The 121896-nt window shown below is 40.2% G+C and overlaps 3 protein-coding genes across 10 annotated transcripts; 2 read left to right on the top strand and 1 right to left on the bottom strand.

Moving 5' to 3' along the window:
• Nucleotides 1-1935: 1935 nt before the first annotated feature.
• LOC146583484 (uncharacterized) lies at nt 1936-80702 on the bottom strand. Of its 8 annotated transcripts, XM_085272312.1 has the most exons (9): nt 80458-80702; nt 31255-31402; nt 30394-30695; nt 16855-16971; nt 16035-16152; nt 10352-10554; nt 9600-9671; nt 7489-7541; nt 1936-6609 (listed from the first exon to the last, which is right to left on the bottom strand). In XM_085272312.1, the coding sequence occupies exons 6-9, from the start codon at nt 10485-10487 to the stop codon at nt 6160-6162; spliced, it is 711 nt and encodes a 236-aa protein (XP_085128438.1). In that variant the 5' UTR covers nt 10488-10554; nt 16035-16152; nt 16855-16971; nt 30394-30695; nt 31255-31402; nt 80458-80702; the 3' UTR covers nt 1936-6159. The 8 variants fall into 8 exon arrangements, 4 of the variants coding, with proteins under 4 accessions (XP_085128438.1, XP_085128447.1, XP_085128456.1 ...); XM_085272321.1 differs by lacking the exon at nt 16035-16152 and having other exon boundaries at nt 30394-30589; XR_014892294.1 differs by lacking the exons at nt 9600-9671; nt 16035-16152 and having other exon boundaries at nt 1936-5292.
• Nucleotides 37935-45169, top strand: obi1 (ORC ubiquitin ligase 1). The gene is made up of 6 exons (XM_085272299.1): nt 37935-38121; nt 38280-38415; nt 40703-40794; nt 40965-41186; nt 41925-42013; nt 43041-45169. The coding sequence occupies exons 1-6, from the start codon at nt 38050-38052 to the stop codon at nt 44374-44376; spliced, it is 1947 nt and encodes a 648-aa protein (XP_085128425.1). The 5' UTR covers nt 37935-38049; the 3' UTR covers nt 44377-45169.
• Nucleotides 45783-48918, top strand: pou4f1 (POU class 4 homeobox 1). Its single transcript, XM_085272286.1, has 2 exons — nt 45783-46189; nt 46650-48918. Exons 1-2 carry the CDS (start codon nt 46067-46069, stop codon nt 47631-47633), a joined length of 1107 nt encoding a protein of 368 aa, XP_085128412.1. The 5' UTR covers nt 45783-46066; the 3' UTR covers nt 47634-48918.
• Nucleotides 80703-121896: the final 41194 nt, after the last annotated feature.

The raw sequence follows: 121896 nt of genomic DNA, 5'->3' as shown, positions 1-121896 counted from the left end.
GCTCAATGGCTCATTTAGATATCTGCTTGGTTTATTATGTGAATAAGTCACGCCTGGCTTGTTACGACCCTCCAGGTTCCTGTTTCTGCTGTGTAGCTGAGATGTGTGGCGCTCAATTAGGCTGCCTGGCTGGCAGAGTTAACCCTTTGCGCCAGATAAGCTGTGTTTTTCCTCAGCCATATGGGGTTGGTACATTTTTTGGAGGGGGTGGGTTCCAGGCTGGGATCAAAAGATCAATCCTAATACACTGCTACCAAGCTGACCTCTCAGATGTAATAAAGGCGCCATCTTTCACCCTTGGGGCCTATTCGGTGCCTCCCACCCCATGAACAAACCTGGTATCTTTAAATTAGCTGACTGGCTTGCCCTGCAGGTAATTGCATTAGTTTATCAATGTTCAACACAATTTATTACTTTACTCTAGCACCACTAGGATCCTGGTGTTAATGTCCTCTGTGAGAAGACGGGGAAGAAGGCCTTTGTGTTCAAGAGTGCGTGTGAATGTGGGGGTGTCTTTGCAAATAAAGAAAAGTAAACACAATGACACCAAAGAATTCAAATTACTGCTTTATTGCCGGTCATACATTTTATCTGCGCTGGTATGCTCTTAACAGCGAGCAAGGTCTTAAATGTGCATATTTGGACCATATTATTACCTTACATTTCACTTTGCACGAGTGCACATTCATATTGCATTACCCATGTTATTTATTGGTGACCTTGCTGTTGCCTTTGAGGTGTTGGATCGGTGCCTCCTGCTCCTTTGGTATCCACCCCAGCTCTTCTCCACCCTGTCAGTGATCGTTACAGCTCCAGCACTTAAACCTCATACGACAGCAGTCTTATTTGCCTTAATAGGTGCTTCAATCAGATTGTCTTTCATTACACTAAACACAATATTACTGTCTCTACTTTTCAATAGAGTTCTCTGGCCAGAGGCAGCTGTGTGCCTCCCTCACATCTGTATGCATTATGGATCTGTCTGAGGTAATAAACAGACCCTGCTCTTATTCCTGCTTCCTGGTATCATTATTCCTTGCCCCTCAGATGGATTATAGCCCACTGTGCAACATGTAGATGAGTGGCGCTCCTCTGATTGCCTTATGGCCATCAGGCTTTGCATATTTACTGCCCATGAATCACGGTTTGCAGGAAACGCGCAGCACCATATTCCAATCCTCCTCCCTCCTCTACTTTTTATGCTCCGCTTTGTTTTACTCTTTCTCTGTCATTCGCTCTCTCATTTTCAGTTCTTTTTCTTCGTCCGTCTTTCTCTCACCGCTTCCCTCCTTTCGAGTTCTTCTTTCATTGTCTGTCTGTTCCCTTGATCCTGCTCCTTGCATTCCCAGCTGCTTAATTAAAACATGTATTATTAATACGGCTATATCTTTGTCCATCTTTCTTCCCCGTTCATACGACTGCTACATTAAGTGTAAATAGTTTCGCTGTAATTCCCCTTTAATGTCCCTGTTACAATCAGTGTTTCTGGTGTGCAGAGGCAAGGGAGGGCAGAAGAAAAAAAGAGGGAGAGAGTATGTGACTGGGATCACAGGCTTCTACTGTAACTTAATGTTTGATGTGTGGCTTGCATACTGCAGGCCCTGTAATTAGGTCTGTTTTGCAAGTCAAATGTATATGCTGCCAAAATGCAAAATAAGAGTTAAGAAAAGAAAGTTGCAAGATGTAGCAGGGTATGGTGTGTGTGGGTTGTTCCTACTCAGCCACAGACCCACCTTTAATTTGTTAACACTCATCCTACTGACATAGTTAACATACGTGGACGACCGATGGAGGTATCCAAGAACAATTTACTGTATGAAATTAAATATAACACCAAAATAATAATAGCAAACCTTATTTCTTCTTAAAGTCTTATTAATTATGTAATTAATGTAATCTAAAGAAGAAAAAAGAGTAGCTTTTTTATTATCTGCCAGTATTTTTGCACAGTTTATGTAATATTACTTTCAGATTTACAAATACAAACTACATTGTTATTTATCAGCTTATTTAGCTTTTGTCTATTGAAGTATCACAATTTTTAAAAATAATTTCAATTAAACACTATTTGTCTTGGATTCGTGGATTATATCAGTCAAATATACAATAACTGAAATAAATATGCAACTGGCCAGCTTGGGCATATAATCTCTCCAGCGTGTACTTGGGACCTCCATTGCATGCCCAAAACACCTTTCGATGAGGAGAAGTAGTGGCTCTACTCTGAGTGACTCCTAAATGGCCAAATGCCTCTATTTCCAACACCCTTGAGAGAAAAATCATTTCTGCTGCTTGCATCCTTGATCTTTCTTTTCAGTTGATACCCAGAACCTGTGACCACAGGGGCGGGCAAGAACACAGATCAACTGTTAAATCACCAGATTCACATTCGTGCTCAGCTCTCTCTTCACCACAACCAACCAGCGCAGTGTCATCATCAGTAATACTTATTTAAACTACTCTTACTTAAACTACTCCATTTGGGGCAGCAGTTCAAACCCTGAATCGGTGCTCCACTCGTTGCCAACAGAGAACCATAGCTTCAGACTTGGAGATGCTAATTCTCATCCCATATACTTCACATTTGGCTGGAAAATGCCCCAGTGTAAAACCAACAAAACCACATCATCTGAGAAAAACAGAGATCATATCCTTAAACCAGCCTCCACCCTTTGGCTACACCTAGAAATTATTGTCCTAAAAGTTATAAAAAGAATCAGAGACAAATGGCAGCCCTGGCAGAGATCACCAACCATGGTTGTACAGGGAATGGAAAAAACTAAACACAGCTAAAGGTAAACACACCATACATGCAGTTATAACACACAGTTTGCCTCATGCTATGCTCAGGGCATGCTGGCGTACGACAGGAGGAGCAAACAGTTGCTTCCTCCCTGTCTGTGTTTCAACAGGAAAGTAACACCTTTGTCGAGTGGATGTTCCAGCTGGACCGTCACATCAGCAGGTGAGTTTTCCATCACTCCCAGGAGGGTCATTGCTGCTCAGATTGGGGCTTGCAATGTAGCAGCAGCAGCTCTTCTTGTCATGTGTGGCATGACCAGGGCATCTATCTGTCTCTGGATGATCTGATGACATCTCCAATGTTCTGATAGTTTGGAAAACCTGTGAGTTTTTACATCCTTGATCTTTTTTTTTCAGTTGACACCAAGAACGTGTGACCACAGGAAAGAATGCAGATAAGCCCATTCACTTCGACTGTTGAACTTAATAACAACTTTTAGCGCCCACAGGTTTAAAGTTTTGCAGTAAATATATCTGCTTTCTTTAGAACGAATCCTCATAACATCTCCAGGTCCAAATTTGAATCTGTAATTTGTTACTCTGTGACATGATGTTTACATTGTGTAATGTTTACATGTTTAGCATACTTACAAAGAAAATAAATTAGGAGGGATCACATCACATCAGCATGATAGTGTTGTCATTGTCAGCAAGTACAGCCTGAGCCTATTCACATTTCCATTACAACTAACTGACATTAGTTGCACCAGCAACCACTGTTGTTTTCACCTACTGTACAACAGATGTTGCATAGTTCTGGAGGGAATCGCCACAGTGGTGGATCTGCAAGTTTGATCTATACCAAATTCCCTTCCTGATGCAATGCTCCAATTTTTCTGGTCTTGGGACCAGCAATGGGAGTATACTATTGGGTTTGCGTCTTGTCCTGGTCTTGAACCAGGGATCTTTTGTGTTTAAGGGGAATGTGTTCATCACTACACAGGAGCATGGTTAAATCAAAACAATGGGGATAGGCTGGAGTCTTATTTAAACATACACCACTTTCTGTCAGCCTTTGACGACTCTGATATATTGGATTACTGACCACAATCTTAAAGACTTTATGTTGAAACCAGAGTAAACCAAAATGCTAGAATGGCTGAAGTTCAAGTAGGTGTAGGTGGAAATAGGTGTTTGAAGGTTCATCAAGCAGAGTTTGGTGCATGAAGAAATAAGCAATATATATTATTAGTTCATGCACTTTCTGTCCTCTGTCAAAGGCACTTTCCTATATTTTCATCTACCCATTATGTCTAATAAGGTTGTGTTGATGCTTTACCATTTATCTGTCACGGAGTGCTTAGTCTACCATTATTGATTGGAACAGGCCAAATGACTGGGAGAGCGCTGTAAACCAGGCAATTTAAAACCTACATCCTTCATTGTCACATGATGGGCGCAGAATGAGATCCTAAGAGGCAGAATGAGTGCAGTGGCAATAAATAAAGTGAAGAAAATATAATCTGGCAGGGTGACATCGACTGTCAATAAGAGCGCCATCTCTAAAGCCATCAGCGTGATTATCAGGGCAGGGATGATGAGCTGTGGTGTGAGGTACTGCAAAAGCATGGGCCTTGTATCAGGGCCTCTGGTGAGACAGATGTTGTGCGTGAGTAATGGCACAACTATCATGTCACATGGAGGCTTGCCTGCTCCATATAGCGAGTGCGTAACAGGGAAAGAGTGTGAGGGCCGGATAATATCGTAAAACAGTGTTTAAATATTTTAATTTCATTTGTCAGAGGGGCCCCTCCCTTGTACTCCATTACCCTGACAACCATCCTTCATCAGCTGAATGAGTGCATTATTCATTAGCACTAATTATTTTCACATAATGTCTGCCCCGATATATTTAACCTCCACATTACACCCAGGATAATGGCCTTGTAAAATTGAATTGTGAGAAAGAAGTGGAGTTGGGAAGCTCATTTAAAGAACATCAGAGGGAGGAGAAAAAAAGAGTGAAGGATGTGCAGGAGGGGCTTTTTGAAGCAGCTGGAGTGGGGTGGGGTGTGGGGGGTTGACAGGAAGAGTGTTAAGCACTTTGGGACATGGAGCCCCAGAAGTGATGGGACATTTGTTCTTGTCTCATTTGCATGCTAAGAGAAGAGCCCGGTGGTTCACTGTTGGGTTGACGAGATACCCAGATGCCCCATGGGTTGAAGGTGCCCTCCAGCAAGAGAGTTAAGATTAGCTCTCCCTGACCTGACACAAGACCTCAACCATTAATATAAAAACATGTGACCCAGGACAGTCGGAGCAGAGTCTTGCTTTCTTTCGCCTCGATCGCCATCTCTCCCGTCTTAGTCTTTGACTCCAGTCTTTTCCCGTCTTCATCTCCACTTGCACCTCACTTTTCTTTTCTTCATGCATTTTTTCTTCTTCTGCCTTTTTTCCAAATCTTCATTCAGTTACTTACCTACATTGACTGACAGTCAGTTCTTTTCAGATATTTTCCCACTGAGAAGTATCAGGATTCCAACTTTGAAACTGATGACCAAAGAAAGATGTAGTCAGGTATTCATTTACCATTTGTTTAATTGTCAATTTGTAAAATATAAACTCAAATAAGGCATGCTGCTCTGCTTGCTTGAGCTGTGATCCCCCCCACCTCACCATATACACAAAGAAAAGAAAAAAGAAACACAACATGGCTTTCATGCATCAGATTAAAAAAAGAAGAAGAAAAAACTAGAAAAGAAAATTCTGTACTATGAAATATTTTAGCTGCAAACTTTGATGAATCAGTTAGGCCCAGAGATGTAAACCACTTTAAGCCAACACTCTCTGTTTTGTATCAAAATGCAATATTTAATTTATAGTTTAAAACACACAGCAATGTTGCTGTAAGCAACTTCTCCTTGTTCACCCTACAAGGAGAGTGGGATGTAAAAATAACCAAACCAAAACAAACAAAAATTACATAAAAAATCTTAAGAGATGGCCTTGTGAAAAACTTTTGTTTCTGCAGACACATGAGAATGATCACAAACAGTCTAAATATCAAACAAATGCATGCAATTCAAAAACTAGAACAACAATTTCTTTTTTGAAATTACACAAAGTATTGTGGGATTAATTTTCTCTCTATCTCAAACTCATCCTCTATCCTGCCAAATGTTGTGTTATGTTTGCAAAAGTGGTTGTTCCCTCCCCCTTTTTACTGTGACCTGCTCCCATTAAAGTCAAAGGAGCTTGCAAAGAAAAGCGTCTGGACTTCTTTAAGTTGCTTGAAGACGTTTCACCTCTCATCCGAGAAGCTTCTTCAGTTCTAAGGTCAAATGGTGGAGAGTCCCAGATATAAACCTAGTGGGAGTATCCCCCCACAGAGGGACAAAAGGACCCCCTGATGATCCTCTAATCGCCTGAGCCAAGGTGTGAAACTGGGTGTGGGTCACAATCAGCCAGGGTTTCGGGTGAGTTCATTGTGAAACCTGGCCCCACCTTATCATGCGAATTCCTGAGGTCAGATGGCCCAGGATGTGAGTGGGCGTTAAGGCGTCTGGGAAGGGATCTCAAAACTGGATTATAGATGGCAGAGAGTTGGTGTCGTAAACCCCCGCCTCTGTTCAAAGATGGTCGCTCACAGTGGACATAGATGGCTTCTTTCACTCCTCTTTCAAACCATCTGTCCTCTCTGTCCAAAATGTGAACATTGGCATCCTCGAAAGAGTGACCTTTATCCTTTAGATGCAGATGGACTGCTGAGTCTTGTCCTGTGGAGGTGGCTCTTCTATGTTGTGCCATGCGCTTGTGAAGTGGCTGTTTGGTCTCTCCAATGTAGAGGTCTGAGCATTCCTCGCTGCACTGTACAGCATACACCACATTGTTAAGTTTGTGTTTTGGCGTTTTGTCTTTCGGGTGAACCAGTTTCTGTCTGAGCGTGTTGCTGGGTCTGAAATGCACCGGGATGTCTTTTTCTAAAGAAAAGAAGACCGGACACCAGCGAGGGAGGATAAGAAGGACAGACGCAACAACATTGTCATCCCCTATGTAGCCGGTGTATCAGAGAAACTCAGGAGAGTTTTCTCCAAGCATGACATCCCGGTGCATTTGCAGCACCTAACACTACCTGCCTCTGGTCCATTATATGAATTCAGTATATTCCATAACATCTCAGTGACATACTTCACATCACAACACAGCAAAGTCAATTTTGTGACAAAGCAAAACACATTTTCCTTTTGTTCTTTTCCCTGACTAATGTTGCAAACAGTGACCACTCTCCTCCCCAGGCTATGAGACTGTGAATGCGAGGGTGCTGCTTTATATGCTTGATGATGGGTAATTGTAGTTCATTTCAACTGGGGGGAAAAATATATTATTCTCAAGCCTTTCTGTGTACTACCCAGAAGGCAGTGCTCTCTTTGTGTAAAGGATCTATCTCTCTGACATTTAGATTTGCCTTTTAAAGATGACATTTTTCAAAACTGGCATTTCTTCATATGTTTTCTAGAGGCGACAAAATTATCCTTTTAGATCCCAGTCAGAGTGTTCACCTAAGTGAGTAGTTTATCCAACCTTAAATTGTTTGGTTTGTCCTTGGTGATGACGATATTTCATGTAATGTAATGCTGATATTGTGATAATTCTACTTGTCTGTGCATTAAAAGGATCCACACTTAAGAAAAAGAAATAAATAAAGACTTACAAAAAAAACGTCATATGTAAGGTTACAAGAGTTACCGTTTCCTTGCTGTGTTCATGGTGGCTGAGGTTGGGAGGGTGCCAGAGCTCATCTGCAGAGGGATAAAAAAAGGATAAAGTGCACATTTATCACATTTGTTGTATAACTGTGATTTATATGCGGCACAAATATGGTATATGCCAACAGCTTGATAGGTTTGGATGGTAGCTGATAGTTTTGGGTGTGTGACTGAAGATTAATGGAGTACTACACAGCTATCCAGGAGACACGCTCATCTCTGAATGATTCCTTTGAATCACAGGAGCTTTCCAATTACTGCACTCTAGTGACTCGCAATGAACCTTTATCCATTCTGCAAATGAGCATGCTATCCCTAAATAATTTCCTCTACAAAGATGGTGCTATGCATTATGAAATATTCAGAACTCAATTTTCCGGTTCTATCAGTCTTTGGAAAGATCCATAATTACGCGATAATCCACAATGTAATTCATTTTGGGTACTTGGAGAAACGGAGTTTGCTCCATAGCAAAATCTTTAATATGTTGTTGAAATGGGATGACGCATGCTTTGTGGCTTTTTTAAAGAGGATTTTGTTTGATGATTCCATTTTACCCTTACTTATTTTTTTTTAGACTACCGACATCTTCAGGGTCAGTGAGAAAGTCCAGACTAAGGAGATATTGTAGTGAGACAGCTGGTACATTGATGGGTATTGCTGTTCATAATTACATTACATAAAAGGAACACACAGACAAGATTGAGGACGGGTATTATCAAAAAGTGTAGAACTGCCTAGACACATAAACCTTCTGCACAAGTGGCTATAATATTGCAAGAATGGTAGCTTTATGTTAAAAACTAACAGCCTACCATTACATTAGAGTAAGTTCAGAAATGGAACTGTTATAGAACAGCATTAGAAACTGAAAAGAATAAGATGGTGTTGGATTATTGCTTGTTGGCCAGAAATCTGAGGTTAAAGATCACTTAATGTGCACTGTAACTCTATGCTCAGGTAAGGCATGCTTAAGAAATATTGGCATTCAAAAGGTGAACAGAGCAGACTATCATTTGGCCAGCGTGGTCATACATGTGAGTGCGCAGTGATCCACAAATAAGAACAAGCACATTATCTGTACAGTCATTTCCATTGGACTGTGTACCATAAAGAGCAAATGTGTGCTCTACATTCCTGTGCAGCTGCTGCCACATACTTGTAGAAGTTTATAATATATAATACAATTTAGACAGCACCATCTCACCGTAAGATGTTCAATAAAGTGGGTAATAAAAACCTTTACCACTGGCTTTAAAACGAATAAAGTTAAATGGAGCCACTGACATTTTTAGTAATGCATTATTGTAAGTCAGCCCTGCAACTGCAAGAGGCAGGGTGTGTCAAAACAGCTGTCTGTCACTGCGACAGAAAGCTCGGCGAGACAACGTTAATGACGCGCTTGTTAAAATGTGATAACAGTGCTGAGCTTAAAGGCCAAAGCTGTCACAGCAGGAGAAGAGAAAAGTGTAGCGTAGTGGAGAGAAGTGTGGGAGGCTGCTGGAGTTCAAAGAACTCAATGCCAGCTGTACAGGTGAGTCAGGCGAGTCTCTCTTTCTCACTCCTTACTAAAAAAAAGGTTAATTTAAAGGTTTTCATGATTTACTGTAATATCACACATAATCATTTTTCAGTACAAAATATATAAGTGATATATTATAATGGCTCTTCTTTTTGGCAATGACTAATCAAAAACTGACCCTTAATGTCAGAGTGAAAAAACATCTCCCCAAGGTGAAATACAAGTACAAGTATAAAATGTAAAATTCATATTTAGTCCCTTCAATATGTCAGTGGACAGAAGCTAAATCACTGCTGTTTCAGTCACTTGGGTACAACATTAAGTTCTCATTCAGTGGTCAAAGGATTTCACTTGACTGTGCTACACCTGTGTAAGACAAAAGAACACTCCACATTGCCTGGAGTACGGCTAAAGGTTAAGCGGCAGATTGATTTTGTCAAATGTAGCTGTAAATCTTCTAGGCGAGGCTTTACAACTGAATAAGTCTGCAAAACGACTTTTGAAAGACTGTGTGACCTCAGTGAGGAGCTAAGACAGCCAGTGTACCTGTGACAGTGTTTTTTATTTACAATTATTTGTGCCCCTCGTCCCAACAGCTTCCTGTCTCCACCTGTTCTTTTTTCCTCCATGTCTTGGCGTCACTAAAATAGGGAGAGCGTAATTAATGAATTGCTTTCAGCTGTCCTGCCAGCCTCCACTGGCCCTCCACCCCACTGCACCACCCCTTCCCTGCAGTGGAGCCGCAGATTACATCTCGCCACACACCTCCACCTCTACTGATGCTGGGGACCCATCCGGCTAAGCCTACTCACCCCCCCACCAGTGGGAGAGAAAATTGGCCAGAGCAATCTGTGCCCCTGGCCTATGGATTACCTTCAACTTAAAGGGCTGCAAAGCCAGATATCACAGGTTGATACGGGTGTTGGCATCCATACATAAAGCGATGGAGCCTCTACAGCGGGGTGTGGTCTGAGCATGCGGTTAATGACCGTCCCAGGAGGTAATAGCGAAAATAGTTGATGTCGGCATCAAGTAGGCAGCAGCATATGCAGCCTACTTTGGCTTTGAGGAGGTTGAGGTGAAATATCTCTGTGGCTCCTCCCCTGTCCGACCGCACCACCTCATAGTGGACGTCAACCACTCAGCAACAGTAATTTTGAGCTGAAAGAAGGGAGCAGTTGCCTAAGTCTAGTCCCTCTGTTGTACAAGAGCTCCTGACGTTGCTGGGCTGCAACCTTTACTCTGTGTGTTTTTTTCCCTTAAACGTTATCTGCAGCAGCACTACTGGATGCCGCTGAATGTCCCCATGCACACAACTGACCACCCACTCTGACTCCAACAATGCATATTGTTGGCATCATTCTGGTACGCTGTATTTCCCTCCTGGTCAGGAAGAGGGTGTTGGAGTCCTGGCAATGAAGAACACCTGGCCAACATCCATCAAAGGACACTCCCATCACAATCCTGCCATGGTACTGATGCAGCCCTCCATGGGTCGGGAACAGCGCCTACCGCTGCCGGGACCTGTGGAGACAGATCGGGGAGAAAGAAGTTAGTCGGCTACTCCACTGGGGTGGAGGTGGGGAGCCTGTTACTTGGAGCTGGGACTGGCCTCGTCCCGCTGACCCTCAGCCTTCTTTGACCTCTGACTGTAGAAACAGTGATGGAAAGTTGAATTCAAATGAAATATATTTGTATACACACTAAATGGCAAACCTGTAACCTGCATTGTTTCCATATGTTTACTTTTTAAGTTAGATATTACATTACTAATGTTTCCCACATTGTCTTTGAAGTTTTGCTGGATCTTGTCACCCCATGATGTGAGTGAGACTATGCAGGTTGTGGAGGATTTGGTCCCTCAGGTGCTCCATGGGATGGTAAAACCTTTGTTCTGTTGGCAGCTCATGGCTGTTTGGCTGAAGAGGGAAACTGTGGCTGTCTACATGCACAGGGTTAATTTTACTGACCAGACGGTATTTCCCTCCCCCACATAAACCCAGGTGCAGATGCCAGTAAGACTTGAGAGAGAACAAACTGATATCATGCAAAGTTCAGGAAGACAGGGAAGAGGGATGAGGAATAGCCTGCTCAGGTGAGGACCAGAAGCCAACCTAGAGGGATGCAAGGCTGGTTCAGCTGATGGCCTTGAGCCTGAAGGCAGACTGAGGCAGGCTGATCAGAGATGGGCTGATCTATTAGTACCTCATTTCCACCAATGTAGTGTCTAATGTACAGGTAGTTCCATATATTTCCTAAACTAAAAAGCCGATGTGTCTCACTGACATCATTGGCCACAGGAGGTGCTACAATAAAAAAGTCACCAACGATTTGAAGATGTAACCAATGGATTCGGTCTACTGTAATTTGTCTTTGCATGTAAATGATCCAGTTGGTTCTCAAATATAGTAAAATTGAGCCAGATCTCAAAAGGCGCCAAGTCAGAACCAGCTCAACACTGGCATCACCACCATGTTGGTGAAAAAGTATTAGGTATTAAAGTGGGAGGTATTAGACAGGGAAGAAGTACTGGAAACACAGCTCAGATGGGACCTGCATCAGGATCAGGGGAGTCAGCGAAGCAATAATGAGAATGACTAGGAATTGAGACTAGGAGGCAGTCGCACTGACTGATAACAGAGACCTAGCAGAGAGGTTTCAGCAGAAGCTAAGCACAAGTATAGGTCATCACTTAAATGGACCTCATAAGGCTCTGCCTTAAAAACAGCAGCCTCAAGTCCGGCGTTAAGAAGAAAATTACCAACAGCACAGAGAGAGAGACGTGCCAGGTGCAGGAAAAGTTGGACTGACCCAGGATAGGGACAGAGGTTGCAGAAACTGATGTGACTGGTGTAGTGGTGTGGTGTGCTTTAGAAATATAGCAGTCGTGCAGTTAGAGACAAGATTAAAGGGAAGATCATCCAAATTGAATCAGGTGAGGCTTTTTATGGGCAATTTCACTAAACTTTTCTTATTTTTATTTTTTTTTACACTTGTTAAAGGTGTTTAAATGAAATAGGGATGTAGGGGTAGCAAATACTTTGAAAACAAGTAGTGTGCATGTTACACTTATTTTGAGATCATGGGCCTATTCTCCTGCTTTGTGCCAGGAATGCCACATTCAATTTCCTTTCATTTATCATCTATAGATTAAATTCAACCAGTGTTTAGTGTGCAGTATACCTGCATCTGTCCTTAACAACATTAGTCATTTCCCTTTGGAAAAAAAAGCCATTTTTGTCAGTGTAATCAAGAGTCGATGTCCCTTTTATTCTCAACACCGTTTGGTGATGAATTCCCTGCAAAGTATTTCCGAATACTTAGCCCAAGGAGGTGTAATTTAAATAATATCAGTCAATGTGCTGCTGCCAGAATAAGAATTATGTCCACACCAATATCTCATGTGACACAGCAGAGGAAAGACTTTCCCCCTGAATAACAAAAGTGCAATAATTCACTCAACATTATTATCAACCTAATTATAATAGGAAAGCTAGCTAAATCCCCTTTCCTGTTTGAATTTCGGAGCAAATAGGCAAAATGATCAGTTATTTTAATTTTGCTCAAAGGGGGTGACGATTAGTCACATCGAGACAACAAAGCTATCGTGTTGCTTTTTTAATGACCACTGAAAGTTCGTAAAATTGAGGCCACAAACTAAAAACACACAGTTTGACAATATTTTCTCCCTGGTTTAATTTAAAGGTCACATGGACCATATAAATATTAAACATTCATATCAAATTTACCATGGTACGCAAACTCACCACACACTAAGAGTCATCACATTTCGCAGGCATATTATCATAATTATATCACTATAACAAATTTAATGAGAGCAATCAGCTCTGAACAATTTTGCCTCCAAGGAAGCAGAGGTCCCAGTCAGTCACAGAGCTACTCCTTGGTCATTCTCTATTAATTTGCACAGTGTGTTCTCTGGGTGTCAGGGTCCTGGCAAAGTCGCTCCCCAGTGACTCCTACCTCCAAGTCAGCTGCACAAAGGGGGCCCTAATTAGACTCTCATGTGTATTTAATGGACCTGCTGCCTTTAGTTCTGTGAGACAGAAAGTGCCTGATGCTACAACCTCTGTATGAAGAACCCTTCACACACTTTGGAGAGGGACATGTCAAGTAATATCTGTGTGTGTGTGTGTAAGAGAGAGACAAGGAGTGTGTGCTTAACAGGACCCAAACCTGAAGCCAAACTTTTAGAGTCCAGTGAGTCTAAAAGTATTATACATGCATCATGCATACCTTCCTGACCTTACGTTGATATTACTTTAAAAAGAAGATTTTTTTTTAAACCAAATGATATTTTTCTTTTCCCTCGACCTTACAGAACCTCAGTATTTAGATCATTTTTAAAAAGTTGTAACACATCCATTTCCACTTAAAATCGCTTTCATATTTAAATTTCATTTCAATGGCAAATAGTTTATACTTCTATGTCAGACTATGTCTTTCAGGATCTTTCATTTACAGTGTGCAAATCACAAAACCTTGTCATTTTTTCATAAGCACCTCTGCAGGAAAAGGAGTTTGAGTGAGGCATGTGGATCATCCAGACTAATAGGGGCACTGTGAAACACAATTTTGAAATTGAAATTCTGTTCACCCAGAGGTATATATCTCAAAAGTTGACAAATAAAACAGACAAAACTGGTACAATCCATTTTTGGCTAAGAATGATTTTTTTCTGTACTTAAAGGGAGCTGAAATGCATAGAAAACAATCAACAATCATCACATTTTCAGCCTTGTGGATGGGAGTGGGACTGCTTAACTCTAACCCATTTGAATTTCCTCTCTTTCAGCGTGGCCTGTTCTAATGAGGACCGACATCTGGACCAATCTCACAATACGGGGGCTTTGACGAATGTGACCCCTGTGGTCAGTCCTTGCCCCTAAATCCACCAGGACACATAAAGCCGTAGCACAGCCCCTGTTAAAGGGCTGCACTGGAACATAAATCGGCCCTGGCATTTTTTAACTGTCCAATTTGCATGGCCCCTACACAAAGAGGCTAACGATGTTTTACAAGACAAACATGCATAAGCGCAACTGCAGCAACACAAACATGCATGCAGGTAGATGACCTGGTTGAGCTTATTAAATATCGTAGAGCTCCGCGTAATGTGGAGGATGCACAGAATGCCTGTTGTGCGCACAGGAAAAACATTTGAGCTTGTTTGATACGATTGCTTTGACGTGGCTTTAGCCTGAAATTGCAAGCAGAGCTCACGGAAAGCTGCATTGTCCGACAGAGCAATGCGAGTCTTTGAGATAGAAGAAAAAATGATTTAAAAGTTAGCGAGAAAGAAACCACAAAGCCAGAGAAAACAGAAAAAGAGCGAGACTGCCGATGGGAAAAGGCAAGATGAAGAGGGTGGTGAGATGGGAGTATGGGTAGTTTTATCTGGTGGGCAGGGAGACTGTGGCGGCAGGATCTATCTCTGTTAGAGAGAACATGGGCCTGTTATTAAAGCCATTTATCACTGGCTGAATATTCTCCCTTTAATAGGCTCTGTCGTTAATTACCCAACTTTGTCAAGATGGGGAGTCAAGGGCTCTCTGTTTTCTCGGTCTGTACACAGACAGGCTCACACGGACACACACACACAGAAACACATGCTTGAACACATCAGATGATTCGATACATTTTCACAAATCTGGAGGCAGGACAAAGCATTTATATGACCACAGATTAGAAAAAATGTTTTTATTTCTACAGCAACACAACATGAAACGAAATAGCCCAGAAAGAAATACTATCTTTCTGATGCTTGTCCATAGCTCTGTTGACATTTGGCAAATAGAGAGGTTTTTATTACCAGCAGCGACAATGTATCTGCATTGTTTTTGCCACGAGACTCTGCCTTTGCGTCTCTTAATGGCTTAGCAGGATCTGGGAGGCACCTACAGTCGCTGGAACTAACACAAAGGCAGTTTTGAGCAGAATGCTTAGGCTCTTGTTAATTTCTCTTTGTCTGTGGACAGATGATGCTAACATGATCAGCACAGCTATGCGAGACATTCACTGAACTTTACATGTGAGTCCCAACATCCTTCTTCAATCTGTTTGCCAAAGTTAGTAGTGTTATTTTACTGGACTGCCTTCAATGCTCCTGCATATTATGTGCACAGCTGTTTTTTTTGTTTATTTTTTATTTTTTTATTTTTTGGGGGGGGGGGGGTTAAAAAAGCACATTAAGAGCCAACAAGATTGTCCGATAGTGCTTTGTAAATGCAAAATTTCTTATGCACATATTTCTTTAATTGTTAATTTTTCAAGAAAAACTTACCATCACTTCATAAAACCTGAAACAGGATAAAAGAAGATCCAACAACAAACAACAGCAAATCACTGCTTACACATTAATGCATTAGTTAAACCTATATATATATATATATATATATAGACACACTTTATATACTGTAACACACATTTTTTGTATCATGAGTACTTTTACTTGTTATGGAGTACATCTATATTTCAGCTTTTAGTATAATAAGATCTGCTTAGTACAGTATATATTTTTTTAATAGTTGCTGAAAAAATCAAAGAATTTGAAGACATTTTATTGAGAATTTTTTATTCAACTGATGGAAAAATCATTAAAAAAAACTAAGTTAAAATAATTTATTACACTGTGTTTGAAATAAAAAAACAAGGATCTGCTCTACCTGTGTGTGTGTGTGTGTCTTATATTAACAGGTGGCACTAGAACCTCTAAACATTAATGTTCCAACAATAATACAACGTTTATTTTCTCCTCTTAAGTTTCTATTTGGGCGGCTTCAAAAATGAGTTTTCATTAATGTTAAGCTAACAGTTTCAGGTGCTCCATTTACACTGGTGTGGGACCGCACCTCCTCCCCCTCTTCTGTATCCCTAATCACACTCTTTTGTGATCCTTTTATAATTAGCCAGTTTACTGGCAGGCAGAATGGAGTGGTGGATGTAAAGCATTTACAAGGGTCCTCGACAGGACACGCCAGCACCTTTTGTATAGCAATTAGTTTGTCTGTGAAAACGGATAAGACAAATAGGCTGGGACGGCATCTGGTATCCTTGTAGCTCTCAGTGCCTGACACAGAGAAAGAAATGGGAACACAGAGCCTGAAAAGGAGGGAAAAAAGAGGTTCAGAGCCAATCAGGAACAATAAGGATTGCACCTCAAGGATTTGCTATGAAGGCTGAAAAGTTTACAGTATGAGGAAACTGATCTGGAAATGAATAAAGCAGCTCTGACAAATATGATGATAAGAGACTCAGAGAGGGCTGTGTAATAGGGACCTACTTTTTGCGCGCTACTGATTAAGAACCGGCTAAGTGTCTGCAGAGATTCCCCTGTGCACAATGCAGCACAGGCAGAGTTTAGTATTCGTCCCAGTAGGGTTTCCTTTAGTACCCAGTCATTTACATTGTAGTTATCCAAAGACAGAAGGAATGAAAGACAGAGTGTCAAGTGCTCTATTGATCCCTTTGGCCTGATTAGCTCACCAGTGTACCGTCAAAGCAAACTAATCAGATACATTGATCATGGAATACTTTTTAATGCTTCCCCAGGCAATAATATGATTTTTCTCAAGTCAAATTACTAGTCAGTTATCTGTTGAGATGTGATACCAGGCATCTGGGGTTTTAACATTTCCTATGAGATGTCAGTTAGAGTCAGTGGCTCCATTTCAAACTCTTAACTGTTTGGCAACAATGTGGCACTGACAATAAAATGCCACTTCATTTCCCGAGGCGTCATAATTTCTGCAAACCTAGTTTTGTCAAGTACCGCTGTCAACAGTGATAATAGGTGTTACTCACTTGTTATATTCTGGCTTCAGCACAGACGCTCTGCTGCGTTCACTTTTGGCCAGAAGAGGTTGCTGTGTTCCCTGCATATAACATGAGGCCTGCACTGGTTCCAGGGTGGGGGGGTTTCTATGAGAGAAAGAGGAAATAACAATGAGGAGCTGATAATAAAAATACTACAACTGAAGAAAATGATCTGTGCTTTGTGCTCCTTGAAACAATGAAGCAGACATGCTGAAAATAAACCAGCAACAAAATATCGAAAGCAAACCCCAGTGTGTTGTAACATGTGAGATAATTGGCGGCAATGGACAACAAATCTCCCCCACCAAAAAGGAAAGTTTTTGTTAATCGCTGTTAGCCTGCAGCCCTCTAACATTGAGTCACCACTAATTGATTATAGATGCCATTTCCATCATTGACAGTAGGGGGCAGGATCCATACATTGATTGCACTTCCATTATGTACAGGCCAAGTAATTGTACTGTGAAGCCTATTAACACACAGAGCTCTGGAAAATATTTTTTCTGTTGAGTCATGCAAATTTATTTGCCTCTACCATTTATTTCACTAAAAAAAAGCAAAAAAAAGCCAAAAAAAAATAAAAAATGCTCAGACTCACAGCGCACAGCTTTTGAAAGAGATCAGAAGGGGGAAGAAAAAATAATTAATCTCATATCTTCAAAGTTAAATCTTCCTCATCCCATTTACACCAATATCTAAACAAGCACCACGACAGAATCTGTACAGCTGTGAGAGATACGAGTCTCTCTCTGATACCTGTGTTCCCGTGATGCCGGTGATCAAACGCTGTGATAGCATAACATCCCCTCCTGTCTGTCACAGCCTCAGGCTAAACATCAGCAGAGCGCCTTGCAGCTTGCAAATGTTCTCATGACAAAGTTAAAATGTCTCGATTAATATCTGAGCGCTCGGCTGTTTTGTCACTTATCTGTGTCTCTGCTTTAGCTGCTTTTCCAGCTTTGTGCAGTGTTGCTGCATCAGCGGGGGAAAAGATTCAACCAGTGGGAAGACCTAATTCATAAGAACTGATGAACCCGTCTTTGCTCCTTTGCACCTGTGACGACTTGCTTCATGGTACATTTTGATAAAGATGCTTCTGTAGATATATCGTAAAAATTATGTTGTTGAATTAAATAAAAAATACATAAATAAATGAGGAGTTTGCTTAATGCTTGCCTAGTACTGTGTCATTTAAATATATTTAACCAGTAATACACAGAAAAATGTAAACCACAATCAAAAGATGACGCCCACTTGGCCTTTTGAGGCATTTAAAGGAATCTCAGTTTGTCATCCTAGGTGTGACATTGCTAAAACAAAAGGATCAACTGCACTCTTTTGCAAAAAACAAACAATTAAATATTGTTTCAATGTTTTCTCCCATCAGGACAAGCAGGGTGGAGTTCACTACTACCAAGAAGTGAAAGTCCCACCAGCAGTGTTCCTCCATGTTGACAGTTAATGTCCTGCCCATCTATCTTTTAACCATATCTCATGCGTGATGGCATGTGACTAAAAAGCTTGCCTAGTCAGACCTAATTAGGCAGCGCCTAATCAGACAAATCCTTGGACAAGCACACAAAGTGGATCGTAGGGAGATGTAGAAACCTTCCCCCGATGGACTCAGTGAAAGTATACCAAAAAATACTTTCGCGATCTGATGGAAAGTCCACTCGTTTAACTGCAAATACGAATGAAATATAAATAAATGTGAAGGGAAGCTGTTCTATTATTCTGTAATCTACTCTCATCTGTTTCCACATCTGTTCAATAGCCCCTCCCCTGTTGATCATTTTTACAGTTCTGCATTTTTACTGGACCTCTGAGACCCAAAATCTTGATGTACCTGTAGGAAATTTGATTAACACACTTCAAACTCAGTTGACTGCGCAAGAAAAAAAAGGCTGTACTGAAGCTTATGGTGCCTATGACATAGGGCAGATGGAGAGCAATGATAAATGAGGAAGAGGGATGGATGTGAGTCAATACTTGCTGTGCAAAAGTTAGTCTGACATGGAGAGGGGGTGCTGTAATCTTAGAGAAGAGGAGAGTACTTCAGAGGATGGGAGAGGACAGGACACCAGATAGGAAAGGACGAGACAGGCAGGAACAGCAGTACAATAATGTCTCTCTTCACTCTGTCGGTCCCTGTGCACTAAAATATTGAAAAGCTTTTGTTTTGCCTAGTTGAACATGCACTGATGTGACACAAACTGTGAACAAAGTCATTTCACACGCATGGGAATCCTCTACTTTTATAATTTATGATGAGGTGAAGACTGCAGCCGCGCCCTAAAGTTTGTTCTCGACATCGTAACAGCCGCTACATCCAAACTTAAGAAAGTTAATTCCGTCAGTTTCTTTGGAGCTTAGCTTTCACTCGTTTAGCTACTGATCACACAAAGCAGCTGGCGGAAAAACCTTGAAAGAAAGATCACACGTCTCTGAACACAACCCAAAGGTTCAATGTCCACAGTTACTTAGGTGTGTCTTCATTCCTGTGTAATCAAACTAATCTCCCCCTTTTAAATAAGAGAGTGACGTTTGTTCCTACCTTGAGCTGGAGGCTAACAGTAAGTCCTAATGTGCAAGTTACTTTAAATTTACTCAAAGGAAATTTAAACAGTAACATCTAAAACCTGTGACGTCAGAATAAAGTAACAGTATAAGTACATATAATAATAATAATAATGATAATGATAATGATAATACTGAGTTAACCAATAAAAGAAAAAAATTGCATGCATGCTAATTCCCAAAAGTGTTCATGCACGATGATTCACTATTATTGCCTCTCATAAATAATTTTCCAGGAAATTAAAAAAAAAAGATAGCTCTAACATACCTAATAAAAACTGAAAAATGATGGGTGCGTAGAATCACTGCTAACCCTGCCTATTAGAGTGAACACTGCATGCACACAGTGGAAGTCACAGTTTAAATCAAGATGCAGAAAGAGAGAAACCGTGACTTACTCAGGTCTCGGCCTGCGCTCAGTTCAGTGTGCTGGTTATCCAAACCCCAAAGACACGGGGACAGAGATTGAGCAAATACACAGTGCACCCTACAGTATAAAACACTGTTCAGAACAGAAGGAACCACACACACACGCACACACATACAAAATCTCTCCCACAGTCGTGAGCATGAATTATACATCTCTCTAGAGGATTTGCTTTCTTCCCTCTGTCCCCCTTCTTTCTCTTTTCCTTAACCTCTGTTTTATTTTTTCGTCTTTCTTCCCTGGCTGTATTAATTAACAACAACATGAGGATTAAATTAGTTTAACTTTACAAGTCAGCAAAAAAGGTTTTAAACGAGCTGCTTCCAAGACATACGAGCGGGAGTAACAACAGCGACTGATGAATGCAATTCTACCCTGTCATGGACACCTCTGTCGATATCTACATCATCTCTTCCTTTTTTGTGTCTGCATGTGTAAATGCAACCGAGACCTTTTAATTTTTTTTTTGTACAATGAACGAATGTATCCATACAACTCTACAACTGAAAATATCCCACTTTGCTGTGGTTAAAAAGAACCAATACGTACTGTATCTGTAAAAGGTTCGTGTTGAAACACTTTAAGTCACTGATGATGAATAAATTATTTCATCCTCACCACGGGGAAACTAATTTCTACTGACATTCAAGGAACACGTTTTCAGAAGATGTAGAGGTATGGGTCAGCAAATTAAACTGCAGCAGTACTTGTGTGTGTGTGTGTGTGTGTGTGTGTGTGTGTGTGTGTGTGTGTGTGTGTATTTTTGTGAGGACGACTCAGTCTCAGATAAAACAAGCCCTACATACAACAGCCCAGGGACACTCCAACCATAATTGTGCGGGTGACATTTTAGAAATACTCACACAACAGGGGTCAATTTCTCTTCAGGTCACTGAGAAAGACATCATCAAACTACTATTAACTCTGCAAACAATCCTAGCCCCACTGCATCTCTATTGACAATGGATTCCTTCAAAACAGTCCAGAGGCTGGAAAGCTTTGCCCTCAATCTAAAACCATAACCTCTGAGTGAATAACAGAAATGCCCATCTAGGCAGGACGGACTGACGGTAAGGAGCCTGTACAGTCATGGCAAACAAATCCGTGCAGCTGTCCCCCCCCCCCATCAGCTTTCCTGCTTCTTTTAAACAGGCGTTTGTTGTACACCTGTCTGGCTCACTCATACTTAGACATGCAAAAACACAGGTAAGCAACCTGCACAGAGGCATGCATATTTCTGTAGCGGTGGGGCACTCACACCACAAAGTGCTTCACTTTTACTGTCTCATTCAGACATACTGCACCTCATGTTATTAAACTGTTAACAAAGCAGACAGCGAGTTTTGCACCATGCCTCGTACATGCCCTTGTTTTAAGATGCATGCTCCACAGCGGTTTGGTGTGCCCACAAGGGCAAGGTGTGTATTTGACATAGAAACGTCAGGAAAGGGTCCAGATGCAGTCCACTGTTTTTCTGTAATAATAGCTAGCAGCCTTGCTGTTAAATAATTAATGTGGTCTATCCAGTACAAAGTGGATGGCATGCAGGCAGCAGTTCACCATCTCATTCTCTATTTCCCCTGATGGACACAATGCGCATGACCGTGCTTATATTTGTTTGTCTTCTTAGCACTCTGCCTAGTGCTCCACGTTCATAAAAGACAACAAAAACATTTCCTAAGAGTAATAAAGACTGATTTTCAAAACAAACACTAATAAAGCTAATAAGAAAGCTAATATACGTTACACTAACTGCAGCTCAAGCAGCTTGCATACAATAAAACTATTACATGCTCCAAGGTAATACACAAGCTCTCTGCCTTTATCTCAGATATTTGTGTGTTATTAATGATTTTAAATATAGATATTACTGAGCTGTTGAGTTGGTATACATGGATATTTTCTGTGACATACCCTTTGTTTAGGCCAAAGTATTAATGAAAAAAATAAAAATTGATCTTTTAATGAGTGATCCTCACATCAACGATCCACTGTCTTGCCTTGCCCTCCTCATTGAGCACATGTTGTTTTTCTGTCCTGTTTTTACAAGAAACAATCTCATTTGACATTACAGTGCAATAAAAAGCACACAAGCATATTGGAGGTTATGGCAGGAGCGGTCACATGATCAATATCGTCCTAATCCTTGCCCCTTCAACTACTTTTCCTCCTCTCTCCCCTCACCACCTTTCCACCCAATCAATTAACTTCCCCAAGTAAACAGATCTGTCCCCATGCTCACTGCTCCCCGCTGTAACCGGATATTCCTCCTCTTCTTCCTCCTCCTCCTCCTCGTCCCAGCCAAGACAGTAGGAGAAACCAGATACCTGACAGACACAGACTCTGCTAGCCCTCTTCCAGTGTGTGCAGAGGGAAGCAGGCTAAATAAAGACCAATGACATCATTACATGTTCCTCATTGTGGTTATTACTAACACTATGACCTCTGAAAGGGTCATAGATCAAACATACAGCGATCTATGTCTCCTCAGGAGCTCTACTGTAGCACTATTATGAAGTCGATATGACAATTTAACTTTGAAAATGAAGTGTACTTTATGGACTTCTGTGGTCTTGAAATGTTTTATACTTAGTAAAGTATGCTTTGGTATTGCTCCACGCCTCTAATTAAACAAGTGACTTCTTGCGCTGCTGTACCACAGCTCTCACACTGTAGCAGGTGTTTGTGAAAGGACAGAAGTATTTATCGTCGAAGCACAGATTCACACGCCAGACTTCTGCTCTTTTATTTAGGCCTCCAGCTGGAAAGCCAGTCTGTCCAGACAATGCTGGAAATATGCGCTGTTTGTTTATTAATCAAACACGTCTTCTCTCTTAGTCTTCTCTCAGGAAGTACCAAGACGTGAACAAATATTTGCATTTTATTTCAAAGTATCTGAGAGTTTAGAAAGACTGACAAACCTATTGAAAATGATTCACCAAAAACATACTACACTGCTCAAAATGACCCCCCCCCCCTCCAAAACACCACCATTATACAATGCTGTCTACAACAGGAATCCCAAGAGCCCTTGAACATAAAATGGTTCATTCTTCCAACACACAAGCCAGTAAGATGCAGGCAGGACCAATCTATATCTCCTGTGACCCTCAGCAACATGTCGTTATACTTGCTAATCAGATTTAGAGACAACAAGTGAAAGGATGGCCTCTCTGGGCCGTTTGCTTTCACAAATGGATCTTTCCTAATATGGGAGATTAATAGACTACTATCTAATCTTCCTTGTGATTGAAGCTATGATTTGGTTACATAGAACCATGATGGATGTTGAGGCGGCGGCACGTGCGAGTCATGTTAACCCTTTCAAGACAGATTGCAAGGTGGCTTTGCTATTATTATTGTTATTGCTCGTTAAAGTGCAATGCAGCACAACCGTGATAATAATGAAGACGTGCACTGGGCCATTCGATCATGAGAATCAGTCCAGGAAGGGTTTCTTGAAGCCGCCAGCTGTTACAAATTACAACAGGAACATATATCATAGGCTGTAAGAAAGTAATAACATCTATCTTGTGAAATGTTGTGTAGAATGCTTTTACAAAGTCACAAAATATATATCAGATACTTTCATCAGAGAAAAGTCTTTTTTAAAAATATTTTTATACAACATTGTCATTCTTCTTATCTAGAACAGTGATGGCAAAAAGGAATATTGGTTTAAAACAAAATAGTAAAGAAAATGTATTTATTAGATTTCTTATGGGCTTTTTAGATGTCAGGGGTGAGATGAAGGTTTTTAATTTAGTTTCCTTGATCTAAGAAGACTATTTCCTATTGTAATAATGTGATTCCTACAATTGTTTCTAGTCTTTTATGTTAAACTGCCTAAAAATCTTTCTCTCCCAGACAGACAATAACAATCAATTCTGTTGGTATGAAATGATTTCCCTTGCACTATTATATGTGTTTCTATGCTTTAAATCTTAGCGCACTACTTGTTACTAAAGGCAAGTTAGCACGAGCAAAGGCAGATGTCACTGTTAGCAGTTAAACTCTGGTGTGATCTGACATCACATCTAGTGCTCTTTACTTTTAGAGGCTTACTTATAAACTATGCTATCTGAACTGCTGACTCTTATCTGAACTGTGAGATCACAGATAATGATGCTCTACACGGATTGCTAGGCAACGTGGAGATTGGTGACATCGCCTATGAGGTCACAAAACTGCCTGGCGCCTAGCAACAGCGAAAACCGAAAAGATCACCGCTTATGTGAACAACTTCAAACTAAACGCGGTACTTACTCTGGTCTTATCAAAGTCTGAAGCTGACAGTCGAGAACAGCGAGACAGACTTGAAACGATTCCCTGATTTATTAATGAGACGTGTTTGATGTCAACAGCATTACTGAGCATACCTATATTACACTTGTCTCCTGTGTGCCACTCTAAACAAACTGTGACTAAGATACCTGTGGATTGGTCATTACAAAGACCTGAACTAGAACGATTCATTTCAAATCAATCCACTGACGAGTAGGAATAATACAGCACGTCCAGGCCTTCAAAATGTGTGCAAATGCAGTTTGAGCCACATTTTATAACCCACAGCTTTTGGAGTAAACTGCTGTTTCACAGGATCAATATTGGCAGTTGACGTGCAACAATATGCTGCCAGTCACTTACAGTTCTTACACTAGAAGTTCTTTCGGGATCTTCTGATGCTGTTTAAAAAAAAGGTCTGGGAGGGTGTAGGACCACTTTTCTCAGACCTTGTATAAATCACAGAGAAAAGCTGTCATCCCCTATAGGGCCTTGTTAGTTGCTACAGAACTGTAATGACTAATGCCTCACAGGCAAACCAATTATCAGGTACTTAACAGTCTGAACCTGTGATACATCTGTCAGAGGCTGAGTAGGGATGGGAGGCACATGCAAGTGCTTCAGCTACTTTTTCTCATTTCCCCCGCATTTTTCATTCTTGCTCTTCTTATTTTTGTACATCTCCTTCTTTCCTTTTTCTTTCACTTGTCCTGTATTTTTTGAGCCCTTGTTTCTCTCCCCCTCTTTTTTCTGTTCTCTCAGGGAGCCAGCTGGGAAACTGGCCTTGGGAAACAAGCTAGAAGCATACAACCATATGCTGAATATTTTCATGTAAGGTGTGTGTGTGTGTGTGTGTGTTGGGGTGGGTGGGTTCTGTCTTCTTGTTCAAATGTTCTGTAATAGTTAAGTAGGACATTTATCTGGCAGTGGTTTGTCTTCCCCTGTTGTGCTTGTGTGTGTGTGTGTTCCTGAGTTCCTCCTCTATCCCACAGCTAAATGCCTTCAACATAGAGAATTTCACTTGTTTTTAAACACACACACACACACACACACACACACACACACACACACACACACACACACACACACACACACACTACAAACTGTACAGGCAGACTGCTGAGAGGGAGCTGTAAGAGACACTGACACAGCTTGCTCATTAGGCAGTTTCTTACTGGATTGAGGCCAAATATCTGCAGGTCATAAACTCACTGATGTAACAGGCAATGCAACTCACATATCTAGGGAAGTGTTGAAAGGCAACATATCTCATTTTAGGGTTGGCACTACTTATCATACTCATCTTGTCCATGAATATGAATAAATATAGCGTTTAAGTTAAGGTGTAAGCTGCCACAGACGGTGTTGTCATGAGACCCATAATTTTCCTTTCTCTGCAGGTGGCTTGTAATTACACCATAGATCACACTCTTGTCAGCCCCAATATCTGCTGTCGAAACAACATATATAGTTATTACATTTTATAGATATAGTTTGCATTAACTCTTTTCAGCATTTAAAGTGAGCAGGTACCATCATGGTTGTTAGCACAAATATCATAGTTGACTTGTACACTTAGCTATTCACCAAACTCCACTTTAGACCATTCAGACAAACGAATGAACGAATGAACAAACAACTGGACCAATGACACAAAACCCCCAACAAACCAATCAACCAATGAATGAACAAACAAACAAACCAGCCAACCAACTGTTAATACAAATGGTACATAAAAAACAAAACAAAAAGCAAACAAATAAACAAAACAGCTGAATCGTTTATAGCATTTATTTTTCTCTTGACTTAGTCTTTTGTTAAATAAAAAAAAAAGGTTAAAAGTTTGGATCTTGGACTTGAACAAGTCCAAATGAATTAAACATCAGAATGCTCAGTGAGACTAAAACTAAAGATAAAGACGCAGTACAGGCTAACGGCAAAGAATAACTTTTAAATATGGCAGAAATGAGATAGAGCTATAAGGAAAATACACATCTGAGTCACAGATTCTTGCAATTTACTTAATTTTTCAATGAGCGTTTTAAGTGATACACATGATGTTTGCTTTTGTGTGCTATTAAGATTAAAGTAAAACTGGTCTAATATGAATAAAAGTTCAATTAGAAAACTAGCTATTTCCAAGGATTAACATACATTTTCTTGCCACTGTTCAATTGCTATTGAAAACTCTCTTACAATACATTATGTGGTGCCTTTCTTACTCTATCCTACTGGTCTACATGTACATGCCCCTCCACCACCCAGGGTAAGAGTAAAGGGCCAACGTCTATCTCTCATTAACCTACTGACTGGATAAATCAAAGTGCAGGGCAGAGAGGAGAACCCCAGCCTTGGCCATTCAGATAAGAAGAACACAACCTACACCAGCTCATACCCTACAGCTCAGTGATATATGGATCTGCAGAGGCTAATAGCAAAGTATTGACAGGGAAATGGTGTGCTTATCCTGCTCTCGCATGCTGGCGAGAGGTCCCCAAAGCAGATGGGATACACTTTAGGGAGAGGGAAAGAGGAGGAGGGGGGGTGAAAGGATGAGATAGAACTGTACTGGGACAAATTAGAGTCTTTATTGCTTTACTTCAGCTAATTTGCCTCTGAGTTTGAGTCTACAAAATAGTTTAGCAATTTCCTTTCCACGTAAAAAACTGTAATTAGTGGCTGGACATAACAATAAATGTATTTATTTGAATGTAAATGTTCTGACTTCTCTGACAACCAACTCCAGATATCTACATCGTATTAGCCATTAAAGAAGATAGTGAAATATTTTATTGTGCTGGACATTTATAAATATTTCAGTTCTCAAACACTGCAAAACATAAGAAAAAGCACACAGCACAGAGTTTGCAGGAAATTCTAATGTTTCCAATAAATAATGTGAGATGAGAAGCATGTGGTGGATGCCTAGTAGCTTAACCGCTCTCCTGATTTACTTATTTTGCATGTCAATCCATATTTTTCATGTCTATAAAATACAAAACACAATGGCTACAGGCAGCAATATAGTTCTCCAACAAGAACCAGTAGATAAAGATACTGGCCGTCCTCCCACTAGTGGAGTTTGTAATGATGGAGTCAGTAGGTTATCACTGTGGCCGCTGCACCTTGTTCTAAGTGACAGCTTTATCTAGCACAACCTATTCTTCCTCTGATGTGGCTGAAGAGGCAGGAGATGCGCACTAATGGCAACACTTCATCAACCTCTGAGAGGATGTAGAGTGAAACTGCAGCCTCTGATGTTAGATAAAGACATTGACACAGCTTGATTACCAGACCAGCTGTAATTTGGTTAAAGCCTGCAGTGCACTACACCTGCAGTAGTTTAGAGCTTGTAAGTGTCAGTGGATTCTTGAAAATTGAATTGACAGCGCTAAGCCTGTCATGCCATACACAAACAGGATGTAGTGCATGCGCTGGGAGTGCTGCTGTAATTGAAACAAGGACACAGTGTGTCCTCGATGATACAGCAACATTACAGAGGAGGTAAGTGAATGATTTTGGGTCGGTGTCGGCATCTGAAGACGTCACAGCACCTCTCTATGGCCACCAGGGGACACAGTGGATAACCGTAAATAAATGAATGAACAGGGAGGCTGAAGGAGATGTCACAGTTATTTCGTGGCTGAAAAGAAAATACACAAAACAATAGAGATTCTTATTGTGTTCATGTTTTTGAGGGGAAACAATTGGCTACTGTTGCTTCCACTGCGATCGAATACTGTTAAGAATCCGAGTCAGCATTTTCCAGGTGCTTATATTTATGAGTGGATTTAAAAAAAAAAAAAAAAAAGACTGAAAAAAACTTATGCTGTTATCAACTCTGGAATATTATGAGCATGAATTTGCATCAATGAACAATGAGGGCGAAAACAATGCACTATCAAACGTTGCCAAATGCCTCTGTTCCTCTAAAGGAGACCACTTATGACCAACCTTACATCTGGATGCCAAGCACTGTGTGGGGGCCTGTCTATGACTATTATTACCCACTTGACGCCTTTATAGTTCCATGGCAGACATCCTCTTCAGCAGATCTAGAGACAGAGATGCAGAATGCCAAAGCAGCTCCACAGTGCCGGTGTGGGACAGTGGAGTTTTGTGTTGAAATAATTAGCCTGCTTAGCTGCCATCTGGGCTCTGGTTGCTTGTGTGTGGTGTGAGCCAGGTGCTTCATGGGTAATACCACAGAGAGACATACAGCAGATGCTCATGGGTAGTGCTGCCCACCTTGGCACAGACTTGGAATCGGCTATTCACAATACAAGTCTCGAGGAAGACTACAACAGACAGGACTAGTTTCTTGAAGCCCATTTTAGGTTTTTTTTTCCTAAACCAACTGCAGTAATTACTAAAGACGAGGTTAACGATGTCTGGTGGAAACAAAGTAAACTTCTTTTAAGTACATACAGTTCTGTAATGGGTTCCTCAGCAACTTTGCAAGTGAACCCAGTAAAAATCAGCAAAAGTGCATTCTGCTCAGATCTGAATCTGCGATAACCCCCATTTCATCCGACATAAAAACCAAACCAAACAATCAACACCCTTATCTATGAAACACAGGTGCCTTTTGATTACTGCTCTTTCCCAACACAGCTCAAAAATTTAAGGAGGTTTAAACATTTTTTGAGCAGTTCACTAGGCCAGTAACTTGATAAGAGCCCTGGATTTACTCAATGAGGAAGAAAGTTCCTGAGCAAGCAGCAGGCATGTGGTTGTTGTTCCCAGAGGGCTGGGAAACTGTATCTGCCCTGAAGGAGCATCCTCTTTGGTAAGCACTTCTTATCCAGGCCATCACTGCAGGCCGATAGCGGGTAATATCCAGTAACTGCAGCTTTATGGGCGATCCAATACTTGGATCAATCGCTAGGACAGGAGGAATGCCATTAACCCCTAAGATGTCTCTCCTTTTCTCTCTTGTTTTTGTTTCCTTCAAGTGGGTCTTTTATTTTTTTAAATTCTGACAGAGAAGTCAAGAATAATATTAATTCTTGAGAAAGAAAAAAGGAATGCTCCACATATCTCACTTTAGGATTTTTTTAAAAATTTCCCACAAAGCTCTCGCTGTCAGTAAAAAGTATAAGCCTGAATATCTCTTGTATTTCACCTTAAATTGGTTATCACTTAATGGTTAACTTCAGAGTGTCATAAAATAACATGAATCATTGTGAGATGAATAAGCTGTGTGCACATTAGTGTGAATATACTGTGGTGTTTCCATATGTAGGTTTGTCTGATTTCTATTTGGACTGTGGTGTGAGTAGAAAAAAAAGGCTTAGGTTTATATTTCTATATCTACAGTATGGTTAAGCGTGTGTGTGTGTGTTTGCAGGGTTGTAGTTGAGAGTGTGTAAGAGTGTGCACATGTAGTGAAAGCTAGAAAGACAGAAAAGAGAGACTTTGTTTGAAACTCCCAATACTTTGGGGAGTATTGCCCCATATACTGTCCCGTGTGACAGAGCAAAAGAAAGCTCGAGTGAACCAAATATACGTAGCTCTCGCTGAGCATTTCTGTTGCTCTCACTGAATATAAATGGATAAATAGCTGCTGAAATGAGTTAAACATCATGAGAAATTACACTCATTGATACAAAGTGGGCATGCTCTACAAACATAATCACAAATGCATCATTGCAAATACAATTGATTATTTAAAAGGTAAAAATTACATGTACTACATTTTGTTTTAGTCACCAGGATGTCATATTTATTCGGGCGCATAGTTTTGTGATAGAGGTAGAGCAGTTCACTTCATATCAACCATAAACTGCACGGTGGAAATAGACAGCTCTTAAATTAAATCCCTGCAGAAGGCATTACAGACTGCCACTGTAACACTGGTGTGACAAAATCAAACAGAATCAAATGAACGGACTGAAGTAAAAGATTCTTAATTTAACTTGTAATATCCAATATGCATTATAATGTCTATTTTACTATTGTCTTACACAGGTGATGATTTACCACAAATTCTGTTTTTCTAGTCAAGCTGCTGAAAGTCTGCTGAAAGTAATGCATAATGTATTTTCTTAGTTAGCAATATAGTTATGTTGTTCTAATTTTCCCTGTAAAATAAGATGAAGAAAGCACTCACTCTCACTGATATGATATAGTGAAAGTTATTTCTTGTAGCAGTTAACAGACACATAGACATGTGTGGAAAACACAGCTACAACTGATAACTTAAACCGTTTAAGTCTAATGACAAAAGTTTCACTTACCTTGAGACCCCAGAGCGCGATCGCAGGTGTAGGAGAGGAAAGTTGAGCACATCCTCGTTTTTTTTTTTTTCCACGCAAATGTCAGAGGCCACGAGGCAGCTAGCTGCGTCTGACTACCTCACAGTAACAAGCCTGGGCGCGAGCGAGCCGTCCAGGCGGGCCGGTGGCTGGTTTGTTGGAGGGTTGGTCAACTGGCCTGGCAAGCAGAGACAAGGGGACAGGCACACGGGGAGAAGAGCTGAGCTGGAGTGGGCTCTGCTGGAAGGCTTTTTCGCCTCTCCTTCCCTGAATGAAAGCAATCCCTAAGAGTGAATGGGTAATGAGAGACTGGCTCCTGAGATTTTAGCTTTCTTAATCATGTTCATAATTAATTCAAGAACATTGATAATTTCATTACATTCTTTTTGTCTTATCAATAAATGATGTGCCTGCACTTTTGGTCTTGTGTATACGGGGAGAGAGGGAGGAAGAGAGGGAGAGAGAGGGGGACAAGAGAAGTAATACTGCACTAAAAGCACAGGAGATGGAAAATGATACAAACAGGGAAGTGGTAATTATAATCTTTGACCAAGCCACTGGAAGCACAATATGAAGTCAAGTGGCTACAAATAATTAATAAGGCCTCCTGGTGTGTGTGTATGTGTGTGTATGTGCACATGTGAGAGAGAGAGTATGTGAATGTGTGTGTGTGTGCTAAGAGTGAGGCGCAGGGGGAGGGTAAGTGCTGACAAATGTCTTTTCTGAACATTATTTCACCAGCCCTCTCAGTGGCTGTTTTTACAAAAGAAAATAACGTGACATCACCAATAAACAGCGCGTTCTCACCAACTGCTGCTGTGAGGAAGTCAGTAATACACTCACCTTTAAACAGGGGTAGAGGGTGGAGGATGCCTTGTCTTATAATGCCCTTCAGATCCAATAAGAGCTCAGGTTTCAGGAACATTAGTGCAGTGAAGCAGTTTTTAAAAGACCATTCTGCTCCCTCCCTTGTCTCCTCTTCATGCGCCCTCTGTCAGGTCAAGAAAAGAAGACAAGGAGAGCCATTTTCCATCTTCTGGCATATACAGTTTCGAGTTATTTGGCAGCAGGAATAATGAGATAATATGCATTTTTAATAGTTCGTCTTCAGAATATTCAATAACCCTTCACCTCTGTGCGTGCGCTTATAGATTCTGCGCTTTATCAATCGAACTTTCTGTTCAAAACTGAGCTGGAAATAGAACGAGAAGGAGGGCAGGGGGAAGAAGAAGGGGGGGTGAGAAAGAGGATGTAATGGATATCTCTGTTTCCTAAAAATGCTGTGAGGATGATGGAGTCTAAGGAAGGCTCTGATTCACAGCCTGCTCTTTTTTGCTCCAAAACAAGACAAGTAGATGGATGGCTTTGAGCAGCCTAATCCGACAGTGAGTGACTGCTCTGTCAAAGGTCTAATCTTCTCCCAGAATAGTGGAGTAGGCTGTTTATTCTGATCAGACGTCCTTGATATATAATCATTAACCTATTGCTATTCAAACTGATGCGGTGAGATATGCGATGTAAGGGGTTACCTTCACAGGAATACCTCCTGTACTCGATTTGTGTCCTTAAATAATTGGTTAGTGAATTTGTACATGAAATCAGGGTAATTTGACCCTAACAGCAGTGTGTTCGCACCATTTCAGGGCTGTTTGATTTCAGACGTTTTCTAATGGATTTCTAGCCTGTGACACACTACAATATGGATTGGTAAAGCTATATGAGGCATTAGAGATTCAAGTACTTTATGTCCTATTTATTCCTTATGTGCCACAGGCCCCCTATCTTGAGATATGACCAGCTCAACACGAGAAACCTTTAATAAAATAAAAAAGTAAAAAAGGGGAAAATAGAGATTTACAGCTGGCCATTCTGACAGTAGACTTGATATAAGGTGTTCATAACAAGTTTTGCATTTTATTCCTGGTCCCCTCACACACATTTAAATCATATTTTATGTGATCTATGTATGCAGCACTCATCCTCTCTCTGTCACCCAATCTCTCCAATGTGTCCCTCTTAAACAGATTGCTACAATACTTGTAATGATGGTCTTTCCCAGCTGTGCTGCAGGAGAGGGGAAGGGAGCAGCAGGCCATAGTATTACCATAATACCCGCTCCCTCCCTCCACTGTCCCATGGGCCCATGTGGGGCTCTGCATGGGGATGCAGGGCAACTCTGCTGTGGAGGGGACTCAACTGGCTGCCGGTCCTGCAGGCTGTGTGTGTGTGAGTGTATGCTTGAATGTGTGTGACTGTGACAGGGCTGAACCTGCCTGTGGGCGATGTAATAAAAGCGCCACACACTGCTGGTAGTGATGGTGGCACTGCTGCTGTAGCTGCAGAGAAGGGGATAAATATAAACCGGGCCCGCATCAAGGAGACGGCCCTCCAGTCACAGCCTGACTTACATCCTAATAATTAGGCCCCTTTCCAATAAAACAGGGATTTGTAGCCATGCATCTCTTTTTCTTGTGTTTGCTCCTGCAGTGGAAAGGATGCATGGTCTTGTGCAGTCTCTGGGTGAAGCAGAGGCTGTGAGAGGAATTGATTTCAACAGTATTATAAACAGTTCAGCAACATTTGCCCAGTTTAATCTAGACAATCAGAAGACTCTGCATCAGATTCTTCTTGTGCAATTGACATATTCATTTTCTACGAATATTACACAATTTCTATATTAAATTATGACATTACTTAGGGGTACTTTCGAGTACTTTACGGCTGTTGAAAGCATAAACCATCTGTCGTTTTCTTGAATTTGCACACATACACACACTCCCCGTCTCTGATAGAGCCTGATCGATAGATGAGGCATGCAGGTTGCTGTTGTGTGTTATCTTAAGCCTCCTAATGTGCCCTGGCTAATCTTTACTCCAACAAATCCTGACCTGAAACCTACTGCTTTCCTTGTGCTTTGTTCTGTGGACACACTTTCAAATTCAAGTCCTAGACATTCATTATGTGCACTTATTTCGTATTATTGAGCTAAATAAACTAGAGTGTGCTGAATAATATCCTGGAAGATATCCTGAAATCCCATGATCACAATTATGTGTTGAAAAAAGACACTTAATATTTTTCCAATAAAATAGCAATACACAGAGGGAAGGTTTTTCAGGTTTGAGGATTTCCAAAAGTCAAATTGAAAAGAGAGAAAGAAAAGCAGAACACTACATGCCGAGGGAGAGAGGGAGGGTGGGGAGGCAGTCTAGGCAGGGGGTATCAGGCTAATTAAAGCAAGCATTTGTCAGAGATTAAGCCTTAAACAGAAAAGGTCATCTGAGCACCAGAGCACACTGTTTCGCTGCTGTGCTCTTAGGGCAGTCTAAACCTTTCCCAGCTAAATGGTAAAGATGCTATTTGCCAGAGATGGGGGAAGGGATCGAGATCCCGACCAGTGACAAGAATGACACTTGGGTCATTGGTTCTTCACTGTCCATTACACATGCTGGTCAAATATGGCAATCGGTGTCATTTAGGGATGAAAAATAAGTGCTGGGACAAGATCAATAGATGCAGCCGTCTGTGCCGGCTGTGATTAATTGACTGTCACCAATTAATGGCCGGCCTGTTGCAAAGCAAAGCAATCGCAGTGGGACAATGGGTATTTCTTTCATTTTGGCCTGATATTGGTTATTTTAGGACAAGTTGCCCTGAAGTAAATTCATTAACCACTTCTTTTACAGTTTTGCAGGTTTGCTGTGGCACACTGGAAAGTGCCTCTGACAGCATCTTGTGTGTAAGGCGTACTTTGAAGTTGTTTTCAATGCAGGGATTAATATAGAATTATATGAAAGCTTGCACATAACATCCACATTGTTTTTTTTTTCAGTCCAATCGGATACAGTTACTAAAAATATTTGAATATGTTCCTGCTGCCTCTCCTTCAGAAGTCTGTATACATTAAAATATTCTCATTGTTTAGGGATAATGAAGAGTAACATTGAATAATGGCATTTAAATTGATTCTACACTGATGTTGCTCTCTAACTGATTTAACTTAAACATATTCATTACGTACATTTACTCCAAATGTTCTCTGGTGGTATGAAAAATGAGTGAGAACACATGGAAGCCTGTGATCCACCTAATAGACCACTAAACAATCAAACAAGTACTGGTGATGTTTTCAAACTGGGATCAGTGTACAAGGTTATTTTGAAGTCAGTCAATTCTAATCATATTAGATCTTGAGAAGATGTCCTGGCTTAAGATGCAATGTGCACAGGACATGTTGGTTTAGATATGAGTAATGGCTTTGTGGGGCTAAGCTGTGGGGCAGATGTAATTTGAAATACTTGTAGTGAATATTATGCTAATATTTGGTCACTCTGTATTGTTATTTATAAATTAGATCATTTAGGCATCACAAAATATTGCAATGCAATCGTTTTCTAACTGAATGAATGAGATATTTGTGGCATCTATTTAAGAGATTTTCAATTTGCAGTTAGTTTCTGTCATGCATCCCCCTTGATCTTTGTACGTTGCTGTGAATTATCATTTTACAAAAACTATAAAGATGGAAATTCGAAGCTAAATATCTTGTTTTTACTGGGAGTGTATTGACCTATAGTGACCAATTTTCTTAATAATTTCTACCCAGTTAATCATTCTTTACTTAAAGTTTTGCCAGAAGTTCAATGTGTAGTGAGTTTACTAGAGAACAGCTATATTTGTTTACAGTGTAACCCAAATAGAAAGCAGTTGTGCTGCTGTGTGTATGAAAAGTTAATATTTTATTATTACATTTTTCTTACTACACTGAACCATTGAAGCCTCTTTCAGGACTTTATTTTGGAAGTTCATTTTTAAAATAATTTACCAGTATAATCTGTGGCATGCAAATTATACATCCAAAATTTCAGCATTCCCCTGGATGAAAGGTAGCTTTATAGATTTTTATAGGGAATACAGCTGCCTTGCCCATCAAATCCAGGAGTGTATTCTGTGAAAGAAAAATGTTGTAGTTTGCATCATATGCACACATGGTCATATTTGCATTGCAAAATGCAGTGATGTGCAACTTTCCCAAATACAACATAGTAAACTTGAAAATAGGAAATCACGTTTTAAACTATATGGAAAAAAAATGATGATATGTTAAATTGGGTTTGCTTTCCCAACTAATTATTGATGATAACCCCAATGTATTAATTCAGACAGAAGACCTATAATATGTGAAAAAAAGTTAAGTACTGTTGTTGTAATCATCAATGGATCCTCAACACATACAAGCTTTCTTAAATGAGCTCTCTATTTGGAGCACCAATAATCAATGCATTTCTGTTAGGCCTAAAGTCATTAGGACTCATTGCTTGGGGTCTCCACAGTGAGTTCTTACAAACATTTGTAAAACATGTTTTGTAATATGTAAAAAAAAATACATTGCATTTTTTAAATCTCTCTTCTTTAGTTTGACATCATGGTTTCCATGATGTCAAACTAAAGAAGGAATTAATAAAGTACAACCTTAAAAGAATCCTTTAAACACACTGTTATGTGAAGTAAAGATACTGTATCAAGGCACCAGCAGATTGCTCTCAACTTAGCAATAGGCCTCCTGGCTCTAATGGGGAACATATTGTAGATAGTGTAGATAATGTATTTAATAAGACCTGAAACTAGTGATTGAAAGTGTTTACTGGGGTCACAGACATGAGAACCCAAACTGTCATTTTCCCACAGACTTTAGTACAACTGGACTTCGTTTAAAACCTGACGAGAGGTCTCCTTATTGCCACAACAAAGGTTTAAGGCTATTAAACCGTGGTTTCATCTTTCAGGCCTGGAAGGCACATCCATCTTGTATACACAGCTGTGAAAACATATTTGCCATGTTACTGATTTCTTTTTATTTCTTTTTCTTGCGGAACAGATTTTATCCTCCTAGGATCTGGTGTCCACATATGTGGACATTACATTTTGGGATGTCTAGACCAAAATACAAAATTTTGCTCTTATCCACTCACGAGGACATTATACTGTCACTGTTCTATCGAAATTTAATATGTGGATCTCATTTTTCTCAGAAACAAAAATCAAGTAAAAAACAACAACTGGTAATTCTTTGTTTTTAAATTCATCAGGTCCCAAACAGCCCAAAAAGCAAAGAGAAATTAAATATGCATGCCATGAAAGAGTTTGGGTCTTAGGAGGTTAATATCAGACAAATATAAGCTGTGTAAAAAAATAAAAAATCATAGTTTTTAAACTATGACTTTATTTATTAAGGAAAAAAAATATCCAAACTTACCTAGCTCTGTGTGAAAAAGTATTTACCCCCGGAAACCTAATGACTGATTGTGCCACCCTTGGCGCCTAGAACTGCAATCAAGCCTCTGCAATAACTGTCAATGAAGCTTTCACATCACCGTGGAGGAATTTTGGCCAACTCTTCTTTGCAGAGTTATTTTAATTCAAACACACTGGAGGGTTTTCAAGCAGCAAGGACCTGTCAAAGCATCTCAATCTGATTTGGGTCCAGACTTCTTATTAGCTCACTCCAAACCTTCTTTTAAAGCTATTCAGAGGTCAACCCGCTCGTTGCATTTTAGATCACTGTCCAAGTGAACTTGAACTTCAGGGCGTGAACTGATGGATGGACATTCTCTTTGTAGGTTTTTTGGTTCCATCAATGGAACTGGAAGCAGTCCCAGACCATGACACTACCACCACCATGTTAGGCAGAGTGTTGATGTGATGTTCTCTTTATGAAATGCTGTGTTAGTTTTATGCCACATTTAATGGCATAAAACCTTCTAAACTTCCAACTGTTGTCCTGTCAGTTCAAATATTATCCCAGATGTCTTGGGGATCATCAAGATGTTTTTGGATACTGTGAGATGAGCCTTTGTGTGAGCCTTTTTGGTCAACTTTATCAGACAGGTTCCATTTAAGTGGTGTATTTAACAGGTCTGGCAGCATTCAGGCCTGGCAGTGGCTAGTGAAACTGAACATGAGCATGTTTAAAAAAAATGGTTAATCACAGTTAATTTATGATAGCAGGCAGTTAATTTTTCACATAGTGCCAAGTAGGTTTGGATAGTTTTTCCCCTTAATAACTCATCAATTAAAACTGAATTTTGTAGTAACTTAGTTTATGTTTGTCTGATATTAAAACGTCTCTGAAATCTAAAACATGTAAGCATGACAAATATGCAAAATAAAGTCAGGAGAAGGAAAATACTTTTTTAAAAATGTATAAAGTATGTATATACAATACTGAATGAACCACAGACAGGTGTAATGTCTGGTTTTATCGCCTTCATCAATATTGGACGTACATTTATCAAATAGAGTCCACATTACTCCTAACGCTTTTCTATTTCCGGTTTAAAATAACAATAGTTTGCTTAAACACTGGCAAGTGATAAAGCTATTGTGCCCTGGTTTAGCCGTGACTAGAATACATTACAACAATATACTTGTGTGTGTCTTCTTCACTGTCAAACCCAGTGAAGAAGACATAATTTTAGTATTATAAAATTACGGGTGAAGGGCAACTGTACCTGTTTCGCGAAGTACCGCCTTTTGACCCCTCTGGGTTTCTGTAGTTGTGAGGCTCGGCGCGCGACGCAGCGGTTTGGTGGGAGATTTGTACCTCTTCAGGGAAGTGAGTTACATTTTTAATGAAAAATGGCTCTGAACTACCAGGCATCTACCCTCTCTCTCACTTTGCCAATTTCCTGCCAGATATGCCTCGGAAAGGTAAGCGTCGTTCGATTTTTTAACCTCCTCGTTAGCGCCTATGGTTTGGTAAACAAACTAGGCAAACTGTTTCCTACATGAGTTAAACGGAGGTGACCGTTGTTTGTTGTGTTTGGTTGTGCTAGTGGGTTAATTTGCTCGTGTTTTTCTCGGTGCAGGTTAGGCAGCCGGTTATTTGTTCCAACCACCACGTGTTCTGTTCATCCTGCATGGAAATGTGGTTAAAGAAAGCTAACCAGTGTCCCACCTGCAGAGTCCCCATCACAACAGAGAACCCCTGCAGGGAAATCATCGGTGAGTAGTTGCGGGCAAACAAAGGAAAGCAGGCTTGAAGCAGAAGAGAAGAGGTGATCTGCCTGCCTGCAGCATCTCACAGCTGAGTCTTCTTTTCATTGTGCTCCCAACAAAGCACGGCCTCAAGTTTTGCAGGCAACTTTCTATGAGCCCTGACGTTTGTTTTGTTAGTAATATCCCCAAGTTGACGATTTCGGTTAATAAAGCAAGTTGGATCATATTTAGTGAGATTGCTTGTTGCAGCTTCAGAGTAAGTCAGCATAAAAATGACTCCTTTATGAACGCAAGCATTGTTTGCAGTGTTTAAGCGTTTGACAGGGGCTGGGGGATCCATCCTTTCCAAATGCTTATTGGAAAACTGTTGATTTTCTTACTGCAGGCTTACCTGCAGTCTGTAAAACTGTATTCCCTTATCCATAAAACAAACTGGCTACAGTTTATGCAGGCAAAGGTAGCACGAGGTGATATATCTAAGACAGTTGTACTGAAAAATAAATGTTTTAGGTTTCCTTTGAACTTGTGTGAGGCATATTTGAATATATGAATTTTATGTATTTAGTTTTAATCATACAACCCTGCTGTTTTCCAGCGTTTACTCTCTATTTTTGTTGGCAGATCAGTTTGGATTTCTTTGTAACAATACCAGACAGTACTCACTGACATGCAGACATATAGCTAAGCTTAGCCCCAAAAACTTGATTCAGACTTGATTGTTTCAGTCATTCACGGACCTGTTTCTTGCAAAAACAAAGACTTTATTATTGCAGTTGTTTCACCTGTACCGTTGGAATTTTAATATCAATCATTGGCCACTTGATTAGATACACTTGTTGATGCATTTATCTAATGCATATATCTATATCTAATCAGTTACATGAGAGCAACACAATCCATTTAGACTCAGAGATGTGGTCAAGCGAACCTGGTGAAGTTCAAATAGAGCATCAGAATGGGGGAAAATGTAATTTAAGTGACTTTAAATGTAACATGGTTGCTGGGATTTTCCCACGCAAACATCTGTAAGGTTTATAGAGAATGGTCTGAAAAAGAGAAAATATCCAGTGAGTCCCATTTTCCCTGATTAAAAATGCTATAATGATGCAAGAGATCAGATGAAAAACCAGACTGCTTAGAGTTGACAAGAAAGCAACAGTAATTCAAATAACCACTTGCTACAACTAAGGTGTGAAGAAGAGCATCTCTGAATGCACAATAAGTCCAACATTGAAACGGATGAAACACCAGGTGCCGCTCCTATCAGCTGTGAATAAGTAACTGAGGCAACAATTGATATGGGCTCACCACAGCGGGACAGCAGAAGACTGGGAAATTGTTGGCTGAGTCTCGAGTCTTCTGCTTTGATATTTAGATGGTAGGTCAGAATTTGGTGAAAACAATATGAATGGATCCATCCTGCCTTGTATAAACTGTTTTCTGGCTGCCGTTGGTGTAAATGCACATAGGATATTTTCTTGACACACTTTGACTCTCCTAGTATCAGCTGAGAATTGTTTAAGCATCACAGCCTTACCTGAGTGTTTTTGCTGATAAGTGCACCACTTTGAGTACTCACAGAGTACTCATCTTCTGGTCGCTGCTTTCAGTAGGATAACACACCATGTCATAAAGCTCAGACTGATTTCTCAAAGATTACAATGAGTTCACTGTACTTAAATGGCCTTCACAGTCACCAGATCTTAATCCGCCTTTCGGAAGTGGTGGAATGGGAGATTAACATTATGGATGTTCAGTCAACAAACCTGCAGCAACTGTGTGATGCTATCATTTCAACATGGACCAAAATCTCAGAGGAATATTTCCAGCACCTTGTTGAAGCTATACCATAAAGACGTGAGACAGGAACGTGTGAAAAGATTAAAATAAAGAGATAAATCATTTTAGAGATTTCCTTTAACCCAATTTGGTCTTGTTTTTTTTTTTTTTTTTTTTTTTTTTTTAAGATGTATTTACCAAATAAACAATCTTTGTGCTAAAAAGAGAACATGTAAGCAAATTATTAAAAGGAATGTTACAAATGATGGTCTTCTCTTGTGAAAATCAGTCACAATTTCCCTGTGCACTATAAATTTGCCTGCATTTTACATGGCAGCACCTCAAGCCTTGAATGTTCTTCAGTTTTACGCTTGCCTCTTTATTACTCTTATGTTGTGCTAAGGTAACAACAAAGCCACATAAAAGCCAGCTGATATTACTTGGAACATTACTTAAATGTGTTTTGTGGTCTATTGTGTTAATCATTTACTGTACTTGTGTGCTTGTGTTACAGGAGGAACAAATGAGGGTGATCACAGTGATAGTCCTTCTGTGAGAAAATGTCTCAGAAAAACGAGAGGGGAATTAATTTTACGCGAGTATGAGGTATTGGTTTGACGTGCTCTGTTATGTTTAGTATGCTTTCCTATGTTTATTATTTACAGCCGTTTAGAAAAAAAAGAGTTAATAAAAGTATAATCACAGCTGTATTAGTATCTCACTCGATATCATTATTTCCAAATGATATTTTCATTTTTTTTCTCTCTCTCTAACAGGAGGAAATTGAAGGGCTCATGAGAGAAAACGAGGAGCTGAAAACCAAAAATCAAAGCTTGGAGGAGCAACTGAAGACTGCTTTGGATCCCTGCAGCATTAATATAGTGCAACTGGATGAACAAAGGGTCGCTCCATTTGTCCTGGAGGAGTGGACAAACAAGCTGCGAGCAGCCACAGATGTCTGTGATAAAGTAAAGAAAGACATGGATAAGCTCAAAGAGGTATGAAGCCTGTAACATTTAGGACATTACAGGTTTCAGTAAATTGACCCTTAAAGCAGGAATTCACTGTTTTCTGATAGATGCAGTTAGTTCACTGTTCGGTATTTTAGTTGTCTAAAGAGTGTTTTAATGAAACAGTTGAAAGTAGACATATTAATTGCATGTAATTATTCCGATTTATTACTTTATATAAGGAAAAGCGTTCTGGTAGTATTATTTTTTTTACCTGCTTGATTCTTGTATTCCAAGTAAAGCTAAATGGATGTTGCTTCGAAGTTTATTGCGCTCGATTACTTGTTTTACCACACAATATATGGACAAAAATTCTGTACCACCTACATATTACACATGTGGGAGCTGCTCAGCCATTGAAATCCACGTCAAACAAATTTTGTGCCGATTGTATATGCAGGAAATAAGAAATTTCACAAACTGATTTCCTGCAGTGGTGGCATCCTGTTATGGTATCACGCTCAAATTCAATTTTTTACGATTTATTTTTATTTTCTTGCTCTCCCCAGAAATGTTTGTAAAGGCAGTCTGCATGGCTAGGTGCTTTATTTTGTATGTATTTTTTAAAATATACCTCTGGCAATGGGACTGAAAATACTTGAATTAGATTAGATGGAGATTAACAGGTGTGGTCCAGTACTTTTGTCCATATAATGTAACTTGCTGTTTTTTGTTTTTTTTGGAATAATAGAAATATTTTGATAATGTTTACTTTACCACCTTCAGGCAAATAAGACATTGCGGTCTCAAAATGTCGACCTTGTGCAAGAAAACATGAGACTGAAAGCAGAGGTGGCTAGCAGATCTCCTCAGAAGTAAGTATCATGTATAACCTTTGCCCTCAATATCTAAGAATCTTTTTAGGTTTATACTTGAGCATAGTCTTAAAATCACACACACAAAAAAATCACACTTTCATAAGCAGGTTAAAATAAGTCAATTTGGAATCCAGCTCAGATCAACTGGAACTGTGATGGCACCTCTGTTTGTGTAACACCAGCGCGTTAGGAGTAGCTATGGTACAAATGAGACGAGGAAACGTTTTGGAAGGCAAGATCAGAGCAGACTGAAGACGGGCAACACACATTGCGCCATTGACTAAATAGTAGGTTGAGAAACAGCCCAGCATGCAGCTTGGGTGTGAGTTGCTGCTGCAGTATAAAGGTGGCGCAGTCAGACAGAAGTGCTTGAGCACATATGCATCCTAAACTGTAATACTTTCCATAACCACCAAGAAGCTCACATCTGCCAAGCCCGGAGTTTGATTAAAGATACGATGACTTACAAATCAATGCAAGGTTTTGTAAATAACTACCTTTGTGGGTTTCTTAAGTCACAGTTAAGATAAAAATATTATTCTATGTCAATTTTGCAATTGAGGAACCTTGGTTTTTTTCTCATTGTAATACTCAATTGCTGCCATTAGTCGATAAGGTCCACTCTTGCAGCCACTCTTGCTGCTGAGCATCTTCTAGTAATAATGTGTTCTTGGCTTACTGGGTTGTTATTATAGATTTTAAAATGATTACTTCTGTTTTAATAATGAGGATTTGCATGTTGAATACTGAGTTTTTGATTCATGTTGTAGCCAGAGCCAGGCTGACATTAGTCACTCCTATGTGACATAGATGCCCTTTTTTTTCTGTGAAATCGCCATTTACAATCTTTTTCTCCCCAAAAGAAAAATGTAAGGTTGTTTTTATTTATATCTCAGTTTTTGTTGAGTTTCTACATTTGATTTTTTTTTTTAAATAGACTACATTTCAAAGATTAACAAAAAAAAAAAATTGAAAAGTATTGAATTTTCTGTTCTAAATTAAATACTAAATGATCTGTCGCCAGGTTTGGCCGATACACAGTCGCAGCACTGGAAGCTAAAATTCAGCAGTATCAGCGCGATGTGGACCACTTGAAAAGGGCTCTTGAGCGCAGTGACCAGTACATTGATGAGCTGGAGAGTCGGATCAGGGTGTCTGAGAAGAAATCTCTTGAAGTGCAGGAAGCGTGTGGGAGTTGCAAGGCTGCTAAGGAAACTCTCACAAAGCAGCAGAAAGTCAACATGATGATGAGAAGCTTGAGTGACAATGAGAGGAAGTTGATCTGCAGCAATCCAGAGGCAGAATGTGGCACATTTTCTAGAAATCACAGTTTGATGTTGATGCCATCCGCAGATCACAAAGATTTCAGTAAAAATCTGACAGGAAAGCAGAAAAACGAGGCCTCGGAAGGCACCTCCTCTGACTTTTTGCCCAGTACTCCATCATCTGCTTTCCGCTCCCTGACTCTGAGAAGCCCAGGCATCCGTGAGAAGAAAGTTGCATTTAAACCTGGGTCTTATCTAAGGAGGCTTGATTTTGAAGAGGTTCCCAGTCCTGATAAGAGCAGTACCACACTGGAGAACCAATTCAACAGTGTTGAGAAATTCCCCAAAGGCTTGCCTCCAAATGACTTGGAGCCCTCAAAGTCTGTCTTCTGGGCAGGCTGGGACAAATCCAACTCTGACCAGTCATGTACAGGTTCAAGTAAAGGAAGCTCTATCAAGGGATCCACTAATTTTGTGGTTGATGAGTCAGATAGTTTCCACATGTCCAGTGAGGCCTGTATGGATGTGGCCTACCTGAACAAAATCTCAGAGTTGGACTCCATGATGCTGGAGGGTGAGAGTTCCTGTAGTCCAGGGCTCTCTGTTGATTCCTGTCTTTCCACAGATATGGACAACACCCTAGTTCCAGAGCCTCAAACATTCCCTAATGCCTTGTCAAGCCATGCTGGTAAACCAGTGACGCACAACAAGCATAACAATCACCAACCTTGTGACAATAAGGAGAGCATCTTGAACGACAAAGAAACTCCAAAAGGTTCAGCAGAAGAAGGTTGTGCTGCATTAGTCTCTGGTAGGAAGAGTGGCGTCTGTGGAGGGGCCTCTCACACCGAAGAGCTATCTTTTGATTTGCTGTTTGATCCTTCGGATGAGAATAAGGCCGGTCCCTCTGGCTTTCCAGCAAGCCAAGATCATGATCTTGTAAACCCCTCCTCTTCCTCCTCTGGCTACACTGCTGGTCAGCCTGTGAGCACAACAAGAGACAGACACACGCTGAACAGCAGTCAGCCAATAAAGAGAAAGTCCCACAGTCCCTTTACCATAAGCAGTCCCACCAAACATTCAAAGCTCATGTGAAAAATGTCAAAACAAACATGTGTTCCTGGTGCACTACTCTTGGTACAGTGTTATGGTGATTGTGTGATGCTAGGGTGTAACTTATTGTTATTTGTCTCTTGTAATATTACAAGAATTAAGCTAAAACGAGATAGGAATGTCATAGTTTTTGTGCAGTGTGCTTGTAGGCCTCATTAGTGATGTGCTAATGCACACTGATCACACTGGTGATCGCATTGTAGTCCTAACCCATGCTGTTTTGTTCTACTGTAGTTGGGGCTGAGACACTTTCCAAGTATACCTTCAGCCTTGTTTTCTGTATTCTGCTAATGTGGTCTTTGGACTTTCTAATGGCTTGTAATACTGAAGACAGATGAATATGACTGTTATTAAAAATTGCTGAATTAGTAGTTGTAATGTATATTAGGAAATGAAACGGGAATGCATTAAATAGTCAAAAAATTATGAAAATTAATTTTGCCTTTCTGTATGGTTTGCATTGCCTGGTCCAGTAACTCATCACTGACATTGGGGATTAATATGTTGTGTACCAGTTACATTTGTTTTTTTTCCTCACACTGTCCATATTTTTTCTATTTTTGCTGGTAATTTTGCAACACATTAAACCAGTAATAAATTTGTCGCCACTGAAAGTGGAACCAACACTGCAAAACATGCTGCCTGTAACGACGCACATTAGAGACCCCACGCACACTAAATCCATTGGCGCAGAAAGCGCCTTATTTATTATGCAAATTTAACGATATCGTGTATATTTCACATACCTCTAATCGCTGCATGAAATTTTAATTGGGGAGCCGTTGTGGTTTGAATAAATGAAGTGTTAATTCATTGGGATTAATTAATTTAGGTAAAGACTGTGTACAAGGTTACACTGGTGTATTAAATCAATTTGTTTAGTGCTCATCTGGCGATGATGGGCTCTAATGATAAAGGGGGCGGTGTCAGTATTTCCAAGGGTTAATATGAGAAATGGGACTGTGGGCCAAGAACTACTGGAAAACCATACAACTTTTACAACAAAAAATACATTATTAAAATAGTTTAATATGTCTATACCGATGCCTACAAGCTTAAAATTGCTTATTTATTAATTTCATATTAAATATAGACCTCGTGTTTTTGTGTGTATATTTTCCCTAATACTCGATTGGAAACAACTTTCTGAAATCAGACGTCCAGCCTAAAATAGACAGATGCTCAATTCTGCGGCATAAAGTCAATATTATTCGGCCTCCAGTTAAAAGATAAGGCCTACAGGCACTGGGAACGGCGAGGTTCTGTGGCTGGGAGGAGAGGAGTGAGCCCTTAAAAAACGCAGGCATCCAGTCTCCAGATGTTATTGCCTGCCCTGTGAGCAGTTTTTATCTGTCAGCCTGTTCACTGTTCTGGCAGTTTATGTCTCGCGAGAGCAGCCGAGCACGGGCTTGACGAGATCTGAGGCGCTCAGGTGTAAGAGCCTCTCTCATCCCCAGCAGTGGGAAACAGTAGACAGATAAGTGCGTCTGAGAGACTGCAGGCATCTCTGTGATCTCCGGGCTCAAGGCTGCACTCGGCGCACTATACAGCGAACTACACTGCGTCATTACTGGATAGGCAAAGGATCACTCTGTGTCTGTGATTGTTTTCTAGCTCTTGTAGCCGTTATCCCCCTTCTTTCCGTGCACTTTAATTGGAGAAGCTCGCCAAGATGATGTCCATGAACAGCAAACAGCCGCACTTCGCCATGCATCCCTCTTTACCCGAACACAAGTATACCACCCTGCATTCCAGCTCGGAAGCTATAAGGAGAGCCTGTCTGCAAACTCCACAGGTAAACCATCCCCGAAAACTTTCGCTTTGTCCTTGTTTTTTTTCTTCTTCTTTTTTTGTTACTTGCCTAAGCTGCTTGCAGCACTGAGCGCTGTCTGTGCCTAATAACAAGGGCTGCTCCAAGGCACATTCAGCCAAGACGCGCACTTAATGTTTTTTTCATGTATTCCACAGCAATCACTGGAAGAGTCTGTGATCTTTTTGAAAGCATGCTCACGCAACGCCGGGCTTTACTGTTTTTGTATTAATTTTTATGACTTGCCGCTTCTGAAGGAATACTCCGACTCTGTTATGTGTCGCCAAAAGTCCCGACTGACAGATTCATTTATGCTTTTTTCTTTTTTTCTGTCGCCTTCCTTTTTTCTTCACGTCCTTTCCCATTTCTTACTCACTTTGAAAACCTTCATTCTCCCCCTCTCTTTCTTTCTGTCTTTCTTTTTTTTTATCCCCCCCTCTTGCAGTTACAGAGTAACATATTTGCAAGCCTGGATGAGACGCTGCTGGCTCGGGCTGAGGCTTTGGCGGCCGTGGACATCGCCGTGTCCCAGGGCAAGACGCACCCGTTCAAGCCCGACGCCACCTACCACACGATGAGCACGGTGCCATGCTCGTCGACATCCACCGTGCCACTAGCCCACCACCATCATCACCATCACCACCACCACCACCAGAACCTGGAGCCACCGGACATTATGGACCACATCAGCTCGCCATCTCTCAGCTTAATGTCCAGTGCGCACGACGTGGCGGGCGGCGGAGGTGGCGGTGGCGGCGGAGGTGGCGGTGGTGGGCTCATCTCCACCTCTGCTCACCCGCACTCTCACATGCACGGTTTGAGTCACCTCTCCCACCAAGCTATGAGCATGAACTCACCTCTCACCCACCACGGGCTCTTACCGGGCCATCACGGGGGAGGTCAAGGCGGCCCTGGGCTCACAAACAACGGACTTCCCTCCATTAATGACTCGGACACAGACCCAAGGGAGCTGGAGGCTTTCGCGGAGCGCTTCAAACAGCGGAGGATCAAGCTGGGGGTGACACAGGCGGACGTGGGCAGCGCTTTGGCTAATCTCAAAATCCCCGGCGTTGGATCACTGAGCCAAAGTACAATTTGTCGATTCGAGTCTTTAACTCTCTCCCACAACAACATGATTGCGCTCAAACCCATCCTCCAGGCCTGGCTAGAAGAGGCCGAGGGGGCCCAAAGGGAAAAAATGAGCAAACCTGACATTTTCAACGGAGGAGAAAAGAAACGCAAGAGGACCTCGATAGCAGCCCCAGAAAAGAGGTCTTTGGAGGCTTACTTCGCTGTACAACCTCGACCGTCGTCTGAGAAAATAGCAGCTATAGCTGAAAAGTTGGACCTGAAAAAAAATGTGGTACGAGTGTGGTTTTGTAACCAAAGACAGAAGCAGAAGCGGTTGAAATTTTCCGCGGCTCACTGATGGGCGAGGAAGAGAAGTTAAAAAAAAATTAAAAAAAAAAAAGTTGTGTGACTGAATTTGGGGACCAAGGGACACCGAGACACCATTTTCAGTCTTTTGTCTCCAGCGATTTTACACGCTGGTGCACAATGGACTTTAGATACCCATTTTATGAGGCTTCATATATCCTGTTTATTTTCACGTTATCGGTGAATGTGAAGTATGCAAATAACAGATTACACAAACTTGGCTCAGATGTTACCAGGGAAAAGTTTAGCGACGTCGACATTGCCTTTTAAATAAAAGAAAACAAAAGAAAAAAACTTGTGGAAAGAGGTAATTTGCTCGATACTATAGCGAGTTATTTTCTCCGAATAGGCCTGTTATTTTGAAGTATAGCCATTTACGAATTACCTCACTGATTGTTAAATGTGGTTTGGGTTTGATCTTTTCTGTCGTTGATATAGACTAAGTCATGACTGTTCATTTATTCATCCGTTCATTTATTCTTATTTGGAGGCTGCTACGAACTGAAATTTAGTTGCAAACTTTTTATGGCTATCGGAAAAATAATAATTTTTCAGGCCTGCATGAAATCCTAATTCACGGGAAGTAATTTAGCCTGTGTGGGCTGTCACATCTGCAGATATATTTATTTTGAATTTGCACAAAGGACCCTTTAGGTTTCTAGATCGGCTATGTCGAAATGCGTTTGTATATACAGACATCACTTTATCACTTACCAGAGGTGAGCTCCTGTATTCTGGAAACAAAATTAATAAGGGGGAGGGGGTCTATCTGCACCATTGGCATCACTGGGAAAAGTTTCAGACAGATCAGAGCATGATAGCTCTGTCTACATCATTAAGGAGAGATCGCAATCAATAAAAGGGGTTTTTCGTTCTTTCATGTGTTTCAGTTTGCAGTGCAAACACTCTATGCATTGGAAGAAGAATCACTGCATAGCCTACAGCAGAGTTGTCTACTGCTAGACCTTATTTTGTGGATGGTGTAAGTCACTGTTTAATGCCTGTTTTCACATTGAGATCACCACGTTGTTTGTCGTGTTAACTGTTACGGAAACGTTGTGTAAGTAATATTTTACTTTGTGCACAAAAGTATGTTTACAAAAACTGCGGCGACATGTGCATCATGGAGAAAATGTCCCACTGTCTCCTTCCCTCTTTCACAACTTCTCCACTCTCCTCTGTTGTCCTCTTACTTTCATTGGTACTATTCATCCTGTAAGCCAAATCCAACAGGGAGGTGTGTTCCAGCAATCTTCTAATAAATCAAAGAAAGAAAACTGTGCTTTTCCTGGTTGTGATTCGGCCTGCACGGCACACGATTATCAATGTTACTGCTGGTGCAATAGTTTAACGCATTACTATGGCCACGTGATAAAGCGTTTGGTATGGTTTTAAATGGCGTAGCTTTATTCTAATCAGCGATATAAAACTCATTATAATGGTTGTATATACATTTGCCTAATTTTAGAGGATAATATTAAAGTTTAAAGTTTAACTTTTGAAAGTTAGATACGTATAATTTTACATTTTTGCGCCGTTAGTTTCTCTATTATTATTATTATTATTATTATTATTATTATTATTATTATTATTATTATTATTATTATTATTATTATATAAACTAATATAAGTTTTACTTAAAATGTTTGTTTATTTTTTCTATATTATAATATTTATTTGGTATAGTAAGTAAATTGCGAGGCTGTATTTTAGTTGTCCTTACCTTTTATTTAAACATCTGAACATAAAATAGGATGAATTAATAAGTAATAGGCTGTTAAAGGAAAAAGTTTTCTTCCTATATTGACACAGGCCCAACAATCAACATTTAATGAAGTTTTAATGTAGAATAACTGAGCACTGACACCAGAGAGAGCGAGAGAGATGATAGAGAGAGAAAGAGGGTGAGAGAGAGAGAGAATGAGAGAGAGGGAAAAAGAAAAAGAAAAGTTGATTTTCTTTTTAAAAATGACCACTGTGTGACCTCTACCCCCTCCAAATATTTCTGTTCACTCCTAACTTGCAGATAGGCTATATCAATTTTTTTTTTTGTGGGGCTTCACGTTCGGCTGCATTCATAAAGAGGAATTTTTAAGAGCATGTAATGCAATATTAATCGCGATTTGCTGATATAAAATGCAATATTTTCAGACAGCTTTCGGGGGTTTCAGGGGAAGCAGGCGGATGAAGGAAGTCGCTGTTAAATAGCAGAGAAAGCTGCTCTTTATTGCTTTTCTTTAGCTTTTGGCTACACGGACAGAAGACAGCGAATCCTTAACGTAAGTAAAATACTTTTTTGTTGAATTTTTAAGAAATTTTGTTGGTCATTTGTAACTTTTTTTCTTTTTTAAAGATTAGCATAGACGTATGTCATTTTGAATGAAAATATATATATTTTTTCTTCTGCAATTGCTTTCCCATTTAAATTGTAACAGGCCTGCTTCGTGGCGTTCCCCACTGCTAGCCTTATTCCACTACTTCATTCGTTCAATTCTGTTAAACATAATTTTGTAAATCTAATTTAAAAATTGAGGAAAATTGTGAAAAAAATAATAAGAAATTTGTTTTCGTTGTGAGAATATTTTTCCAAACGCTGTTCTTTCGCGACACAGACTTTCTAGGAAAAAAGAAAAGAATGAATGAAATGTAAAAAAAAAAAAAAAAAAAAAAAAAAAAAAAGCTATTTGCTCATTAAGTGATATTGCAAATTTCCTGTTAGAGGTTGCCGCTATCAGAGTCCTTTTTGTTGCATTGTTACGAAATAGTACAGCTGTTATATATATATCTATATATCTATATATATATATGTGTGTGTGTGTGTGTATATATGTATACACAATGGCTTAAAAGTTTCACCACCTCATACTATCTACTGAGAGTAACGCAACACCGCTGGCACTGAACATACTCCACGCGCAGCACCGCACACGCCACATGGCAATCATTTCAGCACCACGAACAGCTCCGTTGGCGGATTGAAGAGTAATACATTATTGAAAGCCTATATCAAACAGCTCTGGGGTGCTGTCTCTCTGCACAGGGGCTCTGGATGAAGTCGGACTGTCTGCCTGCACAATAGCCTCTAATATGTTAATGGCCGTAGGGGATGCCTGAGGTACCATCCCCAGCTGCCTCGCCTACCATATGTCAGCCCGTTACGACAGAGTCCTCTATTAATCAGGGGGATATTTCATCAGCAACCTCACCGATATCATAACCCTTAAAGTTCTATCAATAGTCGACCGTGCCGGCGCCCGATCATAGGTATCCTTAGTGCCTGGGCCTAAAAGGGCCGTCCTCCTATAATCGTGTCTAGATCGTTTGAGTTACCCCATCCCGTCCCATTTCACTTCAGGTGTCCCGTTTGAGCCTTGTTACAATGAAAAACTAGATTATTATTATTATTATTATTATTATTATTATTATTATTATTATGTAACAGTGTTAATCACCGCCTTTCTTTCCTCTTTTGTATTCTTGCATAGGCAGCGATGGATTAATCACGGAGCCTACCAAAGGATCTCATAACTTAATTCCTTCAGGCTTCTAGTCAGGGGAGTAATTAATCTATACCGTGGATGTAAATAAGAGGAAATTGGATTCCTGACAGACGAAATGAGAGACTCTCTGACACCACGTTGGCAAATAATGATTTCACCACACGTTATGGTAACGCAGGCGCTTAGATTTATGAGAGCACGACTTTTTAGTATAGCTCTGAGCGGAGGGGAGTGGGCCTACCCTAATCGTAGCTGTTAGACGCCCAGGTTAAGATGGATTAGATCATTAGAATTACAACACTTCGAGCTGAAAGTTAAAGGAAATGGAAAGCTCTAACATACTGCGTTGGTTAAGCTTTTTTTCCTTCTTCTTTTTTCTTCCCCAATTGGCTTATGCTTTGTTCTTGCTTTGACATTGTTACACCCAATTTATAGAGTTTCTTAAAACAACATCAGTAAAACATATCTAAGATAAGAGCTCCCAAGGAGGGACCCCGCTGATCTAACAATAAGCAAGAAGGAGGCCCTTTTGGACGGAAATGTCAAACCGGGGATGTGGATGCGTAGATCCCCCAGATCTGCACTCATTTCCCACTTATATTTGCTCAGTAATCCGCTGTGGCAGCCCTCCATCGCCCGGGACCTGGTTTGAGAGGCAATGCTGTTGACACAAGGGTATATTTCAATCACAGAGGGTTCAGAGTCAGACGCACAACTTATTTGTCTAATAAATCCGTCATTTAGTAAGAAAAATATTTGATCTTGAGGGGCTGACCTCTTGCCATGTAGCTACTGACAGATAAAAATGGGCAGCCTATGTATGCTTCACGGATATGCAAGTAGGCTGCATAGCATAAAGCGCAATTTAGATTCATATTTGTATGGCGCCCAGTCAAAGTCCCCCCCCCCCCCCCCCCCACACACACACACACTTATTGTGGCATTTGCTGTCAGAAACTAGAGTTGGAAAACGGAAACGTTTTTTTTTTTTCAGTGTTGAGGAGAAACGAAAGGTGAACCAGTTAAGAAGTCCAGACACTGACTAATTTTTATTTATTTTTAACATATATTTGTTAAAGTTTTTACAGTTTCATAGTTTCTTATGAATCACGTGCTTATAGCTCTGAAATAAAACATTTAACACACTGAACGTTTGTTTTGATTTAACAAACTATAAAAATAATAGAAACACACACACACACACACACACACACACACACACACACACACACACACACACACACACACACACACACACACACACACACACACACGTAAGCTAGATGAAGTTCGCAGTTACAAAGCAGCTTGGACACTGCCAACGATTTGAATTTGGAAGCTATAAAAGTATGATGGCTTCAGTTATAGGGGGCATTATAATCAGAACAGCTGGCCTGTGTGGAGTGCCAAATTGTCGTTTTGGTAGTACAGAGCGTCATTAGAAAAGTTTTAGTATTGTTGGACTCAAAGTTGTGAAATAAAAACTCTCAGTAGGGATTTTCATTGTATTCATACACTGTCCAAGTTCACCATGTGTTGGGTTTTTCAAATCAGTCTGCTTGTTTTTCTTTTTGTTTTGTTTTTTGTAACCTAAAATTTTAAAACCCCTTAATTAAACTCTTTGAACAAGCAAACAGGAATCTCAGGCTTTTAAACGGCTTAAAAGAGTCCACACTGCCACTCCTTTCATCATCATGGCTCAAACATTTACTGCTTCTCCCGCTCACTGATCTTAATGGGCACATTTCCACCAATTAGACGGTGTAACAGATGAAACGCCCCGCTGTTATCGTTGACCGGAACAAACAAACAAAACCAAAAAAAAAACAAAACAAAAACACCAACAAAAAACAACAACAAAATGTACACGTGACTTTAAAATAAATACCTGAAATCACTTAGACAAATGTCAACCCAAACCTTTTGGCACATAACCAAGAAAAGCTCAAGTTAAACCGAGTACCTTGGTACCTATTATAATTTAGAGATTAGCGACGGTAGCCTGTATTCCTTACAGTAAAATGATCCTTCTGTCATATTTGTGAGCTTTGGTATAACTCCAAATGTTACAAATTACCTGCAGTGATGACTGTGAAACCCAGAGGCATATCCAACACAAATCTAGCTGACTATATGGTTTAGCCTCGTAGCTTCTCGGCCCAAGCGTTTGACAGCTATTCTGACAAAGTGCATCACTAAAACATCAAAACACTTGTCAGTGTCTGCATGGTTCGTTGCGGGATTCTTCACCTCGTTCAGAAAGTATTACCACCTAAATGTCACTTTATGCAAAATCTGCCTCACCTAAATGCCATTTATTTCCCAATCCCTGCCTCCCGAGCCGCCATGGCCCCGGGCGGAGTGCTCTTTGAACCCTAGTATTGAACCTATTTTCCTTCTCGTCTTTACCCGCACGTGCAGCAGATAGAAAGTGCGCGGTAAAGAGAGGGGCGCGCGACCGGAAACGAAAGGAGAGCCTGCACGAGCACGGTTGACGTCCTATTACTTGAGATGCCTCTAAGTGGACAATATTTTAAGCTTTTCGACAGTCATGAATAACAAGCGAAAGGGTTAGGGTTCGCGCTCAGGTCAGGGTTGTGTTCTCCTCTTATAGCATTGAATGACTCTCGAAAAAAAAAGTGCTCTGATGACGCGAAAATCGACGTGGCGTGTTTTAAATATTTCATAATAGACTGCTCGAGTCACGAAAACGTTTTACAAGTTGTCATAACCTGCCATACGGTAAAAATGATAAAATAAAATATAATTTTGCCATTAAAGAATGTTTACCCGTTCCTTTAGCCTATTTGTTTATGGCCAGTAACTTTTGATAAGGTTCTCATGCCCCTCTTGTCTTTAGTCACTAAAAAAAAGGCTCATCGTTAAAGTGAAACACAGTTAAATATTCCCGCAATGCAAACATATGTTGCTTTTTTTGACTGACCCAACATCAATCCAACAAAGAGACAAACAGCGTATCGCATTTTTTTTACTCGTCACAAGACATTTCGACGGCAAATAAAAAATAAAAAATCCTAAAAGGTTTTTGAATTCGTTTATTTGTATTTACTGCTTTTATAGAAACATTGTCTTCAGTTTACTCTGAACTTGTAGCCTAAATAGGTTTGAGAAGTGCAACACTTCTTATCGTACTAATGAAATACACAGAAATGATCCTACTGATTTGTCGCTGACCTTGGTGCTGAACACCACAATAACAACAGGCTTTCTGGAGAAAAATAGCATGTTTTTCTTTTTAGGAATATGCTGAGCTTGAAAAATAAACTGGACACTGATGTCTTCAAAGTAGTCAATTGGCTCACTTCAAACGCCTTCGGGAGATCGTATAATGTGCATCTTCATAAATGTGAGACTATTTGAAGAAATAATTGCTGCGCAGCCGGTTAAAGCCACAAGTTGTTAAAACAGGCTGTCTTTCGAGGAACTAACTCGTCTTCTCAGGGTTCAGCTAAAACTTTTAAACGCTTGAGCTATTTTAGGGTTCATGCATTTACCCTTTACGTTTCCAGTTTCCAATATAAAACAATAATGATATTCTGAATTCTCAATTTTAACTGTCTACTTCCGTTAAAATTGGTGTTCCACAATTTTAACGGAAGTAGACTTCTTTTTAAACTTTGTCCTACATAGATCAAAAATTTTACAGATCTACTTCTTCGAGCATGAGCTGTGAGGGTATTTCATGTTCTTGTGAGTGGCCAGTTCCCCATTGGTAGATATTGAATATCTTCCTCTGTACACATAGACTTCGATAATGAGGAGTGTCGGCCACCGTTTGCCCGCCGCCACGCCATCAAATATTCATCACTGTTGATTAAACAGCCGGCAGCTGCCGATCGGCCGGGTGTCAAATTTGTATCCAGCTACCTCGCTACTCAGCCAGGCTGAATACAATGGATTTGCACTCTGAAATGTTCCACGAAATAATAGTTCACAAAGTGTGTATGTACGCCAAAGTGTGCGTGGGGGAATATCAGTGGCACTCTTAAAATATAGCAGGGCTTAAGCGTTTTTATCCTGACCATCAGCCAGAGCAGAGAGAAAAAAGTGTTTGTGTGTGTGCGTGTGTGTGTGTGAGAGAGGTTATTGTGAGGCACGTTAAATATTTCATGAGTTGTTAGAGGTTGGAGTAGAGAGGAAAGACTGCCCAGGAAGGCTGGTTCAACTCATTTGCTGAACTCGAACTGGGAAGCATGGAGGGGGAGCAAATGTTGACACACACACACACACACGCACGCACGCACGCACGCACGCACGCACGCACACGCACACACACACACAGTCTTTATTGGTTGAATAGGCATCCTCTTGAAAGCCAGTGACAATGTAAATAGGACAATTGCAGTAGTACTAGTAGCACATTTTCAGACAGTCCTTGCTCACGCTTGTCTTTCCTCTGTTTTCTCTGCCTCTAAAGGTGAAAACTCCACTTAGCTGTGCCACTTCAAAGTTCCACGGCTCATTTAGCATCTAACTGACATCTAATTGGATGACTGATGGCAATTTGATTCTCACTTCTCCCATAACAGGAAGAAAAAGCATGATTTTCTTACTTCCAACTGTTTTGACAACACAAAGGTACACATAGATAGATAGATAGATAGATAGATAGATAGATAGATAGATAGATAGATAGATAGATAGATAGATAGATAGATAGAAAAATGTCAGATAACTAATTTTGTAGTAACCTTTGGTACTTTGACTCAGGACTGAGCTCAGGTTCTAATGCTATTATACCTACCACCGAGCTAACCTAGGGCTGGATTCCAATAAAGTGACTCAAGGTAAAATGTTTTAATGTGCACAGATGCTTGGTCAGGCCACTAATAGGTATCTGTATTTTTCTGTTTAATACATCTGTGTCATGCGCTGTAGAAGACATTTAATAGAACCATGCAAAAACAGTCAGCATTTGACAGCAAGAGGTAGCGTCTCAGAGAAAGACTGAAAAGACAAAAAGAGAGCTCAGCTTACTGGCCATTGATCGCCTTTCTCTGATCCTATTAGCCTCTTGTTACCCAGACTGGAATATCATCCTCTGGATCCCCTTACTGGAATATCCAACTCATGACACAGTTGTTAGATCAGCACCTCAACCCGAATGTCGCCGATCGACCAGCCGGCAGTGAATAAAAATGAAAAAGGCTGCACCACTGACTAGTGGTCATGTCGCTCAAATGAGAAATCAAGACAGATCTTCTTTAGCAGAGTTTAAACGAATCAAAAGCTTGCAAGTAAAGGTGTTTTTTCTCAATGAAGCATTTCGCCAGGAACTGATAACTTTTTAGCACAAAGTTTCTCCTACAGTCAATAGACTCATCGCTACTACCTTACATCCCCATCACACAATACATTGGGTTGTAATCATCATCAGGCCCAAGAGACAGTCACTGGATGCCTCGAGGATCACATGTAAGTTCCAGCCATTTCTGATACCTTTCATCAATACCACATGTTCTAATATTGATTGTTATGTCCGCAGTGTCCCGACTTCGCACCTTGCAGGTCACACAGTGTGAAATCAGCTCTCCAGTTTGTTACTCCTGAGACCTCATTGGCTCCTCAAAAGACTGACAGCTTTGACAGGTGGAGCTGGAGTCGACTTTGACAAAGTACTGATTAGCCTGTCACTCTGAATGGAGGAAAGCTGCGAACTATGTAAAATTCATTCACTCACTTCCTGCAAGCAGACTGACTGCATTATGTCACTGAGCTAGATAAATAGAGATGACTAATTATGCTTGAGTTATAAGCACCGATCACATTGATGCATCTGTGCAAGAGTTTCACTGCATAGTTTTGCTGGCATTTTAGTAATTATACGCCAGTTTGTTAATTAATGGGGTGTAATTATCTAGTGAATTAACAATGTGGATTATTAGTTTGTCCTACAGTTCTCCATAAAAGCAGAAAATAAATTCAGTTCTTGACTGTTTAAGTTTGTTTTGTTTTACCCATCAGATTTTTATGCGGCTGTATACAGCTTTTTTGTCTTTTGATGACTGAATGGTTTACAAATACCTGACAAACCCATAAAACTTTCTCACTTAGTTCAGGTTCTTTACACATGTGTATGTGGTAGGCACATGTGCATACATGAGAACAGTCATTAATAAAAGGATGTGACAGCTCCACACATATAAAAACCACGAAAAAGGCTTACAAGAAGCTTTGTTAAAATGTTTAAATACATTGCTTTGCCAATTAAAGTACATAAAATGCACTAAAATTTATAAAGAAATGTAATTTTTTTCCACATGTGGTATGGAACGACCTGTCCAGGGTGTACCCCGCCTCTTGTCCTATGACAGCTGGGATAGGCTCCAGCGCCCCCCGCGACCCTGAAAAGGATAAGCGGAAGCGAATGGATGGATGGATGTGGTATGGAATGTGAAATTATGTCACTGATATTTTTATATTTATGTTTTGTAATTAATCTTAAATTCTTTCTAAATGCCAGCAGGGGGCGACTCTTCTGTAGAAGCCTACGAGAAAATAACTTTACGTCAATTTACTCTACGGTTAATTCAGTGAATACTTTTGCAATAAGGTTAGGGTCTCACCTGAAAGCTTTAAGTCTCATTAATACAACTCAACTATCATTTTGTAAATGATGCTCTTATTAAGAGTAAAATAAAAAAAAAATGCCCATGGCCCTCAGTTTCAAAGTCAGATCACAGATCATGCCACTAAAAACCAAGATGGTGATTTGACAAACATTAGACTTGAGACATTAAATTAGGATACCACAAACCAACTGGCACCGTTTCCATCTTTTGTATACAGTCTATGACATATAGGAGCCAGTTACACCATCGTGGGGCTTACAAGTGACAACTGACAAGTAATAATTGAAAATTGTTCACCTTGTCAAATTGTAATTTAATATAATTAGACATGTACAAATGAACATTTTAAAAATGTCTAAATTAATTAATCCAAGAAAACAGATGAACTGATCCTAAGATTAGCACATACCTTAACACAACCTTTATCTCAAACCTGAGCAGACCAGACTACTGTTGATACCACCTCTAATTACCATGATTGACTGTTGTGCAATATTATCCGTCTGGGTACCACCCCCCATCAAGAATCTGGAAGGAACCCTGGCCCACAAAGTCAGGATCCAAATATCAGCCACTTATTGACCAATGTGACAAATAGCGACGGTGGTGGGGGGTGGGGAGAGGTTCAGCAGTCTGGGGAGAGGGAAAGGTGAGGAGATAAAGTGTACCACTGAATAATTCAGAATGAAAACACAGAGGAAATCGATCACAAGACCAAAATCTGATATTAATAGCAGATTACACTATAATGTTGGGTGGGTGGTGCATGTGTGTGTGACAGACATTAAGAGAGTTATGGAGGTGACTAATTTACTGCGTGCCATGTGGATCACACTCACTTTGTGAACTCACTTAGCTTTCACTTTATGACTTTTAAAATAACCATCTGCACTGAAGTGTAATGTTCACTGTGTTAGTTAGACACTTAAGAGTTGCTAAGTAATTAGCAGTACATTGGATTTATAATTGCCTATCATGGGCCTTTATTGGTCAATTACACCCTCAAATCAAGTGACTCAGCCAAATGTAGCAGCCTTATTATTACTCAATTAAAACAAATGCTCTCTGTGGTAGGGGGCTTGAGAGTGCAGGAGAGACAGGGATGGGTGGGGTGCTCCAGATCCCCAATATATCATCAGGTAATTAATATTTTCATTAACTCCCTCTCTGTTGAGCTGCGACCTGACTCTGATCGTTTCATTTCCCCTCCATGGGTTCGATACTGTAGTGGCGCCATAATTAGTTTGATTTATATCTAGCTCCTGTAATGAAGGAGATCGCTCGTTCCTTCCTCTTCCTTCTGCTGCAGCTCTGCCTGCACTCTTCTAATGTCCAATACGTAAGCCAGACTGGACATGGAAGCTATAGACCTTTGTGTATTGAGACAGCTCGTGAACAAGACGCATAGACATGGTTTATGAAAAATTCACACCGGGATCTTAGAGGACTGAGGACAAGCCTGTGTGTAACACGGCAAGGAAACATGGCTTATTAAAGATTGAAGCACACATGACGTACATATATGATTTTTTTTTCTTTTGGTCTCAAAGTTGAAATTCTTGATACTAGTACCCCCCAAAACAATAGGGATTAATAGAAAACATGATACTGGAAGCTATCAATGGCCTCATGAGGATTACATCTTTGTTGGTAATCTCAAATTGGTGCAAACTGTAAGATTTGGTTTATTAAAAAATATCTTTAAGGTTGCACATATCATATCATTTGTAGATAAATATAGAGGTCAATATCTGCAGCCATGATGTTTTTTGTGTGTAACGTATACAATGCAATCCATATGAGCTACAGGACTTCAGTGGCTTTACACTCAGCAGGGTACCACAGGAGAGCACATGAATGATTTCAGCATTAATAATGCTCCATTGATTATTGTTCTGCTGTTTAAAGGTGAATGGCAAAGCTTTCCGAGCAGCAGGGGAGAAAGAGACCTGTGTGTCTCAGGGAAGGCCTAATTTACATTTTGGAAAGTGCACCTTATTCCCGGGGGATCAGCCTATCATTTTCAGCCAATACTAACTCTGAACTTTCTTTGTTGTGAAAGACTCACCGGTCCTTTACACACAGGCTGCATTGTGGATGCTTAGCTATTTTTTTTCATGCAGCTAGTGTCCTGTTAAAAACACATGTCCGAATCCAGATTGTGAATTTGGATGAACTGGTTGCATGGATGGTAGTAAAATGCTAAGCATTAGGAGAATATTAAGAAATATTAATGCATTTTAATTATAATAGCCAGTTTGTTCCATTTTCTTCTATAAACTGCAGCGAAGCATGTTCGTTAGGAGGCCTGAGTTCAATAAGGCAGTAAGTTTCAAGGTTGGTTTTCCCTCTGTAGTCTGACTCCATTTTTTTTTTCTTTTTTTTGCTGAACACATAATTCCTGGGCATGATTGGACTGCAACCGATCTATGGCCCATTTCAGAGGCAAGCTTCCTCTTTTAAAGAAAGGAGCAGAAAGCTCTTGCCAACAACTGCCCTCCAGCTAGCTCTGCATTAAGGTTATCTCAGTTTCAAGATTTTTAGAAAGGTAATCGTCAGCATAATACGCAGAGCTCAACACGTGAAAATGAAGCAACTTTCTCTTGATCCTACAGCGTTTGCTTCAGGAGACACAGCCTACAACATGGGTGTGGGTGTAAGTGTCAGTGAGAGTTTTTTGACTGACTGACTAAATGAATGAATGAATAAATATTAATTGGAATATATACATTTCTCAGGCAAAATATCTAAACCACCTACATAATATTTGTGAGTCCCCCTTGTAACGACCTGTGGCAAGTTACCTATCAACCAAATATTATCAAGGACATTTTATTTGTGCTGTTGCTCTCCGGGATCAATATGTACCACCAAACAACAGATAAACGGCAATGACAGGAAACACTACGCGTTCTCTTCCCAGGTTTCATAAGAGCCAGAGCTAAGCGGGTGGAAACATAAAGATAATCTTCAGTGCCACATAAAAAGGAGCCAAATTAGCTAGCTAGCCAGACTGTCCATCTCAGCATCTCTCAGGCACATTTAGCAAGCACTGAATGCAGCTCTTTCTACCATTTCCCCTTACTCAATTATTGATGATAATTATCATGGCGTGCTTAGTCTGCACCATAACAATATATTCTTAACAAGAAACAAGTTTGTGGGCATTTTCTCAAATAATCTTTTTTCCTTATGAGCCACTCTTGTTGTTTTTTTTCTTGTTTCCTTTTTTGCATATGATCTTTTTTAGTGGCTACAAAGTCACATGATCAAATGAGGGGACACGATTAAGAAGCAAAGGTTGATAACATCAGGAAATTTGCATAAGGATTGCTCCGAGAAGCCTGCAGTATGTTGATTAATTTAGTAAGTAAAAAAATTATGTAAGTATTATTTTGTCATAAATATCTACTTATTTATTTCCTTTGAAACAAGAAATGCATTTTTTTTCAGTAAATAAACAGAAAAAGAGTTAGGAATGAGGGATATCTGACAATAAAAATAAGAATTAAAAAAAGACTTATCTTATTATGTCTTACAGGTTAATATTTTTTTAAAGACAAGCTTACCCAACCAATAGATTCACTGAAATCCCACCACAGGTTTGATACCTGTATATCCAAAGGTCACTGTAATGCTGAACATCACTGGCCTTGACAAGAAGACAAGGAAAGAGAGATGAAACTGCAAAAATGTAAAATATGTCACCCAACAAGCAGCATGCTCCATGTATGTAACCCTAACCCTGTTCTACATAAGAACACAGACAAAAGTAGCACAAACTAAACAGCTTTCTCTCTCCTGATTATGATCTTGGCCTTTTCTGTCCTCTATTTCCCCTTCCATTTCAGTGGAAGGCCCTATCTTGCTTCTTCCAGCGCCGCAGGGCATGGAGCTAGCCGGCGGTGAGTTTCCATCAATTAGTGCACCCCTGCGGCCTCATGGCAGAACCCACCTTTGACTGCACAGAGATATTGATTAGTTCAGCTGCACTGTCAGGTCTGGAGTGAGCAGGGCCGGGTGATCCAAGGCCTTCACCGGAGACAAGATCATGTCGAGTTTCTGACACATGTAAGCACACACATATAACACACAACCACATGCATGGCAAGGCAAGCATGTACACACACACACACACACACACACACACACACACACACACACACACACATACACACAAAACTATACACCCATACAAATGCAATGAAATGTGCTCTCTCAGATGACTGCAAGGTGAGAGAGAGGGAAGATAAGAGGAGAAGTCCACAACAGTTGCTTGTCAGAGAGTGTGATGGCTGAGAACTGACAAGTGCTTGTTAGTTTTTTTCATCCTGCTAGAGTTCCTATGAAAACAACAAGCTGGAGAGCCTCCAGACTCACAAAAAGATGAAATATCACCAGTAAAAACTATATGCTGTATATATCTATAAAAAAGCTCTTGAATACAGTTCTCACTCAAACAACAGTGCATTTATTTCATGTAAACTAGAGCTGGTGATGAAAAACACAACGTTGAGAGAGCTGAGCAACCGAAGGACACAAAGAAGAAACGTTTGTCTCTAATGCAATACAACATGCTGTGCTTCTATAAACAAATAGCAGTTTTACTTTTATAGTTATAATGGTAACATTATACATATGAAAAACAGCACATAAACAGGAATAGTAAGATCATTAACAAAAAAACCCTATCTGACAGCTGGAGGCCTGATAAAATAGATCTGGATCTGCTTGTTATTAGATATATATATATATATATATATATATATATATATATATATATATATATATATATATATATATATATATATATATATATATATATATATATATATATATATATATATATATATCTAATAACATATTAGATATATATATATATATATATATATATATATATATATATATATATATATATATATATATATATATATAAAACACCCAGATATATATATATATATATATATGTATATATATATATATATATATATATATATATATATATATATATATATATTTTAGTTCTTAAAAAAATTGAATTTGCTCTTCAAATGCTGGCAAAACCTTTGTGTTCTTTAGGTTTCTTTGCAATGATGCAATCAACTGCAAATCCACAGGTACTGACCTGTGGAAAGAATTCTTTTTGTATTCTACTTCTTGGCTGATAAACTTAAAAACTCCACTCTACTGAAGGAATCTCAAGGCCACAACACTGAAGATTTATTTGTACAGCTGGCACTTAAATCCAGCAGTAGCGTATTATTCCAGCTTATCACTTTGGCAGAACCAAGTACACTCCAGACTCAAATATGCATATACAGGATGTTCTGTGTTAAGTACAGACCAGATATGCATCCAGTAACAGTGACACATATAATAATAATAATAATATTTTGTCCAAGAGAACTGTAAGAGAACACTGAAGGCATGCTGCTTTCTTAAAGTACACAAAATATGCACGATTTATGATACCAACCTTGCTTAAGTCATTTTGTTTTACACAGATTTAGTTACTAAACTAAACTGAACAAAACAATCCTTTTGTGCAGCAGTAACAAACTATAGGATCAGATAAGTGATGAATTTCTGAGTTGCTGTTGAACTTCGACATCTGTGGAACTGTCAAACACCAGTCGGTAGCTGCTGAGCGCACAAGTTCAGCAGCAAAGTGTTCGGGGGATCCAGGCAGACATCTTTTTTGCAACCACAGATATTACCTCCCTGGTGGCCTCAAAACAGAATGCAGTTTTAAAGCATGTCTGGATTTGTTTCACTTATAAAACTAGAAGCTACACCAATCTAAGGTTGAAATGGACTGAATTTAGCTCTCACCAATAAATAGCTTACATCTTGTTTTAAATCTATTTTTAAACCAAATCAGCATTCCATTAAAAAGTGTCATGAAATTTGAATGCACCTTTTAAACTAAGCTAACTAAGCAGCTAGCTTTAACAGCTAACTACCAAAAAACGATCAATTTGTAGGAATATCATCCCGAGCACCCTCAAAAAGCTGAAAGGGTGTGAAAGCCACATTACTAAACTTAAGTCTTAAATCGCTTCACTTTATTTCAACATACAAATATAATGCATTAAGATTTCACGCAATATTTCAATGAAGTGGTGACTAAATGACCAAATTATACAGTCATAAAGAAAATATTAATGCACCCCCCTTGTACTAAACAAGAGCTGAACTAAGAGCTGCTAAATGAACAGCTATAACCACTGTGACTAAATAAAACCTCCCACCTCGTCACAGAGAAAAAAACCACATGCTCTGAAGACATTCACTAGTTGCGCAGTGTAAATCTGCCCAGGACTGTTATTTGCTGTCTGAGAACCCAGTCCTTCCAAACCTGAATGCGATGTAAAGCCTTTATCTGCAGCCGTCTTTCTGTGTTCCTTGTACACACACAACAGTGTTTAGAGCAAAGGCGTGATCACATAACTTCCTGTCTCCTTTCTGCTTTGTGGAAGCATGAAGTTACTGAACTGAACCCCCCCCTGCAGTTTTTTGCTCTCTGTTGGTTAAATAAGCCATTTCACCTTCTTTTCACCCCCCTCGATCTGCTCACATGAGCTGTCATTCCATTACGCTGAGATGTCGAGTGTTTCTGGGGTTTTTTCTGAGGCGAATTCTTATCCTTTACGTCAGTCAAGTATTGCACAACAGATATTAAACACTGTGCTTGTTAAGAATTCTTGGATTACGCTAGAATCCCTTTGAATATAACATATTCTACCGTTTAAAATGCAACAATGTTTACCACTAATATAGTCTTGGGAAATCCTGGAGTCACTGAATTATCTGACAATCTGCTGATTATGGTACTGCACATTTTTTTGGTCTATGAAACATGGAAAAATAATGAAAGTTCAAGTGCTTCCATTTCAATTTATGTTCACATGAAACAAAAGATGGCTTGAAATGCTGCAGAGCAACATGTGACATAGATGTATGTCGCATTCCCATTAGATTAATATTAAATGAAAGCAAGTCAGTCAGCAAACAAATAAAGAGTTAGCGTCAAAAAATACTGAACATTTGAAGTAAGTTATTATTTATATCTGACTGAAGTGGTGCTGTAAATGAATTTTGGAACAGTTAACAAAAGATTTGCATTTTCTCAGTGATTTTTAAGTGATTACTTATATTTATAATCCAGCCATATATTTTCCTGACTGTTTTTCCAATGCAGTATTGCAGGGATGTGTATAATCATAGATATTCAATCCTTAAATATTTCTTTCCTGTTCTTTCATAAATCACCATTCCTTTTTATTTATTATTGATCTGTCAGAGGAATAGCAAGTCATGAATGTCAAGTCAGTAGTAGGGATCATCTGGGCTGTCCGCCTGTAATTTGCACAATCTGGACGGCGTCATTTCTCTGCCAAAAATGTATATCCCTGCTCAAATTGAATGTGTCGCCTCATTGCTTCGTGGGCCAGCAGGGCAGAGGAATGGTCATAATTGAAGGGAGAATTAGCAAAACCTTAAATATATGGCAGGTGATATATCATTACCCATAGACTTGACCCTACCTGACCCCTTCCTACTCCCATGTGGTTTCCTGTTCAGGCTGGTGTGCGGTAGGCAAAGGGGGCCTCTGCTGCCTCTCAAGCAGCTAAATCAACAGCGTCTCGCCACAGCTTGCGTTGGAGTGTTTTGCTTGAACGGTTTCATGAAAAACTAATCATCTGTTCATCATGGAGATCAAACATACACCGAATGCAATGATCAGGAAAAGCAATCTGATAATGCTTGAAGAGTCAGTAGTCCAGATATAATAATTTCCAGATTAAAAACGTCCCTCCCCTCCTCCTTATGGCTCATCCCTGGACCTCCTCTCAGCTTTTATGCCCTCATTGAAGTTCAAGCAAGACAGGAAAATTGTTATCATGTTTGTAATTGCTGCTCAATAGGCTGATGCGCAGCCACAGCCTATCTCCATGTCCTGAACATTTGTCAAAGAGCGATAACCAAACCTTATCAAGACTCATTTGTATTCTGTGTTCCTCTGAAAACACGCAACTAAAAAACTCCAATTCGATTTCATAATAATATTTTATTCCCAGAGTGCAAGTTAAATTTACTCTAACCTTAATAAAAGATTTTATAAGTTATACAGAAAAAAAAGCGAACACTGTCTTTCAAGGAGCCCTATTGAAATTTCTAATATCGATATGTTGTCTTTGATCTCGTACCGTACCATTTTCAAGCTTCACATAAAGAATGCAGTAATTACAAGAGACGTTATTGACAATCAGACCACCCAGCCATACACAGGTATCTATTTCCACTTTTAAAGGCGACATGTGAACAAATGTAGGGTCAAGGCAATCTTCCTCCTTCTCTAATAGCCTGCTAAAAAATGGGATGAGAAAGTTTTACACTGACTGCAGAAAAGTTGTTTCAAGGAAACCATTTAAAGTTGGCCAGTATCAAGGTTCCCTAGAGATCAGAGGAGAAAAAAGATGATTTATTATGTACCGAGACTCTCTCAAGCTTAAAACAATTACCTGCAGATGCCCCATAAGCAAATAAAGTGAAAATAAATAGTAGCTGTGTAATGTTTGATTCACCCGCTGAACATAATAACATTTTGTCATTTCCACAAAGTGGACTGGAATGAAATTAGAGGTCCCTGTAGCCTGTAATGAAATGTGGTGTCTTGTGACTCTAATGCAGTTTGTCATCATTTGGATATATTAATGCTCTTCTTCAACTTTCGTTTGATTGATGAAGGCTCCAGTAATAAAGACAAGCAAAAACATCACAGGACTCTAGCTGCACACTGCTGTCCAGTCTGCATTATGAATTTTAAGAGACAAAGTATGAGTTGAACAGCTAAAATTAAATTTATAAACAAACCTGACATCTTCTGTAACTTGCAGGTGAAATTAACTTTTAATAAAAATGATAACAGAATAGCTTTTGAGTTTGATTTTTTGATTTGTCATTGATTGGAGAAGAGTTATGGAGCAAAAAAAGAAAAGAAAAAAAAGACAGAATGTGAAGTCAATTATTGACTTATTATAGTTTGGAATTATATTAACTGAGACAGGCCAACATTTGCATTAAGATTTGTTATGTTATGCACAATTTTATTGCATGAGATGCAAACATTTAATTATGCTTTTCTTTGTTAAACAAAAACATGTTTTTCATTATAATTTATAACCAAAGAGAGTAGTTGAATCTAGTGAGTTTTTCGCTCTAGAGTAAAAATAGGATGACAAACTCTTTGTTGCTAGGAAAAAATACCTTTTTAATGTTTTGCTGTTGGAGACCAAACACCAGCAGTTGCTGTGACCAACCTCTGGACAGCTATTTTCAATCACAAGGTGACAGGCACAGGTGGACATGTCCTGTCTCTAAACAATCGTGGTTCAACTTGGGCTGGTGAAGCTTTGCAAATAATTGCTGTCTAATTTTTTAAATGCAAACAAATTGCCAGCACTTTGCAATCAATCTGAGTCAGTCTGCACCAAGAAGCTCAACTTGTCTCTGGTGCATCTTGTTGCAATAGGGGGCCCGACTCAACTGGTTGCTAATTGGTTTTATTTTGGTTAAATTCCTACAATACAATTAAGGGTTGTTACTTTATTTGTGGTGGGATGTCCAAATTTGTGTTGAAAATCTGTGGTGGTTTGATGGAAACAGATTTGGTGCAGACAACGACAGATATGTGGTATGTTTTTAAGTCTCCATATTATCACAGATTGCATGTAATTGCAACTTGATCCCATTCAATTCAAACTTATTGCAGATTGTCTCTTTGCACATCACTGTCTTGTTGCTTTGAAGACAGCACCTTAGTTGTCTGTGACGCAGCCATTTCAAAGGTGAGATTGCAAATTTATGGCACATAAATTTGAAGTAATGTTGGACATGCCACGGTTTTCAACTGCTGTTTTCCTTAGTGTAAATGTAGATAAGCTAACAAATAAAAAGGATCCCGATAAACAACATTGAACTTGTGATTTCATCAGCACCGATGTGACACAGAAAATGTGGGTATAAAAACTCAAAATCTATAAAAGCAAGGAGCAACTCAGGAACGAGCATCCAGCGTAAAAATCTTCCAAAACAAACATGCGGTGGGACCTACGTTGGTGACCTCTGTTGAATAAGAGAGCACCAGAAAATAGTGTCTATATTTTAAGCTTTGGATGAATGCAAAACACAAACAAAAACAAAGCAAAATTTAATTATTGATGTGATTGCTAGTAAATTCAACAATTCCCTTCTCAGTTGTCACAGTTTTAATTTACCACAGAACTATATGGGCTTTATCTTCCGAGGAAGCAGCTGGCAGGAACACTCTCTCCACTAGAGATGGGGTTCAAATGGACCGCTGGACAGCCCACTGGGACCAAGAAAGATAAAATACAGTTGATCCACAATGGAGTACACAGCTACAAATCCCCAAGGCTGCAGTATCACTCGCATTTCTATTGCATTACCCCTCATTACAAAAACACCACCTCAGGGCAAAACTAGAAGATACACATTGTAAACTTTATCTGCGCCCACATCTTATATAATAGTTTGCATTAAGTAGCCCTCTGGTGGCAATAGGTTGATTTATTTCCGCGGTGAGGCTTAAAAAAACACACAAATAAAGCTTGGTGTGTCTAATTTTACTGTCGCCCTTCAAAGCTGCGAGCAGAAAGGGAGGTCATTACTGGGTGACGGGGGAGGCATCGGTTAATCTGTGAATAATGTCAAGGGTGAGGTTGGAGTGATGTGTGAGGGTGGGGTATTTAGGTGGAGAGATGCTTAGATTGTGTTGTCTGGCAGCTCATCTATATTTTATGCTGCCACTCAGACAAATGAAACAGGAGCCACCCGGAACAAGGGGGGACCCTCTGACACTTCAAAGGGAAGTCCTATGGGTGGTTTCTTATTGAAGCTAGGCCTGTACCAACCCAGACCCACATACATAACCCCCTCAACACATGCTGGGAAGCTGCTGGGGCCTCATTAACCCTTAAACAGGCTTGTGAGGGGTGTGACGTTCACAGGACTAATTACCTATCCAACTGACTGAGAGAAGTGCGCCTGCCCCGTCACACAAACACAAACACACACCACTAAGTGCTGGCGGAGTTTATGATAACAGAGATAGCGGTGGTAGATGCTCCAGAGTGTTTGCCCTAAATGAAAACCCTGATCCACTGTTTTGTTTTTTTTTTGCGATGATTAGCAGTTTCAGAGCCTTGCTCCCCCTCCCCCTTCATACCCTGTCATACAATAGCAGTATTTCATGATTAGTGAAATCTGACAGTGATAATGAGGAGAACGGAAAGATGAAAGGGGAGGAAAGAGAAGGGACACAGGATGAGAGAAAAAGAGGCACATATCAAAGAAGGGACTAATTGAGGTAACACAGCAAGCCAAATCCACATCCCGATTTGCATAAAACAGTGAAGCTTCATTTGGCCATCTCTAACGACGCTAATGTCTTAACAAATTAATTTTGCTAATTAGGCACGCCCAGTGGAGCTCACCAGCAGATTAAGCAGATTAAACAAACAGATGCTGATTACCCATGGGCGGGCTGAGAGGTGCTTTTCTCTGGGTATTGTCGCCATGTTTCCTTGTGACTTCTGCGGCATCTCACTCAATAATACAGGTTTATACACCATGATATGTATGATACAGCAGCTCTCTACAGGAATGAGGAGTATGTTCAGACCGAGCATTCGGTGCCAGCTGTCATGTACCGCACACATCTTGAGTCATAAAATCTTCAGGCGTAACAGTGCAGCTAAAATATACACAAAATAACTGAATCCAATAAGATTCCTCCTGTAGGGAGATATAAGCGTGGATGTTGGACCATTTTTTTGACATAAATATTTAATTTAATGTAAGGCAAAAGTACTTGGCAGAGAGAGAGTGTGTGAGAGAGCAAGCAAGGCAGAGGAATTTTGAAAACAATGGTGGCACAGTCATTTCTGCTCTCGGTTTAACTGGATATTATTGGACAATAAACTAAAACACAAGTCCTGTTGAACAGATTATGCAAATCTCGCTTTGCTTTGTTCTCTTTGAAATGTGTTCAGTTTCTTCCGATTGACACAAATTTAAATTCGACATCTTCACTGCACTTCTTTTGTGATTTTGTTTATTTTTGGTGCTCGTTCGCTGAACAAATTCCTCTTCTAATCATTTCTAATGTCTCCCAGAATGCCTCCTGCTGAGAAGTGGGAATTTGTTACATATAGTGTTCATGAAGAGATGTGACAAACAGGAACCACCAACGACAATATGTTATTTTGAAATTTTAAGGGAAGTGATCCAGATCTGCACCAGAGTTTAATGGGCTCTTCCACTGCACATGCTAAGCTTGGTACTTTTGCAAGTTTTCTGACAAACAAATGGACAAAAGGGTGCAAATCCACCCTTTATAAGGTCTGCTTAGCTTAACAATGTGTCTATTGTCCATGTGAAGAAAAAATAAATAAATTTTACTACTGGCGTAGAATACTAGGTGTATCCTGTCTATTATCCTATAACAGCTGGTATAGACTCCAGTCCCCACCCACCAACTTTAAGCTGGATAAGAAAACTGGTGCACGGATGGATAAATGTTTCAGGATATTTACATTATGTAGAAATCTACTTTTCACATTTCTGCTTCATTTCCACTTTCTAGTAGGCTTTTAATAAGAACAAACTAGAATAATCAAATTAATTTTGAGTTCATCTCAATTCATTTCTGTGTGTTGTCCAAACAACACAATGTAAGGAATATGGAGAGTAGATAAAACGCTGAATAAATCTGAATCAGTCTGGACTGTTGAGTTTTCATATTTTATATTCCCATATAAAGGCTGCCTGAATAAAAGAGTGGCTGCATGCTGAGTGCTGAGTATAATTTTGTTTAAAAGTCTCTAAATTTCTTAGAACTTCTGTTTAAAATCTAAGATTTTCTAGCTGCACTGAAAGTAAGTAGTGAAATGTGAATTTCTGTGCACCTAGATGGAAAAAGATTTGCATTTGCATCACAGTTAATTGCTGCAGTATCACACACTGTACATGTAATTGCCAACAACCTCAATCAGGCAAATTGTTTGCAGGCTGATAGAAAGTTGCTTTGAAGACCTCAACTGACTACGAGGGGTTGCAGACTTGATTCTGAAGCAGTGATATGAAAGGCAATGAGATTGCAATTGTGTCTATGTGTCTATGTAACTAGCTTCTTGTACTAGAATTCCAAAGGAATAACTATAGTATAATCCATCCATCCATTCATTTGGTGGAGCCTATCCCAGCTGTCACATGGTCATCTGTCTATCACAGAGCTATAATACATGAAAGCTGGAAAATGTCCTCTCTGACTTAGACTTTCATATTTGCAATGATACAAATTAGCATACAAATGTTATCAGGGTTTCATCTCACCAATATTTGCTGATCTCCACGTGACTCTAACTCTTGTACATTTTCTATTTTAGACAATACACATAAGATGGAAAGACATGGTCAGGTGCTTGACAAAAAAGTTGTAAATAACAGGCAGAGCACGTCTGGTTCTGAGTTATTAATTCTCAACAGTCTCCATGCAACAAACACATTCAACAAAACTGAACTCTGAGCGTTTGCCCCTTTGCTTCTAACTGTCAAAACAACACACTTTACCTTCACCAGCATATTTTTACTCAGTGGCAGCCTGAGAGGAATGAAGTGCAGCTTGCAGGTGTAAAAAAAAAATCTCCATCACACATCAAAACTTGTATCATTTTTTCTGAGAATTTGAGCATAACATGTTCAGCATGATGATTTCTGAGCAATTGAGGGATTGTTATCTCTGCTGTCTTTTCTCCAAATTTTTATCCTCACCCTCACTGCTAGGTCCCAGCTCAAGTATCCCTGCACCAGTCCCCTGGTGGTGTGTTGTGTGACAGCTGCTGCCCTCTTTGGCAATGGTGAAATGAATAGATTATGAGCAGTAATTAGGTATACAGCAAAATCAATGTGCTCTGGGGCAAGACCTGGGGGTGGGGTAGGAGGTAGGGGTGTAGGGCAGAAGGCTGTGTGAGGGAGAGAGAGGGGGAGGAAGGAAGTAGCAGGGGGTGTCAGTGAGAAGCAATAGATGGGTAGAGAAAGGAGGGGTGAAGCATGCAAGGCAATGGGTTTGTCTGCTGTTCACAGAAGGTTTGTCAAAGAATATATGTTACCAATACTGGGCATACTGGCAACATTGTAGTCACTACGTGGATTTGCAAGGTTTTTGCAAAGAGTAAAAAAAAAACCTAATTCAAATGTAAACAACAGGAGCAATTTATTATTAAAGTGAATAAACAAAGATGATAAAGATAAAATTAATTTACAGACATAAATGGGATTCTTCTAAACCACACAGAGAAAAAGTCATGTAACTGAAGGAGACTACAGAGTTTTTTTTTCAAATGTTAAAACAAGAGCGAGACTGAAATTTGTGATATTGTCTTGAGAACATCAAAATAATGTCCCCCAATTTACCCCATTTCAATTTGATACGTATTTCTGAAGACGTGAACAATTTATCCATTTTTGACACATGTGACAATGGAAAGTCCTTCCCCCAAAATTCCTGACTCATGATATGGATCAATACTGACTCAAATATTCATCACTTGGTAAGCAGGGGCTAGTAAAATCTCGACAACTTTCATGCATATCTGCCCATCAGTCTTCCAATAACAAGAACACAGTGGTATGTGGTTAGCACCATTACCTCATAACAATAAGGTCCTGGGTTTAAATCCACTGGTTGGTTGGGGCCTTTCTCTATGCTGGTTGTCTTCGGTTATTCTGACTTTCTTCGAAAGACATACGTGTTAGATTAACTGGTCTAAATTGGCCATTAGTGTGAAATGTTATCGGTGTCTCTCTGTCAATCCTTCAGTAGATGGGTGGCCTGTCCAGGGTATACCCAGCCTCTGACCCTTTGACTGACTGCTATTTGGCTTCACCCTACCTGTTGGATAAGTGGAAGAAAGAGGATGGATGGGCCATCAATAGCAGAGGTAACAGTAATATCAAGTACCCTGCAAAGAAATAGTAAATCAGTTTTAACACTAATGAATATTTTTGTGACTCCTGGTTATATAACATGTAGCCCAATGAAGAAAACTCAGTTCTATGCTAGTGTTACACAAAACCAGAACCATTATCTTTAGTCATACTGAACTGTGCTCATTGCAAAGATGTTCCAACTCACACTACAACACTGTCAAATTGGAAGTCATTTTGGTCAACTGGTTAAAGAGTCTTCCTTTCAAACAACCTGCACAGCCAACAGTTTTTAAGAAGTGCAACTGCCAGCCCAATTAAGGGGTTAAACACAGCCTGCCAGTCTGTTCAGACTGACTAAAATCCACTTTCATTACTAAACCTGACTTAGCTGACTTAGATATAATAATATTGCCTCTGCTTCTTCTGTATATCAAGGGTGGAGTGCTGTAAAATGTCAAAAACGTCTTTGTTTAGCAGACTACAGTACCATCACTAAGAGAACCATAGCCAAAACTACAAATATGCAAATTAGAACAAATTGGAAATACTTTATATTATCAATATAAGTTTCTATCAATATTTTTGATAGAAACTTTAAAAACCCGAGGTGTGGAATATAACAGTTCTTCTTGTGTATGTCTGCTTACATCTTGTCATAAAGAGTGAAATAAAAACTTTAAAGCCAGGTGTTTTTAAAGGAACAGCAAAAGAAAAGGAACATGTTGCATAAAGAAGGAGGCTGGGATAAGAAAGAGGTGGTGGTGTAGGATGGTGCTATACTCTCCAAACCCTAAATATGTCCTCCAGTAATGTATCTTACTCCTTTTTAGTGGCAGAGGGCTGAATGACCTGCCTGTGATCTTCTCCATAATTAACATATGCTTGTTAGTCAAGGTTGGTTGGAAGCTCTGCGAGACCCCCCCCCCCCCCCCCCCCACACACACACACCAGAATAAAGCTCTGCTTCTCACTTAGAGGCAAATGAGGCAGACACTGTGAGTTGTAAAACACCAAGCAAAAGAGTAACAGCCATAAAGGCTCGGTTTACAAAGTAATCACGCTGTGTCAATCACTTTTAAGGACATTATCTTACATGTTAATTTCTGCAGTCTCTTTCATTTTCTTTGAGTTCAAATAACACTTATCAGCATCAGTGCCAAGGGTAAGTCTGATCAAATTTGCTCTGAAAATGACTCCAGACCACTTTAATAGGGTCATGAATATGAAGTGCTGATAGCGCATGTGTGGTATTTGTCCAATCTCTCCCAACCTCATTTGGACATAATGAAGACATGCCCCTACTTCTGATTATCCCCTCAATTTCCCAGGGCTCTTGACCTCTCAGTAAGAAGATAAATAGAATCTGTTTAACCTATCAGGATAACTGATGAGAATCACTGTGTATATAAGCTGAGTTATGCCAATTTATTCACCAATAGAAAATCCAAGACTTTATTTTTTTTTTACATGATTATCACATTATCAAGTGTCTCTGCAGTTAGAGGCCTTTCTGTTAAATGTGAATTGAATGATTACTGACTTTGCTCAAGATCAAATCCAATATTTAGCATTTTTATCTATCTATCTATCCATCCATCCATCCATCCATCCATCCATGGAACAAGAAGATATCATATTAAGATGACAGAAAGGCTGAGTGCTGAGTTATTGGTTACTGGTTGATGTTACTGGTTGATGCTAGCAACCTCAGGTAGCATAGTCCATAGACTATATAGATGCTCTGCTAATTAGTGCCAAATGAAAAATGAAGCCACTGTGCCTGCCTTCCTTTTAGTGCCTTATAGTGGCAAGCTCCAAAAGGGAGTCAATTCCCATAGTCTGTCATGTTAAAATGCCCAGTGTTACATCATTAAAAAGCATGTTTATAATCTAGTCGGGGGTGGAGGTTTATAACCAATCTATCTGCGTGCTGGGGTTATGGGCATAGCTGTTTTTATTGACATGAGCCCAGACACACAGCTTAAACATCTGCTAGGCCTCACTTCTGCTAACTAGAGTCACTAAGCTACATGTGTGATCCTTTAATAACCATCCGAGAAGTTTTTGCTTCGGTTTTAGAGAGTGAAAATCTACTGTTTTATTAGCCTATTTTTTTTTTTTATCACTGATTACAGATTATCTGTATCATTTCACTCATACACTTTATGGATGCAGCTTTATAATCTACCTGGCTAGCATTAGCTAAGCGATCACTATATCTATGAAAGCCATATGAAAAAAGTTTTCACGGGACTTTATACACTCCTGTGAAAAACACAGTATACAGCCTTCTTTGGAAGTGATACACATTGCAAATGTGATGTACAGCTAACACAGATTACCACGACTCCACCAACTGTCTAGCACAGGGGTGGGGAATTACAGGACTCAAGGGCTGGTGTCCTGCAAGTTTTAGATGTGTCCATGATCCAACACAGCTGATTTAAATGGCTAAATTACCTCCTCAGCATGTCATGAAGTTCTCCAGAGGCCTAGTAAGGAATTAATCATTTGATTCAGGCGTGTTGACCCAGGGTGAAATCTAAAACCTGCAGGACACCGGCCCTTGAGGCATGGAGTTTCCCCACCCCTGGTCTAGCATGGTGGTGGAGTGGTGACGATTTGTGCTTCCTTTGCAGCCACAGGACCTGGGCACCTAGCTGTCACCCAGCGAGTCCAGACCTCAGTCCAATTCAGATGTTTTACGAGAGCTGTTCAGAAACAAACGCTTGTAAACCTCAATGAACTGAAACAACACTGTAAAGAAGAGTGGGTCAAAACTCTTCCACACTGATGTGAGAGACTGAAAAAGTCAAACGGCAAACTATTACTTTCAGTTATTGCTACTAAAGGTTGTTTTACAAGTCAATGGATGGTGGAGTGTATTTAGTTTTTCACAAGGCTGCAGGTAGTCTTATGAAAATGTTCTTTTTCTCATTATTGCATCTATGCATTTACTTTGTAGTTTTTTATGTTTCAAAGGTGTTTCTCAACACATGAGGGAGTTGAAGTTGCAGAGAGATGTAAAGTTATCCATCTTGTGCATGAATATAATGTAGTGATATGAAGTTAACTACTGTATGATGAGTGATTATTCATGTTGCAATACGATAAATAAAGGCATTTTATATATGAATAATCTGGTATCTGCCCTGAACCAATTGGTTGACCTCTACTTTCAAACCCCAGCTTACTTCAAATGCTACACCTTACTCATGAAAAAGCGCAGATGAAAGAGTAAATGTTGCCATGGGTCAGAAAGAGGAAAACAAGAGGGAATAAACAGAGAAAAAGGAAGGAAAATGTTAACATCCATGTGTGGTTCTGCAGCCACAAGCGCAATTGTACTGTATGCATGTTTATATGCGTGTGCATGGGGTGGGGTGGGGGGTGTTGAGTGCTGTCTGGTTATGTAGAGGTGTCTCGTCTCTATGTATGTGTGTGTGTGTGTGTGTGTGTGTGTGTGTGTGTGTGTGTGTGTGCATTTGCTCTCAGAGCATCTCAGTGACATCAAAGCACTGTGCAAACTGAGCCCCTGGCAGCTCTTTAGAATCCCATCTCCCCTCTCTGTTTAAAGCAGGCTAGAGAGAAAAGACCCAAACTAATAAAAGAGGTGTTATTCAAAAGAGGAATAGACTGCTCAAATGTGTGTCATGTTTGTGTGTGCGCATGGCTCAGAGAGGCAGAGAGGAGGAAGGAATATATGGAAAAGAGAGGAAAGGGGTGTAAAAAGACGGAGGGATAACAGAGATAAATAGCAAAGTGAGGGTTATAGAGAGGAAAGGATAGAGGGCACAGGGAGTAAATAGAGGAAAAAACACAAAAGAAAAGAAGTCAGTGTTTTCACAAAGCCTTGCTCTTTTTGCACTGCTCTTCATAGCTCATTTCTCCTTGTGATACTGACACAAAAGGTGAAGTGACTGTTTGTATAATCAAACAAAGCACATGCCCAAAACTGTACATTTTACAGGCTTTGTTCGTGCCAAAGGTTGTACTGTGAGCTGAAAGCAATGGTTTTGTGCTTATAGAGAGAAGAAAGAGAAGAAAGACAAAAAAAGAAAAAGAATTTCTCCTGATTTTTAGGTTTCATATCCAAAACATCTCAGGGAAATCAAGTGCATTCCTTCACTGAGTGCAGTATCACCAGTTCCTGTTGGTTGGTGTCTTTATCATTTAACCTTTCTTTTAATGGCTGCCAATCATTTGCATAACCTTGCACGAGTTTCCTGAAAAAAAAGAAGAAGAGCTGAGCATGTTCTCTTTTCTTCTTTTAGCAGCTCTCTGACTCAAGAGGCAGTGAGCGAGAAATCGAAAGCTTGAGACAGAGGATGGAGTGCAGAGGGAGGAAAGCCCACTTCAATTGATGTTGTAAAATAAAATACTTTGTAAAAGGCGAATAAATGCTGCAGTGAGTGGAAGATTCATGCGCTCAAATAAACTGGGGCTTTTGAATTTTTAATTAGAGCAGCCCTAATTATGGCCATCAGATGGCACTTCTAAACACACTCACTGCACTTTCTCCCCATTGCTCTTTTCCCCCAGCCTCTCCAGTTTGGCTTTGGACGAGGCCTCAGTCCGGGTGTATTTTTCCATGCCATTAATATTTGATGAAAATGGGCCAGGCTGCATCAGCTGCTCATCGCCACTAAGAACATGGCCTCCATTATGAGCCCTGTGCTTCCTCTCAGCCGCGTACATTAGCAAGATGACAGAACGCAACAGCACGCGCAGACGGATGTGAGGCGCGGATGCGTGTACGCACACGTGTTAGAATATCGGTTGTGTGTGCGAGTGTGTGCATGTGTGTGAGTGCGAGCTCGTCAGCCATCCCTGTCGATTGATGCTATTAGATGTTGAGAAACAGTTGGGTGTGAGCTATAATTGAGCTGACACTAATAATGAAAGCAGATACTGTCTGGAAGCCCTTGGCAATATGCTAAAGATATTGATGCCCCTAATAATTCAGGGGCTCGACAGAGTGAAGGAGAAATCTTTTTTTCTCTTTCAGATCTTGCCCAGGAAGCAGGGAAAAAAGATTTAAAATGGCCCTAAAATGCATTGAAGATCCATCTTTTCTGAGCTTTTTTCTGCTCTCGTATTTAGTCATTATGAATCACTGACAAATGCACAAGGAAGTTCAGACCGTATAGATTACAGCATGATGGAGTTTGTGGGAAAATTTTATTGATGCCATATTGTATTGTAGTTAGCTGAATATGGTGATTTTTGGATTTTAAAGGGCTGGTTTTTGGCCTTGTTGCACACACACATACACGTGCGCGCAGGCACACATGTGTGCACACATGCATGCACACTTGTTTCCATGTATCACTCACTGGGGAATGTAGGAAGCCAATGTTAGGGATTGTAAGTTTACGTTGAGCTAGTCAAGGACCTCCATAATGACCAACTCAACCTTGTGATTCGTGTCTGAGAGCCAGGTCCCTGGGGGAGATATGAGCATATGTGTGTTTTTGTGGTGTGTGTATGTGTGTGTGCTGGCAGGGCATAACCTAAAACACAGTCATGTTAAAAAAAGGGTAAGAAGTGCAGTGGATAAAAAGACCAAAGCAAGTAGTGATAGATTTATGAGTCTGACATGTCATATTGATGCATTAATGTTAGTGTCATAGTTTTAAAAATAATGGATAGGAAACAAACTGCTTTTTGATGGTTCTATATATAGTTCTATATATATATATAGTTAAAATTATCATTACCTCATATATAAATGACTAAAATGAATTGCATTTCTTTCCTTAACTGAAACACACAAAATTCGCATCTTGCCTTTTCTTCTTATGACTTTTCTGGACTTTTAATTTAAATTATTCACAGCCACAGTCGTGCACTTTGGTCAAACCACGAATGCTCCTAAAACATGAAGTGAATGATTGGCAAGTTCCATTTGATGGGACTGAAATGGGCAACTTTGAGTTGAAATTCAGTGGTGATGCCAAATGGAAAGAGACTGGGGTAAGTAGAGTAGAAAACACCTGTCATCTCCAGCTCCCAGTCTCCTTGATTAACATCAAATTTTAATTTTTCTCTCCGAGCTGCGGCTGAAAGGTTGTTACGCTCCTGATGCACAAGCGCTTGTCTCCCAGAGTCTGTAGGTTATAAGGCTAATGCAAACAAGGAAAAGAAATATGACGTGAGGTGAACGTGTGGCTGCGTAAAACACAGAGAAAGAGAGGGGAAAAAAAATCTTTACCCTGTACGTCTGTTTTCTTGATGACTACACGTGCTATTGAAATGAACTGTACATTTGTGAATACCGTATCCATCTGTTACATACTAATAGACCCAACATTATTAAAATAAATTCCCACTCTTCCCTGAATTATCGTCTATTGAGCTAAACTGTATCTCACCATGTAAAAATAAAAATCCTATCTGGGGAAATACACAACACAATTACTTCAAAGGCTTCCCCCAAAAGCACAACACAAAGCTGCATAAAAGCAGGACCCCAAACAACTCTAAACGGTTTCAGTCCCAACATGGTGGCTGTAATATTTCTTAATTGGATGATGGAAATCACACGGGCCTTTTGTTTAGCTCCGTGCACCGGGAACACACCACACGCCATCATCTATGACTCTCCCTTGCTCCTTCTTTCTCATTTGCATATTCAGTGAGATATCAATTATTTATCCCTCGCCACAATGACTTGCTGCATTAGTATGTGTCTCCACACTGTATAACATAGCAGTATATGCATTATTCTGAATAATGTGACGAGTGGAATAAATCAGTATGTAAAAATGCCAAATAACAGCAGGATACTGTGAAAATACAGACTTATATAAAATTATTATTATTATATAAACATATTATAATTTATTAAATTATGTTAGGAATTATATATAAAGAGAATTTGTGTTGATTCATAGTTACTGCATAATTACTTGATAAAAACACATAAACAATATTATCACAATGTAATTACATAAATATATTAATTGTATAAATGTATAAATTCATTGTTTTCCACTATGTTTAAGCCAAAATAAATAAACGTAACAGTGAAAGAAAACGATAAAAACATATTCAAAGATTTTCTTTTATTAATCAATTTTAGCCTTTGTGCGCACACACACACACACACACACACACACACACACACACACACACACACACACACACACACACACACACACACACACACACACACGCATTCCTTTACAACTGAATTGCTCTCCCTTAGCATGTGTTATATGCATGTTTATATTAGGTGAGAATAGGACACAATATTTGAAAAGCTTTTAAACAATAACTCCGTTACCCCAAGAGACACATTTCCATTTACACGCTGTTGCCCCTGTGAGGTGTTTTTCCCATCTCATTGCTGTTATTACTGCAGGAAAACAATGTGATCACTAATCAGAATATTATTTCATCAGTGAGAAGCAGCTCACTATTACAGCTGCACCTCAACCAACAATGACCTGAGGAAAAAAAAAATCATGGCCTCGCCAGCCAATACTCTTTCTCCTTCAAGCCAGCTCCAACACAGACACACGCACGTATACCCACGCAACAAACACACACACACACGCATACACACACACACACACACACACACACACACACACACACACACACACACACACACACACACACACACACACACACATACACAGATTCTCTCACAAACAGAGCAACACACCATTGCCCGTTGCACAGAATAGATGACCACACTTACTTTAAATGTCCCGTGAAGGAAAGTTTTCAGATTTTTTTCTTCTCTCCTCCACCTCCCTCAGACCAACTCCGCTCTTAGTGCTTCGACAAAGATGCGAGAGGAGCTCAGAGAAAGTGTACCCGCCATCGGCACCCATCTGTTAGCCTCTCTTAACAGATATCTATAGCTAAAAAAGCAGGTGGCTCCCTATCATTTTATGCATTTTCTCCCTGTATGGTCTTCTACCTTGCACGGATGCAGACTGTGCTCTCTGCATCTGGTTGCACAAGCACAATCAATATGGAAGGGGAGAGCTATTTTATGATTGGAGAAGTTGTTGTGTTTTTGGTGGTGAAATTCATTATTTAGTATCTGAACCTTCAGCAATTCAGTATCATTTATTCATAAAGTCCCTTTTTGCCAGGAGGAAATGGATACAGCTGCAGCAACCGAGAGAGAGAGAGAGAGTGAGAGAGAGCGAGAATAAGAGAGAGAGAGAAAGAGAGAGAGGGAGGGAGGGAGTGAAGTAAAAGAAGAGAACGATGGGGAGAGATGAAGAGAAAGAACATGTGGGGGGTGTGAGCAGGGGAGGTGGATGGATTGATGATATTGATCAGGCACCTCTTGAAATAAAGGCATAGGGGCTTTATTTTTTCAAGCTCTGATGATTGACAGATAAAGAAAGGAGAAGGCTGGGAGGAGGAGTGGGCCTTGAACATCACATGACGGCACTGAGCGATTAAAGGAGCTCTTCTGACAAGCACAGCGAGGCAGGCTCAAACACACTACAGAGGCAGAAGGATGGATTGTGAGGAATCACTCGAAATGATGTTTGTTTACTTTGCAAAAACACAGGAGAAAGAAGGCAGAGGGGGAGAGTTGTTAAGTGGTGAGGTTCTGTAGATGTGTGTGTGCGTGCAAAACAACTTGCTTTGTAAATTTGTTTCTCAGAAGCTGCAGCTATGGACCGCACAAATGCTGACTAATGTCGAGGCTGCTGCACCATTCTTTGAAAACGAAAGAAAGAGAAAAAAATACAACAGCTGCAATAAAGGCGCCATTTAAAAAAAATAGCACTGCACTCTGTAAAAGTCTGAATCTACAGTGTGTAGTGCAGGGCTGCCCAATCCCAGTCCTTGAGAGCTACTATCCTGCAGCTTTTAGATGCATCCCTACTCCAACACAGCTGAATCAACTGAATGGCTTGTTATCAGGCCTTTGCCAAACACGATGGCATGCTGAAGAGGTAATCAAACCATTTGATTCAGCTGTGTTGGAGTAGGGATGCATCTAAAAGCTGCAGGATAGTAGCTCTCGAGGACTGGGATTGGGCAGCCCTGGTGTAGTGTATAGAACAGCATGGAGAAGAGATGTATGAAATCATTTAGCACATGGTGTTTTCCGTGGCTTTTTCTGACAGGGAAATCTTTCTACACCCGCAGCAAAGGGGGAGGAAAGGTTTTTTTTTCATTGTCTGTTTTGTATTCTGTTCAAAATAAAAGCAATTTGAGAATCATTCCAGGTCTTGAATTATTTAGATTCAACTTAGTGCAATGCTCGCACCAGAAATTGCTGAGATCCATCTCAGTCAGGCAGTAAAGAATGAGATACACCTGTAGCTGCCGTGGCTTTTGGCTTCAGAGCTGCCATTGGCTGCCCTGACTTCCTGTTTTGTAGGTTGTTTGTGTCTCTTCGGATGTTAAAATAATGTTAAACTTCTGTTTTTTCTAAAGGCAATTTTAAGGCTCTTAAACTGAAAAAGGTGTGGCATTTTGCTGATAACAAATAAATCTCACACAACATAGTTGAAGTACTGAATTGATAGAATAAAAACGCTGCTAATAAAATTAAAAAGATGACATCCTTTCCTCGATTCTTTTTTTAATATGGGCCTTTGTTTCTGTTGAGCTGTGTAGCTAATGCTGCAGCAGGCTACAACCAGCTAAGAAGAGACTTAAATTGCTTTCAATCCTATTTTATAGTTTGATGATTTAAGAAAAAAAAGAGTTATTTATGAATAAAGTCACTCAGGGTCATAAATCCTTTTAGCCAAGGTGCATGTCTGTGTCCTGCTCACCACTGTGACTCCATCATGAGTTATGATGCGCAAAGTGGTTAAGGCTGCAGGCTACAAAAGAAATGCTGAAACCCTTATCAGAATGCGTTTTATACTCAGATTAGAAAATGACTGGAATTCCCACATGTATTGACACCATACTGTCATCAAAATGAACAAATTGCTGACTTTTTTCTTCAGAATTTGTTGGGAAAGGAGAACATTTATAATGCCTGTTCCACCATCCCCCAAACCCCCTCCTTACACTTTGTTCATACGTTTTTATGAAAAAGGAAAACATAATTGAGTAGTCGGTTTTATAACTATTGAGAGTTATTTACAAAAAGCATTTCTATCGTTGGCTAGGTCTGCAAATGTGTGAAATGCTGCCACGTTTGTGAATATTCCTTCTGGGTGCTGTAAAACCCTGAAAATTGTATTGAATTTATATACTGTAAGCCACAGTCTAAGAGCCAGAAAGTGTATAAGAGTCTGAGAATGTATTGCTTTTATTTTCCTATAATGACTTCCAGTTTTCATCTCTTTGAAGGACCCAAACAGATACATGGTGCCGGATGCATTTAAAGAAAAAGATGGACAAGAAGTAGTTTTATAGTAAATAAGGAAAAAGAAAAAAAAAGTTCAAAAAAAGTTTTTTTTGGTTTCTGGGTTTCGATTTACAAGGCTCTGGATTTTCCATGTTCATCACAACTTGATTCTGATAGGACAGCTTGAAAACACTTTTGCAAAGTCAAAAAGATTTATTTCAAATTCTGTGAACAGATTTGATTTTTGCATTTAGGAATGGATTCTGACCGAAATACATCATGTTAAGATACCCTTCTATTTCTTCATGGCTAAATTTTAGAAGTGAAAACGCATCAGCAGCAACAAAATATACAGTAACAACATAAGACATGAAACTTTTATTGGATCCAAACTGTTGGGTTGTTTTGGGAGAACTATTTCTGAAATGGCTTTGCGTAACAGTCTATCTATTTGTATTGACAAAATATGTAATGAGAAAATGTAACGTAGGCAAACCTATTTTGAAAAAACTAGAAAAGATGAATTATATATCCTTAAATTATACACTTAGCCCACAAGTCTCTCTAGAGCAATGATGTATTGTGACTAATGTTGTCTTACATATTGTTCACAGATCTTCGTCCCCTCTTTGTTCCCCTTTATCTGCTTAGATGAACTGCATGTTAAACAGAATTCCCTTTTCCTCTTGACATCTTAAAAGGTTAGCCTTTGCAGAATGAGGTTGACTTGATGAATGGTTATTGTTGAACAAGAGCAAAATATATATTGATCAAGAGCCATAATAGAGTAGATTAATAGAGCAGTCATGATTATTTTTTTAGTCTGTCTGTGTTTTGATGCTCAGGGGAGTCTGCTGCCTTCTCTCTGATGTCATGGATGCTGGACAGGACTAACTTTAGACAATGCTTTAAGAAAGAGGGCGTATTACACCGAAGCGTCTGCTTCCTTGTGAGGCTAAGATGATTTATTGCGTCTCTTTTAATGTAAGAGCACACTGAGTGTCGCATAATTCATAATTTAAGTTGTCTGATATTATATCGCAGCAAAACAGTGACACAATTTTTCTTCCGGTAAACTTTGTGAAGAATAGTTCCAAACTGCAAACTTCCACAGTCCAGAGGATACTGTTGCAACATGGTGTTGATCACTCTGACAGAACACAGCAATACTATATATTGGGAAAAAAATCTTTTGAAGTTTTTTCTGAGCAGAAGACACTTGCACTGGGGCTACTTTCAGTATTATTGTATTGACTGGCAACTCCAGAGCCGGTCATGTCAGCTGTCAATCAAACTGTCAAAGCACAAAAATCTGGATCCCGAGTCTCCAGCACAGGACTACCAGGGGCCAAGCACATAAAAGCGCTGGCATCCCCTTCATTATCAGAGCTCTGCCTCCAAAAGCCCTTGTGAATTCATGTTCTGTTCTAAATTACATGTACCTGCAGACCAATGTGATACAATTAGGAGCTGATTATGTGTGAATCAAATGATGACAGCCTGACCGTGAGGCTGTCTGGCATGTTGTCATTCCCCAGTAGCCAATCCCCTGCCTCAGGAGAATTGTAATTGATTCCCAGGCTGCCTGTGGGAATCGTGCTTTGCTCTTCCTGCATGAGATACTGAGGTACAGCTAGTAGTGCAAATTTCTGGAGTATATACATCCACAGTGTAATTTAATCTCAAAGTCTGAATGAGGATGCTTTGGAGGTGAAAGAACTCCTGTTGCACAATGAGAGTAGATATAGAGAAAATTATATATGTACATATGAACATAAAATGTATGCATGCATACATTTTGACCGGATACTGAAAGTGTGTCTTTAAAAGCTATTTGTGTTCACAACTGTGTGTTTTCTGTGTGCATCTGTGGCTTGTGCCAAATCACTGACTTCTTTCTGAAGCCTCTTTGAAAGATTTATGAGATGTTGAACCATTGTGTTTGTGTGTGAGGAGCCTGATGTGTGTGTTTGCGTACTTCAAAGCGTAACTGTGCATGTTAACCTTTACTTTTCTGCTTTTTACCTGAAGCCCCAACACTCAGTGTATCGTGACATGCAGCATCTTATTATTTTGTTTTATTTGCTCATCGTATAGACCTAAACTATCAAATATTCATTGTTGATTTTGTTAAAAAATAAATAAATAAATAAAAATAGATAGAGCATTGGGTTGCTGGGATGTGAAATGTCATTTGCTCTAATTGAAAATACATTCTAAACATCAATATCAGTTAACTTTTGTTCTCCAAAAGAGCTACAGCTATAACTGGGTTGGAGCCAGAGGCACATTAGGGCTGTTTTTGCTCATAGCTGCATGCATCAGCTAAACAGAGAAGTTACTTTGGGAAAATGGTATTTAAACCTTTTGCAAAGCAACAACAACAACAAAACATATATTTTAAAATTTGGTGGAATACAGCACAACCATTGGCCACAGCTCGGGTCTTGTATAACCAAAGAAACTCAGTGAAATCCTACATAACATGATCTAAACAGAGACAGAAGAAAATAAGAGAGGGATTACACACACTGACCCGTGAGTGTGTCAAAAAGGCATCTTGTGAGAGCACTCCAGTTGCCAGTGTGAGAGCTATGAGTACGCTTCATTGAGGATTAGGTTTTTCAGAATCACTCATCCACGGGGTATGCCAGTATTCCCAGTGAGACTGATTATCTGGGCCTGTCATAGACACGGAGGATAATTACAGGGTATCCCTTAGGTCACTGCTCTCTCCATGCCCCTCGAATGGAAATACACTGCTGAGCGAAATGCCAACGATGACTGGAAAGGAACACAGGTTACTCTCTGAGGCATGCAAACACAAAAAAACCCCAAACAATTTTTTGTCTTTTGTATCGCTAACCCCCCCTTCCCCCTCCCCCACCCCCCTCCATATTTTCTACAATAATTCACAAATTTCTCTTTTGAATTCCTTTTCTGCCACTTCAAATCTTCCTTTTTGTCTCCAACTCTCAGTCTCAGTTGGGCCTTCTCACCTTTCCTCCTTTTCAGGTGTTCATATTTCCAGTTTTCACCCTTCACTTTCTTTCATGTCTCCTGTGTCAGCTCTACCTCTCCCCCTAGTGGCCTTTACATAAATCACACAGTGGACTCGGTGCAAACTCATTTTCATTGCAGTCCCTGAAGTTACTGCCATTCCTGTTTCTGGGCAATTGAGATGTACAAAAGATAGGAGAAAAAATGAGCTAGAGATGGATACTCCACAAGGACAAAGTGACACTGGAAGAAATCCTAGACCTCTACTCGCCTCAGAGCCCCCACAGGAACATGACACCAAAAGCCCCTTTTCCTTCCAAAATAAAACTGCCTGCAGACTCAATCCTCATATAGAACTCACCACACTAACACCCCTTGTGTGTTGGAAAGAAATGACTAAACAAATAAACTTTCCAACCTTTGCAGAGCAGAAACAAATATAGATTTTTTTAATCATTGTTTCTGACAAGTTTTTAAAACTTTTAAAAGGTTTTAGTTTCAGCTTTGCAGGCGATTGCTGCCGGTGGCCAAAAGAATCGTATCAGTCAGTCAACGCACTGAAAGAAATAAAAGCAATGACATCACTGTTGTTGTGTTCAGCGTCGCTCTGATAGTGGCTCTCATAAATAAATGATAAGGCGCGAGCTGAGCCAGGCTGGGTCACGGGATGTACTTGTTCATAGGATAGGTTTGACCTAATACGTCTCGTCGTCTGAGGGAACTCTAAGAAAACCAACAGCACATGGAAATGAAACAACAACAAAGGGCAGAGAGGAAAAATAATGAGACAGAGCATTAAGGTGCATTATAGCCCTGTCATTTAGGGAAAAGAAAAAAAATGGACCCTTCTCCATCCTGTCCTCTATGACAAGCTTTGCAGACGTTTAAAAGCATTTAGGTTAAACCCTGAGCACCATCCAGGACCCCACCCAGCCTTCAGTGTCTCACTCTGTGTGTGGCTGCTTAATTATTGATGCTTATGTATTGCTGATTTTGGTCTTTGTGTTGTCCCCGGTGAATGGCCTTGTAAGGCAGATGGAGGTATTTATCTAACTCAGAAAGTAAGGCTCTATTCCTCATCCTGTCCGCACACGGCCGGGCCATCCCAGTGGATATGACCTCAGCACTGCCTCACCAAGAGGACGTTCTCACACATGCAGGAGTGTATGTTTTCATTTACCACTGAAATTGCACACAGGACAGTGCAAACCGCTTCACAGTTAATAACCAGCTCCAACAAACTAGACCATGATGCAGAAAGTCCCCAATTTTACAAGCTTTTCCTTCAGTCCTGACAGCCTGAGACTGAGAAAACAAAAAGCATTGATGGAATTGTTTTCTGTTCCCTCATTCTTGGTTCAGCCCTTCCTTAACAGTACACACAAATACAGTAATTCTATTAAATGACTTTTTGGTAATGCTGATCTTGTTGTGTGACAGGTTTTTCTATCTTCCAATGTCAACAAAACACCAGAGTGAGGGCACACACCTGCTGTAGTGCCCTTGTTCTGTTATAAGAAAGCACAATGGTGCACTCTTGTGGTGAAAAAGCATCATTGCTAGTTTTTGTTGTTCATTTCTGCTACTTTAACCCCATTACAATACACACAGATGTGTGCTCTCATTCACACAAAGTTATGTTGTAGCCTTTTGTTAATTAGACCAGAAATCTATGCATAATATCCACTGTGATCACACAATATAGACTGAATTATAGAAGTGTTTCCAAATGATTTAATAAGAAAAGAAACCCAAACTGAAATATCACATTAGCATATTAAAAGATTAAAGGTTTCTAAGAGCAAAGCAGCCTACACAAGTTTGGTTAAAAATGAAATTCTTCCTAGAGAATGATCACCAAGCAAAACTGAACAATTACTGCCTGAGACACAGAGATCCTGTGTGGACATGGAAGAAACTTTAGAAGGACTAACATCACTGTGGGGATTTATAGCCAGAGGGACCAGATGGAAGCCTCTTCTAGGTGAAAAACAGATGAAATCCCGCTTGGAGTTTGCAAATAAAGCAACCAAAGTACTTGCAGACTGTGAGGAAACAAGATTCTTTGCTAAGATGAAACCAATATTGAATTGTTTGAGCATAATATCTGGAGAAAACCGGGCTCTGCTCATCGTCTGCCCCGGTGCTGGTAGGTGCATCGTGAGATGGGGATGATTTTTTAGCAGCACAGAAAAAGTGAAAGGTCTGGTTTGGAGGACAGCTGAACAAAGAATGTGGAATATTTCCTTAATTAAAACCTGCTCCAAATTGCAAAACCTCAGACTGGAGTAGCCTAGGGACAGCTCTGTGATTGTTCTTAAAGAGCCCAGGGAGGACCTTAAACTGAATCTAATCAAACATCTCTGGATAGACTTAAAAGCAATGGCAGTCCATGCAACCACAAGAAGTCTCAAGGCTATAGTAAGTAAGTAAGTGCAGAGTTAAATGGCATATCAACATGACTTCAGGTTTTTTCCTTTTGAATGCCTTTATAAAACCTGTAAAAATAAATTTTTATGCTTTGTTATTATGGAGTATTAAATGCATAATAATGAGGGTGAAAGTGAATTTGGATGATGTAAGAGTAATATTGCAACATGAAACATGTAAAAGTTGTCTGAATGATTTCTGCACATACTGCACCACTTATAGTGATTGGCCAAAATAATGTAAACTTATGACAAGTGATGTAAATAACACAATGTCCTTGCATTCATGTGGATGTTACTTTGACACACACATCCCACCTAAACGTTTTTGCACACTGAGAGTACATTTCTGCGGCAACTGCACTCCTTCACAGCAATGGGCTCCCTGGCAGGATATTGTGCCCTGCAGCACAACGAAAATGGCTCAAGAGTGGCTCAACAAACACAACAAAGATTCCCAAGTAACAGCCCAGCCTTCAAATTCCCCAGATCAGAATCTGATTAGACATCTTTGATATTTACCGGAACAAGCTAATCCATCGAGGCCCTATACCCAACAACCAACTGGGTGTCTGTGCCAAATACCACAGGGCACTTTAGGACATCCATGCCCCGATGGACTAAACAGATTTGGCCGCATGGCAGCTTTAGTTTTGGCAGACCTACAAATTATTAGGCAGGTGCTTTTTTACACCTTTGTTTAGAACAATCTGTCATCTGTGTTACTGTACTAATTTTGCTGTTATTTTACAAAAAGATACACAGTTAAAAAAAAACTGTGCTGAATGGCTCATTCAAACTGCACAAAAACATGCAATGACAAAACTCTTTACATGAACATTCTCGTGGTGTATTTGCAGCAAATATGAGGAATTCAAGCTATCGTCACGCAATATTTTGTATTTCTTTTTTACTGAATTGCATTTTGACAACAGTTTGCATCAAGACTCTACAATCTCCCAAAGTCTGAGGAGAACTGCTTCGAAGAAAAATACTCTTTGGCCATTTTATCCCGCAGTCTTCCATTCTCTAATAGATAAGACCTATAGGTCTCCTGCTACCACTCTCACGGTTGTTCGATAGATCTTATCAAAGAGATCTGGTTACACAAGCTGTAGCTCTAAGAAGGTGGAGGACTTCCAAAAACAATATTAGCAGTATTGACAACTTTAATGTGTTGCAAAGGTCTAATCCCAGTGGCCACCACACTAATGGGAAAATATTGAGTGTTGCCAGAACAGAGGTTTTCTCCTAATCTGTCCATTATGTGCTTTGAACAACCACTTTAAGCAGAGACAAATATACAGAGATGGATGGGAGATAATGTGATCAATTTTGATACAATAAAAGGGGTGATAACTCAAAGTCATTCACACTTTCTGAGAGAATACTATTAAACTGGGATCTCTCAGCCATTTCCTCTCTCAGACTCTTTCTATGGTTTGCTGAGTGATCCAATCAATGCACTTTTCATCTTTCCCTTTTCCATTTTTGACTTATTGCGACCTTTAAAAATCTTTTCTGCATCACTCACTTTTAAATTTCCTTCACTTGAACCAGACCAGCAATCAACCCTCCCACCCCCCTCACTCCTACATTCTTCCAGAAGTCAGTCCTTTGGGACCTTTCCTCATAAGGACACCTCAAATAAAGCAAGACCAGCCATTAGGATGTGAGACAGCAACCACCTCCACTATTTAAGCCTGTACGCACAGACATGTCTGTTTTACTAAATAAGGCAACTGGCAGGGTGAGAGAAGACACTGAGGGAATCGGGGAGCTGAAATTGGACGATTTGCGAAGAAGCATCCAGTTCTGTGAAGCATAACTAAGACAACACTGTAACGCATAATGCTCTTTTTTAGCCCTGGGCTCTATCAGAGCGCCCTATCTCTCCTCCACATCCAGCCATCCCAGTCCCACACATCAGTCCAGACAGCCAGCGGATGGCACTGTAGCTAGCGATAACACACTGCATTGTCTGAGTTTGAAACATGCTTGGCTGCAGACTCCTGCTGCAACTCCAACTACAGCTCTTGTTGAGTGGAAAGAGGTGCGTGTGTGTGGAAAGAGACAACAGCAAAGCTAAGAATCCCATTCATCATTAAGCTTTTTGTGTGACTATAAAGACATTTTATAAAGTATAAGCCTGCAGCTGAAGATTATTTTCATTGTCCTTTAATCAGTTGCTTATTTTTCCATGAAATGTGAAAGAAAATTAAAAACACTGTACATCTCAAGGTCTTTAGATTGATTAGTCCAATGAAGTTAATAAAAAAGTCAAATGTTCAATACAATCATTTAAAACAAACAAAAATATGATAATCAAAACACTGGGACTGAAACAGATACATTTCCTACATTATTAATCATTTAAAAAGCACCACAAAAAGATAAAAACATTGCAGCATTATTTCTTTCTGCATTAAGTTTCTTTCCTTCTTCCACCTAGATCACATCTCCAACCCAATGCCTTCAGATCTGAAGAGTCAAATGATAACAGTAAGAATTAAGACGCTAATACTCAGCCCCAAATCTTAGCTTAGTTTTCTAAAGTTTCCTCCATGTATTTCAAAGCTGATTTCAAAGCCGGCCCCACTGGCAGAGACCAGACATTGTGATAACCTTAATCTTAAGTGGAAGGAGTTTTCACTCCCCTTTTAAGTCACACTAGTGATTCTGTTTGCTTACCAGCATGGTTTTTAACTTGTTACTTATGAAGTAGATAGACCCGCCTTCTCACCTGTGCGAAGACAAATTCCTACAAATACTGTGGAAGAATGATTATGCCTTTTTTTCTAATTAGACTGATATCTGTGTTATTTATTAATCTAATTATAGCTCACATATATAGTGAATTTAATTAACTGCAGCTGAAAGGTATGCAGCGACCTGTTCACCCAGCTGCACTGTGTACAGCCAGGTGGTGCTCTCACTCTCTGTCAGTTGCTAAACTGCATGGCTTGACAGAAACCTCCGTGCTTGATCGCTGATTCATTTGTGGACCTGGATGCAAGGCACATTTCCCCTTTTGGAATTTTTGAAGTGAAACGTGAACCTTGAAGATGGTTGTTTTGAATGCATTTAGTTTGAGAGATCTGAGCAGCTTAAATGAGATTTCTAACCCACCTTTTTCATGTTAAAACATGAAGGTTTAACCATGATGTTGTGAGGATCCGATTAAACGTTGCTAGTCTTGGCATAACAGCATTGGAATGTATCCTCTTTAGCCTCTTTAGGGAGTCCCCACCTATGCTTGTGTAGTCAAATTTACTGTCATCTCTTGTGGCCAGCAACAGACCTCAAGTCATTACTAATATGCTGCCACGTAAGTGTTGAGCCTGTTGAAAGATGGCAAAATGTTCCTTACTGGATGCTGCCAGGTCATCTATCTCATGATCCCTGAGAGTTCACTCTTCTGATTGATTTGAACTTGCTCAAATATGCCGCCTGAATTTCCACCCAAACTCCTATTTATAATTGCCAATGCAGCTTTCAACAGCGTCGTGTGGTGAGCAGGAAGTTACACTGAGATCACAGATCTACTCTGCCAGTGTTACAGGTATGCGAAAAGAGCTTTTGCTGTATGTTTTTGTTGTGGGCATTCAAACTTTTAAGCAGCATTATTTCACTCTCTGCCTGTCGACTTTATACACTGAGTGTATATTGAGTGTTTCTCAAAGCTTCACCAAATTATGGATTATGCAAATATGCGCAATACATATGCATGAATGAAATTGATAAAATGCTTAATTTATTTGAGCAATAGACAGATGATTTTGATCTCAAAGCAATTTCTGAGGAAGGAAAGAAAAGGCACAAATGAATGAATGCAATTGTGTTCTTTTCCACCTTTATTAATCGCTGCCTTAATATTCTGCCTTTTTCTCCAACTGAGCTGCATGCTGAGACCACTCTACCCCTGCCTGCGACCTTTACAAATTTTGCCCTTTGTTACTGCTTTGTGTAATCTGACCTTATTAAACTTTATTATAAAGCACATGGCTGGAAGTGAGGCACATCACTACACTTTTTTAAAAATGGAAACAGTTTTGGGCATTCATTAAAATCTAATTTAAGTTTAATAAATTATAAACACAGTACAAGGAGAAAGCATAAGATGACAGGACAGAGATGAAGAACATGAGAGGAAAAGAGAGAAGCAGGCTTTTGACAAAATTCCAGTACACAATGACTCATTACTCTACATCTGTGTGTCTGGCAGTGTGGCGCATCTTTATGCCTCAGCAGCTGCCCAGTGCAGTCTAGCCAACCTTTGATATGCTTTACTACCCTGCAGGGTGGAGACACCATGCATAATGTTTGTCTCACTCTGTTTGTCTCTCAGTCTCGCTTTAGTGATTTCCCCCCTCACACACCATAAAAAAGCACAAAAACTGAAGTATGTAATTAGGAGCGTGTGGCGGGCCAAGTAAATAGTTATCATGGGGAAATGTATGCGCATGGCTGTGGGGATGGCAACATCACTTAGTCAGTTTATCACCACTTTCGCCCACACTAAAATATCTTGCCAGTGATGGGACAAATTACTGTTATATTTTCTATAAAGATTCATGATCGTGAATGAAATATTGTGAATGTCATGAAGACTTGGTGACCCCTCTTCTTTCAGCTGTAGTTTTTCATCACTGTTATTGATCCTGTTCATTTGCTGTTTGTTTGTCTTTTAAGGCTCTCTTTTTGGTTAGGGTTTGGTAATTACATACTATTTGTATCCAGAGCCCCCTATTGTGGTGTAAGGGCTCTTTTACACCCTACTTGTTAGGAAGGATGGATCATTGGTTCTAATCCATCCCCTGTACAGTCTTGTACACTGCTTCAGCTGGTGGGCTAAACCACGTGCGAGGGTTGGTATTTATACTGTATCATTGGGTGGCTGTGGTGCATTAGGCAGCCAAAGGCCAGGGCTCCAATGACTTGTGGACACCTTTTGGCACAAGGAAAGGTTTTTGGGGTAAACCTGAATAGAAAATAGACTCCCTAAGGTGGCTGGATGCCTTCACTAGCTTGCTGTCTCCAGCTCCTGCAGACAAGCTCATGCCAAATGTCTCGCTTTGCTTTTTGGATCACATCAGTGCAGCAGAGAGAGATACACTGATGACTGGGCATCCCAGTACTTCCAGATGAGCCACCTGGTTTTCCACCTTGGAGAGGGCACTCACTGTAGAACACTTCTTTGGAGAGGGTACGTGGCAGGGAATCTCTGACATTGAGGCATTAAAACAGAGGGAGAGTGTGGTTAGGATCTGAGCGCAGGGAGAGTGGTAACTGGTGAGAAGTTGATTTCTGAATTTGCTACTTACTTGCAGGTGGAGAGCGTTTGGCTCGTGTGGTGGGTGAAGGAATGAAGTTCTGACCTGGTTTTTCCTGTAATCCTGAGAAGACGGCGGGCAGGAGGACAGGCAGGTGAGAGTTGTGAGTTGTTTAAGTTCCGAGGTTACTGAAGGCACAAAGAGATCAAGGTAAGTACGTAGCATAAACATGGAAAATAGAGGCAATGAGGATCTAAGGACCTCAGCAGGTCACATGATAGGGTGAGCAGGATGGCTGAGAATCTACACAGACATTCCAAATGATCTGGTATATGGACAGCTAACACCTGGCTCCAGACCTGCAGGAAGGCCTCTTTTATTGCAGAGTTATTTCCCATTGCCATTGCAATTGTGGCAAATGTTTAGATGTGCTTTACAGGTGAGTGTAAGGTAGTGCAAGACACAGTGGTGCCATAATAGGACTAGAATTAATAAAAGCTCAGACAAATATGACCACTGGTTACAAAGCTAGAATGCAAAGATGATATAATTACAAAAATGACAGACCACTCACTGGGTAAAGATATAACAATATGCAATTAGAGATATTAATTTGTTGGCTGTTAAAAACCTTGATATTATGGCAACTGTTGTGCTTTCTGTTTTTAGTGTTTGTATGTTATGAAGGATTTCTGTGTAGTAAAATAGGTGCAATTTGTTGATTCCCTATTATGACTATTAAAGTAACATTTATATTAAAAAAAAAAGCAATTTTATGCTATCTTCGAAGTGAGCAGCGTTTAAAACCAATGAATTTCAGCAATTTTATTCAGTGCACTCAACAAAACAGCATCAGAACACAAGCAAGCCTACTCCCTTAAGCACATAAAAATAAGTTCAAGCTTTGAAAAGAATGACAGGATAATATCCATACTTGTTCAACAGTAATTTTTTTTAAAGGTCTCACTGAGATATTTAAACTTCACATTAAAGAAACCATTAGACGCCCTGCTTCCTGTTTAAACAGGCTGAAACCCCTGCTAGGCTTTCAAGAAGGTTCAAGGCAGTATTAACCAACTTCCTTCCTCATTACTTGAAGTAAAAATAGATCTGCCAGTGTTGGATTGGTAATGACAACAGGGCAGGGAACATTTTTCCTCTTTTATCCAATCATAGTCTTGATGTCCTAGAGAATGGCTGACAGAAAGATGGATGAATCTTTTAAGAGTTTGATGGCTAATCCTATCAGGGATGTAGTCACCATCTTCAAAATGCGATTAAAAATTCCAGCTAAAATGACTTATTGCATCTTTAAAAATGTTATGGACCCTTAGTGATGTCAGCGAGCTTTAATTAATTTCTGGCCTACCTTTTAAATCAATTGGACCTTAGCTCCGGCTTTGGAAGTTATTTTGTTGAAAGGACAGTTTCTTTCATTACAGGCTCTGTATTTTATAGTGCCACTGTTAACTTATCTGTCACAACTTTATGAAACACAGACTCCTCAAACTGCAATGAAAAATCCACAAAAATACATAACCAATAAACATGTAAAAAAATGACACTCAGATCTAAAGATGTATAAATGTATATTCCATAGTGTTTGCACAGGTATTATTCAAAATTATTATTAAAGCACAAGAATAATTGTGTCCATTCTGAAGTTACTCTCCTGTGTAACTAAATGGAGTTTCTGTGAAGCATTTCAAACCAAATTTAGAGCTGTGTGTCTGGCAGTCCATACGGACTTCAGGCGGGGGACACATTACGTTTAATTCTGGTAAATTTTAATTCACTCTAACTCGTCATTCATTTGAAACAAAAACTAAAGTTGGGAGCCAGCAGAAAAAAACCTCAACTCTTAACTCAGATCAGGATCACATCTTTGGATTAAGTGACACTAACTTCACAGAAACCCTGAACAGCTTTTCAGTTTCAGCTGCACAGCGTTGACAAACAGGAGTTGTACAACTCAATCTCCTTACAGGATCACTGCAGTTTTGATCTTTCTGAATGACAGTTGTTTGAAGAAATCTCTCGACTGCTGTTTAGTTCATTTCCCAATTTGCCATTCCAAGGCCTAACATCTGATATTGTGGAAAACACAGTAAAATCTAGTGTTTGCCACTGCTGGCAGCTGCTGGATGATGCCTTTTGTCTTGACAGTGGTGAAAATGGCTAAACTTGTTACTGTGGAGGGGGTTTTATTTATAAGTGCCTTTTATTTAAAGTGAAACCTTATTGATATATAGAAATACATACTGAGTACAGACAATATCCTTACTTTAAGGGCCTTAATTCAGAAGTTTGTACATGAGAAAATGATATAACCACATATACTCACTAACCACTTTATTAGGAGTGCCCATTCAACTTAATGGAAATCTCTATTCAGCCAATTACATGGCTGCAACTCAAGTCATTTAGGCATGTAGACATGGTCACAACACCCTGCTGGAGTTCAAATCGAGTATCAGAATGAGAAAGAAAGATGGTCTAAGTAACTTTGAACGTATCATGGCTGTTGATGCTAGATGGGACAGTCAGGGTTAGAAACTAATGAATTGTGGGATTTCCCACGTATCCATTTTACAGAGAATAGTCTGAAATAGAGAAAATATCCAGTGAGCAGCAGTTCTTTAGTCAAAAAGAGGTTACAATAGAATGGCCAGACTTCTTCAACCTGATAGGAAATCAACAGTGACTCAAACAACAACACTATGCAGACAAGAATTTCTGAATGGACAACACATTGAATCCTCTGGGCTACAGCAGAAGAACTCGTCACATTTGGTGAATCCATTAAGACATCAGAATTTGGTGTAAACAACATGAAAGGGCAGATCAATCTTGTCTTGTATCTGATGATAGTGGCATAATTTTAGAGGGATATTTTCTTTGCACACTTTGCGCCCCTCAGTACCAACTAAGCATTGTTTCAATATGATAGCCTGCCTTTGTATTGTTGCTGACTATCCCTGTATGACCAAAGGATGCCCATCTTGTGTTAGCTTCTTGAGGAAGGATAATGACCAACATAAAAAAAATTGATATCATCTTGAACTGGTGTATTGAATGCTACAGTGAGTTCACTGCACTCCAGATCTCAATCCAAATCTTAATCTCAATCAAGTTCAACAGGACATCCATCCTGATACTAACGAGATGTATCTTCTGTTAGTGTATGTATATTTATATGGTAAGTACATAAAACTTAACTTTTGTTTAGTCCTGAGGACAGTTAAAAACAGACATTAAGTGGGACCCACACTTGATTTCCGCAACATTCATCTTCACATTCAAATTGATTCATTCCTCAGAAGAAAATATAATAAGATGCTACAGACACTCTGAGATCCTGCATACTAGTTCACAACTAAACTCAATATCCAGTTCCAAAGATGCCGACGGAAACTTCACAGACTGTCCTGTTTGCATTTGGATTTTTGCTTAGATTTGAGGATTGCCAACTGTCACCTTCACAAAAGCTCTCAGTTATGATATCATAGAATTTAAAAACATGGAATTATGCAAAATCTGCATTGGTAAATGTTTAAAGTAAAAATATGATCATAATATGGAAGATGATATGTGGAAAAAAATCCAAAGGAAAATTGCAGCAGTTTATGGCTGTACAGCCATTGTTTCAACCACATTCCTGTGAATATCCAGGATATTTGGTAATTTTAGATCAGTGCAGATTGCCTGTTTCAACACCTTTGCAGTTTGTGGAGATTAAAGAGAAAGGAAGTAGTCTGTTGGTGGGTGGAGAAAATGATCACCATGAGACCTTGATGTTGCACCTTGGGGTGCTGAAGCAAACACAAAATATCACTGTAGAGGGGGTGTAAAATGTTATTGAGGATGCAATTTAGTTTATTCTTTTTCCAGTCTCTTCTTGCAGTCTTCAGATTGACCATGTCCAAAAACCCCCCCAGAAACGTTATAGAGAAGTGTACTGTAATCTTGTATTTGGAAGAGAAGAAAAAAGGGAAACATAGAGACAGAGAGGAAAGAGGAAATTACTGCTGACTTGTCCATGGACCTCACAAAGAATGCAATATGAACTGCGTATCCTTTAGCGTCATTTTTGTTGTCTGTGGAGTAACATGTTTTTTTTCAACATGTCTTTTGGTTGCAAAGTCCAAGATTCATCACTGATTGTCATTAACTATTACATTTTTTGTTGTCCAGTGCCCCAGTTTTAGTGAACACATCCTACATCTTCATCAATATTGGGATATTTCTCTGCTGAAATCATGTAGCTATAACCCAGCATAAAGTAGAGCATCAGCATGCTTCTTTGTGTAGTCTGTGACCCCATTCACAGACCTCAGCCCACTATTTTTGGCTGGTTGCACTGAATTATTTTACTGGAAGTATTGAGTTATAACAGTAATACAGTTTTATCTACATAGTATACATTTGGTATACGTTTAGTAAACACTGTGATGTTTTTCTGTTTTACATTGTTCTGATTTCCAATATTTTATTGCTTAATATTTCAGCATTTATGAGATATACAGTACAGTACTCTTTATCTCAGCTAAATAATATACGCAGGGATAACTGTAAATGCCATATTCACACACACACACACACACACACACACACACACACACACACACACACACACACACACACACGGGAATTTCAGTTAAATCTATACAAAAATGCTATTACAGATATAACAGTTTCAGCACAGCTTCCATTGAGACATGCTTTCTTTTTCTAGAAATCTTACCTCCTTCCTTCACTATGCTGTTGTCTGCCTCACAGACCCTTGCATTCTGGCCACCGCTGATAGAAGTGATAGTTTTGAAGAACAATATCCTGCCACCTCTTGTACAATTTTTTATTAGTCCTGTCCAGCCTGTTGTTGTAGCTTCCCAAGGTACTTGTAGAATTGCACCATGTCCACCTCCTCACCCTGTATTTTGACAGGTGTCACTGACTTTCCACTCAGTAATAAGCTGGAAAGTCAGTGCAAATGACAATCTTCCCTCCATGAAGACACATACACTCTTGATGAGCAGCCACTTCAAAGGTGACAGCTGCCTGGGAGAATGAGTTGTCACTTGATTGTTTGAAGAACATGAGTGATAGCGTATATATGGTACCTATTTTTGTTGGCATCTCGGCCCACATGAACACATGGAGCACATACTTAGCCGTGGATTTCTAAATTGTTGTCCACCACCACAGAACAAAACATCAGCACAGTAATAGGTTGTGAAAACCTGGTGTTATGTCTTTTTGCATAGTGCGCAAAATTTTCAAAATTTTGTAAAAGCTTGGTGGTGATGTTATTTTCACTGTTAACATAGTGTAGCTTCTGTATTTGAACTCATAAAATACATAAAACAACCATTAACAACAAATGGTTTAGTAATAATTAGCAAAAAAGAAAAAAAAATTAAAATCAAAACTCTAAACTAAACCTTTATCAAGATGTAAAATGCTTTCTACACTTTGTCTGCCTTTAAGTAGGTGGTTGTAAGGGGGCTGGGGTGCTGTCAGATGGTTGTACAGTTTGGTAAATGAAGTTGCCAAAGACTTCTGGGTGTGTTCACACTTTCTTGTTTGGATTGAATTAAACACATTCTGGTGTGGTTTGTTGAATTCTGTGGTTTTAACAGTAATGCCTTCCAGGACTGTGAAGCAGCCCACAGTTTGCTTTACTTAAACCTGCAATAATTGATTTTGTCACTCCAGCAGCCATGTGGAGAGGTGCTTCAGGCAACAAATGTAGATTAAAGATATATATACATGTGATGAGAAAAAGATAAGACCCAGTAAAGCAGAAAATGTAGGTGTCTGCATCATCATTCCCAAAAGTGTATTTTCTTTCTTCTTTTAGATGATATTAACCTTTTTGTACGTTTTTTGTACAAATGTTTATAGTTATATATATTTTTATATAAAAAAAAATCAAAGCACCACTATTGTTTGAAAACACACTATTAATAATGTCATTCTGTCATTCAGCTGCTCATTGGTTACAGAACTCATTTCAAAATGAACTGTGTGTAGGTGTGTTTGTCTGTGTGTGTGCTTGTGCGTAAATCTTACAATTAACCATTATACAGCACAGTATGGTAGACAATATCAAAAGAATTCAAACAGGTGTTACTACAAACATAATGTTTCCATATTGTGCAGCTGACAGGATTTACTGGTTGGCCAATTAACTATTCGTGTTAACATACTGACAAATCCTGTAGGGGAAACATAATTTATTCATTTAATTTAACATACAGAAATCAAAAGGAGACAAAAAACCATAGCTTTGTTTTGAATAAAATTTCATAGCTGACTGTTATTTACATAATGAATTCTCATTCATCAAGAGCTGTGATTTATATTATACATATGCATAGTAAAGCATAGTTATATGCATTTCAAGGTGGAATGAAATGGTAAGATAACAAAAAGCAGGGAGTAGCTTTAAGGGATTCTTATAATGAACTCTGCAACGTTGCAAAACCTGTTATATGAGTTTTGACATGTCATTGACATAATTAAACTTTAAGTAAATCATGAATATGGTATAAGAGATTCCAAAACACAAGTCCATGTTTTTGCTATAATATGTATAATAATAAACAGTCCTCAATTAGTTAAAAGGTAGGCAAATTCACTCTGGTCTCACTATGCAAAGTTATTAGCGTCAGGCTTAAATACTGATGGGGAAAAATGTTTTAGCATCAGATTTAGTTGGAATATGATATACACATGGGATGAAACTAATGATTTCTCTATTGGCTCATTCTGAAAGTAAACAATCTGTTGTTTGCCAGTCTACTGAGATCAGTTAACTTTCCCCATCAACACTATACTACACATTTGCTGTCCATTTGTATTAGTGTCATTTCAACATACTGAAACTAAATTAGCCACTTTCCTGTTGGACTTCTCTTGATGCACTGACGCTTCTTTAGCATTAACTAGATGGTGAAAAGCTCCAGGTATTTAAATTCCTGCATGTCGTACATACTAAATTGCATGACAGGTCAGTGAGGTCACAGGGTTAATTGATTTAAGGTTAATTTATTTAGTTCAGGTCATTAGTTCATTCATTTAATGCATATGACTCACACTCGTCTCCCTTGCAGGTTATGCGACATTCCACCAAGTAGTGGAAGAAGCAGAATTCAGATCCTTACTCCATTGAAAGTATCAGTCAAGCAGTTCAAAGTGTGATATTAAACACTTTAAAATTATAGCAGAAATGAAATAAAATGCATTCATAGCAATGTGGCTAAGTTTGGACATAAAAACTACTGGATGGTTACATTTAGGAGGACAATCATGGCTTGGGTTAAAATACACCCTGTCACAATGTAAAAGACATGTTAAAAGGCAAACTTCTTCCATCTGCAGCAAGCTTCTGTGACATTTTCTCGGTTGCCATGGTTACTTATCCCATAACACTGATGACAGCAAAGCACTTTTACCTGTGGTCTGCTAGTGAATCTACTGAATCAGACTGCCCTGTACGATGAAAAATAAAGGGGTGCCACTGCATTACAATACCTGTATGGAATTTCACTCTGCTTATCTTTTAAACTGTTTTTTTCTCTTCATTTCAGTAACAAAATATGAACACATCAGGTTTTTCTGTGTTGTTTCATGCAAAAAGTGATATCCTTAATCCCCTCTCTAAGTCTGATAAGTCATCAAAGTGAAAAAAAATAAATTTGAACTAAAAACTGGATTTCTGCTCTAAAAATACACACATTTATTCTTATCTAGATAGAAAATCACACATTTTTACACTTAAATATAAAATTCATAAAACCTACAAATGCAGGAAATAATGGTATGATGTACGCAATCGGTTGATGAAGGTGAAACCTGTTTTATATTGCTCACCTGCGGCAGCTTCCCTGCACAGGACTGCACGTCCACATCGTCAGGTTTCATTATAGTGTAAATGACCTGGAGCAATTCAGTTCCTGGGATTTGAATGAGCACTGTATTCCAATCTATCGGAGGAAAGTTAATGATGCACGTAACTCTTTTTGGATTAAATAATGACTCCCAGTAAATGCATACAACAAATACATTTTATCCACAAGCAAACTTTGGTGTTTCTGTGTTTTTCTACAGCCCTAATCCTTGAGTACACACTAATGAGATATACTAATCATGTGAACTAGGGCTTAGAAGGAATACAAAGTCCCAGTCACCCCCTTTTTAAAACCAAGTCACAGTGCAAACACTGCCCTCGTCTCTTTGTTGAAAATCTACAGTAACATCCTTTTTATTCAATAACTAAAATGATTGACAGTCCTTTCCATAGCTACTGACAACATAAAAGCCTGCCTGCCAGTAAATCGGCCAACACTGTTAATTCCTTGAAAAAACACAACAAACATCCCTCCACATTGCCCTTCTAAATGCCCGCTGTCCATCCCCCAGGATTTAAGCGGCCCTAATAACAAGCAAACCAAGGCCATGAGCCCTGCGATTATTCCATCCCTTAATTAGAATTCTCATTATTTACAGAGTGAAGGGAAAGACTCTGCAGTCACATTCACATCAAAGGCGTCATCTGAAGGCAAAGATGATAATTAGATAGTCTAATCTGTTCTCTGAAGTGTCTGTTCCAAATCAACATTTCTGGAGTGTTTGTTTTCTTTCCCCCTCTCCCTTTGCTTTGCTAAGAGACTGATCAATTAAAAAAGAATTCACTGGTGACTCATTTTCATTCTGCCATATGCAGCTCTTTTCCTTTGCTTCATTATAGCTGATGAATGTGATTTCTGTGCATTTCTCTTGCATTTGTTTTCAGAGAAGAGGCCTGAAAATAAATGAGCTTCTTTTGTGATTGTGTAAAAATTGATAAGTGTGTTTCAGGTGCATGCATAAAAGTTGTCCTTTAATTTGTTTCTTTGGTGCATTGCATCTTTTTTTTGTTTCCACGAGTATCAACAGATGGCACTGTTTCCCTGCTAAGTGACTTCAGCACTCTCACCACCGTCTCTCTTCTTTTTTCTCTCTCTATGTCTCTGCCTCTTTGTCTGTCTCATTCCCCTTTTCCCATTTACTTAAGCAGAATGAGGGCACCGGAGAATCATTAAGTGTAACCGCTACCTGAGATTAGTCAGAAGGGCTCAAATGAAGTGTCACTAATATGAGGATTACAACAGCAAAGCCACCTGAAGTCCTCCTGGATCTGCTTCTAAACATAGGGAAGAGAATGTGGTGCTAAGAGATGTGGGCAAAACAACATTTATAACACTTTTACAACACTGAGTAGGAGAGATAACACTTGGGACTATGTTTCTGCATATTCTTGTAATACAGTATCTGCACCTAGTATCAGAACTTCTCATAACAGGAAGGAAAAAAATGGAAGGCCTACGTGATCACAGTTGTGTAATATAATGAGAATTCAGAGGGTATAATATAAAGATACAATGCCTCTAACTAAACAGGTTTCACTGTTGTAAAGGTTGACAAAAACCAGATGCGTATCTTAGCAGTCTGAAACCTTTCTGTAATATTAGGTTTGTAGAGCTATTACTTTTTCAGAGAAAAGTGTTTCATCACTTAAGACCAGTGTTTGCTGGTAGGAGGCCACTTGAAGAAGGCTGTTTCTCCCTTTTTGTCCAGTGCTTGTATTTTTCAGAGATTTTTTTTTTTTTTTTTGGGGGGGGGGGGGGGGGGGGGCGGTGTTAAGTGATTCAGAAATACAAAGTGTTAGACACAAAGTCCTCAGTTCAAATCTGCAATGCAAAACTAGGACAGAGGGTTCAAATACATGTGCTACTGTGAAAAATTGCACCAGTTTTTTAAAACATGCATCTTTCTGAGTAGCTTTGCCATTATTCCTTTTGCTAAATATAGCAATTCACATACAGAGGTCCATGCTAAAATTTGGGGATGCAATGAATACGAATTGATATCCTCTACATTTCTTCATTATTTCCATCCATCCATCCATCCATCCATCCATCCATCCATCCATCCATCCATCCATCTGTCCGTCAGTCCGTCCATTTTCTACCAATTATTTGGGCCGCAGGCAACAAACTAAAAAGAGCTGCCCATACCTCCCTCTCTCCAATTGCTGCCTCCAGCTCTTTTGTGAGGGTTACCAATGTGTTCACAAGCCAGCTGCTGAGGGTCAGCCTGCCAAAGCCTCTGCCTTCCACTGCCACATCATACACAATGCGCCAGACCCCTATGACTTCATCTGCAATGGTGGGCCTACAGAAGGGCAGATACATGTGGCACCTACAGACCTGGCTCCAGGGCTGGGCTCTGGCATTCCTATCTTCTCCTTACTAAATTGGTTCCTTGTTCATTTTCTCAAATGTGTCTTTTGAAGGCCACTTAGTCTGCCCGTGGCCCGGGAAAAATTTGTCTTGATAGATCTTGACAGAGGCATGTTCTTCCAGAAACATTGCTACCAGGATGAGTCAGGCACTCAAGTTCCTACTGCCACAGTAACATGGTGATTCATGGAAAGATACTTAATGGTGTGTATGCAAAAAGTTTCCTTTGCTGTGAGAAATAATGAACATTTTGAACACACTTTCAGTTTCACATTCAAATAAAGGGATAAAGAAAAGCCTTTTCTGCAATTTTTATTTTTTATAGGCATGTAACTATCTATATGCATTAGCTTTGCAGTTATTGGCTCATTGCAGCAGGATTTTCAAAACCTCATAAAATTCAAAACTGCCTAATTATCTGCAATCTTTATTTTAAGAGTAAAGTCACTCAAAGGCAGTGCACTGTCAGTAACAAAAGACTCTGCACTGTATATTTGATTAAATGATTTTTTTGTAAATCAGTTAAAGGCTGCAACAAACGCACAAATAATTGAAATTTATTCAAATGAACAATTAAAGCCAGCAGTGCAATTTCAGCTTTAGAACAGCACAAAGTAATGCTTTTCTCTGCTTCTGTCATCATTGGACACAGCTGTCTTGTTTGAATAACCTTACTGGAATTGTCAAAGTGCCCATGGGCTTGGTGTTTTAGTTTGAGCTCCACGTGGTTTCCAGGTAATTGACCCGTACAGTGTGAGCAGAAAAGTTAAAGGTCCTGGCTGTGCAGAAAAGCCAAGGAGGGCCAACACACCATACATGTTCAATGAAATTCTTTCAGACAACAACTTGCGCACTGACAAAAATTTCCAGGTGAAATTTCCATGAGTACGTTCAGTTTCATTGCAGCAGTATTTAGAGGTAAACCTCTTAGAGTAATTGGATTACAGGTGGAATGAAGAAGACAGGCTCCTATCAAAGCCATTGTTAAGTAAAGGCTGGGGATGTTGGGGATGAATGCAGGTACCATTAAACCATTACTTGTTTAGTTAATGGGCAGCCTTCACCCTGAAATCTCTTTGAATCAATCAGTGAAAGTACTTTTCTCAGCCCCAGGAACATAAAATAAGCCTAAAACTAAATTCCTTTTCTTAAATCATGAGATCTAGTCCTTGCTGTGCTACAAGAGGGAATGCTTTAGTGAGATGATCAATAAGGGTAGGCTGTATCAGTTCAAGCACATTTTAAAGAAAGAAACACAGAGGCTTGGGAATCAAAACTAACCGAACAGAATGTTTTATTTGCAAATGACATTAAAAGAGAATTTTTGATATCTGCACTCACACAACTGGCTATAGAGAGTCTGAATCCTCGGTTACTATAGTCCAAATAACAGAATATTGAGAGCTGAGCATTACTTTCAAGTAACTAAAGCTTTTCAGACCCAAGATTTAATCAAAACAAGCAAGGATTTCTGAATCATCATAGAAACAGGCTGTTGTCGTAGTTTTTTTTTCTTTTATAGATTGTTATTGCCGTATGTAAAAAATGGGACAAAAGGAAAAAAGCCATTTAAAAATGCATAGTTTGTGTGGATCCAGATATAGTTGAGCATTACAGCGAAACACTGCTGGATACTCCTGCTGTAAGTGAAATCTTTTAACATTACCTCACAGTGAGAACATGCAGGCTGCAAGAACGTCAGCGTGGATCAAAGTCAGCAGATCTATGTCTCACAGTGCAGGGAGACTTCATCCCCTTAGTTTGTGCGGGTACCTTCACACAAACAGAATTTAGGATTGCCTATTCTTTTGCTCTTTCAATACTGTCTTTTCCATCAATCTGAGTGTAGAAAGTGTTCAAAGTGCTCATTGATTGGTTCTATCAAAGGGAATTCCTCACATAAGGGAACATAAATAATAGAAAGGTGTGCAATGCATGGGCGGAAGAAATGGGAACTTTCCTCTGTGTCCAATTATTGTTTTAGCTGACTTCAGCTAAGGCCAGGTTCACACAATCAAGATAACAAGGTGTTCAACGGGAAAAAAGGGACAGCTATGGCGCACAAAGGGAAACAGTCGCAGTAACAATAGACTGTAGACAACAATAGACTTTAGTTACAGCATATATGGATTTCCCCCCCCCCTGCATATGGCTAAGGAGCTGAACAATTAATAAAATGATAGATTTCTGAGAATAAGCATTTATCACACTTGTTACAGTAAATTAAATTGTGAGAAGCATCAAAGAAATAATAAATAAGATGTAATTGATATTCTGCACATGTCTCACCTCCAAAAATAGACAGATTATCTTCTACTCTGGTCCCATGTAGTAAACCACAGCCATGAACACGAACAGCAATAAGTCAAATTTGCATAAAGTACATAATTTACATAAGCTATTGTACTGGCTTTTTAGTTGAAGTCACATTTTGTGCAATCTAAATAGGACCTTCTTTTGCTTACTTTGGGTTGTTGTGTTTATTTTAAATTGCAGGGACATTAGAAAGACTATCATAACATAAAACTCCAGAGCCATTATACATACTCTAATTGGGCACTATAAGGCTTTCATAGCAGTTGTGCTATAACAAAGATAAACCTTACTTATAAAATGGGAATTAGCTATAAAGTAGGTAAAGTAAAAAGAAATCAAAAACTTTTCACCAGCATATTCTTTTACATTCAAGTCCACATATTCGAGTAGACCGTGGCCTTGAATAATTATAATCCACATATGTGATTGAGGTAAAGAAGACCTCTTGCCAGGCAACCAATTTTCAGTAAAGTGACGGAGTCTTTCTAGTTCTTATACTGTGCACACAAACAAAACATGTTGATTATATATTTGCTGCTCTGGTTATAGTGATGATGCTTCAATGCAGAAATGACGCTAATACTTTGGTGAGAACTCTAACTGTCACTCAGCAGCCACTTAGGTAAGTACACCTATTGAATAGCACACTTATAGCTTAATTCTACAAATATCTAATTAGCCAAACACATGACAGCACCTCAGAGATCCTAAAATTCAAACTGAGCATTAAAATTTGGAAAGAAAGGTGATTTAAGTGACATTTCAGAAACTGCTGATCTACTGGGATTTTCCCACGCAGCAATGTCTAGGCTTTACAGAGAATGGCCCGAAAAAGATAAAGTATCCAGTGAACAGCAGTTCTCTTGTTGATGGCAGAGGTCAAAGGAGACTGGCCAGACTGCTCCGAGCTGCTAAGAAGCAGTAACTTAAATAACCACTTATTCCAACCAAGGTATGCAGAATAGTGTCTCTGAATGCACGAACAGTCAAACCTCAGTCAGTCAGTCTTTCAGAGTTTCTGGTGTCCTGCAGCAACGGAAGACCAGACTGAGGCTACAATTAGCAGACGGCTCACTAAAAAACACAACACCAGAAGACTGCATGGTATGAAGACTTTTAATTTTTGAAGGCAGAAGTGAGAAATTGAGAGTAAATACTAGGGTGAGAATTTGGTGCAAACAACAGGAAAGCATGGATTTATCCTGCTTTACATCAGGGGCTCAGGCTGCTGTTGCTGGTGTAATAGTCTGGGGGATATTTTATTGGCACACTTTGGGTACAATTAATTTAAACTCTACAGCCTTCCTGAGTGTTGGTGCAGACCATTTTCATATCTTTATGACCACAATGTACACATCTTCTGATGGATGATTCAAGCAGGATGAAAGACGTTACTGATGTTACTGGTTTCCTGAATATTACAATGAGCTCACTGCACTCAAATAGCCTCCACAGTCAACAGATCCAGCAGAGCACCTTTGGGATGTGATGGAATGGGAGATTTGCATGGATATGCAGCCAACAAAACTGCAGCAACCGTATGATATTATGTCAATATGGACCAAAATCTCAAAGGAATGTTTCCAGCACCTTGTTGAATCTGTTCCCTGGCAAGTTCTGAAGCTTGCACGTACTAGCAAGATACACTGTACCTAATAAAGTGTCTCGTGAATGTAAGTAATATTTATATGTAAAGGTATACTGTATATGTCAATTATAATTATTAGAATTATGTTAACATATGTGTAAATGTTTTTTACTGTATTTTTTCCAAATGTTGTTCTAAGAAGCAATCATTGAGCACTGATGTTATTCCACACAGAGATACTGTAAATCAGTGCATGTTATATGCAATCAATGCATGCAATAAAATGCATGTTAGAATAGTGTAATTAATGGAAGACCAAATCAATTTCATGTTTGTATTTCATGTATTGGTTTTAAGCGCTGTACTTTCTCATTTACATTATGCTGCCTTTTACTTTACTACAAACCGAAAATAACATTGATCTCATACATATTCCTGCCCTAATGTGGTTCACACACAAATGTTTTCATGTTCTCAAATCAACTTCCACTTTGTGAATAAGACACATTACAATGTCAAGTCCCGTAAATTCTACAAGCCATAACTTATGCATAGAAATAGCCATCTGGATTTTGAATTTTATTTATTTATTTTTTTGCAAACCAATGCTTTATAAATTAGGTCTCATGAGACGCCAACATTGCTTGGATGAGGAAAGACATGCATACACATGCAAATGTAAACATGCAGATGGATTGCACATGTGAAAGGATTAATCATTAATGATGCGATCAGGCTGTAGTTTCCTTTTTATTTGTGCATACCTGCTTTTTGACAGACTCACAACCTTGAGAAATTATTTTTATAATTGCTTATTGCTGCTTACAGGAACAACACAGTCAGTCCTCAGATGAATAGATGAAAGTTGATGTTGACACTGTGCTTGGGTGTAATGGTGTGTCTGTCACGTTTTCTCATATGCCGCACATGCAACTTCACCCTTAGTTTGAGGATTAAAAGTTTGCAGAAGTAAACAAGTCAATGAGCTGAATAAACTGGTGTTCTAGAATGCAAAAATCATACTTTAAAGGAAAGCAAAACAAAAGAAAAAGCGAAAAAAAAATAAAAGTTTGACTCACTCCAGTTGAGGAAATTCTGGTGCCAACACTGTCACCACATTTGCTAAAATTCTACATTGTTGTCAAGGAAACCAAATGACTTCAGCTCATAATCCTCAAGCTAGTGTGCCCCATTGTGTCATATCATGTCACTCTCCAGCAGCTCACATCCACATAGAGCAAAGTTTCTATTTAAAATGTAAGAGTGAGCAAACTACTGTTTATTTATCACATTCATTTATCTTTAAGGAGCAAGTCTGCACTATCAAAGTCCATCTTGATACAACTTTTTCCACTTGGGGACATCTTAATAAATCTGGAAAATTATTTTAAGCTTACAGTTTTGAGACCCTATCTAATGCTCACTTGGACTGCACATTTTTGTGAATTTGCTCCAACTGTCACGGTCCTGGGTCTCCTGACCCAGCGTTTTTAGTTCCTTGTGATGTTTGTATTATTGTACTTGTGTGAGTTATTCTATGGTTTCTAGTTTCGATCCCTTGCCCTTCATGTTTCTCTATGTCCCCTCTGTTCTGTGTAGTCTGTGTCTGCATGTTTGAGTTCCCCTCTGTGTCTCTCGGTTCTTAGAGTCCTCTGCCTTATGGTTTATGTCTCTGTGTTTCTTAGTTGCTGTCTCCACTGTGTCAAGTTTGTGTCTCTGTGTGATACTTCCTGTTTTACTTTGATGGTCCATGTCTTATGGGAATGTGTCCTGCTTTGCTTGTCTCGTCAGTCCTGATTTCTCCCAGCTGTGCCCTCCTTCTGTGTCTCATTCCCCTCGTTACTTCCCAGTGTATTTAAACCCTGTGTTTCTCTGAGTCAGTGTCGCGTCGCCCCTCATGCTGTGTGGAGCTCCCTGTGGGTTTAGTTTGCTTTTTACGACTTTCTCCTGCCAGTGAATAAAGCTGAGTTCTTTGTGTTTAAACCTCGTGCCTGAGTGCCTGCATTTTGGGTCCAACTCCTGCCTGCCGCACAGCGTTTCATGACAGTACGACGCGACCAGACATGGACCCAGCAGCACCCAACCCACCAGAAGAACTGTGTCTGGACATAATTTACTCCGTGGAAAGACTCCTGCATCTGTGGCTCGAACATGAGGGGAGGGAATTTCACGGGGCTGTGGAAACCAGACTACAGCGTTTAATCTCTGGTCTTCCTTGGCTACTCAGTGCGCTCCACCCACTCGAACAGGATTTAATCCGAAATGAGCTCCACCTTCATCCCCCAGCTGCTACTGCCCACCTGCCTGAAGGGCCGGACATGGAGCTGCTCGGTCCATCGGAGCCATCATCAAAAAAGAAGCGGCGATCACGCCGCCGACATCCATCGCCACAGCCGGACCCCGAGTCCTCTGAGTTACCAGCTGTGGTAAAAGAAAGAGACAATAGTCAAGAGTTTCCTGGATTTGGGACTGTTTATTCCGGAGCCGTTTGTTTTCACTCAGCTGCCCAGCCAGAAGCTCACTTAGCTGCCCAGCCAGAAGCTCTAGCTGCGTCTCCTGTGTCCCCGCTAGCACAGTCTTTAACTCCACCACAAGCTCCGTTTTCACCCCTACCATCACTTCAGTCTCCCTCAGTTCAGTCTGCCACTCAGTTACCTCCTCAGTTGACCTTAGCTCAGTCGTCTACTCAACCACCAACTCCACTCTCACCACAACCATCACTGCAGTCTTTAGTGCAGTCTCCTGCAGCTCGGCTTTCCCCAGTGCAGTCTCCAGTGTCCCCAGTGCAGTCTCCAGTGTCCCCAGTGCAGTCTCCAGTGTCCCCAGTGCAGCCTCCCTTAGCACAGTCATCCACTCAACCACCAGCACCACAACCGTCACTACTACCTCTAGTTCATTCCCCTGTGAAGTCATCAACTCCACCACCTACTCTACTCTCACCACCACCGTTACTACAGACATCAGTTCAGTCCCCTGTGCCAGTGCAGACGCTCTCGGTTCAGTCTCCCGTGCAGTCATCTACTTCACCACCATTAGCAGCTCAGGTCCCCGTGTGTCCAGCAGCTCAGCTCGCACCTGAACCATTGGCCCAGTTCCCCGTAGCAGTGCAGTTTTCTAGCCAGCTTACCATTGAGCCAGGGGTCCCAATCCTCTCTGGCTCTACATCAGCTCCTGCTGGAAGCTCGGATGAGCTCATCCAGGACTCCGCGGCTCCCGCGCCGCCATCTACCTCGTCCGCTGGGGGTTCCAGTGAGCCCGGCCAGCACCTCCTCGTCTCCGCTGGAGGGTCCGAGGGGCCCGTTCAGCCTCCGGTCTCCGCTGGAGGGTCCGAGGGGCCAGTTCAGCCTCCTGCTGCTCCACCAGCGTCATCCACGCTGCCCCCAGCTGCAGCCTCCGTGTCTCCACCCACACCGTCGCCTGGTCCAGCTCCAGCATCATCAACTTCATCGGCGTCGCCTGGTCCAGCTTCTGCTTCAGCTTCATCGGCGTCGCCTGGTCCAGCTTCCGCTTCATCAGCTTCGGCGTCGCCTGGTCCAGCCTCCGCTTCGGCTTCGTCATCCCCGTCTGGTCCTGCCTCGACTGGTCCTGTGCCCACTGAGCCTCGGCCAGTATGCCTGACACTTAAGAGCCGCTGCCGCGGCCGGCCCGCTGAACTGCTCCGTCTCCTTCGCCGCCGCTGCCTTCCGCGCGGCCGGGCCCCTGAACTGCTCCGTCGTCTCTTTCACCGCCGCCGCTGCCTTCCGCATGGTCGGCCCCCTGAACTGCCCTGTGTTTGGGCTGTTTTCTTGGGCTCCAGTGTTTGCTGTGCTCTGCTTTTGTTTTCTGTTCCGAGCCCTCCGTCCTGGACCCCCGCCGCCCGCCCTGGGTTGTTTTCTGTTTGGTTTTGTTTTTCTGGTTTTGGGCTGTCTGGAGCCAGCCCTTACGGGGGCGGGGTACTGTCACGGTCCTGGGTCTCCTGACCCAGCGTTTTTAGTTCCTTGTGATGTTTGTATTATTGTACTTGTGAGTTATTCTATGGCTTCTAGTTTCGATCCCGATGTTTCTCTGTGTCCCCTCTGTTCTGTGTAGTCTGTGTCTGCATGTTTGAGTTCCCCTCTGTGTCTCTCGGTTCTTAGTCCTCTGCCTTATGGTTTATGTCTCTGTGTTTCTTAGTTGCTGTCTCCACTGTGTCAAGTTTGTGTCTCTGTGTGATACTTCCTGTTTTACTTTGATGGTCCGTGTCTTATGTGAATGTGGCCTGCTTTGCTTGTCTCGTCAGTCCTGATTTCTCCCAGCTGTGCCCTCCTTCTGTGTCTCATTCCCCTCGTTACTTCCCAGTGTATTTAAACCCTGTGTTTCTCTGAGTCAGTGTTGCGTCGCCCCTCATGCTGTGTGGATCTCCCTGTGTCTCTCTGTGGGTTTAGTTTGCTTTTTACGACTTTCTCCTGCCAGTGAATAAAGCTGAGTTCTTTGTGTTTAAACCTCGTGCCTGAGTGCCTGCATTTGGGGTCCAACTCCTGCCTGCCGCACAGCGTTTCATTACACCAACATAAGGTTTAAATAACGTTTATTCCTCACAGCTTATCCTTGCACTATGCACTTGCAACACTACTGCTTCATTTATGGCTCATTGGCTCGTTACTAAGTGCCCAAACAATCAGCATCTCTGGCTCACCCCACCAGAACACTTGAACAAATGTCATGTTGATTCATGTAATGGATACACTGCTAACATTGCAGGATCATGCTACTAATATACAAGACAGATACAAGCTGAAACTTTTCAGGAGACATTAAATGTTTTTCATTTATCTTCAACCTTACATTCTGCTCATATTTCATGCCTTCACATCAAAGTCTGGGGAAATTTTGGATCTGGGACAAGAATTCCCTTATAATAAAAGTCTATATGAAATTTTGAAATGCAGATTAAAAATGTATAAATAGCCTATGTGCAATCAATGAATGGATGATTAACTATTAATTCATTTTACAGAGACAAAGGGGAGTATTTATTTTGTTTACTAGTATAATCCCATCCCCCAGCTTATCTTAGAAAAGTGTGGTTAAATTTTGTATTATATTGCCATATTGCAGGTGACTAAATAATATATGGTGGAAAACTTGTGTCTATTTCAAGATCACCTCTCACCTCTGCATGACCTCTGCTCCTTTTGTACTCCATGTACGATCAGTCTGATGGCACCATTCACATAGAATTTGGTATGTTCTACGCTGCTAGGCTGCGCAACTGACCAAATTTTGCATTGTGCTAGTGTTCTCTCGGTCCTATCTCATGTACAGGTATTATGTCACTCGCTTGTGGTCTTTATGTGTACTTTATCTGTCCAGTCCCAGTCCAGTACATGTCTGTTGGTTGCAAAAAACGTATATCACGGTGTGCATGTGTTTGTGCAGTGACAAACTTTTTATATCTGACGCAAGCCACAGGAAATAATGGGTTTCAAAGTGCAGTGATGCCCTTGTTACACTGTATGTGAAGGGCCCTTACTATTTCACAGTTCTGAGGTTCCCCCATGGTCCCTTAAGGAGCAGCAGGTGCCTGTCTCTGCACAAACCTGGGCAAATGCAGTGAGAACTCTGTCTACTATCTCATTAAAAAATACACACAGGCATGGTAGTGTCACAGTTTCAAAATTCCCTCAAATCACCATTTGCCTTGGTTTAAGGCACATCAATAGGTCTAAAAAAAAATTCAAGCACATGTACAACTGTATGTTAATTCATTTTAGAAGTTTAAAATATTTGAAGTTTTGTTTAGTTTAGTTTTTTTTGGAAGGTTATTACACTTAAAATAAATAATAATACAATTTGACCTGAAAAGTATGTAAGGATTAAATAAAAAATAAACCAAAAAATGTAACAGTAACCCATCAGAAGAACTACACTTTTTGTGCAAGGAGAAACAGGATGAGCACTGCCAGAGTCATACAAAATGACCTCCGGCAGGCCACTGCTGTGAATGTCTCTGACCAAATAATCAGAAACACACTTCATGTGGGTGGCTTGAGGGCCTGGTGTCTTCTAATGGGACTTTTGCTTCTTGCCTGATTGGCATTTGCCAAAGAATACCAGAATTGGCTTCTTCACCCCTGGTGTCCTGTGCTTTTTACAAAGAGACGAGGTTCACCCTGAACATGTGACAGACGTGAACGTGTCTGGAGAAGCTGTAGAGATCATTATGTTGCCTGTACCATCATTCAGCATGACCGGTTTGGGTCAGTGATGGTCTGGGAAGGCATATCCCTGGAGGGACGCACAGACCTCTATAGGCTATGCAACAGCACCCTGACTGCCTTGGGTTCTGCAGACCCTGTAGTGGGTTATAGGTTCCTCCTGGTGCATAACAATGCCTCATGTGGCAAAAGTACGCAGGAAGTTCCTGAAGTCTGAAGAAACTGAAAGCATCAACTGTTCCACATGCTTGCCTGCACTAAATCCAACAGAAGACCTCTGGGACATTGTGTTTCGATCCATCTGATGACCCCACGTTGCACGTCAGGCTGTCCAGTGATGCCCTGATCCAGACCTGGGAGGAGATCCCCAGGACACCATCTGCCCTCTCAATAGGAACATATCGCGACAATGTCAAGCATGCATATAAACATGTGATGGCCATACAAACTACTGGTGAAATGGACTAGCCTGCTGCATCATTTTTCACTTTGTCCTTTTTGCAGGAGAACTGAAAAAATCTTTGGAGGTTCTTTACAGGATTCTTTTGGTCCCGCGATTTTGGCCTTTTAATGTCCCTAGTAGTAGATTATTAAGATTAAGATTCCAGATTCTCCCCCTGCTGTAAACTAAGTGTGCGAATGTCGTGTTTTATGTTTCAACTTTGATTTTGACATTGCCTCAAAATGTTGCTGTCATTATTTTTTAAGACTAAATTTATAGTTGCAGTTGCTATGACAAAGTAATTCCTTGTTGATCTCATAACTCCATAGCAATCATGCAAGGTCTGAAGGGGCCTTCAGAGAGGAACATGAAAACAATTTCTCTATGAGTAATGTTCTTCCATCTACAGTATCAATTTTTAATGAAGCAAGTAGGAGATGTTAAGCTTAGACGCCAGTATTTGACGCGTTTATCCCACGACAAAGTGGAACAAAGTGCGATCTAATCAGATTGTATCTCACTCACTTACTGCCCCTACATCATATTACATTCTTCAGATGTTCTTCCACATTTTATGGATATTGCCAGTGGATAGCTAACCTAATGCGTACTGCCTCTAAAGCTATGATGGTTTACAAAGCTACACTGAGAATTTATGTTTGAATAGTCGGCAGAAGTGTAACAAATCTTTGCTTTTCCATGTGTGACAGCTTAAGGGGCACAATCATTATCTGCAACGTTCCCTTTAACTGACAAAGAATCTGTAGCTGCCCTGAGTATAATGGAAATCAGTTTTAGGAGCAAGGATAATGGTGGGGTGCTGCCTGATGGAAAATAAATAAATAAATTCCAAGTTCATCATGCAAATTCATCCTCCCAACCGTGGCACATTCTTCAAACAGACACCTCCTCTGGAGAGAGGGAGACACAGTCTGATAAAGAGACAAATGAGCTAGTGATCTCCATACCAACCTCCTTCCTAGTGTGCTCTTTCCTCCTTGTGTGTACAAGTGAGTGTGTGTGTACGTGTGAGGGAGCGAGTGACAGAGGGGAGATGTGGGAGATGGCGGCTTCAATGACCTTTGCGGTAATGACAAGCATGTCCAGGAACAAGACTGTGCATGTGGGTTTTATTTACTCTAAGTGATTACTGATTGCTGCTGTATAGGAAGGCAGGCTCATAAAAACTCGCACCTCTTCAAGAATCCCTCTGCCTCTATCCCGTGTCACTCCAGCAGGAACCCTAATTATATAATTGCACAATAATTATACATAATTATATGATGGTATACAGCACAATAGAACAGATTCTGTTATTGTGAACCAAATCTTTTGCGTCAGTAACAAGAAGATATTTATCTTGGGCTGCAATTAGCAGTTATTTTTCATTATCAATCTAAAGATTGATTATTTCTTCAATTAAATTATTATTCATTTAGTCTATAAAATAATCTAAAGGTAATCAAGATCAAGAAAAACAATACTCTTATTTTGCCATCCATCCATCCATCCATCCATCCATCCATCCCACTGAATAGATGGTTGGATTTCTGTCTAACATGCTTCCTCCTTTCCTTTCCTCGTCTTTCCTTCCCTCTCTTCTCTCCTCTTCTCCTCAGATAATGTATTCAGATATTCCAACAAGGTGATAACAAAATTGCCTGACATTTCCAGATTTATTGCTGTATTTTCTTATTATCGCCAAAGAAATACACAGAGATTCTGTCCCATAAATCATATTGAGAGAGCACTGCAGACACTATTGTGTTTAGCCCATTGCCACCATTTTTTGGATTAGAAATAAATTGCTGGCTCATTTTCGCAAATGGAAACGAAAACCCACTGCTGGAGCCACAGCGTGACTTTCTCAACAAAGTGTTTATCAATGGATGGATTTCTTGAGTGTTGCTGCTACGTGAGGATCAATTACTATTAGCCCTTACTGGTTTTGACAATGGACTTAGATGCTCCTGCTTCTCGTAATATTTGTTTCCTCTCTTCTATGTCCCTGGAATTTCTCAAGTGGCTTGTGCTAGTGTTAGATTAGAATAAGATCAATTCTTGAAAGAAAACTGCACTAATGAAATTCAAAAGAATTTATGCACATGTGCTATGACAAGTGGTGACAGACATTCATGATTTATGGTCCAAGTCTTGCAATTTTCAAAGCCATATAGCTGATGTTTTATATAGGAGCCTCTTTCCCGCTACCCATTGAGGATGCATAATAATACACTGTGCACAATAAAAAACATGAATATGTTTTTAAGGTGCAACTAGATTTTTAATTATCATTATTTCACTGACACTACTTTGTTTGATAACACAGTTGTGCAGATTCAGCTCTTGTTGTAGTTATTTTGTACAGTATGATAATGATAACATTGCTCTAGCAGAGACCTCACATGCTATACACAAGGTGTCATTCTTGGTGTTAGAAAACAGATTTAGACTCGATTGGGCTGTGACCTTTCCCAGCACTGCTGAGGGCAAAGGATCTGACACAGTCTTTTTTAATATTTATGGGCTTTTTGATGCCACACAAGGTCGAAGCAGATGTTCTTCCTACACTTCCTAGATAGTTCAAACCTTTGAATCTGCGAAGATGTTTTTCTGTTTAGAAATCACTTTTTCATGCTCAAAGTCAGCACATCAATGGGAAGGGTACTGAAGGGTACTGGGTTTTAGGCAGTCTACTTTCAACTCAGGGGACAAGAATGTTGGCTCTAAGTTTAGGATCTGCCTGTCTGGTTGCTTTGCTATCAGCAGCTTACATTTTTATATTACCATTTCTGTAAGGTTAAAAGCTTTTGTGCTTTTTCGACCGTGGGCTTAGTGATAGACCAATGATACTTCCTCAGTTTTATCTTTGTTGGAAGCGCTACTAAAACGAATCCTCAAAGTGAGGCATTTCAGTGACATAGCTCTCTGCTAAGAGATGAAATTACCCTTGTTTTTGTTACAATTTATGAACAGCTGTTAAACAGTTATTTTGGCAATTAATATACCTGTTTACCACTGCACACGCTCACATCACAACAGTTGCTGGATGAGAGATTTATAACCACAGTGACAACTCTGTAAGGAAGAATAGTGCAAGATGACTGTATACTCACTATATGTATGAATTATTTTTCACACTGCAGGCAGTCATAAATTTAGCATATAAAATTATAAGGTATTTCACAATTGCTTGAGTTGTTGCAGTGAGTCAACAAATGGTTCTAATAGAAATATCAAATGAAACATTCTTGTCATTTGTAAAGCCATACCAGGGGTTTGATGTGTCCACATATAACAACATTCATAGAAATAAACATATGAACATACATTTTCTCAGCTGTCTAAAGCAGTGCTTCTTATGCAGCTACAGTAGCTATCAAGCCATGATATTACCTCAAGGAGCACTTGAATGAGTCCCACAGTAAACATAACTAGCTTAAGTTTTAAATGTATTCTGTCAAACAAGGCTACGGTTCAGGGACTCGAGTACATACCCTGCCTTTACTGAACAGCATCAAGGTAACACTGCCGAAGGGAATGGTTTTTAAAGTTTCTCAGGTAATTTATTTCAGATTCTTTTTTACAGGATCAGTGTCTAGAAATGTGACACATTTAATTTCACTTCAAACTATGAGGTATGGTGGCACTTTTCCATGGTGCTCTTTCTGATTGATTTGACAGATTTAGCCAGTGGTGGGTGAGTTTCATGTAATGCTACATTATATGGACAAATGTAGATCTTTTCACAGCAAACACCACTCTCACTGCCACAGATATATAAAGTCAGGCAATTGGATGCAGTTTGCCTTTACAGTACAAACAGAGTCATTGTAATGACCGCACTGAATTTGAGAGTGGTACTGTAATAGGATGCCACAGTTACAATAAGTAAGTTTGTGATATTTCTTCCCTTATAGATATTCCATAAAATATTACTGCAAAGCGGAAGCTTTTAGGAACCACAGCAACTCAGCCACAAAACGGGGACGTGATGAGGCACACAGTACATTAAAGTTGCCAACACTCTGCTGACTCAATAACTGCAAAGTTTCATACATCCTCTGGCAGTAACATCAAACAAAAACTGTGTTACGGGAGCTTCAATGCATGGGTTTCCATGGCCGAGGAGCTTCTGTAGATGACCCAGTATTTTAGTCAACAAACTGCATAACACACACTTAACATAAAACTTAAATTCCTCCCTATAAAGTTTTTTTTTATATCAAGGTTTCAACAACTGAAAACAAGTACTCCATTATTTATTATAATTTCAATAAATAATTGCATATTTTATGTTTTGGCTTTGGCTTTCGTTCAATCATAAAAAAATAATAATTAAGATAAGATAAGATAAGATAGAACTTTATTAATCCCTCGGGTGGGTTCCTCTGGGAAATTCGATTTCCAAAAAAGCACAGCACCGACAGAAGTTACAGAGTTACAGAATATTATATATATATACACACACACACACACACACACACACACACACACACACACACACACACACACACACACACACACACACACACATATAAATACAGAGACAAATATAAATAAAATATATGAAGGGGATAAATAGAATAAATAGGAATAAAAAATAAAAATACAAGTGAATTGCACATTTCAAGTATTGAGGTCTATTGCACTGTTGACTATTTACAAAAGTATTGCACAAAAGGTATTGCACAGTGAGGTGAAGAGGCACTACAGCTTAGTTGTTCCCCCCTCCTTTGTCCTCCTGTTTCCCCTCCCTCTCCCCTCCAGAGAGGAGTTAAACAGTTTGATGGCGTGTGGGACAAAGGAGTTTTTAAGTCTGTTAGTTCTTGTCTTGGGGAGAAGCAACCTGTCACTGAACAGACTCTTCTGGTTGTTAATGGCCGTGTGCAGAGGATGTCTGGCATTGTCCATAATGTCCATCAGTTTCTTTAATGTCCTTTTCTCTGCCACTGTCACCAGAGTGTCCAGCTTCATGCCGACCACAGAGCTAGCCTTCCTGATCAGTTTCTCCAGCCTGGATGAGTCCTTCTTTGCTGTGCTGCTCCCCCAGCACACCACAGCATAGACAAGGACTCCAGCAACCACTGACTGGTAAAACATCCTCAGGAGCTTCCTGCAGATGTTAAAAGACCTCAGCCTCCTGAGGAAGTACAGTCGGCTTTGGGCTTTTTTATACAGGTGCTCTGTGTTGCATGACCAGTCCAGTTTATTGTCCACCCACAGCCCGAGGTACTTGTACTTGTTGACCACCTCCACCTCCTCCCCCTCTATCTGAACCGGCAGTGGACCTGCTCTAGACCTCCCGAAGTCCACAACCAGTTCCTTAGTCTTTGAGGTGTTGAGTTGCAGGTGGTTTGTGTGACTCCATGCGACAAAGTTCCTCACCAGACTTCTGTACTCCTCTTCCTAATCATCCCAGATACACCCCATGATGGCTGTGTCGTCTGCAAACTTCTGAATGTGGCATAATTCAGAGTTGTAGCAGAAGTCAGAGGTGTACAGGGTGAAGAGAAGAGGGGACAGCACAGTTCCCTGTGGTGCTCCTGTGCTGCTGACCACTGTGTCAGACGTGATGTCCTTCAGCCTGACGTACTGTGGTCTGTCGGTGAGGTAGTCGGAGATCCAAGCCACCAGGCAGGGGTCCACCTCCATCCTGTTCAGTTTTTCCTGAAGCATACAGGGCCGGATGGTATTAAAGGCACTGGAAAAGTCAAGAAACAGGATCCTGACCGTGCCTTTCCCCCCATCCAGGTGTGAGTGGGCTCTGTGTAGGAGGTACAGGATGGCATCCTCCACTCCGACACCCGCCTTGTATGCAAACTGTAGTGGGTCCTGGGCATGTTGTACCTGTGGTCGGAGGAGGTTGAGGAAGAGCCGCTCTAGAGTCTTCATAAGATGTGACGTCAGTGCCACCGGTCGGAAGTCATTCAGCTCATTGGGCCGGTTCTTTTTGGGGACCGGGACGATGCAGGATGTCTTCCATAGGGCGGGCACTCTCCCCAGTCGCAGACTGAGGTTGAAGACTCGTTGTAGCGGCTCCCCAAGTTCAGCAGCACACGCCTTTAGCATCCTAGGACACACCTTGTCTGGGCCTGCTGCCTTTCTGGGGCGAAGCTTCCTCAGTTGTCTCCTGACCTGATCCACTGTGACACTGGGGGATGTTTGGGAGGAGGGGAGGGGGGGGGGATGTCTTGCTGCTGAGAGAGGGATTGGAGGAGGGGGGTATCATGGTGTCAGGAAGGGGGGGAAGCGAGGGAGGTAGGAGAGTGGGGATTGGACTCTGTAGTGAAGGTGAGGGTGAGGGTGGGGGGGTTGTGGGCTGGTCAAACCTGTTGAAGAAGTTGTTAAGTTCGTTTGCCTTCTCCACAGTCCCCCCCACTGTGCTTTTCTTGGTGTTGTGGCCTGTGATGGTTTTCACACCATTCCAGACCTCCCTCATATTGTTCCTCTCCAACTTCTGCTCCACCTTCCTCCTGTAGGTGTCCTTTGCTTCCCTCAGGCAGCGTTTCACCTCCCGCTGTGCTGCTTTCATCTCCTCCTTCACTTTGCTCCTGAAAGCCTTCTTCTTCATGTTGAGGACAGCTTTGACTTCCTGTGTTACCCACGGTTTGTTATTAGGATAACACCGTACCGTCTTAGCAGGGGCGACCGTGTCCACACAAAAGTTGAGGTAGTCTGTAAGACAGTGTGTCGCCCCCTCTATGTCCTCACCATGTGGGCTCAGGAGCACATCCCAGTCTGTGGTGTCATAACAGTCCCTCAGAGCATCCTCCTTTTCTGGGGTCCATCTCCGGATGGAGCGCGTTGTGACCGGCTGCCTTTGGACGAGGGGTGTGTATTGTGGCTGTAGGTAAACCAGGTTCTGACTTCCCTAGTGGGGGGAGGGGGGTGGCTCTGTATGCATCTCTCACATTAGCATACAGTAGGTCAATTGTCCTGTTTATTAATTAATTGTGAATTAATAAAAAAGTTTTTTAAGACAAAAACCCCAAAATGTAATTCTCAGTTAATGCTCTACTAAATACGGTGTAGTCTTTTACAGAACCACATAATCCAGAAAATAAGGTGGGGGGTCTGTAAGAAACTTAGCGCCTGCATGCATTTGCTCTACATGGTTTGTTTGTAGTAATTTCACAGCAAACACCACTCTCATTAAATGTTTTTTTTTCTATTAAGCTTGCAGCTGGGTTTCATATGCCTGAACAAACACAACCATATCCCAACCATCCATCTACACAAAACGGTGTGGCCTAAATGTTTTTTTTTCTTTTTGCTGAAAGATAAAATGTAACATCTGTTTCAGCAGCTAAAGGAATTCATTGTGTCCACATCCATAGCAGACT

This window comes from Mchenga conophoros, linkage group LG1 (assembly GCF_057382185.1).
Source record: "Mchenga conophoros isolate Kocher_MC1m ecotype Shallow Benthic linkage group LG1, M_conophoros_male_GT1.1, whole genome shotgun sequence".
NCBI classification, from domain to species: domain Eukaryota; kingdom Metazoa; phylum Chordata; class Actinopteri; order Cichliformes; family Cichlidae; genus Mchenga; species Mchenga conophoros.
Note: the sequence above shows the minus strand (reverse complement) of the source record. Positions and strands in the feature narration are given on the sequence as shown.

Excerpts from the sequence above, each read along its gene's own strand:
- LOC146583484 (XM_085272312.1), bottom strand. The coding sequence starts at position 10,487 with ATGGGAGTGTCCTTTGATGGATGTTGGCCAGGTGTTCTTCATTGCCAG. Across the intron at positions 9,672-10,351 it reads TGTTGGAGTCAGAGTGGGTG|TGACGCCAAGACATGGAGGA; the intron begins GTCAGTTGTGTG and ends TCCCTATTTTAG. Across the intron at positions 6,610-7,488 it reads ATGAACACAGCAAGGAAACG|TGCAGCGAGGAATGCTCAGA; the intron begins GTAACTCTTGTA and ends TATGCTGTACAG.
- obi1 (XM_085272299.1), top strand. The coding sequence starts at position 38,050 with ATGGCTCTGAACTACCAGGCATCTACCCTCTCTCTCACTTTGCCAATT. Across the intron at positions 40,795-40,964 it reads TAATTTTACGCGAGTATGAG|GAGGAAATTGAAGGGCTCAT; the intron begins GTATTGGTTTGA and ends TCTCTCTAACAG. Across the intron at positions 42,014-43,040 it reads GCTAGCAGATCTCCTCAGAA|GTTTGGCCGATACACAGTCG; the intron begins GTAAGTATCATG and ends ATCTGTCGCCAG.
- pou4f1 (XM_085272286.1), top strand. The coding sequence starts at position 46,067 with ATGATGTCCATGAACAGCAAACAGCCGCACTTCGCCATGCATCCCTCT. Across the intron at positions 46,190-46,649 it reads CCTGTCTGCAAACTCCACAG|TTACAGAGTAACATATTTGC; the intron begins GTAAACCATCCC and ends CCCCTCTTGCAG.